Genomic DNA, 144,179 nt, shown 5'->3' on the forward strand with positions numbered 1-144,179 from the left:
ACCAGCCCAGAGATGACAGCACCCACAATTGGCTGGGCCCTCCCCCACCTAATTATGAAATTGCCTTAATTTCTTCATTAAGTAAATGCCTTACAGCTGGATCTTATGGAAGCATTTTCTAAATCTAGATTTCTCCACTCAGATGACTCTAGCTTGTGTTAAGTTGGCATAAAAGTATCCAGGACAGGATCTGTAGGGTCTTTTGCTCTGTTGAGATCAGACTTCAGACAAGTGAGAAGCCTGCTTATATGGGCTATTAGTCCCCTGAGACATGAAGGATGGAGGTTACTCCTGGCTTGTCATCAGTGCTCTTCCTGGTTCACAGTAGTGAGCAGCATCTTCCAGGGATGCTGCTTGTTCCTAAAAGCTTCAGGCTGGATCACTGTGTCATCTTTTTTGGAACAAGGGACAAGGACCACATTGATCAGCTGGCAACCCTGCTGTCAAATCCCTTGGTCTTGGCCTTGCTGGGCTCCCATCTCCAGCTAATTACTCAGAGGGACCCAGAGAGCCTGCCTAACCAGACATTTCTACAGGTCTGGCCCATGCAGGGGCCTTCTTTGCTACACTCAGGGGTTCTACTCAGGGGAGGGTTCAGGGCATGACCCTGGGGAGGCTGGGAGCCCCTAGGAAACTTTGACCAGGACAGGAGCTAGCTGCTTCTGCGTTCACTTCTTGGCACTAGTAAATGGGACTCACCAAAATGCAATGCAGAGTCAGCCAGTGAGATCAGCATTGGCTGTGAAGCCCAAGCTGAGTGGGAGAGGTCAGGAGAGAGAGGAGAGGAGTACTGGAACAAACAGAACCAGAATGTAACCCTTTTTTTAAGCACTAACAGAAAAGGGAAAGTTTGAGGGCAAAGTGCCTGGCTCCCCACTGCTGTCTGGGGGATTATGCCCAACCCTCAGGCTGCTAGAGTTAGTTTTCCAAGCAAATCAAAAAGACTCAGGAAAACAATCTATAAGCTTTTTGCAAAGAAAGCCCCCCACAGGGCATCAGACACTAGGAATTCCACTGCACTGAGAAAATAGTCTGTAGGAACTAGGTCCCCTCTGTGATTTGGGCATTGCTTCCACTTACAGGTAGCTCAGAATCCTACAAGCAAATCCCTCTGCCTCAAACACATACCAGAAGAGCAAAGGAGTGATCCAAGCATGGATATTAGCCACTTTCAGCTCCACTGGGAACGCTTTTGGTCTTAAAAATATCTCTCATTATCTTTGTGTGAGCATGCACTAATGTGGAAATCAGAGGGCACTCTGCAGGACTTGGTTCTCTCTTCTACCATGTTGGTTCTGAGAACTGAACTTAGGTCACCAGGCTCTGTGGCAAGTGTTTTCCCTACTTTTTGGCCATGTTTATTCTCGAGTCATTATTTTGTAGACGGATCCTCAGAGGTTTGCTGGATTGTGGGCTCTGGAATGGGCTCACTGCTCACTTACCTCCAAAAATAACCCCATGCCTGCCTACACTCATAAAGAAATTCCCAACACTCTGGCTTTGAGCTTCTCCACTAACTGCCACATAAACCTTCTGAATTTTGTTTGATGGAAAATCATGGAAATCCTTTTAAGCATACAAGCTACCTGGACTCCTCTCCTGAAAACTAATGTTAAAGGTCTAAATAAGGCCTCCCAGAATCTAGATTTGGAAAATGTGGTCAGGGCAAGTGTACTTATTGGACAAGCATGACTTGAGTTCAAAGCCTAGCACACATGTGGAGAGGAATTTTAATTCAGCAGCATGGCAGCTCTGGCACGGGATCACATCCAAAATATGATAATGGCTTGGACCATGGTCATTGCAACCATAGCCCCAGTAGGTGAGAAAAGATGCTGAGGACTGTACCTATGGCAACCCAGGAGTGGAGAGGCCTATGCTGGCCATGAGAAAAGACACAGCATTCTGAACAGGTGGAGAGGGGAGGTTTTGCTGGAGTATTCTGTGTGTTGGAGTTCATAGCCCATCCTTGGATAATACTTCTGAAATAACGTGGGGCTGCTGTTGATGGAATGAATCCCGAAGTGACTACCCACATGGCAGTTCACAACTGTCTGTAACTCTAGCTCAAGGAGATCGGACATCCTAACACAGACATTCATGCAGGTGAAATACCAGTGCACTAGAATGAAAACAAATATTTTCTTTAAAAAAAAAAAAAACTATTGTGGAAAAATGAAGAAAAAAGATAGACATGAGCTCTCAACTGCTGGTCATGGTGGGGCTTTTTCTCAGCAATAGGAAGTAACTAATATGACTGCTGTCCTTATGAAAGGAGAAATGTGGAATGCTTGCCCAGTTCCAACTAGGCTGTCCTCTCATTCTGTGGTCTAACAATTCCCATGCTCCCTTACCAGACCTTCCCTGAAATTCTTTCTATCTTCATCTACTTATCCAGCTAATCTTATCTTCTAGTATCTGTCTCTATTAACTACAGATCTCCTGTATGACAATCAATCTCTGTGATATCTTCTTCTATGATCTAGACCTGTCATCTATTTCATCTGCATTTTGGTTTTGTTTTAGTTTTAGTTTTTCAAGACAAGCTTTCTCTGAATAGCCCTACCTATCCTAGCACTCAGTATTTAGATCAGGCTGGCTTTGAACTCACAAACATCCTATTGATTCTGGCCCCTGAGTACTGTGGTTAAAGAATCAGGCTATCACGCCCAGCTACTTTATTTATCTATTGTCTTTGTTATCTACCTAGCTCTGTCTTCTCTTTTCTTACCTCTTCATCTGCCGGTCATGTACCTTATTATTCCCTATCATCTATAGATAGTATCGTATCTGTCATCCATCTCTCCTCTATTGTCTTTTACCTATCACCTGAATCATTATTTTCTATCATCTTATCTATCTATCTATCTATCTATCTATCTATCTATAATTTATCTATCAATCTATCTATCTGGTAAACTGTCTTCTATTATTCACCACTATCATCTATAATCTATATTTGTCAACCATTATCTACTTTCCTATTTTGTGGTATTGGGGATGAAACCAGGGTTTCCTGGGTAAATGTATTTATTTATTCATCTATCTCTTTTCATATATGAACTTGGCACAATCTGGAAGAGTGAACCATAATTTTTAAGAAATGCCTCCACAAAACTGACCTGTAGGCAAGACTGTAGGGCATTTTCTTAATTAGTGACTATTAGGGTTAGGCCCTACCCATTTGGGCACCTCTGGGCAGGTGGTCCTGGAATGTATAAGCAGGCCAAGCAACTCATGAGGAACAAGCCAGTAAGTAGCCCTTCTCACTGGCCTCTGCTTCAGTACCTGCCCTGAGTTCCTGCCCCTACTTCCTTTAATAAGGAACAGTGACAGGTGGAAGCAAAAGATGGAATTAACCCTTTCCTTTCCTTCCCAATTTGCTTTTGTTCTCTGGTTTGTTCAGGGTTGTTTTGTTTGTTTTTGGAGACAGAGACCAGTTTCTCCATGTAGGCCCAGCAGCCCCAGAACTCCCTCTGTAAACAAAGCTGACATCAAACTCAGAAATCTGCCTGCCTCTGCCTTCCATGTGCTGGATGAAAGGTGTGTACCATCACTGGCTTTGGTCATGGTGTTTTGTCTCAGCAACAGGAACCCTAACTAAGACACAGGGTTTGTTGCATGCAAAATAGTCTACTGTTTCCACTGAGCTTGAATTTGAATTTTCAGTCATTCCTAAATTTTTTTAGGCTATACCCCAACCCATTTGATTTATGATTTTGATTGTGATATTTGTAGATGAATATACATACACTCATATGTATGTATATGTGTATCTCCAGATATGTATTCTCTAGCTATCTAAATCATATACTTTATATAACCTGTAGGCAAGTTTGTAGGGCATTTTCTTAATTAGTGAGTAATTAATTAGTGATTAATTAATTAGTCAGTGATTAACATGCAGTTGACTGTGCCAGCTATTTTTCAGCAAAGCTTTTAGGAAGTCCCATATTGGTCTTGGAGGAGACACATGATGAGAATTAAGAATCCAATGAAAAGTTAGTGCTTGGTCAGGAGGGACTCTTCCAGAGCTCTGATAGGCTCTTAAAACCCAGCATCCAACAAAAGCTTCTAATTCTTGCATTCTGCTGCCTGTAGCTCATCACAATACCACCTCCATCGCTTGCTTGTTTAGTAGCAGGCAGCAAGGCCAGCGCTGCGAGGAGCCCCCTTTATCTGGAGCCCACTGTGGCTCCTACCTTTACTTCCTTGATGTGTGCTGCCAAAGCACACCCATGTATAATTTGATAATGAACCCTGTCATTTTGTACAAATAACATAAGGTAATTAATTTAACAGGTGGATGTAATCTGACTTTCTATCACTAATAAGTGCTTTACCATCTGTTTTGGCTCTACCCTTAACCCATGAAATTATTTCTCAAGCAGCCAAAGGAATATTAGTGTGTGTGTGTGTGTGTGTGTGTGTGTGTGTGTGTGTGTGTGTGTGTGAGTGTAGTGTGTGGTGTATGCATGTGTGTGAGTTTCTGGAGTACTGTTAACATTGGATTGTTGGATATCCCCTTTCATTGCTCCCCTGCCCTCTTGTCTTGTTAAGCTTAGACAGGGTCTCTTGCTCAACCTGATGCTCACCAATTGGCTACAGTGCTGAGCAGTGTGTCCCTGGGATTCTCCTGCCTCTGTCTATCAATAATGGGATGAAAAGCTGCCACACCCAGTTTGTACCCGAGTGTTAGGGGTCCCCATGCTGGAGCAGTGACCACTTTACCTGCTGAGCCATCTTCCCAGAGTCAAGTCTTCTTTGTTTTTAAAGTGAAAGGACAGTTATGTTAGTTGCAGACATGAAAAACCACACTCTAGAAGGTTCTAGGTCCCTGTGCAGTCAGTGCCTGCCAATGTCTGTAGCACCAGCTTTTGTGAGAGACCATCCCGTGAGAAATCGAGCCCTTCACAATCTCCCTAGGCGAAATGGCCTTTGCTAGGAGCTGGTTATCATCCCCTCCTCCCTATTCCCTTCCTGGCACCTGAGGCTGTAAAAGCTGAATTATAGTCCCTTCTTCCCTATCTCTTCCTGAACTCCCATGCCATCCAAGGCCAGGAGTTACGCCTGAGTCCAGCCTGACACCCAAGGCTGTCAAGGAGGATCTATGTTTCGAAGATAAGATGCAGAGTGCCCGCTGCCTGGTGCCTGACCTCACCCCCCATGTCAGCAGATGCCCGCTTCTTTGTTCTTTGTAAAATTCCCCCTCGATCCCTCCTCTACTCCCCGAGATGTATGCTTTAAAAAGAAGGCACCTCAGCATAATAAACGAGACCTGGACAAATTTGCTTGGTCTCCTGCTTTCTTTCCCTTCCTCTCATCTCCTTCCAGGTTTGTGGTCGCAACCACGAATAACTGAATATGGCAGGCTTTCTTTTCCTTTGCAGTCAGGGCTCTAACCCATGTAAGGCCTTCTTTCTCACAGCTAACAAGTTCCCACCTCAGGGCCTTGGCTTTCTACATTCCTTTGGAGGACTCTCCCCAGCCCCTTAGGCTCAGCTGTTTCTTCTCTTCATCTCAGACTTAGCTCAAAGTTTGCTTCCTCTAGGAAGCCTTTTCTGACTGCCACTGTTGATGTCCTGCCCCTGCCCCAGTTATTATTGCGTCACCTCATTTTGTTTCTCTCAATAGGACTCACAGGAGGACTGTAGATGTAGCTCAGTGATAGAGTCCTTCTCCAGCATGCACAAAACTCTGAGTTGTAACTCCGCCCACCCCTGTCCCCACCCTGACCCCAGAACAAAATAAACTGTGCATAGAGTGTATTCCCACATATGAGAGGTAGAGGCAGGAGGCTCAGGAGTTCAAGGTTATCCTTAGCTATGTATCAATTTAGAGGAAAACCTGGGAGACACATGAGCCTAAACACACACATACACACAACTTCAAAATGACACATTCATATGATAGAGACCCAAACCTCTGATTTTTCTTAGATTAAATCCCAATAGTACAATAGAGTTCGCACGCTTTGAAATTGTACCCTTCTGACAAAATGAGAAAACAAAGTCCTTGTTTTGGTGTATCCCTGTGTAAGCTAGAAAAACATCTCTCAAAGGTTAAGTGCAAACGAGTTAGCTCGAGGTCTCCCTAAGTCTTGGTAGGAGTGAGTTCTGCATTTCTACCAGGCTCCCAGGCAGCTGCTGCTCTCCAGACCACAGTTGGCACACCACAGATTGAGGCAGGAGTTCCTTTATTCATATGGAACTGTGTTCATGGCTGCCATCTTGAGCCTTAGGCTTCCAACATGGAGGAGGAGGAGGCTTGAAAGTTACTGTGTCTGATTGGGGGCAGTGTCGGGAAGTGCAAGGTGGTCCAATCACCACCCTCCCAACCAGTATGTTTATTCCTCTGTAAATATGTTTCCCAGACTACTTGAGCAGCTTGCCTAACCTATCATGGGTGAAGACCCCATTCTGTCTTGGCAGATGGCAGACCAATGGCTTTCTCAGTAAGGATTTCATGTCGCCTCTCATTCTGCCTTCCAAAAGCTAAGTGGTGCCATGCAATTAGTTTTCTAGTAATGGTTATGGACTCCATAGAAAGACCCAGTCTCAAAAAGACAAATGAAATTTATGGAGGTCGTACTCTGTGTCTGCCCCATTTTAGAGCTTCCCAGAAGCTGAGTGCAAGAGGTGAGCATCAAGCAGCAGATTCTGGAGCTGGTGAGCTGGTCAGTGGTTAAGAGTGCCAACTGCTCTTCGAAAGGTCCTGAGTTCAAATACCAGCAACTACACGGTGGCTCACAACCATCTGGAGTGTCTGAAGACAACTACAGTGTACTTACATATAATAAATAAATAAATAAATAAATAAATAAATAAATAAATAAATATTAAGAAGCAGATGCTTTGGTGATAAGTGCAAATCGTTCTATAATGGAAGCTTCTAGAACAGATTGGGGTTGAGATGTATAGTAAGTTCAGTGAAATGAGTGCTCTCACCTTGTCTGACTTAATTTTTGGCCTAAAACCAATCACTTCACATATCAGTGAAATTGGAGACAGGCAGAGAAATGGGTTGTAGGCGTCTCACTGTGCACCAAGATCTATTAGTATTATTCTTATTAATAATAGTTCTTTTTTCTACAGTGCAGTCATTATCCCCCTCCTGGTCTAACCTCCGACAGTTTCTCATCCCTTTCCTCTTCCCAGTCTCCAAGATGATGTCCCTCCCCGCTACCCCCATGCATCAAGACCTTAGTGCTGTGCTCTGCTCTGTTTCTTTTCTGCTGCCTTACAGATTCTCTGTCTAATGCTTCAAGGAAGGAGAGTAGCCAAGACCACCAATTTTGCCCAGACAGGCTGAGAAAGAATTGAAAAGAGCTGGACCCTCAGGCTCAGGTTTAGGGTTGATTCTGAAAGATGACCAAGACACTTCCCAAGCAGTCAAGAAAAAGAAAGTGTTCCAGGCCAAGGATTTGGTGCGAGGCTATGAAGGTGTGTGAAGATGAGGAAGCTCACAACAATGTTCCAGGGTCAGAAGCTAGGTAGCCTGTCCTACAGGAAGCCAATGAGGAGCAGAGCTGCTCTTAGTGGGGAAACACAGAGGGGCACTGTGAGCTACAGGGAAGGGCAGCTTGAAGTCTCAAGGATGTGGCTGACACTCTCTGCTGAGCAGGTCTAGTGTACTGCAGATGCTTTAGTGTGGGGCTCTTGGGTGAGTGCTGCAACTTCTCAACTCTCTACAGGTGAATGAATGGTGTGGTCAAGAAAGTTTCCTCAGACTGGGCATGGTGGCACACGCCTTTAATCCCAGCACTCAGGAGGCAGAGGCAGTGGATTTCTGTGTTCGAGGCCAGCCTGGTCTACAAAGTGAGTTCCAGGACAGCCAGGGTTATACACAAAAACCCTGTCTCAAAAAACAAAAATGAAAGTAAGAAAGAAAGAAAGAAAGAAAGAAAGAAAGAAAGAAAGAAAGAAAGAAAGATAGAAAGAAAGACAGGAAGGAAGGAAGGAAGGAAGGAAGGAGAGAGAGAGAAAGAAAGAAAGAGAGAGAGAAAGAAAGAGAGAGAGAGAAAGAGAGAGAGAGAAAGAAAGAAAGAAAGAAAGAAAGAAAGAAAGAAAGAAAGAAAGAAAGAAAGAAAGAAAGAAAGAAAGAAAGAAAGAAAGTAAGTTAGTTTCTCAGGGGAAGAGAGGTAAAGCCGGGTCACCTCTGAGGAGCCAGTGATGGGTTGGAGTGTGAGTAATGGTGTGGAGTTGTGGTTCTAGATTCTCCCTGGTCTTGCCATTATGGGGGTGTGCTTGATCATCCCTGGGGTGTCCACTGCATACATGCACAATTTCACCAACAGGGGCAAGGAAACAGCTGCTCAAGTTCAGTCCCAAGGGCCTGGAGAACATTGAATAAGGAAGTGTTTTCCTGGTTGATGAGAAAAATCACTCAGCTATGGTCATCTGTTCCTGTTAGAATGTTGCGGCCGCCAGCAGCTCGCAACATGAACGGTTCCACTGAGAAGGCCACTGGAGCTGTAAGAGAGGAATCTAGATGGGGCGAAAGAAGAAACGGAGCTAAGACAAATTCATTCTGATCAAAGCTCAAATTTTATTGTTGCGACACTAGTTATAAAGGAAGGGGGAGGGGACCCGATTCCTGCCGAATAATCTCTGGTCCAGTAGAAAGGTACACGTGTGCGGCTCCGCAGGTTCCAGCAGTGGGCGTGGCAGAACGAATGAGCAGGAAGCTCCACCCCTGAGCAAGCAGGTTTCAGGCTGGGGGAGGGGAGACTACATTAGAAGGCTATGCAGCATATTATATACTATGTGCATGTTATGAAATGCATAATAAAAAATGTTTCCCAGTCATTCATGGCTGAGTCCCACAGAACCTGTGAAAGTTATTCTTAGTGGAAGGCCTCTACAAAGGCAGGCAGGGTTGGGAGGTGCTTAGAGGTCAGAGGGTAGCTGGGAGAAGGATTGGGGAAAGGGCTAGAGTAGAATCAAGAGCTTCACTTTTATTTCATAGACAATAGGAAAACACTGGAGAAATGCCTGCCCCATCTAAAGGAGAGGGAGAGAAACCTATGAATGCATCCACACGCTGAAGAGGGATATTTTGTTTGTTTGTTTGTTTTGTTTTGTTTTCTAGAAATAGGATCTGGCTTCTAATCAGCTCTGCTGCCTGGAATTTGTAGCTTCAAATTCCTTAGCTTCCCACTCAGCCTCACAGGTGCTGGGATCACAGGCATGCACCACCACACCCAGCTATGAAGAGAGTGCTGTGATCTAAGAAAAAAATAAAGTATGCAAGCACTCTTTAAAAGCTTTAGCAAAAGCTATCTGCATATGGAGTGCTAATTAAACTCTTATTTTTTTGTTTTGTTTTGCTTTCCCATGAAAACAAACCCCACCCTTCGCTGGCACTTGTATTATTCTAAGTGCTTAAAAACAACAAATAGCATTTCCTTAATTGCTGAAACACAAATAATATTTTTAACACTAGTTGCGTTTGCTTGCATTTCAGCATATCAGGGCTTTAATCCTATATGTATTTAATTCCAGGAGCATGAATCAGAGTTGGGAGGGCCACTGCTCTGCCTGTTGGCAGGAAAGATAGAATTGTATTCAAAGTGGACTGGTAAATACTGAAAAGCTAGTCTCTGAAAATAGATGTGTGTATATTGCGTCCCACTCGACCGGCAAGAAAGACGCAACAAACCGGAATCTTCTGTGGCAAAGGCTTTATTGCTTACTTCTTCAAGAGCAAGAGAGAAAATGGCAAAACCCTGTCCCTTTTAAGGAGAATTATCCTCCGCCTAGGACGTGTCGCACCCTGATTGGCTGCAGCCCATTGGCCAAGTTGTCGTCAAAGGGAAGGCAGAGCACATGGAGTGGAAAACTACCTTGGCACATGCGCAGATTATTTGTTTACCACTTAGAACAAAGGATGTCAGCGCCATCTTGTAACAGCAAATGTGAGGGCGGCTCCCCACATGTGTGTATATCCATAAATACACTTATTTTATGTTTGCTGACTTACAGACTGGACAGCACACAGCCTGCAAAGGATTCAGAGTTATCTGCTACTCTCTAGTGAAGCCCGTGTAGCTAATTGATTCTCATACATGCTTCCATTGATTTTTGCCAAGTGCTTACATCAATACCCAGTCTGCAGTTTAACCATGCCTGGACAAAATAAGACGTAGAAGAAATGCTTATTATCCAGCTCAGTCAGCAAAGAAGTAGCTGTTGTCATTGACAGATGAGTCTCTTTCTGACATCAATGTCAGTTGGCATTTGTTTATGTTAATGAGCAAGCAAGGCTGGTAAAGATGTCTGGTGTAACTTCATCTGCCCATGACACCTGTGGCCTCCTTGCTATAACAGAGAGGATTGGCAGCGTTTTTCCACAAACATCTTTGCTACTCACAATGCGGTGGCTCAGATGTGCCTGCCTGTGAATATAATCCTCAACAAAGTCACAACACTCCCCTGCCTTGTTTGGCTTAGACAATCAGTTAAGCAAGAAGTCCAGTCATGATCAGCAGCTGCCCATTTCTCTGGTGTAAATTCTCCTATAAAGCAATTTCAAGCTGCCAGACTATGGAACTGGGAAGAGATGCACAGTGGCATACCACCATGTAGTATTTCTACCACATACACAAGTTCCCAAACCCAGCTTTCCTGACTGTGTGCAGAGCTCACCTGACTAGCCCCCACAGACTCCAGTTTAAGGCTCCTTTATCTAGGAATGTCTACTTTATTTCCTCAGGGAGAGTCTACAGACTTTATTAAAATGTCAAAATGAACAGTCTTTGTGTGCTGTTCTGTAAAATAAGCTGAGGATAGATCTGCTTGTCATTCATTTTCTAAGGTCAGTCATAAAGGTGACCCAGAATACACACATTTTCAAATGTTGAGGCCTAAACTGGGCATGGTGGCACTTACTTATAATCCCAGAACTCAGGAATGTAGAGGCAGGCCAGTTTCTGTGAGTTTGAAGCCCGCCTGGTCTACAAGAAAATTTCAGGCTATCCAGGCTACAAAGTAGACCCTGTCTCAAAAAATAAGAACAAACACAAGTGTCTGGGCCCAAGGATGAGCTTCCTAAGGTATTTTCTTTCTTTGCAGAAACAAACACAAAACATGGATATTGGGATCGTGAACACTAGAGCAGAGACTTGTGGTGTAGACATGAGCACATCTAGGGCATACCTCAGTGGAAGAACACCTTTTAACGGGGGGATCATTCAGAGGTTGAGAGCAGGTTCAACGCCCAGCACAGAAGTTTACAATCATCTGTCATTCCAGTTCCAGGGAATGTGATGCCCTCTCTGGTCTCTGAGAGCACTGCATGCATGTGGTGCACAGATATACATGAAAGCAAAACAGCTACATACAATAATGACAAGAACTTTAAAATGTGTGTGTATGTGTGCATGTATATGTGTACACTTGTACATGTGTGTGCATGCCTGTGAGTGTGTTTTAAAGATAGGGGTAGGGTGGAAATAGATGACTTGGCAGTTAAAAGTCCTTTTGCTCCTCCTAGCACTCACATGGTGGCTTATAACTATCTGGCCAGGCAGTGGTGGCACATGCCACCACTGGGACACTTGGGAGGCAGGGGCAGGTGCATTTCTGAGATGGAGGCCAGCCTGGTCTACAGAGTGAGTTCCAGGACAGCCAGGGCTATACAGAGAAACCCTGTCTCGGGAAAAAAAAAAAACCAACTGTCTGTAACCCCAGTTCAAGGGGATCTGACACCCTCTCTGGTCTTTGGGCACACCAGCAAAAAATTGACCCCCAGATCTAAGTTTCCATCTGTGTTATAATTGTGTGCTGCCAAATCCTTCCCTGCCTCTGTCCCCAAAGCACAAACCGTGAGGTGAGTGACCCATATATGTGGCTGTCTCTCACCTTGGGGTGTAAATGGCTTGCTTTCACAACATTATCTGGGGGTAAGTACTATATGAGGTGGAGGTGAAAGTCCCAGTGACATTTCCCTGTTCACATCACGGTTCCTTGTGGGTATTCCTATTTTATTGCATTGTTTACCACAAAGTTCCTTTAAGGCTCAGACCTGTTCATTCCAAGAGTAATCACTTACAAGTTAACTGCAAGCAAACTGGAAATGTCTGTGTTTAACCAGCCAAACCTCCAGAAAATTCCGGAGTTGAGAACATTACCTTTTCCCTTGGCTGGATAGTGAGAAATCTCAGGTTCTTGGGAATTACTAGAGGCAGAACATTCCTCTGGAAAATGGGCTGTTAGCCAATCTTACTGGGCACCAGGCATGGGCTTTTCTATCCTTCTTCCTTTGGTTTCCTTAGCTGAATTGAGTAAAGGATGAAGCTTATGTTGGCTCACAGGATTAGAGGTTTCTGTCCTTTGGTCTTGCTGGTTTGGGGACTGTAGGTGAGGCAAGACATCTTGGTGGAAGAATGCAGGGGAGGGGAGATGCTCACAGCATGACAGAGGGGAATCAGAGAGAGGATAGAAGCCAGACTTCCAGTATTTTCTTCCCTGAAAGGATCTAGTAACACTTGCCCAACAAAGGCCTGTCTGCTAGCTTCCATTACCTCCCAGAAGCACTGTTGAGAGGATGCTAATGATGTCATGAGAGGTCTACAAGTCTTTATCCAGATGTTTTTAGCTCTTCAAAGTCTCAAAAAGAATCCACTTGTCTGAGAGAGGGTCTCACTGTGCAGCCCAGGTTAGCCACAGCCTAAGAGAGATCTGCCTGTTTCTTTCTTCAGAGTCCTGGGATTAAAGGTATGGCCACCACACCTGGCAAAGGTCTAGTTTTTAAAAATAACTCTCAGTGGTAAAACTGATCTGAAGTGCTGGGCATGGTGGCACATGCCTTTAATCCCAGCACTCGAGAGGCAGGGGCAGGCAGATTTCTGAGTTTGAGGTCAGCCTGGTCTACAAAGTGAGTTTCTGGACAGCCAGGGCTACACAGAGAAACCCTGTCTCAAAGAAAAAACAAAAACAAAAACAAAACAAAATAAAACTGATCTGAAATGAACTTGTATGAATTTATGCATAGTTCTTGCTTATCCCAACTTCTGGGATAACAAACCCTTTCTCTCTCTGCTACTGCTCTGATGTGGTTTGTCCCCTAATGGTCCTTGTATTGGAACCTAGGCCTTCGTGTCATGGTGGGGCTCAGGTGGGGACTAGGAGGAGTTAGGGCACTGAGGGTACTATCCTTGGAAGCAATTAAGGGAGTTTTCTTGGGAACCTCCATTACTTCTCATTAAAGCGAGTTCTAAAGTAGGGAGTTGATGTCTGTTTTTCTGGCTTCCAGCCTGTGAACAATCTTACAAGTAAATAATGTCAACATTATGCTACCACCTACGTGAAGCTACATGGAAGGGGCTGCTTGATCTTAGACTGTACACCTCTGTCCTAGTTTGTTTTCTGTGCTGTGATAAAATACTGATTAAAACGAACTCGAGGAAGGAAAGGGTTTAACTGGGCTACAGGTTATAGACCATCATTCAGGAAAGCCAAGGCAGGAACTGGAGGCAGAAGCAGAGACCGTGGAGGAATGGTGCTTACTGGCTTGCCTTCCTTGATCTACTTAGCCTCTTTCTTACACAGGCCAGGCTCACCTGCCTAGGAATTGTGCCACCCACAGTGGACTGGGCCATCTACATCAATTAATAATCATGAAAATGTCATACAGACATGTCTGAATCCCAATGTGATGGAAACAATTCCTTGACTGAGATTCTCCTTCCAGTTATATCTAGGTTTGTGTCCAGTTGACAAAACTAACCAGGGCAGCTTCAAAAACCACTAGCTAACTTCCTCCCCTGTCCCCTCCCCTTGCTGTTCTTATTATCTCCCGGTGTAGAGATGAACCCACAGGCTCTATATAATCCAGATAAGCACTAACAATGCACCATTTGGGCAACATCCTAGCCAACCTCCTCTTCTTCAAAAATTTCAACCTCAGGTATATTATAGCAACAAAAACAGACCAGTACACCCAAGGGAAAAATAATAGGATTATAGTCTTTCATGTGAAAAATATATGCTCAAATATATATGGATTCATAATTTCTCAGACTTTAAAACTAACATAGGTTTACATGGTATGTATTTTGAACCAGCCCCTAGTGAGGTCTACAAAAATACTGTATGATCAAAGGCATTTATATTTTACAGCAAAACATAAATGTTTGCATGGTATGGGATAAGTGAAATTGTATATTGCCTCAATTCAGTTTTAGAACAATTTTATCGTTGAGAATTATTATATCTTTTTTGAGTCAGGGTTTCTCTGTATAGAACCCTGGCTATCCTAGAGCTCACTTTGTAGACTTGGCTGTCCTTAAACTCATAGAGATCCACCAGTCTCTGACTCCTGAGTGCTGGGGTTAAAGGGATGTGACACCATTCCCAACAAGAATTATTTTTAAAAATAGATATTTCAGGTATTTTTTAAAATAAATTTAGTGGTGTCCGTGTCTCTAATGGTAATATCAGCATCTTCTTTTCTCGATGCATTAAAAATATGTAAATGAGGTCTGGGGTAGTAACTCTGTGTCCGAGCACTTGCCTATAGGTTCAAGGCCTTGGATTCAATCCTCAGTACCACATACGAAAGTGTGGGTAGTGTTCTCTTGAATCCTGTTCAACATTTAAACCTTAAATTATGTTCATGTCTGTGTGTGTGTGTCTCTGTTTGTGTGTATATCCCTTTGTGTTTGTCTCTGTGTGTGTTTGTCTCTCTGTGTGTGTGTCTCTGTGTATGTGTGTGTCTGTGTCTATGTGTGTGTCTGTGTGTGTATGTGTGTGTCCTTGTATTTGTATGTGTGTGTATATGTCTATGTGTATGTCCGTGTGTGTGGTGTGTGTGTGTGTGTCTGTGTGTGTGTCTGTGTGTGTGTCTCTGTGTGTGTCTCTGTGTGTGTGTGTTTGTGTGTCTGTGTTTCTATGTGTCTGTGTGTGTGTGTTAGACACATTGATTAGTTTGACTGGTACTATATTATGTCAAGGAAAAACACTACTTTCTTTTAACTTCCCAACTCATCACAGAGACCATGTCTCCAAAAATAAAACCTTGAAAAGTCACAGGGAATATTCTTCAATTTCAGAGAAGAACAAAAGGACTTATAGGTGGGAAGAGAGGCAGAGGGATCAGAAAATTGCCTTGTGAAGGAGAGCCTGTACTATAACACAATACCCTGGAGTTATACATGCTGAGATGGGAGTGTCCCTGAGACACTCAATGGAAGGATGTTCACAATGGTGGAAAGTGGCAGAGAGTTGCAGAGGTTTGGGATTGCAGTTTATTGCCTTGCGCCGGAATAAAAGCTACCCACTGGCACAGCTATACAGCTATTTTTTTTTAAAGATTTATTTATTTATTATATGTAAGTACACTGTAGCTATCTTCAGACACTCCAGAAGAGGGAGTCAGATCTCATTACGGATGGTTGTGAGCCACCATGTGGTTGCTGGGATTTGAACTCTGGACCTTCAGAAGAGCAGTCGGGTGCTCTTAACCACTAAGCCATCTCGCCAGCCCGACAGCTATTTTTGAAGTCTGAACTTATTCACAGGCAGTGCTGGTAAAATACCAGAAGCCATACATAATGTCTGACCTCAGCTGCTACCTCATACAGTATATTTGTACATGGGAGCCTTAAGAAGATGAACTGCTCTACTGTCCTATGGCAGCAGGAGACCACTTTTATTTCCCATGTTGGGCTTATAATGCCCTCACATTCCCTTCTTTTCAGACCCACAAAAGGTTTTTGTAAGGTTTCTCTAGGCTGTATTGTTGGCAGCAGCAGTAACCATGCCTCTTGCCTCGGGGAGTTAGAGGGTGTGATTTTTGACTAGTGTCTTCAGAAACTCTGGGTTTTTAAAATACAGCTGAGAATTTCTGAATGAGATATAGATGAAAATGTCCTAATTCAGATGATTTATTGGCCCAATTGTGTCTGTGATCAGTCAGCTGTGGGTTGGAGTACTCTCTGAGAACCATCTCTACCTCTGGTTCTCTTGGGTATCCCCCACTTCCCACAGCACATCAGTGCATTCTATGATTTTCTCAGGGTGAAGCCTGGCCTAGCACCCTAAAACTATCTTCAGGTAACTGGGAGTGTCCCTAATTGTACAAGCTTAGGGAACAGGATGCTTAATAGTGGTTGGAGTATTCTTCCAAGTCGAAGGTCATGGGTTTGAATTCCCATTCGGCTTGTAACATGGTCAACTCCCTATGCAAAACACGTACCTTTACCCTTTATCCCTGGCTTCTTAAGGCTGTGAGAAGGAGCACAGACAGAACATGGTCCCTATCATTGCATCCCCAACTAACTGTCCCTACATCTTGTCCTGCTAAAGTGCCCTGGAGGATTTCACTGTCCTGTAGGGGGCGAGCTACCCACACTGTCTCACTGGCCCTTTCCTGAGGTTCTGGTGGGGAATTCAGGGGGTTCTGAGGCTAACGGTGGGATTGGGGAGCAAAAGGGTGGGCTCCCTTCCAGCCGGGAAGCCAGTATCCCCGGATCCACTCCACGCCTTCTGGGAAATGTTGCTAGAGGTCATGGCGGGTGCGGGGTGGGAGCCGGGCACCGCAGTCCAGAACAGGGCGCGCCCTCGAACCCAAGCACGTCCGGAAGGCAGAGGTAATGCAGCAGCCCACAGCCACTGACAGGCCCTGATCGCACATAGCCCTCCTTGCTGAGGCCTCCGCTTCCTGGCGGCGCCGTAGCGGCGGGCGACCCGATTGGTGGTCAGGTCTGCGCCCCGCCCCGCTGGGCGGTCCTCCGCGCCCTCCCCAGCCGGGCCCTCCCCTTTCCGCGGGAGGCGTCCCGGACAGTGGCTTGGTGGCGCGCAGTTCCCCTTGACTGTGCGCGCCCCCGTCTGGGCTCCTTTGCAGAGGACTCGGTAGCTGCAGCTCCCGGAGCACAGCGGACAGAGCTGCGGGCTGCGTGCGCCCCTGCTGCCACCGGGCCTGCCGCGGTGGCTCCCGCGCCCCGCGGCGACTTCCGCTCCCGCGCTTCTCTTTGTTCAAGTCCCCGAGCGGCGGCGGGGTCGGAGCCCGCGCCTTGGGCGACTGAGGCGGCCGCAGTCCGCGCCCCGGCGCCCTGGCGATGCCGGACCAGATCTCCGTGTCGGAATTCGTGGCCGAGGCCCTTGAGGACTACAAGGCACCCACTGCCTCTAGCTTCACCATGGGCACGGCCCAGTGCCGGAACACCGCGGCGGCCATCGAGGAGGTGAGCGGTAGCTTAGCCGGCGCCGGGCGGGAGGCTAGGGTCGCGGGGATCGCGCTGCGCCCTGGGCACCCGCTAGGCTTCCGCGCCTGGTGCCCGATACCCAGTGCTCTCCGGCTGCGCCCACACCCGGGAAAAGTTTCTGGTACCCCAAAGCCGGACGCAGCCGGACCAGCAGTGCCCGACACAGAAACCCTTTGTTCCCTGCTCTAGGGAGAGGCTGCTTGGCCACCTTGGGCCTTTTTTGGGAACGCTCCTGTCTGTTCCCATTTCCCTCGCAGGGTTTCAGGTTCTTTGCTCCCATCCTCAGAGAGGTCAACTTCGGCTGTAGAGTCTGTGGTGGCTTCGAGCCGGGGACCCCTGCGAGCTCTGCTTCCCGGAGTGATGGCTCTCCCTGCGTGGACCTCTCCAACTTGTTCCGGACGTAGCCCGGCGGGGGCAGCTGTGGCTTCTGAGCCACCATGTAGAGCAGATCCAGGGACCCCAAGCTGCTTAGGCACGGGTGCCCATCCCATCTTGGGAGGCCTGGCAGTTCCCACTACTTGCAACAGAGCAGAGCTGTAGAGGGATGTGGAGAATGGTCTCTTTGAGGTCCAAAAGGTCTTTGGTGGCCGCTTCTGGGCTACCTGTGTGGTGTCTGTTGACAGTGTGATCAGCTCCTGTGCCCTTAACCTGGAAAGGGCCTGCATAGTCATTGTATTGAGTGGCTAAGCAGAAAGCTCTCCAGATCCTGGGGAAGAGGGACTGCGAGAAGGAAGCAGTTTGGGTTGAAAATTGAAGCAGGCTTGGAAGAGGCTGTGTGAGTCCAGGGACCACGGCTGTCCACAGCTTGGGAAAGCCTCACTTACATCATTTTCTTTACCTCCCCAACAGAATTTAGAGTTTTGTGTTTTCGGCTCTGTAGGCATTGTGCGTCCAGCTGGACTCACAAAAGGTAGCTGGAGAACGAGACACACATGTGTAGTAGTAGTGAACCGATGACTACATTTCCTTTGCTCAGAATTTTAACATCAAGGTACATATTTTAAAATACTTGTGTCAGAGGCTGGTGTTCAGAGAGCTTTTAAATTAAGCTATGTCATTACATCCTTTCCCCTTGCTTGAACAAAGCATTTGCTATTAGGCTTTGCCTGGGCAGGGGGTGGGGTGGGGTGGGGGACTAGACTATTGTTCTTTCGTGTAAAATATTTGTCTTTGTAGACCTACACAGTCAGGACTAGACTCAATGAAAAATACTAGGTTCAGCATCCTGCTCTTGGAAGTGAGCTAGGGTATCCGTTCTTCTCCTTCATCCTCGTCTCCTTTCTTTCCTCTCACCCCTCTTCCCAAAGATCTGCTTGTAAATCTTTTGTAGTGAGTTCAGTGAGAGCAGATTGCTTTAGTCCACTTTTCTCAGCCTGGCCTTTAGGTGCCACTGATGCCTTTAATGAGGCAGGTGGGGGATGAGGGGGATGAGAGCCCCTCCCCCTTGAGGGCCCTTGAAAAGCACTAGGAAGATAGTCACAGTGTTTTGAAAATACATCATTAATGCTTATGAAAATGATTACATCCAAAAAGGTAGGATTCCCTCTGTGGAAAGGACACTTGTGTGTGATGTCCTTAAAAGACAGCCCATATTTATAAAGTTAGGACGCTTCTTTCATTGTATTGAATCAGTTAGGTATCAGTAATACTGGCAGATGTTGGAAAGCCTGGCAAATAGGAGTTGCAATTAAAGTTGGCATGGCCTCTCTCTGATTAATTTTAGTTTATTTTGGATGAACCCAAAGCTGCTTTTGCATGCAGTGCAGGAGATTACCCAAGAGCTCAGTTACTGAGTAGATTAAAGAGAGACTCGATTTGGTCATTCTGTCAAATTGCAGGCTGGCTTCACTCAGCCTCCAAAGCAGAAAATGGATTTGAGTTGGAAACAGTGAAAACCTGAACTCTTTGCAGGCTTATCTCATTTTAAGTGAGGCCAGCATCCACTCTAAGATAATAGTGTGTATGAACTGATTTGAAGGGTGAAAGGACTCAGTGTGGATTACTTAAAATAATGCTTTCTTTCTCCTCCTACATTATTTAATATTTACTTCCAAAACAAAAAGTTGTTCTTTGTCTAGTGTAATAACACACCATGTTTACAATACTTAGACTTTAAGCAAATGTCTTTTTATGGTCAGATGAGACATTAGGGTAGGTTTTGTGACATACAAAAAGTTACGCATTTCATAGAAATACAACTAAAAAAATAAGTCCCTGGCCTTCTACTTAAATGAGTTATGGAATTAGTAAACTTATCTGATTAACTTTGGCAAACCTGATTGCTCCCAATGGAGAATATGTCTAGCTGTTGTCATTTTCTGATTGAAATAGGCTTTCTTTCTTTTTTTTTTTTTTAAGATTTATTTATTTTTATTATATGTAAGTACACTGTAGTTGTCTTCAGACACTCCAGAAGAGGGAGTCAGATCTCATTAAGGATGGTTGTGGGCCACCATGTGGTTGCTGGGATTGAACTTCAGACCTTCACAAGAGCAGTTGGGTGCTCTTACCCACTGAGCCATCTCACCAGCCCCTGAAATAGGCTTTCTTGACTTGCACACCTGTAGCTAGAATGTCAGTAGTTAGCCAGTGCCTGACTTGTATTACAGGTATCAAACTGTTGTGTTTAATCTCTATCCCTGCTGTGCAGATAAGGAATTTGAGGCTAGGAGATTAGTTCAGGTTATAGACACAGCAAGTGGAGTTTAAACTTGGCTGGATGCTGCTTTCTCAAACTGCATGGCGTTATCTAATGCTTAGTTATGGTGCTTTCTCAAAACTGCCCATAGCTAGATCAGCCACCTCCAAGTCAGGCTCCATCACTTTCCAGTTGTATGAATTGGGATGAGACCGTAACAGCCCATAGATACTTTTACCGTTTTCAGTCCAGTTCACAGTCTAGATAATCATGTCTACTTCTGAAGATTCTGGTACAGTACCCAGTAGACTTAGTAAATGGTAGCTGCTTTACCAGATTTCACTGTAGTTACTGTATAGACCCTGGAATGAGAATGGAGCAGGGGAGAAAAAAATGGATGAATGGATGAAGGTGTGCATATAAATGGAAATTGTTGTCCCTCCCCCTAGGTGTGCCTGTGTGTGTGTGTGTGTGTGATGGCTCCTATGCTGACTGAGGCCAGAGGCTGAACTTGCAATGCTTTGCTGAGTCAGTTCCCCACAGCCTGTCTCTGCTTCCCCTGAATCCTGGGGATCCCCAGCAGGTTCACAAGCTTGTGCAGCAAGCACCTGACCCCCTAAGCTGTCTTCCCAGCCCCCATGCATTCTCTCTAAGGAGCTTATTGTCTTGGTAACAGGTGAGAGTGTAGCTGGTTTGAAACTTTTCACTTCCTGATGACTTTCTCTGGGTGACTTACTTTGCACAGTTTGCAAAGTGCAGAGTGCAACTGGTGTCAGCTTTGTGCTTTGGAAATAAGGGAGGAAATTAGTAGTTGTGGCATAAATCTGAAAACCGAGCTGCGCCACCCCCCACCCTCTTCCCAGCTTTGATTTTGTATCTTAGTTTTTTTAAGCCTCTGGTTACTTCAAAATACTCTGGAAATAGAGAAACATTGTGTGCATTCTTGGGACAGTCCTTTTGTTTCTTAGGGCTTCTTCATAGCTCCATTCATTCCTACCCTGCTTATTTGGCATTGATGTAGTTTTAAAAATAAATTTGATATTGACTCTTAAGTATTAAAATTTAACTTTTTCCTTCCATGGCCATGAGTCTCTTATTCTGTTGTCCTTGGTTATCTTGGAAATTGCTTTGCTGTTCTAACTGCCAAAGGAGAATGAACATCTAGACTGTACAGACTCCCAAGGGATGCTGTTCATTGGCCCAGGCTCTGCCCAGCAGTTCCAGTGGGAACTGGCCTTGCATTTGATTCTGAGTTGTAGTCCTTTGTGACTTGTTTGTAAACCAGCTCCTTCAGAATCCCAGGCTAACAGATTTTGAATCTATGGTCAGAAGGATGCCCCCTTTTTCTCAGTGTATCCTTAGAAGGGAGTAGGTTAACAGGCGATCATTTTATGCTGCCCGGAAATCTGAATTGGTGTCTCTGGAACGTCTTGAATCACTTAGGGTGTAATTGGTTTCCCTCCAGCTGAATTCAGTTTCTCTTTTATGATTAGTAGTGCAGTTACTATGATACCACTCCTTGTGCATCCCAGCTCTTGCTGTGGTTCATTTGGGACCTGCTGCTGTGTGTTAGGTGAAGGGATTAGACATCTCTTCTCTTTGAAAGAATCTGTGGTTCCGTGGGGAGAAACCGATTCTCCAGGCAGATCAGTGACGTGAGGTCATGTCTGCGAGAGCATCTATGGTGATGATGTAGAGAACAGGAAGACTGGACCACTTACATGTGATCAGAGCATCTGTGGTGATGATGTAGAGAACAGGAAGACTGGGACCACTTACATGTGATCAGGGATGTGGATGAAAGGGCCTTGAATGGAAGCCTGGTGTAAGAGGCTCCAAGGTGGTTTAATCCAGTCTTCCATATCTGTGTCCCTACCTTAGAGAAATATTTATCCACTCTTGGGTTGGTGATCAACTAGGCCTTTGGTGGAATTTCCCTATCCATCCAGACTGCAGAAGGCTCCTTAGGCCAAGAATTTACAGAGGCCTTTCATGGTGGGGAACTGCACTTCTGGCTTTTGGTCAGCATTGTAGCCCAAGAATGAAGTCAGCTCTTTGCTAACATTACTCTGTCTCAGATGCTTGGTGGCCACATGGGTTGGTGGCCACTCTGTTGTGTGATGTAGATTCAGGACTTTGTTCTCCATACTTGTAGGAAGTCTTGTTGATGAGCACAGTTTTAGGCCCTTGCAACTGCAAAATGCTTCACCTGACAGCACCAGTCAGTGTGGTGTGCAACTTGCAGAGCCTCAGGTTCCATGGCAGAGCTGTGGAAATAGAGTGTGCATTTTAATAGCACTCTCAGGAGCAGTGTGTGCACCAGGGTTTGAAAGTACTGTTGTAGGCTGCCCAGAGTCCTGGCTGTGTTCAGAGTTGCCTGGTGAGGGAGGGGGTGTCTGTGGACTGGAAGAACCTGGTTCTGCTCTCCTGAATTCTGATTTGATAAGATTTGGGTGAGGCCTGGAGCTTTTATATTTGTAAAAGGCTCCTCCCTAGTTGATAATCACTGATAGACAGGTGATTATGTCATGTTGTGTGCCAGGTAGTGATGAATCAAGGTTATGCATAACTTGGGGATAGGATGTGGTTTTGGAGGGGAGGAAACTGAAGTCAAGACAGGCATCTCTGCAGAGGTGACCTTTGAGCAGTCTGGAATGTAGAGGCTGCCTGCTTGCAAAGACCTGGGCATAGAGGAGTCCTGGAAAAGGGCTGAGATGTGAGTATCAGGGCAGAGAGAAGGTCTGTGATCAGAGGGAGGGAGAGCAGAGGGGCCTGTGTGGAGGGGTGGCTTAGGTCCAGATAGCACTGGGCTTTCTTTACCTTGGGGAGAGAATTTGCACTTTGGTTGTGGAGTGGTGGGAAGCTGTTTAGAGGGTTTGGGGCTCAGACTCCCATGGTCTGATTTCCTCTTTAGAATTTACTTTTTATTTATTTGTATCTGTGTGTGACACTCAGAATGCAGATGTCCTTAGAGCTTATGCAGCTGGAGTTGTAGGCAGCTGTGAATTGCTTGGTTGTGGGTGCTGGGCATGAAACTTGGTACCTCCAGAAGAGCTCTTACAATAAACCATTTCTCCAGTCACTGCTTCACAGTTTAAAGACATTTCAGTGCTTGTTCCTAGGCCTAGGAGAAAAGTGGGGAGACCAGCAAAGGAGTAGGGGTTCATTTGGATGCTGCGGTGATGTCAGTGCAGAAGTGTCCTTTGAACTGGGTGTCATTCCCTGGTACTTGAAGCATGGGTCTCCTATCATCCCCAAGGTAAAAGTGGCACTGTCCAGCATGCCTTAGTGGTAGAGACCAGGTCTACACTGCAGATTGGCTGGCTGGAGGACTTGTATTGAAAGCAGTCTTTTTTGTTTTTGTTTTTTGTTTGTTTGTTTGTTTTTGGTTTGGGGTTTTTTTGGGGGGGGGTTGGAGATGGGGTTTCTCTGTATAGCCCTGGGTGTCCTGGAACTCACTTAGTAGACCAGTCTGGCCTCGAACCCAGGAATCCACCTGCCTCTGCCTCCTGAGTGCTGTTATTAAAGACGTGCACCACCACACCTGGCTATAACTAGCATTTTTATGAGCTTTAATTCTATGTTAAGAAAATGTGCTTTTGCCAGTTGGTTGCCTAATACCAAATGGTCAGCACCGAAGCCAGACATATAAATAATATTATACAGATTGTGCAGGCTGTGTTTACATGTTTAGGGAATATACATATATGTATAAAATAACAAAGGAAAAGAGAGGTTATGAATTTGAAAGAGAGGAAGCAGGGATATGTGGGTTGGTTTGGAGAATAGAAATGATGAGATTATATTACAATTTCAAAGAATAAAGAAAAGTAATTGTAAAGTAAGAAAGCATTAAATGGGCTCATTTAAGATTATTTCTTTTTGAGAGAGGTCATATAGGCACCATGGAGTCATGTGACTCTGGGTTTCAGCAGTTGACAAAACAGGAGTTCTGACCACTCTGGTTGGTTCTTCAATGTCCTTTCACTGTACAGAGGTGGGTTTCCTTAGTGCAAGCTGGTGTTCATTGAGTCTCTGCAGGCCAGCTTCCATTGTTGTCAACTTAGAGCGCCAAGACTGACAACTCCAGAGATATCAAGTTCTAACCCCTGGGGAGGCATCAGAGGCCCTTTTTTAGAGGCTTTTCTTCTCTTGTTTTACTTTTTAGTCAGGGCTTCAGGGTTGCCTTGAACTCTATGTACCAAATATAACTTTGGATTTCAGACCCTCCTGCCTCTGCCTTCACCTTGGAAGGCTGCAATTACAGCATGTGTTATCATATTTGTTTTATGTGTGCCAGGGATCAAACCCTGGGCCTCTTGAATGCCAGGCAAACATTCTACCAACTGAGCTGCCTCCGTAGCCTCTAGAGGCGTTTACTGAGAGGCCTTCACTGCCACAGAGTGAGTTGTCTAATAATATACCTGGTCCCTTAGTGCTGTGGGTTCCAGAAAACCATCTGGGTTGTGTACATAAAGGCCTCATAGTGAATGGACTCAGACTGGGTCTTCCAGGCCAGGAGATCTGTGTATGGTGGCTGCTGCTTCTTAGAGGGGCACAAGCTAAACCATGCCAATTAAGGTAACTGTTAGGAACATACCTTCCACCTAGGGCTGTCCTAATCATCAGGATCCATTCTTCTCAGATCAAAGAAAAAGTCTCTAAAACTAATACCCACAGGAACATGGCAGAAGAGGGGGTATAAAGAGCATCAAGGGACACATTTGGTAAAACACTTGTTTTCTGGGTATTATGCGGCAATTGCACCCTGGGCAGTGCCATTCCATTTATATGCACAAGATCCAGCCTAACAGATATTGAGTAATATTCCATCAGGCAGCACTAAGTGAACTTAGTAACGATGATGATTGTGATGAAGAAGGAGAAGGAGGAGGAGGAGGAAGAAGAGAAGAGAAAGAGGAGGAGGAGGAAGGGATGGAGAGGGAGGAGAAATGGGGGAACTAGGAGGAAAAAGAAGTCATAATGGAGACATGAAGGCGCAAGTGTCAGAGAGGATGTAGGTAGAGGTAGGAATGAGAGATAGAAACAATCAAGATATACTGTGTGCACATATGAAATTGTCAAAGAATAAATTACTAACAAATAAGTAATAAACCTTCCAGTTCAGCTCACCCCTGCTTCCTGACCATTGCCTTGCCTCTAACAACCCTAACACTAAGAACCCTAATCCTAACTGTAACCCTCTAATAGCCTAACCCTAAGTCTAACCCTGCTTACTATGAGGGAAATGTCTTCAGTATACCTTTTGAAGTGAGAAACCATTTCTTAATCTTGATCTTTTGAGATGGTCAGATCCACCTTCAATCTAGGCAATAGATTCTTTTGGCATCCTACACACATAAAAGACAATGAACAGGGTTGTTCTTTCATTTTTTATACTTGCCCTATTTTTGTATTTTAGAAAAGGTGATTTGCTAGTTTGATTTTTAAAATTGGCATTGGAAAGTACTTATTTCTTCAGAATTCTGGTACATAGTGAATATCAGCTGTAATAACCTGCAACATGAGATAACCCATCCTTGATTTTTCTAAGTTCCCTTGGCCAAGAACCTTTCTATATTAGACAGTAGAGAGACATTCTATTAAATTTCCTTTCTGTATCCACAGAGAAATTTATTCTGATTTGAGATATGTTTATCTAGAGAACCTGTCCTAATACAACTGTGGCTTTTCTCTACTTTGCCACTGATGGTGATGTGCTGGCTAACAAGATGGCTCAACAGTGTTTCCCTTATGTTTCTGGCTTTCCTCCCAGGGTTGGTTGGTACTTATCATCTGGGAAAGGGAGCTGCAGTCTCCCTGAGCCCAGCACTGAGCCACAAACAGAACTCTTGTTTCCTAAAATCCCTCTTTAATGTTCATTGCCTGGGCTCCCTCCCACTCAGATTGATAACCCCACTGCACCTTGGGTAATGGGCTATGCATGCTCTTCCCCTGGATTTCAGGAAGAAGAAGGCAAGTGATGTGAGGCAAGCTCAGGCAAGGTCTCAAGACAGGTCCTGGTAATGCAGGATCATTGCTCACAGAGAACAGGGGCAGGCAGCTGACTAGCCTGAGCTGGAATGTGTTGGGAACTAAAAGGGGGCCCTGGGCAAGAAAGGAAAGAGGGGGAAGGCTCACGTCCTGCCAGAGTTCCACCTATGCTCTGGACAGAGATGTGGGAGAGCTGCCATACACTCTCTGCTCAGCCCTGGGTGGGCATCTAAGCCTTTGACCCACTCTTTGGGTCTGAACAAGGGGCAGCCCAACCTGGGAGCCCCGGGGCTACTTTCCTAAAGGCCTGGGGTTATGGGAGAGAGGGATGAGGAATGAGAGGTTCCCACACCGGTGAGAGAGCACAGTGGATCTGGACGGGAGCACATGAAGGCCTTTCATCTGGAGAGTAGAATCGGCTCATTACGAGAAAGCCTATCCCATCCTCCAAGCTCAGTGGGCCTTGATGAATGGAGACATCCTATGGTTTTAGAGCTTTATTATAGAAAGGCAGGAAGAAAGAGAGAAGGTAGAAGAGAGAGAGTCCCCCCTAGAAGACTAGAAGGGGGAAGGCTAGATAGAAAGAGAGTAAGAGGGAGAGAGGAGAGGAGAGGAGAGGAGAGGAGGGGAGGGGAGGGGAGGGGAGGGGAGGGGAGGGGAGAGGAGAGGAGGGGAGAGGATAAAGAGAAAGGAAAGCGGAGAGAACAGTGCAAAAAGTGAGAGGTAAGAGATAGAAGGAGTGAGAGCAAGAGAGATAGGCAGGGCTGAACAGCCCTTTTTATGGTCTTTACTGTTGCTAGGTAACTGTGGAGGAGTTTAGCCTGAAGGTCAGAAGCTTGGGATATTGCCTACCTGACTTTTAGCCAGGCTTCTCTTGTGGTGGCTGGGGTGGGGGTGGGGGAGGGGGACGGTAACTTAGGCAGGAGCCTGAGTTCCAGAAGCATGAGGGAATTGATGCGTTCCTTGTCAAGTGAATTATCACCCTCCCAGGGTTCAGACCTCAGCTCAACTGAAGACCAACCTGTCTGTGCATAGCCCAATGCCCCACATGAATGTTGAGTTCTCCCCCAGAGCTGGGAGGGGTGAGAGTCCTCTTGGGGGGCTGGCTCAAATGCTAATGTAGTGCAAACCACACCCGAGATCTGGAAAAGGTGTGGCCCTGGACCTGAAGCACACTTTAACCTTGAAGAAGGGTGAGACCCACTGGCCAATCAAGGTCTCCACAGGCAGACCTGCCAGTCAGACAAGGAGGCAGGATCTTATGGGTGCCTTTCCCCAAGTTCACTTTGGCTGTGCAGGCTTGAATGGTTCTGTGTCCTGCTCTGAGCTCTGCTGTTGGGTGCTGTGAGAGGACCTCAGGGAAGCTCTGAATTCCAGGCATGGTGAGCACAGGGTTACTGCCCACAGAGGGTAGGGGCAGGGTGCTGAGCAGTGGAAGCTGGGGTGGTGAGTCCTCTCTGGGGCTGGATGGGAAGTATAAGCCATATGTGAGCACCTGTGAGGTCTCTCCTGTTGCTCCTCACTTGCTCCATCAGGGGTGACCTCTAATAACTTGCCTATCATTGCCCAAATCGTTTGGACCTTAGTTAAGCTGGCTTGTGAAAACAAGGGTGGTTTCTTTGAGTCTGTAGCACAGGTGTCCAAACCCCTTTGTCTTTTAGTATACATTACAAAGACAGGTAAAAATCTAATAGGTCTGATTTCATACATTATACTTGTTTTTGTTTTGTTAATTTTTTTTCTGTTGCAGTTTTTTTCATATTTTTTTTTGCATCACATGTTTAATGAGTTGATTATTATTTGGGAAAGGGACTTTAATAATTTCAGAATATTTTTGTGGTTTTATTGAAAAATTATAGACCTCTGAGCTGATATTCTTCTATTCCAATTGTTTGTAATTTTCGCCTTCACATATTTTGCAGAAGTCACAGTTGGTTATTGCCGTGAAACTTTTAGAATCCACATTTTTAACTGAGATATCAATTTTTTCTCTTAGTCTTGAATCCCTGAGATTCTGTCTTCCTTTCCTGTTCTGTGGGTGAACCTTGCCTCTGTAGCTGTCAGTGTACAGGTAATCTCATGTCCTGCTCTTAGGGACTTAGCAACAGCTTATGTCATTTCCTGCCTCCATCCCCTGTGTCTGTTGTCAGGCGTGCTTTATATACATGGACCACCAGCTATAGCAGCTCTCTATTTTTGTTTCTGTCTCTGTTCTCTGCACATGCACACTCTCTGTCATCTCTCCCCTCATGGCTCTCTTTCTCCTCCCTGTCTGTGTGCCTGTCTGCAGGTCCTCTTGTGTACTTCTATCCCTTCCCCAGGTTCTCACTCCTCTCCCTTCCCCCAAACAACCTCTTTTGCACTTTATCTGTTGGATGCTTTAATTTATCAGACCTGCTGTGATGGCATAGCTTGGATTTCTTGGTTGCAATTGTTCCTGGCTGTTACTCTCTATGTTGCTATGCTGGTGTGTAGCCATCTCTGTTTGGGTGATTATTGACCTAGGTACTGGCCTCTGGGTTTGTCTTTTTGGGTGGGAGTTTTGTTCCTGGGTTACTGTTTGATGCATGGATTTGAAGAGAGTGTTCACTGACAGTTTCCTATTTTACTGACCTGTTTTGTGGGTATACTCAACAGGGGATGCTTTGTGATATTAAAATCTGGGAGAAGCAACAGGCAGGAACAGAAGATCTTAGTAATCCACAAGGAGACATAGTCAGGAGAGAGGTCAAGCAGCCCATGGTGTTTAATATAATGTTGGAACAACAGGGAAAATTGAATCTGGGGTAAATCAATCAATCATGAAGTTGATCTATGGAAGCTTACCTTGTGTCCTTTCAGGCATGGATGTGGTTGAACAGGGAGTATCAGCCCAAGTGGGGGCTGAGACACAGGGATGAGGCAGGAATGGATGGGCAGGTGGGGATTGTCTATGGTATCTATAGGAGGCTTGCCCAGGAGGAGAGGAAATTTCCACTGCTACTCTTTTCCAGTGTTAAGGGCAGCTGATATTAGGGTCTGCAGTAACAGATAGTGAGGTAGGTCTTTGGACAAAGTCTAGTCTACAGACAGGCATGGTTGTGGTTAACCAGGAGTTTCTGTCTATAATCAGGGGGTTAGGAACAGAGATGAGTTTGTAAATCCCAAACAGTTTGCTTTTTGAGAATGTACATTTGTACATTCCAGCAAAAATCCCATGACAAAATCCCCTTATCAACAGCCAGTTAAGGTACATCAGCAGGGTCAAGCTACATAGAGATAACTAAGACCTCCTATAGAAAACAAAAACAGAAACAGCTTACCCATCATGGTTGTCAGATTTTTTTTGTCCTCCCTTGCTTGGTTCCTGCACATTATGCCAGACATACAATTTTTAAAATATTAACAATGCTGATTTGTATGCAAACTCCCCAATCTTGGTGTAACTACAATAAATTCACAAAACCTCTAGACTTGATCTCTCAGTTTGTACCTAATGAAAGTTTGACTGCTGAGAGTCCTTGTTACTGAGCTCATAAAAACGACCTCTGTGTGTTTGCTTTGCAATCGGCTCTGTGCTGATCATTGCAGTTTCTGTGAGTTGGGCATAAAACCTTGATGCTTTGACTGGAACCCCAAGACCCTCAGGACTCCCATTGGAAGGGTTGAAAGACCGCTGTTAGGATGTGTCATTGCTGTTCTTTGTGTCAGTGACCTGTCTGTCAGAAATGTGTCCGTGTACATGGAGCTTAATCAGTTGTTCCCATAGGGTCTGGAAGATTGGAGTGTTGATAGTAATGCAGCCACACGAAGTTGAGGTCATACTATTTCAGTGGAAAGTAGACTGAAAAACTTTAGGAAGAGGTCATTTCCGTGATATTTTGGCCAAAAAAAAAAAAAAACCAGAAAACTTTTGTACTTGGCTTATGCCCTGAGATATTGAGTAGGTCAAACAAACAAACAAAAATATTGCCTGATTTGTATATTTTTATGTGATTGATAAGTATTTGTTCAATCTTCCTATTTCTTTTTTTTTTTTTTTTTTTTTCCTCTGAGACAGAGTTTCTCTGTGTCTCCCTGGCTGTCCAGGAACTTACTTTGTAGACCAGGCTGTCCTCGAACTCAGAAATCCCCCTGCCTCTGCCTCCAGAGTGCTGGGATTAAAGTCGTGCTCCACCAGGACCAGACTTCCCCTATTTCTTTATTCAATTTACATTCTAATTGTTACACCCATCCCATTCCACCTTCCTCAATCCCTCATCACTGACTCCCTTTTATCTCCCCAGGGAGGGTGGGAACCACTTGAGTATCCCCCAACTATGGCATGTCATGTCTCTGCAGGGTTAGACACATCCTTTACCACTGAGGTCAGACAAGGCAGCCCAGTTAGGGAAACAGTTTGCACAGACAGGAACAGCTTAAGGGACATGTCCCGCTCTGAATGTTGGGGACCCCATGAAGACTGAGCAGCACATCCACTACATATATGGTGGGGGCCTCCATCCCAGCCTGTGTGTGCTCTTTGGTTGGTGGCTCCATCTCTGAGAGTCTCCTAGGTTCCGGGTTAGTTGAGTCTGAGGGTCTCCTCATGGACTTCCTATTCCTTCAGAGGCTGTCAATTCTTTCCCCAATCTTTTAAAATACTCCCTGAGCCCTGTCCAATGTTAGGCTGTGGGTCTCTGCATTTGTTTCAGTGAGATGCTGGATGGAGACTCTCAGAGGACAATGATGCTAAGCTACTATCTGCAAGTATAACAAATTATCCTCAGTAATGCCAGCCTTGGTGCTTGCCCATGGGATGGGTTACCAGTTGGGCAGGGTATAGTTTGGCCATTCCCTCAGTCTCTGTTTCAACTTTGTGCCTGCCTTACTTGCAGCAGAACAAATTTTGGGAGAAAAGGTTTTTGGTTTTTTTGGTGTACTGAACACTTCACTGGTGGTTCTGCCTGACTGCAAGATGTCACCTCTTCATGGTCCATAACTCAATGCTATCTATCTCAGCTAAGATCAACTCCCTAGCTGCATTTGTGCCCTCCCATTCATAGTCTCAGGCACATTCTACAGGTGCCCCCACCCTAACCCCGCTCCCTCCCACCATCTGCTGATTTCATTTCATTTTCCTGGCTCTCTGGCATTCTCTTGTCTCTTACCACAATTGTTCCTAACACTCCCCTTCTTATTTCTTTTTTTTTTTTTTTTTTTTTTTCCATTTTTTATTAGGTATTTAGCTCATTTACATTTCCAATGCTATACCAAAAGTCCCCCCTACCCACCCACCCCCACTCCCCTACCCACCCACTCCCCCCCTTTGGCCCTGGCATTCCCCTGTACCGGGGCACACAAAGTCTGCGTGTCCAATGGGCCTCTCTTTCCAGTGATGGCCGACTAGGCCATCTTTTGATACATATGCAGCTAGAGTCCAGAGCTCAGGGGTACTGGTTAGTTCATAATGTTGTTCCACCTATAGGGTTGAAGATTCCTTTAGCTCCTTGGGTAGAGGAGCCCTGTGATCCATCCATTAGCTGACTGTGAGCATCCACTTCTGTGTTTGCTAGGCCCCGGCATAGTCTCACAAGAGACAGCTACCAGGTACGAAAGTTAAATCTGGATCAAGTTAATGATCTAAACAGTCCCATATCCCCTAAAGAAATAGAAGCAGTTATTAATAGTCTCCCAGCCAAAAAAAGCCCAGGACCAGACGGGTTTAGTGCAGAGTTCTATCAGACCTTCAAAGAAGATCTAATTCCAGTTCTGCACAAACTTTTTCACAAGATAGAAGTAGAAGGTATTCTACCCAACTCATTTTATGAAGCCACGATTACTCTGATACCTAAACCACAGAAAGATCCAACAAAGATAGAGAACTTCAGACCAATTTCTCTTATGAACATCGATGCAAAAATCCTTAATAAAATTCTCGCTAACCGAATCCAAGAACACATTAAAGCAATCATCCATCCTGACCAAGTAGGTTTTATTCCAGGGATGCAGGGATGGTTTAATATACGAAAATCCATCAATGTAATCCATTATATAAACAAACTCAAAGACAAAAACCACATGATCATCTCGTTAGATGCAGAAAAAGCATTTGACAAGATCCAACACCCATTCATGATAAAAGTTCTGGAAAGATCAGGAATTCAAGGCCAATACCTAAACATGATAAAAGCAATCTACAGCAAACCAGTAGCCAACATCAAAGTAAATGGAGAGAAGCTGGAAGCAATCCCACTAAAATCAGGGACTAGACAAGGCTGCCCACTTTCTCCCTACCTTTTCAACATAGTACTTGAAGTATTAGCCAGAGCAATTCGACAACAAAAGGAGATCAAGGGGATACAAATTGGAAAAGAGGAAGTCAAAATATCACTTTTCGCAGATGATATGATAGTATATATAAGTGACCCTAAAAATTCCAACAGAGAACTCCTAAACCTGATAAACAGCTTCGGTGAAGTAGCTGGATATAAAATTAACTCAAACAAGTCAATGGCCTTTCTCTACACAAAGAATAAACAGGCGGAGAAAGAAATTAGGGAAACAACACCCTTCTCAATAGCCACAAATAATATAAAATATCTCGGCGTGACTCTAACGAAGGAAGTGAAAGATCTGTATGATAAAAACCCCTTCTTATTTCTTAACTACTGTCCCATCCAGTTCTCTCCCTTGCATCTGCCTCTTCTGTCTCTTTCATACCCTGTTCTGAGTGAGATTCAACCATGCTCATTTGTGCCTTGTCTTGTTTACTGTCTTTAGGTCTATGAAGTGCAGTGTGGGTATTCTGTACTTATGGTTATTATTCACTTGTAAGTGAGTATGTACATGCATGACCTTTTGGGCCTGAGTTACCTCATTCCAGATATTAGTTTCTAATTGTACCCATTTCTCTGCAAAATTCATGACGTCCTTGTTTTTTATACCTGAATTGCATCCCATTTTGTAAATGAAACATGGTTTTTGTGTCCGCATTTTAGTTGAGGAACATCTGCATTCTTTCCTGTTTCTAACTGTTATAAATAAAGTGGCTATGAACTTAGTGGAGCAAATGCCCTTGTGGGTATATACCTATGAAGGTACCCTGAGTGTAGTACTTCCTCCTGCTTGCCATGTTTTAAATTAATGGAAGGAGTATTCAACGTGTTTCCTCATCCCAGAATGGAACCTTAAACAAAACCTACTGCAAATGTGATCCAAGGTAGGCAGGGTCCATTAATTTAGAAGCCAAACTTCACAGGATCATCCATACCGTGCTGCTTCTGGAAACTGAAAGATGAAAATAGCACGGTCATAGATTTTTTTTCTCTATGGTTTCAGTTTAGCACCACTCCAGCCATCTTTTGACAAAGTCAGGATCCCAGGGAAGACTCTGTGAGAGTTCCTTGCATTTAAGTGGTGAGGTTGATGCTTGAGTTGCATTTGGTGACCACAGGTTGTGGAGAAAACTAACACATTGAGAAGTCTGCCATGGAGAGATGCTTACAGGGAGATGAAGTACCCAAACTGAGAGATGTATGAGAAGTTACAGGAAGAGTACCATCTATGCCTTTAGCAATTGAAGTCCAATGTGTTTGAGACAAAGCTATAGGATTTGGTGTTTGCCCTGCTGGTTTTCTTGCCTTTGTCCAATCTTCTCTCCCTGTGTGCACATTCCTATCGATTGGATTGGGAAGGGGTATTCAGTGCCATTTTATGTTGGAAAGATATAACTTGCTGTTTGATTTTGCAACTTTGCTTACTGATGTGGCTGTCAAGATATTGTATTGAGTGTCAGCAGAGACTTTAGACATTTGAACAGTGCAGGAGCCTTTCTAGATTCATCTTAGGGAAGATGAAAGTGTATATACACTCAAAATTTCCTTTTTCTTTCTTTCCTTTTTTTTGTTTATCTTATAATTTAGATATTAATTATCACCCTGATCACTGTCCTTACTCTAGATCCCTGCCCTCACAGACTCCTTCCTCCCAATCTCCTCTGTTTCTCCTTTGAGCAGCATTGGGGCCCCCTGTCTAACCCCTGGGCACATAGGTTATATTCTATCCTTTTAGCATGGCATATGCTCATGACATCAGTACTGCCTGAGGCTTCAGAGTCATTGGATTCTGGGTGTTGATGTTTCCCCAAACTCTTGTGTTTGTTTTGAAATTTTTAAATAAATAGGAGTGTTTTGGCTGTGTGCCTTTTAAATGAATATCATGTGTGCCTCATCGTTAGTGTTGTTGGAACGTGGACTCAGAACTCCTGTTCATAAAACCATGGGTCACGTAAAGGCTAGTAATTGACCACTGTTATCTGGAAGACCAGCAAGAGCTTTCCACGGCTGAGTTATCGCCCTCTCCTGCTTTATGTTGCTTTTTATGTTCAACACTTATATTACTAATATTTTCATCTGTCCATTGGTCCACTAAATGTGCCTTGATTGCCAGTAAAGTTTTACTAATGGTGCAGTTTAAACTGGTACACTTCCTGTTTCTGCTAGATGAATACAGAAGTGCAGGGAATGTATACTTCTTTGTAGGAACTGTAGTACACAACTGAGTTCTTTCTATCATTTTTGTCTCCCTGGTTGACTTTTGCAGTGGAGTAAGGGTCTTAATATGTAACTTTTGCTGTCCTGGAATGTGTTACATAGAACAGACAGGGATCCAGCTCAATGACGTATACCTACCCGTGACTCTGGGATTGAAGACATGAACAAATACACCCTGCTTTTCCATGATTTTTCTAGTTACTGATTCGTCATACAATTTCTAGGATGTGTCCTCAGTACTGTTGATCTGTTTCACCCTACATCTCACTCTCAATTGGAATTCCTCTCGAAAGACTTTACCCTATTTATTTAAAATTTTCTTAAGCAACACAGGTGAACCTTCAACTCAATTTCCTTTAAAATGTTATGGTACTTACATTATGACGTCTATGTCCAGAAGTCAGTGGAGGAAGCACCAGAATTACATGAATATATGGTGAAGGAAGCGCACATTTACTTTACAGTGATGTCAGTACCATGTTTTGTGATGTACACATGTATGGGATATTTTAGGATGCAGTGACTTATGATGATGTGCATGTGAACTTCACTGGGGAAGAGTGGAATTTGCTGGATCCTTCCCAGAAGAGTCTCTACAAAGATGTGATGCTGGAGACCTACTGGAACCTCACCGTTATAGGTATGACTGTGAATTTTCTTTTGCTTTTCAAAATAATGGGAAGACATGTCTCTTGGTTAGTGATGGTGCTCTGTTATTACAATTGAGAACAAGGAAGACTGAGCTGAATAAATAGTGTCCAGTGATGTGAAAATTCACAGTACCTTGAATTTTGCCTTATTTCCAATACTATATCATTCATTTTTCTGGTACTGTCTTTTAGGCTACACTTGGGAAACCCATCATATTGAAGGACATTGTCAAAGTTCGAGAAGAAATGAAAGGTAATTTTCATGTGCAAGCTGATGCAATTATGCCTCTGAGGAAATATTACTATTTTATGTAAGCTCTAAAGAAAAGCAGAAGTGTAAAATGTCAATACTTCGTGTAACTATAATTACAATATATTTTTTAAAGATTTATTTATTTGGGGCTGGCGAGATGGCTCAGTGGTTAAGAGCACTGACTGCTCTTCCGAAGGTCCTGAGTTCAAATCCCAGCAACCACATGGTGGCTCACAACCATCCATAACGAAATCTGATGCCCTCTTCTTGGAGCATCTGAGGACAGCTACAGTGTACTTACATATAATAAATAAATCTTTAAAAAAAGAGAGAGAGAGAGATGGCTCTTCTTTGTCTGACAGGATGAGCCAGGACCCATGGTCCTGCCAAACACGTGGCAGGCTAGTGTCTTTCTCTCTCTCTCTCTCTTTCAAAAAAAAAAAAAAGATTTATTTATTTATTATATGTAAGTACACTGTAGCTGTCCTCAGATACTCCAGAAGAGGGCATCAGATTTCGTTACGGATGGTTGTGAGCCACTATGTGGTTGCCGGGTTTTGAACTCAGGATCTTCGGAAGAGCAGTCTGCTCTCTTAACCACTGAGCCATCTCGCCAGCCCTAATTATAATATTCTTAAAAAAAGTTCTGCCTCAATGTAGTTATCTGATTTATCTATCAAAGAATTCCTCCTTTTTAAAAAAAAAAAAACAAGGAAACATTGCCTTAAGAGATACCTTTATTCAATTTGTACCTCTATTAGACCTATACTGATCTGACAATGTGTATAGACTTACAAGACTTAGATATTGCACATCGAATAGTGATAAATATGTATCCAAAACCTTCCAATAATTAAATAATCCATGGGAAAGTTGGTGATACTCATATTCTTATACTGAAATTGATCATTTGTTTAGGGTACAGTTTATGAGAGTCAAGAGTGTTGTCATAGGAGAAACCTTAATTCATATATTACACGTCTATGAGGAACAAAAGGTCAAACAGTGTGAATGCAATGTGGAAACCTTTCATCTGTTATTCTTCTTTTTATATGTATGTCATGTGTCACAATGGATAAAAGCCATGTGAGCATAGGAATATTGAAAGAAGCAATGTTCTGCTTTCTATCACAGAATAATGAGAAAATATGTCAGATTCTGTCTTTGGTAGACAATCTGAATATGATAAAAGTTTGCAATGAATTGGTTTTCTAATTTTACTGGGAACTTCCCCAAGCTCACACTGTAGAAAATCTTTATGGGTACTAGGAATTTGGAAATTCTTTTGTTTGTCCTGGTTCACAGTCAAATGTGGTATAATTCATGGTATAGGAAAAATTATGAAAGCAATTAGTTTTATAAAGCTCTGAGGTGTTCCATTTTCCTCATATAGATGAAATACATCATATAAATATCCCATATAAAAAGGATGTTATAAATATGAGCCATGTAATAACCATCACAGATATCTCGAAAGATGCAAAACAACCCATAATGAGGGAGAACACCATGAACATATGAAGTGATAAAACCAGATGATCTGGTCCACCTTTATCAGTAGACCAATTTGTAAACTTTATTCATCTTGATGAAATGACTGAACAGGGAAATTAATGTAGTAAACATATCACATGTGCCAATTTTCATTGCAGGTATGTAAGTAATCATAGTGGAGAGAAACTCTATGAATGTAATGAACGTTCTAAAGCCTTTTCATGTCCCAGTCATCTCCAAAGTAATATAAGAAGACAAATTGGAGAGAAAACATGTGAACATAACCAATGTGGTAAAGCCTTTGCAAGACCCAGTCATCTTCAATATCATGAAAGAACCCATACTGGAGAGAAATCTTATGAATGTCATCAATGTGGTAAAGCCTTTACACAACGCAGTAGTTTAAAATGTCATAAGAGAACACATAATGGAGAGAAACCCTATGAATGTAATCAATGTGGTAAAGGCTTTGCTCTACACAGTAGTTTCCAACGTCATAAAAGAATACATACTGGAGAGAAACCCTATGAATGTAATCAATGTGGTAAAGGCTTTGCTCTACGCAGTAGTTTCCAACGTCATAAAAGAATACATACCGGAGAGAAACCCTATGAATGTGATCAATGTGGTAAAGCCTTTGCAGAACTCAGTCATCTCCAACGTCATAAAAGAACACATACTGGAGAGAAACCCTATGAATGTAATCAATGTGGTAAAGGCTTTGCTCTACGCAGTAGTTTCCAACGTCATAAAAGAATACATACTGGAGAGAAACCCTATGAATGTAATCAATGTGGTAAAGCCTTTGCACAACTCAGTCATCTCCAACGTCATAAAAGAATACATACTGGAGAGAAACCCTATGAATGTAATCAATGTGGGAAAGCCTTTGCACGTCACAGTCATCTCCAATGTCATAAAAGAACACATACTGGAGAGAAACCCTATGAATGTAATCAATGTGGTAAAGCCTTTGCACAATTCAGTAATCTCCAATGTCATAAAAAGAACACATATTGGAGAGAAACCCTATGAATGTAATCAATGTGGTAAAGCCTTTGCACAATTCAGTAATCTCCAATGTCATAAAAGAACACATATTGGAGAGAAACCCTATGAATGTAATCAATGTGGTAAAGGCTTTGCTGTACGCAGTAGTCTCCAATGTCATGAAAGAACACATACTGGAGAGAAACCCTATGAATGTAATCAATGTGGTAAAGCCTTTGCACAACTCAGTAGTCTCCAGTATCATAAAAGAACACATACTTTCCTGATATAGCTGTCTCTTGTGAGGCTGTTCCAGTGCCTGGCAAATACATAAGTGGATGCCCACAGACATCTATTGGATAGAACACAGGGCCCTCAATGGAGGAGCCTGAGAAAGTACCCAAGAAGCTGAAGGGGTCTACAACCCTGTAGGCAGAACAACAATATAAACTAACCAGTACCCCCAGAGCTCATGTCTCTAGCTGCATATGTAGCAGAGGATGGCCTAGTCTGCCATCATTGGGAAGAGAGGCCCCTTGGTCTTGCAAACTTTATATGCCCCAGTACAGGGGAACGCCAGGGCCCAGAAGTGGGAGTGGGTGGGTAGGGGAGCAGTGTGGGGGGACTGTATAGGGGGACTTTCAGGATAGCTTTTTAAATGTAAATGAAGAAAATATCTAATAAAAAATTGAAATGTAAAAAAAAACACACACACTGGAGAGAAACCCTATGAATGTAATCAATGTGGTAAAGACTTTGCAGGTCACAGTTGTCTCCAATATCATAAAAGAACGCATAATGGAAAGAAACCTTAGAAATATAATCAATGTGATAAAGCCTTTTCACAAATTTATTGTCTCTATAATCATAAAAGTACCCATATTAGATAGAAACTCATGAATGTCGTCAGTGTGCTAAAACCTGTGCATATCCCACTTGTCTTCAAAACGTAAAAGATTCCACACTGGAAAGAAACCTCATAAAAGCAATCAATGTGGTAAAGACTTTTTACAACTCTATAGTCTCCATTATTTTTAAAGAACACATAGAAGACAGAAACCTTTGGAAGGTAATCGGTGTTGTAAAGCATTTGATGTCACAGTCATCTACGATGACATAAAAGATCACATACAAGTGAGAACCCATGTCAATGTTATGAATGTAGTAGAACCTTTGCATGTCAGAGTTCTTTAGGCATACACAAGACAAACCACACTGCAGAGAAACCCCAATTTAAATGTTTGCTTTTCTCAGAGTTGGTTTGGTCATGAGATCTGTTCCCAGCCATTGAAAGGCTGAGGGAGAAACCCTCTGAGTATATTTAATGTGGCAAAGCCTTTGCACAATTTTGTAGTCATCTTCATCATGGAAGAATTTGAACTGGGTAGAAACATTGTGAATCTATTTAGTATGGTGAAGCTTTTTCACTGAACTTCTTTTTATGTATATTCTTCTTTTTATGAGACTATTCATACTGGAGACAGATGCTATGAATGTCAGCAGTGTGGTAAAGCTTTTAAGTTGTTGGGTCCACTGAGGTTCAACACAACTCACACACCAGGACAATGCAAATGATAAGAATTTATTGGGCTGGGTGGTGGTGGTGCACTCCTTTAATCCTAGCACTCTGGAGGCGGATGCAGGCAGATTTCTGAGTTAGAGGCCCAACAACTCTAGAGTGTGTTCCAGGACAGCCAGGGCTACACAGAGAAACCCTGTCTGGGGAAAAACAAAAAAGGGAAAAAAAAGAATTTATTGGAATTAAGTCACTACTGATCAGTGAGAGACACAAAAGTATACTCAGAAGTTTATCTTCAAAACCCCACCGCCCACACCCAACCTGAGACAGAAAGTTGTATAACTTTCAGACACAAAAACCTCAAAGTCCTGGGCCAACTTACAGCTACATTTTCTCCCAAATCAAAACTTATTTTTATTGAATGAGTCAATAAATAGTGATTGCTAACTCCTTGTATTTTGTTGTTGTTGTTGCAGCTGCGGGTGGTGTTGGTGTTGGGCTGTGTGTGTGCTTTCCCTTCTTTTGTAGACAGTAAGAGATTATTTACTACCCGTGTTTTCATGTGTATCCTTAACTTCCTCGGTTAGATTCTACCTCTATCTCTTTGTGTTGGTCAGTATGTTTAGAGAGAGGTTGTTTAAATTTGAGTTTATCGTGGACTATCTTAATTTTTTCCATTAATGGTGTAGTCCTTTTTTTACATATTAAAATCCAGGCATCTGATGTTTCTGCGGCACATATGTACAAACCCTTCTGGCGTCTACAGACTCCAAGAAGACATCCGTGATCTTTTTTTGTTTTGTTTGGTTTGGATTTTTTTGTTTGTTTGTTTGTTTTTGAGACAGGATTTTTCTCTGTATAGCTCTGGCTATCCTGGAACTCACTTCGTAGACCAGGCTGGCCTCGAACTCAGAAATCCGCTTGCCTCTGCCTCCCAAGTGCTGGGATTAAAGGCGTGCACCATGACGCCCGGCCTGAAGACATCTGTGATCTTTTTTTTTTTTTTTTTTTTTTTATGTTTTAAGTCACCAATATTTAATCTTTTTTTTTCTCCATTTTTTATTAGGTATTTAGCTCATTTACATTTCCAATGCTATACCAAAAGTCCCCCATATCCACCCACCCCCACTCCCCTGCCCACCCACTCCCCCTTTTTGGCCCTGGTGTTCCCCTGTACTGGGGCATATAAAGTTTGCAAGTCCAATGGGCCTTTCTTTCCAGTGATGGCCGACTAGCCCATCTTTTGATATATATGCATCTAGAGTCAAGAGCTCCGGGGTACTGGTTAGTTCATAATGTTGTTCCACCTATAGGGTTGCAGATCCCTTTAGCTCCTTGGCTACTTTCTCTAGCTCCTCCATTGGGAGCCCTATGATCCATCCATTAGCTGACTGTGAGCATCCACTTCTGTGTTTGCTAGGCCCCGGCATAGTCTCACAAGAGACAGCTACATCTGGGTCCTTTCAATAAAATATTGCTAGTGTATGCAATGGTGTCAGCGTTTGGATGCTGATTATGGGGTGGATCCCTGGGACATCTGTGATCTTAATAGATCTTCCTTTATGTTTTTCCTGGCATTTTACCTTTGCACTTTTAGTATTCTTTCCTTGAACTGTGTGTTTTGATTATTACACAGGGAAGAGACTTTATTTTATAGTCCCTTCTGTTTGGTGTTTTGATGATTCTTGTGTTTTCTTTATGTTAGGAAGTTTTTCTTCTAGGATTTGGTTGTCAATACGTTCTGAGACTTTGAGCAAGGATTCTCCTTCCTCTCTTCCTAAGTATTCTTATGTTTAGTCCTTTTACAATGTCCTGGATTTCCATGATATTTTATATCAGGAAGATTTAGACTTACCGTTTTTGTCTGATTTACCCATTCCTTCTATTGCTTATTCAATGATTGAGATTTTTCTTCCGTATCTCTGTTCTCTGGGTGAACTTTGCCTCTGTAGTTCCTTTTTGCAGTTCTAAATTTTTATTTCCACTATTTCCTAAGATTTAGTTTTCTTTTTTGCTTCTATTTCCACTTTTATGTATTGAATAGTTTTGTTTACTTCACCCGTTGGTGTGTTCTTTCTTGGCTTTATTTATAGGAATTTTGGCTTCCTCTACTTTTTGGTTTGTGTGTTCCTGGCCTTCTTTGTGGAATTTATTGATTTCCTCCAATTTTGTTCTGTTTTCCTGGATTTCTCTAAGTGATTTATGGTCATTTCCTCTTTAAGGAACTCTGTTATCTTCATACATTTGGGTTAGAGTGTTTTCTTGTAATTTCGCTTTGTTGGAATATTTAAGACCTTCTTTGACAATATAAATGAGCTCAGAGTCATTAGCCAGAGAGTGATAAATGCTGGTCCTTATTACATTATCAAGTACCAACATCATGGAATGGAATGGCGCTATCTAAGCTAAGCATTCAGCTTAGATTTAACCCGATGTTTGATTAATCCCAAGGCTGTCCTTTCCCTTTACACTGGACGGGTAGCCAAGTGAGGCACTTTTTGAAAGAGTTACTTTTTGTGAGACACCTGTTTTTATCACTAAACTTGGGGTCACCATTTAAAAAAAAAAAAGACCTGATGTTGACAGGGTGAGCGACTTTGTAATTTTCCAGCATGTATTTATTCATGTCTTGTGAATGAAGACAGACCAGATTGATAGATATGTAAATTGGGGACTTTAGCTTGATTCAAGCAATATTGAATTTCTGACTTTGGAAATATGTCCAATGCACTTTCAGGCTTTAGTCAGCTCAGATGATTGTGACACAGGCCATTGGCTGTAGTTATGTGTCATGTTACAGATCACAGCAACTGATACTGCACACAGGAGCCAGGTCAAAGAGTATTGTATTAATGCCATTGTTTTCTGCCAGATAACTTCTCTCTCTCTCTCTCTGTGTGTGTGTGTGTGTGTGTGTGTATATATATATATATGTATATATATACATATATATATATATATATGTGTGTGTGTGTGTGTTTGTGTGTGTGTATATATATGTGTGTGTATAAATATATATATTTATTTATTTATATATATTTATATATAATTATGTTTCATTTTTTCTTTTTTAATTAATTAATTTATGTACATCCTGTTCTTGTCCCATTGTGGATAGAGAGACAAGGCAGTCCTCTGGTACATATGTGCCTGGGGCAATGAGCCAGTCCCTGGATGCTCCTTGGTTTTTGCTTGGAGGTCTGAAGTGTCCAGGTTAGCTCAAAGTTTTGTTCTTATCGGGTTGCCATCTTCTTCACCCCCTTAAGTGAGTACAGTTTCCTGCCCTTATGTAACATTTCAACCTACAACAATATATCGATATATCGATCTACATATTTCTATATCTATCCATCTATATATCTATATATCTTTAATCTACACATCTATATATCTATATATCACCTATTAATCTATATATCTACATATCTATATGTATATATCTATACACCTATATATCTATATGTCTATCCATATATCAATAAATATATAATCTCTCTATATATTATCTATAAATCTATATATAAAAATCTATATATCTAATATATATATACACATATATGTATATTTTTAAATCTATCCATCCATCTATGTATCTATAAGTCTATCCATATGTTTAGCTTGATGTAGCTTTTTTCTTTTTCTGCCAGATAACATATACATATATATACATGTATGTGTATATATATATTCAATTATGTTTCAATTTTTCTTTTTTTAATTAATTTTTTTATTTATTTAAGTACATCCTGTTCCTGTCCCATTGTGGACAGAGAGACAAGGCAGTCCTCTGCTGCACATGTGCCTGGGGCAATGAGCCAGCCCCTGGATGCTCCTTGGTTTTTGGCTGGGAGGTCTGAAGTGTCCAGATTAGCTCACAGTTTTGTTCTTCCTATCGGGTTGCCATTCTCTTCACCCCCTGAAGTCAGTACACTGACCTGTCCTTATGTAACATTTCAACCTACAACAATATATCAGTATATTGACCTACATATTTCTATATCTACTATCTATTCTTCTATTTATCTATTTATCATCTATATATCTTCAATCTATACATATATATATCACCTACAAATCTATATATCTACATATCTATACATATATATTTATATATCTATATATTTATACACCTATACATCTATATATCTGTCCATATATCAATAAATCTAGATAGATAGATACATCTATCTATATATATTATCTATAAATCTATATATCTATATATATATAATTATATATATAATTCTATCCATCTGTCTATCTATAAGTCTATATGTTTAGCTTGATGTAGCCTTGTCTAAAAGGACTGTTATATTCTAGGTTTTAGACGTTCAGGCTGAGAGGAAACAGTATGAGTAACATTTGATCTAATACCAGATCCTCGACTCTGGACCCATATTTTATGATAATTTGGGGATTATGATTACATCATTCCTACCTCCTGTGATCAATTAGTAAACACATCTAATGCCTGCAGCTGGCAAGAAGAAAGGTTGATGGCATTTCAGTTCTCGGCCTCGGTGTCTTTGGAAGAGACCATGACTGAGAGGGAAGAAGAAGCAGGAATAAGGTCCTATGGGTGGATGAATTGGGAGAGCATGGCCAGGAGGGTGAGCCTGAGAGTATGAGCAGCCTGGGCAGAATATGTCAAGTGAGCCGGGCGTGGTGGCACTCGCCTTCAATCCCAGCACTTGGGAGGCAGAGGCAGGCGGATTTCTGAGTTCTAGGCCAGCTTGGTCTACAAAGTTGAGTTCCAGGACAGCCAGGGCTATACAGAGAAACCCTGTCTCAAAAAAAAAAAAAAAAAAAAGAATATGTCGAGTGATATCTCACAGTTCTTTGTAAAGAAGTAGAGAAATTAGCATAGGGGAATGGTATCTGCCCCATGCTGGTGCTTTAATGCTTATAATAATTATTATTATTTCTTATTTTATTTTTTCACATTATCATTTACTACATTATTATATCATATTATTTAATATTACTTCTTTTTATTATTTCATATTATTTATTATTTTATTATTTGATAGCATTGTTTCTTATTCTTATTATTTCTTATTAGTTTATTATCATTTCTTTTTCTCTTCTTCGTATTATTATTATTATTTCATACCTCTATAATTTATGTGGTGGTAAGAAATCCACAAGTAATATTTACCACAACAAGTTGGATGCAAATCAGCTTGTGACCAATGACTTTTTGAAATGCAATTGAAAGTAAGATGTGGTTTTTACACACTTGTAACCTCAGAAACCAACAGACAAAGCAGAAATATGGCCAACAATTATTTCCTTGGGATACAGGAAGAAAGACCTCTGGGGTCTCTGCTAATAAGGCCACACACAGACATACCCCCACACAAACATGCACACACACACATACTACATACATACATGAACACATATACACACACACCACACACATAAACATACATGCACCACACATACACCAAACACACACACATAACCATGACCCCACAAAAACACGCACACGTACATATACCACATACTTACATTCACACCCATACACACACACATACACCACAGATACACATGCACACACATCATGTACAGTAACACACACACCACAATAGCCTCACACAGTCACATACATACCACATACATACATTCACACCTACACACATACACCACACATACACCACAGCACATGCACACACATACCATATACATACATTCACACGCATACCTCCCTTTTTGATTCTGCTTCATTTTGCGTAACAATGATTTCTAGTTCCTTCTGTTTCTGTGCAAGTATCATGATTTCACTTTTCTTCCTGACTGCATGAAATCATGTCATGTGTACACTCTGTGATCAATTTGGTTAACAAGAATGAATGCATAAAGCAGGGCCTGGGCTGAGGAATTTGCATTGTGGGTGTTCCACATAGCCAAGAGTGACAAGGCATGTCCCAGAGGATCTTCTCCCTCAGTGAGCCCCTTGGAGCATGGCATATCTCCAAATAATATCAATCCCACCCATTCTTTAAAGAAGGAAAATGCTGAGGAGATCCAATTGGGTAATCCTTTGGTCAGGGACAGGTCCAAGTGCGTGGAGTTGACCTGAATGATGGCAAGTCTCAATTCCCGAAGGGTCTGTTCAAATTTAGCCGTCCAATTCTGTAACATATACTGAGAAAGACTTTTTGACAAATTAGCTGCCCTAGTAAAATTTCTCATACTGAATGGAAGTAACGCACAATCTTGGAAAATTTGTTTACATCCCAGCTGAGCTATTTGCCATAATACATCTAGTTGTTTCTGGACAAGCTCTATGAGTTGATTCATTTTTGCCCATGGAGCATTTTTGGGATTGGAGGATGGCGGCCGCTAAGCCTGCATTGGTGAGAGGTCCCCCAAGCTCCCGACAAACCCTGAGCCAGTCTTGTAAACCTTTGTTCTTTCTTGGGGCTATGGCCGCTCGGCACTCCTGTGTGGCTTGCTCATAAATGAGCTGTTTTACCAGAGGTGCGGCTTGCTCTGAATCTCCAAAAATACGCTCTGCTGCCTCTGTCATTTTGGCCACAAAATCTGAGAACTCTTGAGGTCCCTGGACGATCTTTGTTAGTTGTCCAGTGGCTTCACCTGCTCGGGAGAGCGCCTTCCAGGCCCTAATAGCCTTTTCATCTGATTTAGAACTACTAAGAACTGGCTCCTTGAGCTCATCTAGTGATGAGTATAGGCTCCTTCTTCTAGAGACCTCCGCTAATTGATCTTTTTTTTTCTTTTTTTTTTCCTTCCTTCTAATCTCTCTCCAGGTATTTTTACCTGACCTAAACTTTTCTTCGGGTTCAAGACCCGTGGAAAGGCCTGTATACTTATTTTGTGTACCATATTTTCTCTTTGTTCCTACTCTCTCTCCCCGCTTTACTTCTGATAGATTGCCCTGAATTTCATCCAGAATTTTTAGCCCTACCTTAACCACTTGATAACATGTGAAAAGGAACAAAAAGGCTCCTAACACTAGAAAAAGTTTAAGGCCAAACATACCTTGTAAAGCTATTTTCCACTTTACTTCTGATAGACTGTCTTGAATTTCGTTAGAAAGTTCAAGGCCAGACGTACCTTGTAAAGCTATACCCCACTTTACTTCTGATAGACTGTCTTGAATTTCATTAGAAAGTTCAAGACCAGACTTACCTTTTAAAGCTATACTTACGGGTACCCTGTACCCCAGCTGAAGAGTTCTGAATTCACGCAGTTGAATCCTTCTCAACAGTCTGTGTTGTGGGAACACTTTATTATCACCGTTGCCCAGCTGAAGAGTTTTGAATCCACACTGGATCCTTCTCAACAGTCTGTTTTACGGGAACCTTTATGACCGTGACCCGCAGTTCTGGTTCCGGAATGAGGGATCTTCCTTGTGCCGGTGATGGTAACCGTCCCAGGTTTTCTTGTCTCAGGATTTCTCGTCTCGGGTTTTCTCGTCCTGGGTTTCGGCATCAACTCTTACTTGCGTTCACGACCGGCCAGGAAGAACACAGCAAACCAGAATGTTCTGCGGCAAAACTTTATTGTTTACATCTTCAGGAGCAAGAGTGCAAGAGAGCAAGAGCTCTATTGCTTACATCTTTAGGAGCTAGAGCAAGAGAGCAAGAGCTCTATTGCTTACATCTTTAGGAGCCAGAGCGCAAGAGAGCATGAGCTCTATTGCTTACATCTTTAGGAGCCAGAGCAAGAGCTCTATTGCTTACATCTTTAGGAGCCAGAGCAAGAGAGCAAGAGCTCTATTGCTTACATCTTTAGGAGCCAGAGCAAGAGAGAAAATGGTGAAACCCCGTCCCCTTTAAGGAGAATTATCTTCCGCCTAGGACATGTCACTCCCTGATTGGCTGCAGCCCATCGGCCGAGTTGTCGTCACGGGGAAGGCAGAGCACATGGAGTGGAAAACTACCCTTGGCACATGCGCAGATTATTTGTTTACCACTTAGAACACAGGATGTCAGCGCCATCTTGCAACGGCCAATGTGAGGGCGGCTTCCCACATGACTGAATGTCACCTGGATACATGCCTCCAGGCCCCAGGGTCCTCGACTCCAGGTGCCATCCATGCACAAGTGTATGGTAGGGTTCAGTCAAGCCTGGAAACTGATGTCTGGAAGCTGGAGCAGACAAACAGGTCAGAGGAGTACAAGTTCTAGTCTATAGTGTCTCTTCTCATCCTGAGGCCCTTGGATGCTTTGGTGTACACCCAGTGACTACTCTGTAGCCAAACACACCTCGGCACTGAATGAGAAGAGTCTGGGTCAGATAGCTCTTAATCTTATGTCAGAACTTTGCTATGGGGTCAGAAGTCAGAGGATGACCAGTAGAAAGATCCCTCTGATGATGGGCACCACCTCCATTCCCACCCACCTGCCTGTGGATGAAAGCATGTACAAGTCTGGGGCACAGCCTTGCTGCCAGCTGTCTACCTTAGCAGTCAGTATGGCTGTGCTCAGCATGCATTAAGAATATGCTCTGTCCCCAGTGAGCTTGAGGGCTCTGGCTTCTATTGGCAAAGAAAAGCAAATTAAAGCCTGGGCCTTGTACTCATATTATTGGAAAAAGTAAAGCTGGAAAGAGGTTAGGCTTAGAAGATTGTGTGTAGAGGCTTCTATTTTCGACAAAGTATTCCAGGAAGGCTAAGAGATGTGAGCATGGAGAGAGCCTGGAGAAGGTGTGGGAGCAAAGGCCCAGTGGCAGCCATAGGAATGGAGACAGAAGCAGTGGAGATATTCGTGGCTAGAGAGGATGGGAAGATGATTCAGGCTGATGGGGGTGCAATGAATCACAGACTGCATCTCAGAGCTCAATGTGTACTGAGTGACAGCTGCGGTTATATATAATGACCTGTTCCCTCCCTCCCTAATTTCCCCACATGTTCCTGCTCTCTCTGTGTCGTAGTGACTCACCTCTGAGCACACTGAGGCTTCCTCTGAGCATCATTCTCTCCTGTCCACCAGTAAGCATCTTCTCCATCTGCCCAGGGTTAGAGTCATTCGCTCAGCACATCTTCAGGCCAAGTTCATGCATACTAGGTAAAGGTGGCTGGATAAATGAATGAGCAAATGACTCATATTGCTGTGTGTAAGAATAGCGAGATCCCAAGGAGGATATCTTCTGGAGTCCTGTGTGTTGCTCTGAGGAGTCCTCCCTCTAACAGCTTTTCCTCATGGGCTATCACTGGAGCCAGGAGGGATGGGAGCCTCTGAGTAGTTGGTGAGGTAACACATCACCATGTTGGGAGAGGGGTGTTGGTGTGTGTGTGTGTCTGTAAACTTTGCAACGTATATGGTATGAAGTGTGAGCCACTGCCTGAGGGTCCCCAACCCTCACACTCCTATTCCCAAGCAGTAGGCATGGACTTCTCAGGACACCTGCTGCCATGAGAGAAGGGGCCTTCCTCCTCCTGAAACCCCACCCCTGTGTCTAGCAAGCCCGTGGTGCTTGGGCCCCTGTACTAGACCTGCCCCTCAGCAACAGGAGCCTCTGCGGTCCCTGCCCTGATGTTTGCCTGGCTACATCCTTCCTTCCCTCCCCTCATTTCCTCTTTGAAGTACAGGAGTTAGGATGTCACTGGCCCTACCCAGGGATGCTTTTACATCACAGTGACCCCAGGCTCTTTACCAGCACAGAACACGGTTTTTAATGCCACTGCACTAGGTGTGACCTGCAAGAGAAGCTTTTCAGGTCGGTGGCTTCTATCCTCACAGGGTGCTGTACTCAGATGGAGCTCATTGAGGAAGCCTGTGGTCTTTCACAGTAAAAGTCCTCCAATGTCCCCACCGAGCATTTGCCTGGTGGTTCAGTTTGTCTCTGTCTCCTCATAGCTTCTGTTTCCCTTCCTTTCATAGAAATAGGCTGTAAACTCCACACACAGGGACCTTCACTCTTGGTTTAAAACTAAGGAGACAGGACTCAGAAATCAAGGTAGCAAGAACATATGGCTAGAAGGGAAGGCTGTAGGCAGGGATTGACCCAGGGACCACCAAATCTGCATGTCCCATTGCATACTGACCAGTAAACTGCAGCTCCTTTTAGGGACACACATAGGCTCAGTCAGGGCAGTGAGAGATATTCTACCCTGCACTATGCTACGCCTGGCTCATAACCCTTGGGTTACTGCTGGACCCTCCCAATAGTAGTGTTGGGTGCTGGCCATTGGCCAGGGCAGCCTGAGACATTGACCATGCAGAACCAGTCCTAGAGGCCCCATGCCATTCCCCTCACTACTGGGGAAAGGCCATTGCTGGCTACTTGACCTCCAGCATCAGAGTACAGTTGATATAAACAGTCATCCCAGCCAATCAGGAGCCCATGTGTTAGTCATTCCATAGCTGGTTCAGGGACCCCAAAGAACCTGCTGCCTCCAGCCTGGGACAACATGCCAACCTGAGCCTGGGTGCTGAGCAGCAAAGCAGAGAAGCCTATTCTGACTCCATCCCACCTGGACTGATTGCACAAGACATCCATCTGTAGAGGGACTGGGGGAACGAATTGGAGGCCTCTGCCCTCTCCTGCTTGCAGCAATGTCTTTCATGTCCTTCAAAAGAGCACTTAAGGCCTGCTGTGCCCAGTAATTTCAGCAGACTGAGGAGTGTCTTGAGTTCAAGGCTGGCCTGGGCCTTACAGAATGACTCTATCATAGACAGATGGTGGTGAGGTTCTCCTTTAATCCCACTACTCATGAGGCAGAGGTAGATGGATCTGTGTGAATTCCAAGCTAGCCTGATCTACAGAGCAAGTTTCAGGACAGCCAGTGCTACACAGAGAAACCTTGTTTAAAAAAAAAAAAAGACTCTGTCACATGAAAATGGGAGGGGGAGAATAGGCTGGAGTTGGCTACGACTGTTGGTAGAATGCTTGCCAAGATTCACTGAAGTCTAAAGTCTGTCCCTAAGTGCACCACAAAATGCATGCGGTGGTGCATGGCTCTAACCCCAGCCCTTGGGAAATTGAGGCAGGAGGATCAGGAGTTCAAGGTCATCATCCTTTACATAATGAGTTCAGTGTCCAGCCTGGGATACATGAGACCCTGTCTCAAAACCACCGGGTGTGGACTCAGCCCACAGGAAGAAGACTATATAACACAGGTGTCTGTCCCTCTGGCTCAGCCTTGAGCGTCTACTGTGCAGTTGAGCATTGATTGTGTCCTGAGATTTTTGACTTGCTAATTCCCAAAGGTTTCCGTAAAGCTGGACATTAGGTGAGGAACGTGAGGGCCTGGATCTGCCCTGCCTTTCATGTCTTTCCAGCTATCCCCATTGCCAGTTCCTAGTCTGCTTGGGTTGGTCCTCTTGATTGTGCTCCATGTTAGCTGGCCGACCTCTGTCCCTGTGGGGATACTATCACTTCCTCATTGGGCAGCTGTTGTGTGCTGCAGGGCAGTGAGTTCTCCTTAGCTCTGGCCCTGGCACACACCCACACATTGCTTTTTGCTTTCCCCTTCACCGCAGGGAACTAGCTGCCCAGATGTCCTGCTGATCCCATACAGAAGCAGAGGCCTGTAAAAGGTCTGGTCTGGTGATGAGCATCTTTGATGATAATGACCTCTTGGGAAGGAACAAGAAGCCTTACTTGGGACCCCATAGCTGGATTGCTGTCCAAAAGGAGGGACATCAGCATCTGGCAAGTGAACAGCCCCTAGTGTGACACATTCCTGAGTGCCTATTCTACTGTCACTATTGTGCCAGAATGGAGCTTTCTAGAAGACTAATTCACCCACATCCCTCACATTCCTTCCTGAGTCCCTAACCCTGGAGGTCACAAAGTGTTTGAGCCTTCAGGATAGGAAGAGGCTCTTGGGCCTCATGCTGAGCCTTTGAAATGTCATACAGCCTGATTCACAGTTATAAACAGTGTGTGTACCCTGCCCTTTTTTGGGACACTGTGGGGGTTCACAGTGGCAAAGTATTAAATACAGAAATGCAGGACCCCGCAGTCTGAGAGGTGGAGTGCTCCCTTTGTGTAAGCATATGGACCTGGGTTCAGATCCCCAGCACCTGTGTAAAGTGCCACATATGTCCTTGTTTGCTGTGATCCTGGCAGTGTGGGATAGAAACAACAGGAACCAATTCTAGGGTATTTCTGGCCGGCTAGTCTAGACAAAATGATGAATAGTACTCTCTGGGTTCAGAGAGAAGCCCTGACTCAAAAACAGGGGCAGGACTCTGAGGCCTGTAGACCTGGCTCTGTTCTTACAAACAACTACTACTGTTTCAGAGGACCTGAATTCAGTTCACAGCACACACATCTGGCTCTGTGAGCCATCAGTAACTTCAGTTCCAGAGCCCTGGCTTCTTCCCGCTTCTCTAAGCATGTCTCATACATACATACATACATACAGACAGACATACATGTGAATAGAAATTTAAAAACCTTTTTTAAAACGAAAAAGCTAGCTGGGCAGTGACAGCACAAAACTTCAATCACAGCATTCGTGAAGCAGAGGCAGGTGGGTCTCTGTGAGTTTGAGGCCAGCCTGGTCTACAGAGTGAGTTCCAGGATAGCCAGGGCTACACAGAGAGACCCTGTCTTGGGAGAAGTGCAGAATAAAGAAAAGCAAAAAGAAGGAAAAAACATTCTCATGTCGACCTCTATATCCTGCATGGGAAAGCATGCCTGTGTATATGTATATAAGGGTGCATGTGTGTGTGCATGAGGGTGCATTGTGTGTGCATGAGGGTGTGTGTGGTGGTTTGTATATGCTCGGCCAAGGGATTGGCAATATTAAAATATGTGGCACTTTTGGAGTAAGTGTGGCCTTGTAGGAGTAGGCATGTCACTGTGGGTGTGGGCTTTGAAACCCTCATCCTAGCTGCCTGGAAGTCAGTATTCTGCTAGCAGCTTTCAGATGAAGACGTAGAACCCTCAGTTCCTCCTGTGGCATGCCTGCCTGGATGATGCCTTGTTCCCTCCTTGATGATAATGGACTGAACCTCTGAACCTGTAAGCCAGCCCCAATGAAATGCTGTCCTTTGTAAGAGTAGCCATGGTTGGTCATGGTATCTTTTCACAGCAGTAAAACTCTAATTAATAGAGTATGTAACACACACACATGAGCGCTTGCGCGCACACGCACACACTCACACACACACATGCACACACTCACACACACACAAGGGAGTTCAGTGTCTGATCTGAGGAAGTGCTCTGAACAAAGCAGGACCAGAGTCTGAAGGTAGATGAGAATTGATGCTAATCCTAGAGGCCTCTTCCAAGAGAAAGCACATACACCCAAGGACTGACCCTCTCTTAAACAGACAGCAAGAAGGGCAGAGAGGTGGAGGATCTGCAGGTGCAGAGACCCTGGGGCTGAAACAGACTTATCAGGGTCCAAAGAGGGGAAAAACACAGTAGTGATGTCCACAAGTGTAAGTCTTAACAGAAGGTCAGAAATGCCATTCAGGATGTTGGGGAGAGTGACCATGGAGTCTGAGAAATCTGCCCCAAGGAGTGGTGGGATGTTTGTGTCTGAACAGGCTGCAGGGTGTGAGTAGGAGCTTCCTCAGTGACTGGAGTGGGTGTGACCCAGATGAGCCTAGCTTAGTGAGGAGAGTCACCCACTCGTCTCCCATCCTGTTATAGTAGCAGTTTTTATTTAGAAAAAGTTCTTGGGGATTTCCTGTTCTTTTCTCCACCTTCTCTGGTTCTGTAATTCCTGTGGGGCCTCTCAGGCTTGGGAAAGAGCAGAGGGAGAGAGGTCTGTCAGTGCAGGGTGGGGCTTTCCATGCAGCCTTGCCAGCTGCCCCTCTTTCTCCTTTTACATTGCACTTTTACCTTGTTGCTTAAGTTTTATGCATATGGATTAGTTTGTGTGTGATGGGCATGTGATCCAGTGAATGTAGGTCAGAGGACACAACCTCTGGGATTCAGTTCTCTCCTCCTACCATGTGAGTTCTCAGGCTTAAACTCCAGTCATCAGGCTTGGTGCCTGGTGCCTTTTCCCAGGGAGTCATTTCAATGGCTCTGATGCCTTTTTTTATTTAAAAAAAAAACTGAAAAAAACCAAAAAACAAAAAAAAAAAAACAGTCGTTGATGCTCTGGGGATTTGGGAGTTTGAGCTCTTGGCGTATGGCTTGGGAGTCAGGAAGGTTTTGCAGTGACAGTGCCTTGACATGGGACTGTGGCTCAGATGGCAGGCTGAGGTTGCATGCTGGTACCCAGTAATACCCTATCCTCCCTCCCATAGATCTCACTGGGTGGCTGTGTGTTGTCCCACTCAGAAGAGGAGGGAACTCCCTCACTGTAGCCTTCGCCCTCCCTGGCTTGGGTCAGAATATCTTCTCCAGAGAGGTCCAAGGTAGCCCTGCAGCTTATGTCTGTGGACCTGAGGAGGACTGTGGGATGGGAACTCATTATCTCTCACTCATGGTATCAGTGAGTAAAGTGATCACCGGATGCCATAGGATGCTAACTGCTGTGAATAGGATCCCTGTGTGGTGGCATCAGCTCCAGAGTCCTTGGTACTGCCCAGCACTGTCCAAGAAATAGGATAACATTCATATATAATATGAGATTTTCCTACAACCACATGGAAAGAGGAAAGAAGAACGGGGTGAACAGTATCCACAGCCTGTTGGATTTAACGCTTTGTATACCAAGCAGGAAACAACAACTGTGTATTTTACCCTGAGGACTTACTTAGTTTGGACTAGTGGTTCTCAAACTTCTAATGCTGTGACCCTTTAATACAGTTCCTCATGTCATGGTCACCCCAACCAAAAAATTATTTTTATTGCTACTTCATAACTATAAATTTTGTTATCGTTACAAATCATAATATAGATATGTGCTTTCTGATAGTTTTAGGCAACCCCTATGAAGAGTCCTGCAATCCCCAAGGAGTTGGGACCCACCCATTGAGAAGCTCTGGTTTAGACCTACTGTGCTTTCTTGCCTAGTTTAGAAATTGAAAGGGGTGTGTGCAGAGGGCAAGGGAATCCGCCATCCTTCGCCCTCTAGTGTCCGGGCAGCCTCATTGTAGCTTGTGTGGCTCCAGGTGCATCTCCTGTAGCTGATGGCCATTCTGCAGAGGGCTGCCTGAAGTGGAGGCTAAGGCTGTTTGCGTTTCACCTACAGCGGGTAGAGGAGGACGAGGGGGAGGACTAGGAGGAGGACAAGGAAGACGAGGATGAGGATGAGGAGGAAGAGGAACAATATTCTGCCGGTCACCGTAAGGAAGAGCATAGTTGAGGCTGATTCCTGCCTGCCACCTTCTGTTCCACCTGACATGGAACAGGCTCTCCATCAGCCAAGCCCAGATGGTCTGTTGAAGTTCAACTTCACAGAGGATGCACCCAGTCTCTCCTGAGTCCAGGACTTCCTAGGGATTTGGTAACCACGTCTCCCACCACCTTCCCTCCAGGGTCTATGTCTAGCAGTCCTTGAAGTTTGGCAGTCTGACTGATGAGATTGCTGCGTGGTGGGATGAACTGTACCATGCGTGTTCCTAGCCAGCACTGAGCTTTGGTTAATGGGACATTGGAGCTCCCAAGGGCCTTTCCCAGAGACAGCACATCTGTGCTGTTAGCAAAGCTTTTTACTCGCAGTACAAAGCTCGGGTTAAATATTTTCACAGAGCTTCCCAGCTACTTAATTTAAAATTCAGTGTGTTAAGGACAATAAGAGCATAACAGACCCTGGGAGAAGGGGTAGGGGCTGTTAGCTCCCTCCCCCAATTCCTATTACTGTGAAGTCACATGTCCTTGATGCTCCAAGGCTGTTGTCTGTCAGATCTAAGCCCTGCTAGAATATGAAGTGAGAGGTGGCCATCTGAAACCAAGAGATCCTCATTCCTTCCCCCTAAAAAGATGAAAGTAGGGTTCTATGATCAGTGAAGCCTGGGTTAGTCTGATGGCCGGAGCTAGGTAGGTATTTTTCTTCTGGGGAGCAGGCACAGTGATTTTTCAGTCCCTGCATAAAAGCGTTCTTTTTTTTGTCAAGCGTTTTCCCAGACAGCTAAACATCACTAAGGCTGGCTCGGTTGCTTAATGAATGACAGAGGATTAAAGGGGTGTGTACTACTGAACCTGTAACACATCTTTGCTGCTGTCTCAGTGCCTCCAGGAGAGGTAAAATGAGTTCTCTCATATTAAATATTTTATCCAGGTCTTTGTTAGGCATCTACGGGCGACTCCCAGGAAGCATCTATGAGGCCGCCAGCATTTCTGGGTTCCACTTAGCAGGTTCATGAATGTGAGCATTAAGATATCATGGCTTTGACAGCCACTTTATTGGCCAGGATCTTCTTTGGGTACCAGCTAAACTCACCTTGGAAACTCATTGCCTCTCAGGATGTTAGCAGGGAAGGGGCCCAGGATAGATCAAAACCCAAAGGACAGAGCCCAGCTCTAACCTAGGTCTTTTCTTTCTCAATGGGACTCATTCTGCTAACTCCTAGCTGAGCCACGAGATACCGCTTACCACTCCCTGGAGGCTCTGTCATCTTCTACCATCCCCTCTGGGCCTTCAGTTTTGACTCTAAATTCCATCTTCTTGGCCAGAGCACCTAGTTCTCCTGCCTAGGAAGATGCCATTGAAGTACAGGGCACTCGAGAGTAGGGACCACACTCCAGCATGACTCAAGCATCTATACTTCAAGAACCCAAGAGACTGGAAAACACTGGAGCAGGTCCTGACTGCCTGCTCAAGTATGGGCTTCTCTGGTGATCCACTCTCCCAGGTGACGGAGTGTATCTGTCAAGAAAGAGGCTAAGGTGGGGGTAGGGGGCTTTCTGCTGCTGGGAGCTTGCTTTCTTGTCCTCCTTGGAGGGTACTTTGGCTAGCTTGCTCTATGACTGTTGGTCATCTGTCCCAAGTGTCTGTCCTGAATCCTTGTCCCCTTTGGAGGGTAAGGGGGGTCACTGTCACTGACTGCACTGGCTGAGAGTTCCTATGGCTCAAGGCTAGCTGCTGGATATTCAAGAGTCTCAGCAGCACTTAGCATTGTAAAGGTGTGTTTTCCCATCTGGGTGTAGTGGAACATGGCAGGGCGGGAGGACTATGCTCCATGGAGTCCCTCCAAGACTAAGGCTTCTTTACATAGAGCCCTTCTTTACTGGAGTTTCCGAAAAGGGTCAATCCTACCCTCTCTTCCTCCTTATCTCATACTGCTTGTGCCATTGGTCCCAGGTGCTTAAGATGGCCAGACACATTCCTATTGTCACAACCCTTTCTTTAAATGACATTGCATGCAGGAGCAGATCTTCAAGCCATTGCTCCTCAGAACCAGGTCCCGAGGCTCAGACCCTTCCTTTTCCCTTTTCTACATCCCATGAACCCTCAACACCTCAGGGATAGCCCTGAAACATGGATTGAAGGCTCCCGGGTGGTCTCCATCCTCCTGATGCTTACGCCTTGTTCTTTTTATCCACAGAGGGTCACTTGGGATCTGCTTGGAGGCTAACTATGTCAAAGTTCTTCCTGCCTCCAAATCAGTATGAGTACATCCTGGGAACAAGGGCCTCTGCGCGCGCGCGCGCGCGTGTGTGTGTGTGTGTGTGTGTGTGTGTGTGTGTGTGTGTGTGTGTACTATAGCTACAACAGCAAGAATGTCCAAAACCAATGCAAAGCATGCATTCTAATTAGCAGCCTGATACCAGGAAGGAGGCAAAGGCTGGGCAGAGGCACAGCCCTGTGTTCTGGAGCTCCCACCTCCGAAATATTTGGTAAGGAGCAGATCTTCAAGCCACTGGGAAGGGAATGGGAAATAAGGGAAACGAAGCCTCTCCTCCAACACCTCCAAGGCTGTCTGCACTGCAGCCTCCTCCCGGCAGGTTTTTGCAGAGAGGGTACAAGGAGTTTGGCATTCTAGTAGCATCTGTTAGATGATAAATCACAGACACAGCAATGATGTGTGTTCAATGAGGTGAGTGGATGCTGCGTGCGTGAGCTGGAAACCAAGGGTCTGTGGCAAGGCTTTGGGGTGCAGGGCTGTTGATCATGAAGAGGAGCCACACACAGGGCTGGCTATGGTGGCAATGCAGCTGTTTCCACATTGCCCTCTCTGGGACTTTCATACCAGCCCAATCCTGCCATGCTCTCCAGTCGAGTCAGCTTGACAGGCGGAGGCTTGGAAGTTGCTCATGAGGAAAAAAGAGTTTCAAGGAAGCTCTCCTCCTGGAGTCTGGCGTTCTCTCTAACCCATACATTAATTTTCCATTCCCACATTAGTCTAGTGTATGGATCCATGTGCTCTCTATTAGTATTACCCTATTATAAGTGCCTTTTAAGATTGAATTCTGACATAGCTAAAGCCTTCCCCAGTGTTCCAAGATCCCAGAAAATCCTGTGAGAAAACAGCAAGGAAGTTTAAGCTATTAGGTAACTAATTAAGCATTACAATGGATGAAGCCAGTGGCTCAACTGGTCTGCAGAAAGAGCCTGGGAATTTCACTGAGATAGAAATCTTTAGTACAGGCTACGTTCCATACCTAAAGCAAACCGGTATACTCTCCTGACAAATGGAGATTCTCCAGATAAGATACGAATTAGCAAGGCCTAGAAATTTAGGGGTCCGTGACATTACATTATTTTTGAGGCCTGCCAAGAGGAAAACCCCCTGGTGCTATTAACACTAAAGAGTGAAATTCTTGCCTGTCTCTAGGCTGATCCTAGGCAGGACTGCTAATCTCTATTGTGAACATTTACTTGGTTCCTGCAATTCCTTTCGAAGTCATTCCTTTGTATCTGGTAAACTTCAATGTACCTTGGCTGATGTGACTTGCAACCCCTGGTATTCTCTGTACTATAAAAAAGTCTGATGCTCGACCTGACAATACATTCAGATTCAACACAACCTCTCCTGTGTGCATCTGTCTGTCTATTCATCCGACGCTTCGCCCACCTGCCCCAGAGACCCGTTCCACGCAGACACAATGACCCAGAGGCTCTGCGGCACAATCCCATAGCTGGGTATCCTGGAGTCCTGTCCTGGCTGACTTAGGAGAGGTTCAGAAGCTCTCTGATGGTCAGTGCTCTGGTTAGCAAGATGTAACTGATGGGTGACATTTCTAAGTTAACTCCAGGCCAGAGACACATTGTAAGTTTCCCTGTGTGAATGGTTCAGTGGTGAGGGCCTTGGAGCTACATGGCTTCACCAGTTCTAGGTCTTTTCTCTCCAATACTAGTATTTGAGCAGGGGACCCCACACCTCCTATCTTGGTCCAACCTGGCTTCTCTACCTTTTAACTGCTACCACCCCAAACTCTGCCCTCTTTTCTGGGGTCTCCTGCTTACCTTGTTTCACAGTTTTTTCTCCTGCCTGAGGGCCTCCAGAGGGCCTGTCTCTGACAGTAACATCCTAGTAGCCACCTCCTGGGCTCAGCTCATTGTCTCTTCCTCTATGTACTCCAGTTCCCTTCTCCCTCCCCTGCCCTCTTTTTCCCTCTCCCTCATTTCTTCCTCCCTTCCTCCCTCCCTTCCTTCCTTCCTTCCTTCCTTCCTTCCTTCTTTCCTTCTTTCCTCCTTCCCTCCTTCCCCCCTTCCTTCTCCATCAATATTCCTGGATAATCCCCAGACATCTCTTTTTGCACCTCTTGTCTTGCTCCACTAAGGGATTCTTTGGACCAAACATCACCAGGTGTACCGCCCTCCCACTGTTGGCTATCCTATTCTTACCTCCACTTCCGAGTTCCCAGAGTTCCTTTAACTTTACATGTGTTTTGTTAATTGAGTTTCCAAAATGAATTACCTACAATAAAACTAGGGCATTTCTATCCCTTCCCAAAGAGTCATGATATGGTCTTACTCTATGTTGGGGTGTGGATTAGAGCCCTGGGTAGTGGGCTCCATGGAGAGCAGCTCATCTGTATGCTTATCCTAGGTCTGTGTTGACCCCTCAGCCACCAGCAGTCGCATTTGTCCTCTTAGGGCAGACTCTCTGTGGCTGGAGAAGTTGGTATTGTGTGCTCCTGTTCAGAGCTGGATGTAGGTAGCTTCTGGGGGTACTTCCAGCCAGCACTGGCCACCCTGGCAAGCTCAACTTGTGTTTGAAGCCCAGGCTGTTGGTGATAAGGAAAGAGGACACTAAACCATGGTAGAAGCAAGGCTGTGAGATAGGAAGTGCATGTAGCAAGAAAAGAGAGGATCTGGCAGTCAGCCATCACCAGGGGACTCAAGAGAGCCTGCACCCCTCTATGCAGGTCCTCCAAGACCTTAGTTCTGTGTTTCAGTTGTATTTTGATTTCGAGACAGGGTCCTCTCTCTGTAAACCAGGCTGGCCTGGAGCTCAAAGTCATCTGGCTGTCTCTGCTTTCTGACTGCTGGGATTAGAGCTGTGTGCCAGCACCAAGGCTCTGTCTCTATTTCTTGTTCCTGAAGCCCCTCCCAGACAGGGCTTAGCTTATAGTGTTCTATCAACTCGGAGGTTCTTAGACATGCCACCAGTCAAGAGATAGAGGCTGGGCAACTATGATTTGGGGATGCTTCTTCTTTGAGTAGAAAATAAAAGCTAAGGGGACTGGGATCCTGGAGAGAGGGCTCTTGTTGTTCTTGCAGAGAACCTCAGTTCAGTCCTGTTCCCTATACCCACATGTTGGCTCACAACTTCTGTAACTCCAGTTCCAGAGATCCGACATAATACTCAGGCCTCTGCAGGTACCAGGCAACCTCAGAAAGTATTATATAACAAGAAAAACATTTGTAACATACTATATAAATAAATATTCTTAAAGCTTTGAAAGAGAAAAAAGGAAAAGAACACATGGACACATTTCAACATCTTAAAACTGCAAATGACATTTAATCACAGCACTAGGGAGGCAGAGTCAGGGGGATTTCTGAGTTTGAGACCAGCCTGGTCTACTAAGTGAGTTTCAGGACAGCCAGGGATATACAGAGAACCCCTGTCTAAGAAAAAAAAAAAAAGAAACCTGCAAAAGAGCCAGGCTTTGTGGCTCACACTGTGACTGCTAGACAGGGGAGGCAGGAAGGTAAGGGTGCAGGTTGTCCTCAGCTACATAGTAAGTTTGAAGACAGGCTGAGGTACTGTGGGGAGCGTGTGTGGCAGCAGTCCCAAGATGGCGCCCAGAACTGCAACCAAGTCTTATGACTTGCACCTGACTTCCTCATACACCTGAAAATAAGCCACGAACATTGTGAGAACTGCACAGGTACACCATGATGCAAGATCAGACCATATGTAGAGTGATGATTCTGGCCAATGGACTACTGTTATGTGGACTGGGCTGATGGGGCGTGGTTGAGGGGTTATATAAGGGATTGCGATTGGGGGTGGAGAGATACACAAGAGACTATTCCTGGAGAGAGATTCATGCATGTATGTTGAAAGGTTCCTGAATAAACTGCTTTGAGAAGAACGTAGTGTCATTGCTCCTTTCTGCTGGTTGGAATTGGAGGCGACAAATGGTGGCCTGTACGGGGATGTTCAGAACTCATCAGTCAGGGCAGCTAGCTGGCAAGGTTCTCGGGTAAGTTGGACAATTTAAGTTCTTGGATTGAGACTATAAGGTTCCCGGTTTTGGGACAAGTAAAGGTTCCCGGTTTTGGGACAAGTTGCCCCAAGCACCATGGGGAATTCAACCTCAGGTCAAACAGTTAGCCAAGCCCTTAAGGACTTGCTGAAAGTGAAAGGAATCAGGCTGAAAAAGGAGACCCTGGAGAACTTTTTAAAAGTAGTGAATCAGGTCACTCCTTGGTTCTCCGTATCAGGACTTCTTACAGGGCTCAGGTGGGAGAAGTTAGGGAAGGACTTGAAGTTTGCAGAAGAACAGGGAGTTCTTGCTAAAAAGGGGTGCTGCCAGTGTGGAAGCTAATACGGGATTATATCGAGGATAAGGAAAGATGTGGAGCAGAACTCCAAAAGGGCAATGAGGCACTGAATCGGGTGAGAGAGGAGCGATCCCAAAAGTCAGAGGCAGAAGGAAGTTCTAGTGATGGGGATATGTCTGAGGACAATCTGGATAGCATAGCCGACAGTCTAGAGAAAGTAAAAATGAAGGTAGAACCTTCAGGGCTAGGGCCACCATGGCCGCCTTCGTAAGTCCCTGACAGAGCATTGGGGCGTAGTCTGCATTCAGAAACCTGGAGGGAACTGGGAGCCAAGTGCTTTCCTGTATTTCAGGATGTACAGGGAGGTCATTATCATGAGCTGCTTGATTGGAAGATTGTTCAAAGATTAGCGGAAGGGGTTTTTTACTTAAGGTGTCAGCGCAGCTTTTGTAAGAGTGCAATTAGAGAACCTGAACCTCTACTACATGACTCCAAGCAATTGGCAGAATCTGGCTCATGCCTGATTGTCACCAGGCCAATATCTAGACTGGAAGGCATTTTTCATTGAGTTTGCTGCCGAGCAAGCAGCAATAAATGCTGGCAACGGCCAGCCAGCCTGGGATCAAGACATGCTGCTGGGACAAGGGAGATTTGTAGCAGCTCAAACTCATTATCCCATCCAAGTGTACGTCTTGACTGGTTGTTGGAAGGGCACTGACCCAGTGTAGGTTTGGGAGAGAGGGTCTGTTTGTGTGTTTCCCCAGGATCACTGACAACTGCTGTGGGTCCCAGAGCTGCTGACAAGAGCAATTCAGGGCAAGCAGAGCGATGAGGACGTGGATATTCCTGTGGCTGGGAATGCTCCCGCTAGTGAGAACTGAAGAGCTACATTGGGGAATTAAGTCTGTGTTCCCGAAAACCATGGCGTTGACGCATTCGGCACAAGTGTTTCCTAGATTCTTTACATCTAATGCTTCACTACAATTGCCTTTTTTATCATGAGATGGAGAGGTAGCTCCAGTGCAGGAATCTATGCTGCTTGAGCTAAGGGGATTGTTGTGTTTTCAGATGATTCAAAATATTTCACAGATGAGTGATTGTGTTCAGCTGTATCTACTAAAGCTAATGCTACCTGTATTCGAGGGGTGTGTCCTGCTAGTATATCCAAGGGCAATAGCACTATAACCTACTAACCTAGATGGACCCTTTTTTGTAGGAGTGTTTGTGATTCCCTTCCACCTTGGACCGGCTGTCAATCTAGAAAATTACCTTGGGCAGTGAAGAATTATTTTTCATTTTCCCCTTATATAGGTACAGTCCATAATAGTTCCTTTTCAGGGTATAATTGGACATTTCAAAATCTAGCTCAAGTAGGAGCTAGCAATCCTTTTAATGTATGGTTGTTAGGTGGGGTGAATGGTAGTTGCACTGATCTTCCCCCCTTAATCATGGTGGTGGGAGGGGCCTGGGACAATGCAAATTTTTATTGGAATGGTTCTAATATGTTTAAAACTTCTGTATTCCAATTTGCTGGAGGGAGGAATGTTTCTTTTCAGGCTAGGCCTGTTTGTATGTGGCTTCCTTTTGTGTTTATTGTTTATAATGGTAGTTATGAGAATAATGTTGTTAATTGTAGTAGTGATATTTGTTATGATAGTATGTGCTGGAATGCATCTGAATATCATTTAGCTGTTGTGACTAGGATGCCTCGCTTTGTACCTTGTCCTGTTCAGGCTCCTTCTCCTATGACTTTGTTTGGACCTAAGAGGGATTTTTGGCATTGCTGCAGCCATTGTCACTGCTGTAGCAATCTCTGCCACCGCAGCCACAGGTGTGGCCATATCCCTTACAAACTGCCGCGGCTGTGAATAATTTATCCATGGGTGTTGCAGGAGCTTTGGATTGCTGACAGCTGTCTCCTGCTTGAAAGAGTGCACCGGAATTGATGGACTTGCCCTGTGTCTGATATTAATCAGCATCCTGGCTTTCTGGTGCACCTGCTGCATACAGAGTCATCAGTGCAGAGCCCAAACCTTGATGATACAGGCTTTTGGGGCAGCAAAAACAGGACAATCTCCTCATGTGGCTTGGCATGCTAGAGAAATAGTCAATGACAGGTAAGACTCCCTGGGCGTGTCACCAACCTAAGACAGGGATCAAACCAATGCTGTTTGTCTCCCCATGATGGGTAAGGGGCATTGCTGCAGGGGGCAACCTAAGACAGACATGCTCTCTGCAAATAAGTAAAGAAGGGGGAGATGTGGGGAGTGGGTGTGGCAGCAGTCCCAAGATGGCGCCCCAGACTACAGCCAAGTCTTATGACTTGCACCTCACTTCCTCATACACCTGAAAATAAGCCACAACCATCGTGAGAACTGCGCAGGTGCACAATGATGCAAGATCGGACCATATGATGAGTGATGATTCTGGCCAATGGACTGCTGTTACATGGACTGGGCTGATGCGGCATGGTTGAGAGGTTATATAAGGGATTGCGATAGGGGGCAAGGAGATACACAAGAGACTATTCCTGGAGAGAGATTCATGCATGCATGTTGAAAGGTTCCTGAATAAACTGCTTTGAGAAGAACGTAGTATCTTCGTTCCTTTCTAGCTACATGAGACCCTATCTCAGAAAACAAATAAACAAATAAAATTACAAAGGAAACATGACAAAAGGTCCTACAAGGTACCTGTCCATTCAGCCAATTCCCCATGTCAGTCAACTTTACCTTTCCAGTAAGTTCTTCCACAGGAGGCCTCCACTCACAAACCCATTGACCTTATTCTCACGGATGGCATCAATCACCACATGTCCTTGTACATAATCTTCTTCCATTTGTAGATCTCTCTCTCTCTCTCTGTCTGTCTGTCTCTCTCTCTTCCCCCAATGTGTGTGTGTTTCTTTGTTTATGTCTGTGTGTGTGTGTGTGTGTGTCTGTGTGTCTGTATGAGAGAGAGACAGGGTTTCTCTGTGTAGTCCTGGCTATCCTAGAACTTGCTCTGTAGCCCAGGGTAGCCTTCCTTGAACTCCTATCTGTCTGTACTGTCACTGAGTGCTGGGGTTAAAGGCATGCACCACAACTGGATTTCCTGTTCTCTCTCTTTTAAAATAACTGTGTTAGACAGGGTCTCATGTAGCTCAGGCTGGCCATGAAGTTACTGTATAGTCATAGATGACCTTGAACTCCTGATAATCCTGCCTCTACCGTCCGGTTCTAGAATTACAGATGTGTAGCACCTGGCTACCTGAGTTGATGATTATTTCTGATCAAGATACTGTGGACATTTGAGTTGGTTGTTTGTACAGGGGAAGACATGTTTAGATAAGTAAATGTGTGCTTTGAAAGGCAATATCAAGCTGCCATATGTCTCTGTTGGACAAGGAACTTTAAATATCTCCTAGTCATGTAGATAAGTAAATAAAATATGTACATAAGCCGGGCGTGGTGGCACACGCCTTTAATCCCAGCACGCGGGAGGCAGAGGCAGGCGGATTTCTGAGTTCGAGGCCAGCCTGGTCTACAAAGTGAGTTCCAGGACAGCCAGGGCTACACAGAGAAACCCTGTTTCAAAAAACCAAAAAAAAAAAAAAATGTACATAGAACGCTAACAGCCTGGGAAAGAGGTGAAGAAGATGGGCGGTAGCAGGTAATACTGAGTGCATGTCTCATCTTCCTTAACAGGACCTAGCACCTAGTGCTTAGAATTCATAAGCCTCTGAGCAGTTCAGAGTGGTTTCCTTTGGGACTTGGGTAGAGGAGACTCACCCACACTAGTTCTTCTACACATTTCAAAAATAACTGAGCTATGCAGATGTGTTACTGTGAAAGAAAGAAATCAAAATTGAGGTAGGGAAGTGAACAAATATTAATGGCCAATGGCCAATCACTGCAGGATCTCACACTTGGGCCTTGTAGGAGACTGCAGTGGGGTGTGCTGGCCAATGAAGCACAGTCCTGAATTGCCATGGGGGCTGTTTCAGCTGTTAACATTCATATCGACATTCACCAACCGATTGATGCCAATTCTAGATCTCCCTGGCAGAACAATATCTCATAGGCATAATAAAGAGTGGGGACTCCCATAAGGTTCCCAGGTGTCTCTTCTAGCGTTAAAAACAGCATGGCATGTGCTGGTAACTTCTCCCAGTATTATATGGAGGGGGACAGGGAGGTCTTGGAGGGTCTAGAAGCACTCTGTCAACATGCTTCAAAGCTTTAATACCTGGGTCCACATGAAACCATACTTACTCAGATCAACCCAGAAATCTGGGTAGGAATGGGGTTTTTAAATGTCATTTTTAAAATTAGGGTTGCTGATGAATGAAGTTGAACTTTGAAGGGCCAAAGCCATGTTACTATTCTCTGGTATCATCCCTGAGTCCACTCAGGATGGGTGTCAACCTAGTTCAAAATTTACCCTAGCTGTGTTAGCTAAGAATGTGAACCACTAACATCTGCCTATGCAGGCGTGATTTATTTACTATGCAGCATCAGCAAATGTATCTGTGACAAGGAAAGAAACAAACACACTGGGTCCCCCACAAGAAAAAGAACTAGCTGTTCAAAGCGAAGAGTCAGGATTGGGTCCATGAGACCTCTTTGAACCAAGCTGATGAGCTGAGGGGTTTGTCTCAATCCTGACTCTTGTGTAACCCTTACAGGACATTTGACAAAGCTTCATTCCACTGATTTTAGGTTGCCTCTCCCTGTCCCCTTATACCACGATTCTGCATGCATGCTCCAAGGAGACTGTATTTAGCCATAAAAAGATATTCTTTCTGTCTTTCCTAGAGTGTTCTGGGTTTTGCCATGTCATATAGAACCATTTTGTACCTCCTGAGGCGAGCCATCCTGGAAATGCTAAAAGTCAGAGCTTGCACTATCATGGTCTTGAGTTCTTCTGGCCCAGAAGATCTCAACCTGTGTTATCATAACCCATTTGACGATGGAATGACCCTTTCACAGGGAGTCACCCAAGACACTCCTGCATATCAGATATTTACATTATGTTACATGACCATAAAAATTTACAATTATGAAGTAGCAACAAAATGACTTTATACCTGGGGGTTCAAAACAACATGAGGAACTGTATTAAGGGATTGCAGCTTTAGGAAGGCTGAGAACCACTGTTGTAATGGATGGCACTGGACATACAGAGAATATTGCTTAGCCAGCATGGTGGTAGGGTGTGATTGGAAGCCACACTTGGGGTTTCAGGTATCCACAGCTCACCTTGTGTCTTGGCCTTGCAGGTTTAGTCTCCACTGCCAGCTGCCATGGGCAAGCAGAACAGCAAGCTGGATCCTGAGGTGCTGCAGGACTTGCAGAAACACAGGGAGTTCGCTGACCATGAGTTTCAGGAATGGTAGAAGGGCTCCCTCAATGAGTGTCCCAATGGCCACTTGAAAAAATTTCAAGATCTAGGCCAACTTCTTCCCCTACAGAGACACCTCCAAGTTCGCTGAATATGTCTTCCACATGTTTGACACCAACAGTGACAGCACCATCGACTTGGGAGTGTTCATCATTGCTCTGAGTGTAACCTCCCTGGGCAAGCTGGAACAGAAGCTCAAGTGGGCCTTCAGCATGTCCGACCTAGACAGCAATGTCTACGTCATCTGCAGTGAAATTCTGGAGATACTGCAGGTAGCTGCACTTGACAGAGCCTGGCACATGGGGAGTGCAGTGATCCAGAACCCCCATCCCTGGCCCCATACACCAGGTCATTCATCTGCCCACTTGCTACCTGTTGTACTAAAGGACTGTATGTCTTTGCAGAAAGTAACGATAAAAGCCAAGCATCTATCGATTGCTTGCTGGACATCAGGCCCCAGGTGAGCTCATCTATCAGGTTTATTCACACAATTCTATCAAATGGGTCTTTTTTTTTAACATTTAATGAGATCTGAGGCTCAGATAGGTGATTAAGAATTGTCAAAGCAAGAACTGGGAAAATGGCTCAGTGAGGAAGAACACTTGATACCCAACATGAGGACCTGAGTTCTGATCCCAGCACCTATGGAAAAGCCAGTAGTGGCTGAGCATACCTGATACCCTAGAACTAGGGGACAAGTGAGTCCCAAAAGCTTGCTGAGCAGGCAGCCTAGCTAATATGGTAGGCCCTGGCCAGATTCACTGAGAGAGAAAAGGGAATATTTTGAACACCGGTATTCCTGTTTGGCCTTTGCATGGGTGGGTGTTCATCTGCACACACATGTATAACATACACACACATTAGCTGTCTATAGGGCTTCCTATAGAAATAAAATGACACAGTAAAGGATGAGTCAGCAGTCAGTTCTTCACAGGAGCGTTGCTTATGTGTACCCTGCATCCTTCCTGCTCCATCCTCTAAACCATCTCTGTATTTGGTCCAGTGGGCTGACTCTGTGGGTAAAGGTGCTTGCTACCAAGCCTGGCAGCCTGGGTTCTATCCCTAAGACCCACATGGTAGGAAAAGAGAACCAGCTTCCACAAGTTGCCCACTGAATTCCACGTTAAATCATCTCCCCCAAATAAATAATTACATACATCCATAAAATAAGTAAAGTAGTTATATACAGTTCCTAATACAATGGCTATAGATGTTAATAATAATTTGTATTATTTGGGAAATAACAAGAAACTGTGTACCTCCAGTTTCATTTTCTAGACTATTTCCCACCTGTAGTTTGTTGAATCTGCAGATTCAGGACCCATGGGTGGGCAGGGATCAATATATTTCCCCTTTGACCTTCCCTCCAGGATTTCCCAGATCCCCACCAAAGAACCTCCTTTTAAACAGACGCTTTCCCCCACAACCTCCCCTCTACTCTGAACCAAGGAGCCCTCCATTCTTCCATGCCCCAGCTGTATCCTGTGCTCTTGAACGTCACTTAAACTTTCCTGGATCCCTTTGCCCAGCACCTTGTCTGTGAGTCTTGTTCTGATGAGAGAAGGGTCCTGACTCTGCCCTGTCCATGCTTCTTGGTTAGCTGAGTGAGGACCAATACCCACCCTCCGTCTTCCAGAGCACACTCACAGATGCTCCTTTGCAGGCCATCTACAAGATGGTGTCCTCTGTGATGAAGATGCCCGAGGACAAGTCCATGCCTGAGAAGCAAATAGACAAGATATTCAGGCAGATGGACACAAACAATGAAGGTAGGAAACATGGCAGGAGTGAGCAGGTGGGATGGGAAGAGGGGATTGGGAGAGGGGGTGGGGGTGGGGAGAGAGGTTGAGGGTTGGGAGAGGGGAGTAGGTGAGCCTGTGAAACTGTTGATGGCACAGAGCTGTTTGGGATACACTCTCTTCCCTATGCAGGACTGCCCTTTTCCAGCCCAATTGATTCAGCTCTGATTGAGGGAGGGAGACTAGAATTCAGGGTCAGGTACACCTAGCCTGCATCCTGCACCCTTCCTAGGGCTCTATAACCATGGGCATTGTCAGTAGACCCTCTGAGCTGTAGGCTTCATCTGCGTTGTCTGAGTTAGGGTTTCCATTGCTCTGATGACACACCATGGCCACAAGCAACTTGGGGAGGAAACGGTTTATTCACTCACAGTTTCCATATAACAGTTCATCATCAAAAGCAGTGAGGGCAGGACTCAAACAGGGCAGCAACCTGAAGGCAAGAGCTGATACAGAGACCATGAAAGGGTTGCTACTTACTGGCTTGCTCCCCATGGCTTGCTCAGCCTGCTTTCTTATAGAAATCAGGATCACTAGCCCAGGGTTGTACCACCTACAATGGGCTGGACTCTGCTCCATCAATCACTAGTTAAGAAAATACCCCCTGGTCAGGCATGGTAGCACATGTCTTTAATGAGAGCTCATAGGAGACAGGAGGCTCTCTGTGAGTTCAAGGCTAACGTGGTCTAAAAGGTGAGTTCTAGGACAGCCAGGGCTGTTATTTGTTTCAATAATCAAAACAGGGTAGAGGAGGGAGGGAGGGAGGTACACACACACACACACACACACACACACAGAGAGAGAGAGAGAGAGAGAGATAGAGAGAGAGAGAACGCCCTACAGGTTTTCCTGCAAACATTTTATACAGACATTTTCGAAACTGGGGCTCCCTCTTTCCTGATAACTATAACTTGTACCAAACTGACATAAAATTAGCTAGCACACATGTTGACAGAAACAGTGGTCTTACTATTTCCACAAGTATATATTCGGAGGGGAGCAAGGTCATACTAGTGGCTGAAGGACGAGACACTGAATCAAGGGGCTTTGAGTCTTGAGATTCTGAATGCCTGCAAGGCCATCATCCTGGGATGTGAGGCTCCCCAGATACTCATGGGGCTCATCAAACATAGAAGCCACTGAGCCTCGTTGTACCTAGGACTCTGAGGTTCTACCACAGATCAAAAAGGCAGGTCTCAGGAGGAGGTGATGTGGTGAGAGGTCCTGCTGTGCCTTGGCTGAGTTTCTCACAGGACCTCAGCAAGGGTGAGGTAGCTGCGTGGTGAGTTAATTCTGCCAGTCTGTGGCTTTGTAGAGCCAAGACTGGTTGGGAACAGGAAATGCAGCATTAAGGCATGAAAGGCTCCCCAGATCGCACTTAGATTGAATGTAAGCTAATGCACAGGAAAGAGCATTGAACAGCCTCCAGTGCTCTGTGCAGATGAACTGAGGACCGGGCTCAATGGGACTCAAGGCTCCCATGGAACTGTAGACAGCAAAAGCTTTCCAGACATCAAGGAAATGCTTTTCAATGCACACAAACCAATGCAGCCTCTTGCCTGGTACTGCCTTTCAGCCATTTTCTAAAGTGTTCTTTACTCTTTTGTGTACTCTGACACGGAGGCTTGTGTTCCAACAGACCATACTGAGGCTTGTCCACTTCCCAGGTTTGGCTTTCTTCTCCGTGAAATGGGGATAAGCCCAGTGGCGTGGTTGTGAGGCTAAAGTAGCACTATGTTGGTGGCATACTTAACATGGAGGGCCATTGTTTCGGATTGTCAAAGCCAGGACCTTTACCAATTTCAGAGTGGAGACCCCGTACGCACTGTGCACTTGTCCAATTGTTTGTGTCTCACGATGGAGGCCATTGAGCACATACTCTGCCCTGTAAGCCAGGGGCCACTTGCTAGCACTCAAGAGATGAGAAGTCTAGGCTGTCAGAGAAACTGGTACAGAATACCACAAGAATAGGACAGCAAAGGTGGATAGTTCTCAACACCCGAAGTTGGCAAGAGTCTACACTAGGGGGCACTGTGATAGTTTTAACTGTCAACATGACTCAGTTTAGAATCACCTCAGAAGTCTTTTTTTTTAATTCTTATTTTTATATTATTTTAGATTTAGTATTTATTTTCTACATGAGCGTTTAGCTGAATGTATGTTTGTGTCATGTGAGAGGCCAGGAAAGGGCACTGTGTCACCCTGGAACTGGAGTAACAAATGATTGGGAACCACTCTATGGATGCTGGGGACTTTATCCAGGACCCTCTGCAAAAGCAGCAACTGCTTTTAACTCCTGAGCCATCTCACCAGCCATAAAGGAGAGTCTTTTTTTTTTTTTTTTTGCTTGTTGGTTTGTTTTTTAGAGACAAGGTTTCTCTGTGTATCCCTGGCTGTCCTGGAACTTGTTGTTTAGACCATGTTGGCTTCAAACTCAGAGATCCACAAGTCTGCCTCCTGAGTACTGGGATTAAAGATGTGTGCCACCACTGCTCAGCTCAGAAGAATCTTAATGAAGAATTATCTAAATCAGTGGTTCTCAAACTATGGGTTCCAACCCCTTTCAGGGATCAAATAAACTTTTCACAGAGGTGGCATAAGACCAACAGAAAACACAGATATTCATATTCAGATTCATAACAATAGTGTAATTATGGTTATGAAGTAGCAGTGAAAATAATCTTATGGTTGAGGGTCACTACAACACAAGGAACTGCATTAAAGGGTCACAGCATTAGGAAGGCTGAGAACCATCCATCTAGATCATGGCAGCCTATAAGCATGCCTGTTGGGGGTTGTGCTGGTGGTTAATTGATGTGGGAAACCCCACTACTATTGTCTAGACAGGGGGCCTGAACAGTGTAATAAAGGGAAAAGAAGAGTATCAGAAAAAAGTGCAGAGTCTCATTATGAGCCAAGTGCTGATACCTCTATTCTCCCTGCCCTGTGAGGTTTTAAAGCCTTGACTTCCTGAAGTGATGAATTGTAACCTAGAAGTAAACCAAAGAAAACTTCCTCCCTTAAGTTGCTTTTAGTTAGGGGATTTTTATCACAGTAACAGAAATGCAATTTGACCTGCAGTCATAATTTGTCCTGTCTCCCCAGCTGCCCCAGATCGTGGTGGCTCTCCAGGCCTCTAGGTGGGGCTATCCGCTTACTTCAGGCCACAGAGTTCATTCCTCTGACCACTTGTGTGACTCAAAATGGCATAGGTCCACATATGTGTGTGTGTGTGTGTGTGTGTGTGTGTGTGTGTGTGTGTGTGTGAGAGAGAGAGAGAGAGAGAGAGAGAGAGAGAGAGAGAGAGAGAGAGAGAGAGAGAGAGAGAGAGAGGAGACTGGACATTGTCCATTTTCCAGAGGGTTCCAGACTTTAACCAGAGAACTGGCTAATCCTAAGTCTCCCTCTTCCATTCCTCAGGCAAAATGTCCCTGGAAGAATTCAACAAAGGTGCCAAGAGGGACCATCCATTGTCTGATTGCTGCAGTGTGACCCCAGCAGTGCTAGCCAGTTCTGAGGGGAATAGGCTTTACACAGTTGTGAGAAACACAGGCTTGACCTGCCATCTTAAGTTTTGCTTGCAAAAGTGGTTTTCTCTGTGATTTCTCCTGCTCTCTAGGGACCTGGGTCCAAACAGCACATCACACTCTCCTGGTCTGGCTGGATGCAGCTCCCTCCTCTATCTGACCCAATAGATGTCCCTCCCCATCCAGTCCAGGCTGGTTCCTTCCAAGGTTTCAAGTGTTCTCGGCTGTAGGGCTCCTTCCCTCCCCACAGAGGGCCTGGAGGCCCTTAAGGATACCAGACAGGACTTTTCAGTATCTTACCTAGACCAGCTGATTTATTTGATGATCCCAGCTGACTTTGTGAGGATGAAGAAGATGGAGAGCAGACAGGCAAGCCCTTCCTGTGCATGGCTACACCTCCCTTGTTCATTTTCTCTGACCAAAGCTGCTTGCATGTATATACCATGGTATCCTTACTTTTAATATATAAGTTTTGTATAAAATGAGAAGGTTCAGCCCCTGTATTTAAAGCCTCTGACTGCCATTAAAGCATGGTCCACTGTGTCCTGTGATTCTCCCCATCCCCAAGTCTGGCTGTTGTGTGGTATTTATGTATTCATTTGCCTAATTACACAGGAGATACATGCATTCCCAAGGCTGTGGACATCTGCCCTCCGTCCTGCAAACACAGGTGTTCCTGTGTGCTCCGTCCTTCCTTTCTATTGGTCTGGCATATTAAAATAATCTAATAAACCAATGTCTGTGAGTTTCTTGTGTTGCCACAAGCACCCTGTTCATGGTTCACTCTCCCATGAGTGTGGGGATGAAGCAGATAAGTGGTAGACATGGGGAAAGTCCTTGAATGTCTGGAACAGTCGAGAATTTAGTCAGAGTAGTCCATGCCAGCCTTTCCTCACTCAGTGGGCTCCACACACAGCAAGGCCATTGGCCTCCTTCTTAAAGCCACAGAACCTGTAGACTGAGCCCCAGACCATCTGATGATGTTCAGGAAACACCCACTGAGCATCTGTCCTGGGTGAGCACTGGAGACTCTGAGATTGGCCAGACATTTTCTTTGCTCCCAACTCACTTAAAGGAGAAAGGTGCTGTTGACCAGAAGGTGTTTTAGATATTGGACAGAAACAGTCCCTCAGGGCCAAACATGGCATGTGCCTTGGCTAATGTCACCCAGCAATCTTGCAAGCCATCCAGCGGCTCACATGGATGGGGTACAGATGAGAGGCAGGCCGGCACTTAAAGAAAGGGAAACTAGGCGAACGAGAGGGAAATGGAGCCAAGACCATGTTCTGATCAAGGCTCAAATATTTAATGGCAAAGGCACTTATAAGGGGGGGGGGAGGCCCATTCCCGCCAATTCATCCTTGTCTGATCAAGGCTCAAATATTTAATGGCAAAGGCACTTATAAGGGGGGGGGGAGGCCCATTCCCGCCAATTCATCCTTGGAGCCTGGAACCAGCTGCAGGTGATGACGTGCAGGATAGGGCATAGTCTCCAGAATAGCTCTGGGGCCTCTCAGCAGGTAGCAGTATCTTGAAGAGGAACAGAGACAGTGGCTGAACAATTGAGTGATCTAGGGAGGAAGGCTCTACCCTAGGTAATCTCCTTAGTGGCAGCAAGGTCAAGGTCTGGTTCAGCCACCTTCAGGCTGAGGGAAGGTTACAACTTCCTCCCTGTTATTAATATTTAAAAAAATTGGACTGAGGCATAAAATTTATTTCTGCTCCATAGTCCTGCCTGGGAATGATGGTGGCTGTAAGCCGCACCTGTCTTAGGAAATCCTAGATCTTCCCAAACCATCCAATTCTGTCTTGAAGGCTACGTGCAGCTAGTTTGTGTTATATTTCACACAAACATGGCTCTTGGTGTGTTATCAACAGCCAAGGCCTTTTGGCATGTACCCCTGTCTTAGATTGGGATGGTTCCTAGATCTGGGTGCTCATCATTGACTGTCCAGCCCTCATTAGCACACTTTATTCCCAATTCAGACCAAAGCCACAATATGTACTTAGAATGTTTCTTGATGAAGATTAATAACTGCCACCTGCGCTGTTGGAGGCGAGGCTGTACACCTGCTGCAGTCAGGCTGACCTGCTTGAGAAACAAGGGTGGGACATTGAAAAGCAACAGTATAAAAGCTTCTTGGGAGAAGTCCAGGTACTCCACTCAGTTGCAAATTAGCAACGATCAAGTTTAGACTTAGAGCTCCCAGTGTGGGGAAGGTGGCTTGGAGAATTGCAGAAAGGCTGCAGCTTCTCTGGGGGTGGAGGCTGTGCTCCAAATTAACTTTTCAGCTAAAGAGGATTTTTAGCCGTAATCAAGGTTAGAGTCATACTTACTAGAAGATTCAGGATCTGTGTCCTGTTGACGAACTAATTTCTCAGGCAGCCATCGAGCTCCATCTTCTTTTTGAGAAAAAACACAGACCTAACCCCTTCCCCAGATTAGGAACAGGTTGTTAGTTAATGGGTCCCGCCACTTTATCATGGCATAAGAACTAGAAATAACTGGATGCCAGTGGCAATCTGCTGCAGACTGACCTTTAACATCAGTTTGCAAAAAAATTAGAACAAATAAAGCAAAAGCAAGATGTGCCTTTGGTGACCTTGGGGGATATAACTGCCCCTGTTTTGTCTTTAAAAGCCAATTTTTTAAAGTGCGATGAGCACGTTCAACTATTCCTTGTCCCATGGGGTTATGAGGAATTCCAGTTTTATGTTTGATGCCAAATTCTTTACAAAATGAAGTAAAATTTTTGCTAGAATAGGATCGCCCATTATCTGTCTTAATAAGTTTAGCCAATCCCATGGCATTAAAGGCTTGTAGACAATGATCAATTACATTTTTGAGGGCTTTTCCAGTATGCAGAGAAGCAAAAAGAAATCCTGAACAAGTGTCAATACAAACATGTATATTTTTAAATTTTCCAAATTCTGCATAATGAGTTACATCCATTTGCCAAATATGATTAGGCATAAGACCTTGAGGATTAACTTCTAAATGTGGCACTGGAGATAATGTAATAAATTTAGGATGTTGTTTTACAATCATTCTTGCCAGCTCCTTAATGATCTTATGTCAGAGCCTTAAGGTATGGCTAGAGAGATGAAATTTTTCATGATCACATTTGTCCAAAGCAGCAGGATCTGAAATTAAGGCTTCTCCTATTAGAGCTCTGTTGATGTAATCATTGCCTTCAGCTAAAGGTCCAGGAAGACCAGAAGGAGATTGTATGTGGCCAATATAGAACAGGTGTTTTCAGGCAACAATGATGTTTTGCAATTGTGAAAACAGGGATCCTTCTGACATATTAAAGTTAAACGTGCCACAGGTCTCCAATAAGAGTACCAATTGTGCAACATATAAACTATCAGTAAAAATATTAAAAGCCTCATTCACAGACTGAAAGACATTCAGTACTGCTGTTAATTCTGCTAATTGAGCTGGGAGGCCAGGAGTCTTTTTGATTACCTGTTGATTATTTATAAGAAATTTAGCTCGCCCTTTAGAGGAGCCATCAGTAAACACCAGAACAGCATTGTGTAAGGGTTGTAAAGAGATCATATTAGGAAATATCAACTCATGTACACTCAAAATTTTTATCAACCTATCTTGAGTGTAGTGGCTCTCTATAGTTCCTTTAAACCCTATTTGAGCAAGCAACCAATCTAAACTGTGCTATTTCAGCCAAGTGTCTTGACTTACACTGTAAGGCTGAACAATAATATCTGGTTCTTTGCCAAAAATAAGTTAGTGCCTGGGTCCTTCCAAGGATAATCATCTGAGCTACTGCTTCATAATATGGCAAGATATTACGTTTAGGAGAAAGGCTGTAATGTACCCACATTAGAGGAGACTTTTGCCATAACAATCCTGTAGGCACATGAATTGTATTAAAAATTAACAGATATAAAGGCAAAGAGTAATCTATATAAGTGACAAGTTGTTCTTCAATAACTTTTTCCACTTGTTGTAAGGCCAGCAATCCTTCTGAGGTTAGAGATCTAGGGGAGGTAGGATCAGAACTCCCTTTAAGAATATCAAATGAATGTTTCAACTCCCTTATAGTAAGCTTTAAATAGGTGTGAAGCCAATTAATATCACCTAACAATTTTTGAAAATCATTCAAAGTCCTTAAGTCGAATAACTATCTTCTGGGGAAAAACAGCATGATTAGTAAATCTAAAGACCAATTAATTATAAGGATCCTGATTTTGTATCTTTTCAGGAGCTATCTGTAATCCTTTCTCAGCTAAAGCTTTTTGTAAATCTCTATAACACAAAAGCAAATCCTGGGGGTCTTTTCCCACCATCAAAACATCATCTGTGAAATGAATGATGTAAATCATAGGCCATTGTTGTCTCACAGGCTGAATGGCTTGTGCCACAAACTTTTGACATAAGGGAGGACTATTAGCTATGCCCTGTGGAAGAACTGTCCATTGATATCTCTTTATAGGTTCCTTAAAATTTATAGAAGGTACACTAAAAGCAAATCTTTCACAATCCTTTGGATGCAAAAAATAGTAAAAAAACAATCCTTCAGATCTACCACAGTTTTGTAATATCCTTTAGGAATGGCTACTGTGGACAGAAGCCCAGGTTGTAAAAATCCCATAGATACCATGGTCTCATGAACTTTTCTTAAATCTTGTAACAATCTCCATTTACCAGATTTTTTTCTTGATAATGAAAATGGTGTATTCCAAGGGGACAGAGATTCTACTAAATGTCCTGCCTCTAGTTGCTCCTGCACCCGCAAAGAAGCGGCTTCTATTTTTTCTTTAGGTAAAGACCACTAATCCACCTACACCGGAATATCATTAAGCCATTGAATTTTATTGATGTGGGATGCAGGCAAGATAGTGGCCATTACCAAAATACTCCAAACCTCTTGTGTTAGAGTGAGGTTTAGGATATTCAAAAGTCTTAATTCCTTGTCCCTTCTTTTTTAGTCCATGACCAGGCAAAAGTCCCTGTCTGAGCATCTGCTTAGTCACCATCTCTTTAGAACTGTACATTATAATGCTCATCTGTGACACGAGATCTCTTCCCCATAGAGTTACAGGCAAATTTGACATAACATATGGCTGAATTTGTCCTGATTTACCTTCCCCATCTCTCCAGGTTAGCAATTTGGAGCTTCGTTTTGGGTTACTAGCATAAACAATTCCTTGAAGGTGAGTAAGCGTATCAGTCAACGGCCAAGTTAAAAGCCAATCCTGTCCTCTAATAATTGTTACATCAGCTCCAGTATCTCTATCAATCCTTCAAAGCTTTTTCCATTAAATGTCAATTTAAGGTTAGGTCTCTGATTAGTAATAGATTGAACCCAATTCACACCAGAGGAGTCAAAACCACCTTGTCCTCTCTCATTCTTAACAAATATGGACAGTGTTGGATGTAGAGGAATTAAAACAAGTTGAGCAATTCTTTGATTAGCGGGTACAGTTATAACACCATGAGGGGAAGCAGCTATGATTTTTATTTCTCCCTCATAATAATTATTTAGAACACCTGGATAAATCTGCAGGCCCTTTACAATAGAACTGCTTTGTCCTAAAAGAAATCCACAAGTTTCTACAGGTAGAGGTCCAAAGACTCTGGTAGGAAGAGTTTGGACTCCCATTTCTGGGGTTAATACTGTCTGGGTGGTGGAACAGTGGTCCAATCCTGCACCTCCTGGTTTTGCCCTGACAAGTTCAAAAACTTATCTAGTTGGCTGGGCAGCAGGTTCATGACCCCATAAGCTGTTTTCTGTGAGTAAGTTGGAGCTGGCCCCTCCTCTCGTTTCCCAGCAATGGACAGCCCAGAGTGCCTGGCTTGAATTTTCACACCTTAGCCCAATGGTTGCCCTTCCTGCACTGGGGACAAATTCCTAGGACAAGGCCTGCTTGCCCACTCTTCGCACCTTTTTTCCACACTTAAAACATGCATTATTCCCTCGTTTCCATGAGAACATTGCTTGTACAGCAGTCCCTTGAAAAGCAGCATCGAAAGCCAAACCCTGATTATATGCTGGCCTGATCTCTGCACAAAGATGGACATATTTCGCTAAATCTGTTTATCCTTTGTGCAGCTGGATAGCAGCGCAACACATTGCTTTAGCATTCTCATAAGCCAATTGCATAATGAAAGGACTTCCCGTGTCAGATTTTCCAAGGATTCTACTAGCTGCTGTTAATAACCTATCCACATAGTTCTGGTAAGGCTCATCAGGACTCTGCCAAATGCTGGCTAAACTCCCACCAACATCACCTCTAAACCGTAACTGTCCCCAGGCGTAGTGGGCAGCCACCACGATCTGTGCGTACACTCCAACGTGAAAACAAATCTGATTAGTCTGACCCTCATACGGACCATCTCCAAGAAGCATGTTACTATCCCAGTCTGGATTACCGGTCTGAGCACTTAAAGTGGTAGCTTTCTTACTGGCATCTCGCCATTTAGAATCTCAAAGGAAGAAATCTCCTCCTGACAGGGTAGCCTTACATAGAGTCTTCCAATCTAGGGGGGTTAAGTGTGACACCACGACCATATCCAGTAATGCTTGTGTGAAAGGGGCTGAAGGACTGTATTGCACAACAGTTCTTTTTAACTCCTTTATCAACTTGAAATACGAAGACTGGTAATGTCTGAATCTAGTATCTTGCTGGGCAATTACTTCGATGACAGGAAAGGCTAGCACATCAGATGTATCCTGTCCTCTCCCATGAGCCTGACTCATATCTCTTCCTAGAGGCACTTGGTACATTTCAGAAGAGTTACTCCTTCCTGTATCTGACATTCTTTTTAGCTCCCAAAGCTCATTAGTCAATTTCTGCAGCCTAACTTCAAACTCTAATTTGCTTAGTTGCGTGTCCCTATGAGTAACATCTCCCAAGGTGGAGCGGGAGACTTGCAAGGAGGCCAATCCTCTTCAAAATTTTTGGCAGCTCCTCTTTCTTAGGGATCTTCTTTGTCTAAAATTAGCTTATCATCAGAGTCTCTATACCTATCAAATTTAGATTTGAGAGGACCCTTTTCTGAGAAGACCCTCTCTGAAAGGCCCTCTTCCTGAGATTCATCAAGCTCTGCCTGGGTACTATCTAACCAATAGCATCTTTTACGAGCGCCCAGAGGCAGAGGGTGAATTTATCTGCCTGAGTGATTTTCAAGGCTTTTCCAATTTTCTCCCAGGCTCTGATATCTAAACTTTCTTCTTCCTTGAACCATGGGCAACAAGAATCTATCCTATCTAAAAGATTTTCTAACAATTGTACTTCGATCCCTACTCCTCTTGCTCGAAACAAATCTTGAAAACTGAGGACAATCACCTGGTTCATTTCTTTTTTTAAATCCTTTTCTTCTCGCCTGAGGCAGCTTTTAAAAGCTGCAGACAACTGCCTGATCAGTTCCTAGTTCCAAAAATTCCACTGCAGACCTAAGTGGATCCAGCGCTGGGTTAGCACTGAATCCAAACTTAGCCCGTTATCTTATCTTATCTTTACATACCTCTAGCAACCCCTTAAAAAATGAAGTTTTAAACTAGCACTAGATTGTGTACCTGTTGCTTTTGTGTCTGATACGATCCTTTCCTTTTTCTTCTCGTGGAGCTCCATAGGAAACAGAGTTCCTTCAGCATCTTCCTGAACTTCTTCAGGTCCCAGTCTGGGTGCCAGATTTTTGTGAGCCATCCAGCGGCTCACATGGACAGGGTACACCTGAGTGGCAGGCCAGCACTTAAAGAAAGGGAAACTAGGCTGACAAGAGAGAAATGGAGCCAAGACAATGTTCGGATCAAGGTTCAAATGTTTAATGGCAAATGCACAAATAAAGGGGAGGGGAGGCCCATTTACGCCAATTCATCCTTGGAGCCTGAAACCAGCTGCAGGTTATGACGTGCAGGATAGTCTCCGGAGTGGCTGAACAATTGAGTGATCTAGGGAGGAAGGCTCTACCCTAGGTAATCTCCTTAGTGGCAGCAAGGTCAAGGTCTGGCTCAGCCAGCTTCAGGCTGAGGGAAGGTTACACAGCAAGTTCAGGATCACTTATTCACATAAAGGAGAATAAGAGGATGGATGGATGTATCTCCCAGTTATGAAGACTTCTCTCTCTCTCTCTCTCTCTCTCTCTCTCTCTCTCTCTCTCTCTCTCTCTCTCTCTCTCTCTCTCTCTCTGCCACCATGTGATTTCTGGGATTGGAACTCAGGACCTTTGGTAGAGCAGTCAGTGCTCTTAATAACTGAGCCATCTCTCCGGCCTTGGGAGTCTTCTCAAATGGAGAACTCAAAGACACACAGGATGTGAGAGTACAGTGAGGAACAGAAATGAGAGCACAGAAAGGGTCAGCTGAGGCAGAAAAGTCATGAGTTCTAGGACAACCTGGATTCCATAACAAGACCTAAGCTCAAAAATCCAAGATCAGAGACCAAGTCTGATCTCCCAGACCCGCATGGTGAAAGGGAAGAACCGACTCAGATAAGTTGACCTCTGGCCTCCACCTGTGTTTATAACCCCAGCAGTCTGGGGATCTGAAAATTACATCAGGAGTTCAAGGCAATTCCTAGCTACATACTGAGTTTGAGGCCAGTCAGGGTTCCATAGTGAGACCACATCTCAAAAACAAAACATGACAATTGTCATAGAAAATACTAATTAGGAATTGGTGGTTAAGAACACTGGTGGCACTTCCAGAGGCCCTGAGTTCAATTCCCTACACCCATATATCAGCTCACAACTGTCTTTAACTCTTGTTCCAGGCAATGTGACACCCTCAAACATTCATGCAAGCAAAACACCAATGCATGTTAAATTGATTTAGATAAACCTTTAAAAAGAAAAAGAAGAACTTATTCAAGGAAGAAGCTGTCTTTTGGACAAACCCTGAGCTAGCCTTGTCCATGGGACCCCAGAACACCCACAGGATGTCTTGTTGGAAGTGAAGGTTCTAATCAGCTTTCATAGCCTTGGGGACACTACCAACACATCCCTAAGATTACAGTCCCACAGTCCATTTTCAAATCTAAAGATGAACTTCCTTTCAGGAAGCCAGGGCCATTCAAGCATGTGAAGGAAGCACCATCCAAAAGGGACAAAGTCTTGGTGAGCCTTACAGAATGTGGCTTTTGCACTTCTGTGGCTGTGGGTGAAGCTAACCCCAATCCACACCTTGCCCAATACCAAACCTTGTAGCTAGCCAGTGTTGGAGACAGTGGTAGCAGGAAGCCCAGAGAGGGAATGTCAAGGTGGGGAGGTGAAAGGTTTGAGGAAGTTTGGAAGCAAGATGGACTCCTGAGCCCTCCTGGAGATTCTAGCCAAACTCACCCGATCTATTTCACTCAGTGGATTTTTTAAGATTTATTTTATTATTTCAGTTGCGGGCATGTGTGTGAGAAAGACTAGATGCATTTGCATATATGCATGCAGGTGCCTGTAGAGGCCCAGAGCAAGATATTGGATCTCCTGAAGCTGGAGTTACTGGCAGTTGTAAGCCCTGGTACATGGAGCTGGGAACCAAACTCTGATCCCAGCAGAAGCGGTAAGTGCTCTAACCATTGAGTTTCTCTCCAGCCACACCTCATCCACTTTGAGCTTGGACCAGGCCAAACTCAATAAAATGCACTCAGCACGTGGGACAATTCTTACTAAAATGCCTTTGTACACACAGTTCCTGAATCTGGACTGCCCTTCCCCCTTTGAATGGAGAACTCCTACTGACCCTGTGAAATGTTGTCTCTCTGTCTCATTTGTGTAGCCTTCCCTGTCCCTCATACTTCCTTCTTAGTCTTACTAGCTACCAGTCAGTAGAACTATATATGCCTTCCATCTGGAGACTCTATTATGTTCCTCGTGGTTCACATATTTTTAATGGCCATACTGGCCTAATTAGGGTCAGATCACTAGTCCTGTTTCCCACTAGGTATTAAAACCACGAGTCTCCAAAAGTTTAAGTGGTCCAGTCATGATGGTTCAACCTTCCAATCCCAGCACTAGAAGAGCTAAGGCAGAAGAATCTCAAATTTGAGGCCATGTTTGCCTTCCCAGGAAAGCCCTGTCTCATAGAATGAATGAAGAGGCCTAAGTAGCTTGTTCTAGGTCCAGTAACTGACAAGGGACAGACTCAGAACTCTAACCCTGTGCTGCCAGATCCAGAGCCCCTAGATACTGTCACCACTGCTTGGCTCTGTCCCCTTCCAAAGGGTGTGGGAAGCCTTGTCAGCTTCATCTCAGTGTCCCCTTTACACCAGCTTTTCTACACTATACTTCTTTTTTCTGGCAGCCATTGAAGTTGACTAAATTGTTCCCATTGAAAGGCCAAGGAACACTCTAACAAGGCTCGATTCCAAGATATTTAAGAGCCACCCTATGGTGCAACACTAAATGTGAGCCTTAGATGGCAGTGGTGCACTACTAAATTGCTGCTTCTGCAGCCTGCAGGGCTATTTTTCCACTGGGTGAGTCTGGGGCTTCTGTTTACAGACCTCCAACATCAGAGATCATGGATGGAAGAATTAATATGCTAGTGAGTGACCGAAAATATGTGGAGCAGAAAATTGATATCAAGAAGATAGGGTGTTTCCCTCCCCCTTGTTTCCGTGGGAGTTCACTTGCTAGGTTTCTCAGAGTCTGTCTCAGTAAGGAAAGACCTCTCAAAGTGTAGAATTTAGCCAAAAAACAGAAGCACCCCCAGTGGTGTCACTTGTGCACAGAGCTATGCTTTAAGCTCATGACACGGACTTTAGGGTCACTCCAGCATCAGCTGCGGCTGTTAAATGTAATCGACAAATCATGAAAGTGTATTTTCTTTGATTCAAGCTATAATTAGCACAAGGCCCTGCAAAGCCTTCTAGACATGTATCCTTTTCTGGAAAATGAAGCTTAGAACTAGTCCATTGTGATTTCTAAGCTGGTTCTTTACCACAGGATGGACCACAGGATGGACCACAGGATGGACCACGGGGGGAGGGTACTCAGAAGTGAGCTTGAGCAGAAAGCTGCCTGCACAAAGGGTACAGAGAGGAGGATGGGGCAGGAAGGAAGGGTGCAGAGCTGAGGATGGGGCAGGAAGATCCATTATTAAGAGACCCTACGGTCGCCTCCCCACAGAATCTTCTCTGCAATTTTCTAACAATAGGAAGAGCCATCAGTGACAGTGACAACACAACACATGCAGTACTAAAATCCCTCCTCTGGGGAGACAAAATGGTACTGTTCCCCCTAAGGTCTCAACGTCAAATGGAAACAAGATTTGCCGAAGTTCATTCTGTAAAACCAATGAGTTTATTGAGCTTCCTCAGAGAACATAAGGGGGAGGTGTTTGCAGTAGTGTGGGTGCTCCTCACCAAAAGGCTGCTCATAGAAAGCCTTTATCCTGCAGGGACCAGTTCTTCTCCATAGCCATATGAATGACGCAGCCCCGCCCCTAGTCTTCCCAGTTGTCCTGGCCATCTTGGAGGGTGTTTGTTTAAGCCAGGATGGGGCAGTCTACCTCAAACCCACAGATGTGCAGGCTGGGATGCAGGAGATAAAGTGCAAGCAGGGACCAACCACACCCTAACTCTCTCATCTGTGTTTGCAGTTGTATAATCTACTGGTGCACAGACATAGCCAACAAGTTTGGATTTTAGATGATGCCAGATGTAGCCAAGATAACTGGCCAAGATCAGTGGTTATGGGGGTAAAGAGAGGCTGGGCAGCACTTTCTTCACTGTCACCAGTTGGATACTAACTAGGATGGATTTTGTTAAGCCTGGAACAGTGCTGGCATGGAAGAGCTGCACAGTGAGGGTTAACTGTGGCAGGGAGCTTGGATAGGAAGTCAGCAGTGATGACAGTCAGTCTATTCAACAGACACTGTGCTCAAGGGCCAGAGCCATACTACAATGGTGGCTCTTGTCAGGAGTTCAGGCTCCACTGTGGAAATGGACATTGGGGGTCAGCTGTAATATGAAACTATAGCCTGCAGGGATGTGGTCTCTGAAGTGGTAGAGCGAAGACTTAAGGAATGATGTTTGGGAGTGGGCCCCTCACTCTAATGGAGACTCCAAGCAATTACACACTCAGTCCTTCACTGAGCCACATCTGACGTCCCCTAGGGCAGATCTCTTAGAGACAGTTCCTCAGCTCAGAGTGGCTGAGCAATGCAGACAGAGCTGGCAGGGTATGCTGGTGTCTTCTCTGGTATCTGTGACCAAATATCTTCAAAAAGCAACTCATGGGAGAAAGGGTTTCTATGGCAGATGATTTAAAAGGATGCAATCTATCATAGCAGCAGGAAGCACAGAGAGATGAATACTGGGACTCAGCTGGCTTTCTCCTGTTTATGCTCTCTGGAACGCTAGCTGGGGGGATACTTCTGCCCATATTTAAGGTGGGTGGCTCTTCCCGTTTCAATTAACCTAACAGACAGTCCCCTGAAGACATACCCTGAGTCATATCTCTATGGTGATTCTAGATCAGTGGGTCTCGACCTGTGTGTCTCAACCCCTTTGGTGGGGGGGGTCACATATCAGATATTTACAATCCGATTTGTAACAATAGAAACATAAAGTTTTGAAGTAGCAACAAATAACTTTGTGGTTCGGAGTCACCAGACACAAGAAACTGTATTAAAGGGTCGTAGGGTTAGAAAGGTTGAGAAGAGAATCGCTACACTAGATCCTGTCAAATTAACAATGAATATTGAGCAACCACAAAGGGTCAATCAGAGATCTCTTCCAATGGAACTCCATCCATACTTGGCCCACTGAGCCTCACTGTGCTGATTCTTAAAATTTGGGTAGAAGAAAAGTTGCCACCATTGTGTCTCCCCAGTGGGCACAGACTAACAACAGGGAGATAAATGCCTTTCCTGACCTCCAGTAACCACTGTGAGCATGGCTTGTCAGGGGCCTTGGAGTGAGGAAGGCCAACATTAGGCACTGTAACTCAGCGTGGAGATGACCGCCCCTTCAGGTCTTAGGACTGAGCAGAAATCAATGTCAGAGGACCAAAGGAGGAAGAAAACTCTATCGTGCTCAGGGCTGCATGGAAAAGGAATGGAGGTCAGAGAGCCACAGTCCAGAGATGCAATTACACTGCACAAGTACTTAGAACTGACGGTTCCCTATGTTTGTCCCCAGCCGTGAAAGGCAGCTCTGTTAACAGCAGTGTTCATGTTCAAGGTGTGGTTGATCCATTATTCCTGCACTAGCTGTCAGGGTGTGGTAGCTAAGGCCAGGACTATACAAGGTTTCCATTCAGAGTTTCAGCTGATACCTGCTAGTGAAGATCTCCCAGGCCCAGAAAGAGAGACATGCCAGATAATCCTGAGGTAGCCTCCAAGTTCTGAATGGAACCCTGCTCAGGTCTCTGTGGGACCTGGAAGAGAGATGCCCAGTCTGACCTGGAATGTTCATACAGGTTGCCTGAAGCTGGTAAGGGGAGTTATGGAGCTTAGGCTGCAAGCAGGGCCACCTGGGGACGAACAAGAAGCATAAGATAGAGGCAAGATGATGAGTGGGAAGGGAGGGGAGGGGAGGGGAGGGGAGGGAAGGTGTGGGGAGGAAAAGGGGAGGGGAGGGAAAGGGGAGGGGAAGGGAGAGGGGAGGGAGAGGGGAGGGAGAGGGGAGGGAGGGGAGAGGAGGGGATGAGAGGAGAGGGGAGGAGAGACAACTGTCTGGGCCTTGCTGGTATTTGTTAACAAGCTCTGAGATGAGCCAGGGTGCAGGTCAGTTAGAGGTCAGAGGGAGGAAGGAAGGCGACTAGACTGACATTGGAGATTTCTCCCTCAGCCACACAGACAGGACTGGCAAACGCTCACTAGAGCATTCTTTGTCATAAGAACTGAACATCAATCCTGAGAGATGCAGTCAAGCAATTTTGGGGTATGGAATGCAGTATGCAGAATGTGTGATACACAGACATAGGTACATACATTCACAAGACTAAGATATATCTAAATAGCCACATGAAAAAGCTTGGCATGCTTCTGTATATAAGAATAAGGCAGCAGGCAGTGGTGGAGCATGGCTTTGACCCAACAGGAGGCACCAATAGCTGGATCTCTGAGTTTGAGGCCAGCCTGGTTGACAGAGTGAGTTCCCAAACAGACAAGGCTACCCAGAGAAACCCTATCTCAAATAAATAAATAAATAAATAAATAAATAAATAAATAAATAAATAAATAAATAAACAAACAAATAAACAAACAAAGGAGAGAGATGAGAGGCAACCTCCTTAGGGGTCCTCAGGGGTTCCAACCTCAAGCAACGGGTTTCTAACATCTAGTGATAAAACAGGCCCCTGAGTTGGTCTCTATCAACTTATTGCCCACTCATTATGAGGAGGGAGGCTACCTGCCAGTGTTAGGAGCCCTATAGAGAGGCCCAGGTAGCAACAGCCCACAGGAACCAGGGCCTGCTGGCTGCCACCTGAAAACACACAGAGAGAAAGCTGCCCTGTCCACAGCCCAAATTCAGGGCCAGCTGAGCTACTGCATTCCTGATCAACAGGAATGCTGGGAGAGCAAACACTAAGAGTTTAAGGGTAACCTTGGGAGGAGGTCCACTGACTGAAGGCACACCCGTGGGAACCCGTCAGGAATGTGACTGCTTCCTGAAAAGTCCTGGGCTGCTGACAGTCACTAAGAGCTCTTCAACAGTAACAGACAACATTTAAAACAAAAATAAGACAGGCTGGAGAGATGGCTCAGTGATTCAGAGCACTGGCTGCTCTTGCACACAACCCCATTTGGTTCCCAACACTCACACAGCATCTCCCAAGGTCAGTTTCTCCAGTGACTCCCTCTTCTGGTTTTCAGAGGTACTGCACTCATGTGGCACACCTACATACATGTGGACCAATGCTTATACACATAAAATTAAACAACCCTTTAAAAAAAAAAAGCAGAAGCCATTCACGGTGTCATATACCTTTCATCCCAGCACACAAAGATACAGCCTGACCTACAGCCTATATCTACATAGCGAGTTCTAAAAGAGCCAAAGCTACATAACAGAGAGTCCTGGTCTGCGTTTAAAGAGAGAGAGAGAAAGAGAGAGAGAGGTGGGGGAGAAGGGAGAGGATGGAGGGAGGGAGCATTGGGCTGAAGTAAAGAAATGGCCCACTCATCCCATCCTTTTTCCCACCATGCCAACTGCTGGTCTCCAGCACAGACTGGCCAGCAAGTAATGGAGGGAGAATCAGTCCCAAGAGTTTCTCAAGACACACTGAGATAGGTGCTCAGTGCTCTCACCTTCTGTCTGTCTGTCTGTCTGTCTGTCTGCCTGTCTGTCTGCCTGTCACTGTCTCTGTCTGTCTGTCTGTCTGTCTGTCTGTCTGTCTCTCTCTCTCTCACACACACACACTCACACACACACACACACACACACACACAAGCCCATCTCACTGCCTCCTCTGCCCACTTGACTACTCCAGAGTTGATAGTGAGGTGGGCCTGCCCATCTGAGAGCTAGGATCAGTAGAGGAAGCACAACAATGGACTGTCTATGAGAAAAGAGAAATGTTTGGTCTCAGAAAGGATGGCATTGCTAGGAGTACCGGGGTGGAATGGGCTCCCATCCAGGCAGGGACTATGAGGAAGTCACCTCCCTCAGGGTGGGGAGAGGGCCCTTAGGGAGGTCACCTGGGACTGCAGTTGTCCCTCTGCTGTGTGCTCTGAGGCCAGTTTGGAATCTAGGAGTGTCTAACCCACAGTTCACCTGCTTTAAAAGGTCTCTGATTTGTGTGGGATATCTTTTCTCACAGCAAAATACAGACCTAATACATCAATGTAAGTTAAACCTTCCCTTTACCAAGGAAGGGACTTAGAAGGGCCATGCTGTTCCTGTACTTCTACTCTATCCCAGACACCCTTGCCCCATTTTGGTCTTCAGAGTCAGACCTTTAATGAGTCCCATGTAGAAGGGTCTGTAGCAGTGACATTACAGAAGACTATCCTATGGGACAATTTTTTCCTCTTTGTGTTTCCTCATGAACTTTAAATAGACAGCCAGTCACAGTGAGACTCTCCCTGCCAACAAGACAGTGCTGTCCCCTGTCTCCAGAAGACAACCTGGTGAGTCACACAGAACCATGAACACTTTCCCCTTGACCAGCATCTCCATGCCTCCTACTGGCCCCTGTAGCTTAGGGTTTCATCAGTACCAATAGTGTGTTTTAGTGAGTAGACTCCCGATAGCAGTTCATCAATTAGTTTAAAATTGCACCCGATCCCCCCCCACACACACATACAACTTGTGAGTTTGGGCTGAGGCCACTTCTCCAGAAAGAGCATTGGCTGCCCTCCCACGTCTGTCTCCTCTGCTGGCCAGCGACTTGTCAAAGGGTAGAGGGAAACAGCATCTAAAGTTAGGAAGAAGAAATGCCTTTCGTGTCACAGACCTGCATTCTTTCCATATATTTGTTTTCATAGCAACAAACCAATTTTTTTTTTTTTTGGTTTTTGGAGACATGGTCTCTCTGTATAGCCCTGGCTGTCCTGGAACTTACTTTGTAGACCAGGCTGGCCTCGAACTCAGAAATCCACCTGCCTCTGCCTCCCGAGTGCTGGGATTAAAGACGTGCACCACCACGCCCGGCTCCAAATGTTTTAAAACAGAAACTAGAATTGATGTGAAGCAATTTCAGCACCTGTCTTCTACAGCATAATTGGCGCCTCCATATCAAGTCCTGAGTCTCCTGTCCTTCCTCCTTTGGGGGCTTCTGTTGGACATGGTTTTCTCTTTTGAGCTACTCACTTGCAGCTGAGAAAGAACCTTTCTTCCATAGTAACAAGACCCAGAAGTGGGTAATCCAAGACAGCAACATGTCCTTATTGCCATCATCAGAAAAGATTCAGGCCCCCTTCCACCGCACAAAGTGGCACAGACCTAGGAAATTCCCAGCTCCCGCTTTCTCCACAAAGCTAGCTCAGTGACATTTTACATGTGAGGAGGCAGGAGAGGAGGTGCGGTCTGTCTAGACTAGACTGATAAATAGGCTTTTTCAGCACACTCAAGGCAGCATGTGTGGACACTGACATGTGGGGCTGCTTCTTGACTTTGCCCCAGAAGACAAAAGCCCCACAGAGCCTCTCCCAAGAGCCTGAATTCAACTAAGTATTAACTAACTCTCTTCCTTACTCACAGATACAGCTCAGTCCTGGGCAGAACAGACATGCTCATGAGAATTCAGAAGGAAAAACTGTTAGCAGTGAGATGGGTCCTATCCTTCCTGAGGGAGCTGGTTACAATATACAAGCAAGGAAACCTCTGAAGAACAAACATGGCATGCTTATGCAGCAAGGAGAGATCTGGCCCTGATAGAGCCAAAGGGGATGTTTGGAGTAGGAGAGGGACAGAGAAGATAATCAAGAGACCTGTAGATGGGTATGAACAGGAACACCAGCAGCAGATATATCTGTAAGGAACTGATACATCTTCCAGCAGTTAATACATCTTCCAGCAGCAGATACATCTTCCAACAGTTAAAACATCTTCCAGCAGCCAGGGATTTCAGAAAGAGGTGAGGGCAAAGAACAATAACCCATGCCTATGGTTCGTGAGGTACAGGCATCCTTGTGGCTTTTGAGGCTGCAGGTGACTCTCAGAAACCATGTGTCACCAACCTGGGTGGAGATGGAAGTTGTTGGGTAGAAATTTAGAAGTCCTCATTTGCATTAGAACTGTCTGCATTCTCACCATCCCTCAGCAGCCCAAGAAAGTACTTCAGGCTCCAGCTTAACAAGGCTTAAGCAACTGCTACTAATATGAAGAAGTTTATTTTTAAAGCAAAATCTCCTTTGTAGTTACAAAATAAATCATAATCATGTGTCATGTAGTGAAGTTGGTGGTCGAGGGCTTGCCTAACTTTCATTACACCCTGGGTGGGGTACTCAGTCCTACATAAAACTAGGCATGGTTGTACACATCTATAGTCCCAGAATTCAGAGGTAGAGGCAGGAGGATCATAAATTTAAGGTCATCGTCATCATATGAACAGCAAGCATGAAGTTTGGGTCTACTTTGGGCTATATACACCCTATCCTGGAAACAAACAAACAAACAAACAAACAAATGACATTTGTAAAAATTCAAATAAGCCAGGCAGTAGTGGTGCACACCTTTAATCCCAGCACTTGGGAGGCAGAGGCAGGTGGATTTCTGATTTGGAGGCCAGCCTGGTGTTCAGAGTGAGTTCCAGGATAGCCAGGGCTATACAGAGAAACCCTGTCTCAACTCCCCCTCCCGCCCAAAAAAATTCTCCAGATGGTTCCAGCCCCCTCAGGAGCCTCCCATTGCCTTTTAATAATGACTCTCTCTCTCTCTCTCTCTCTCTCTCTCTCTCTCTCTCTCTCTCTCTCTCTGTGTGTGTGTGTGTGTGTGTGTGTGTGTGTGTGTGTGTGTGTGTGTATTATGTATGTAGGTGTGTGTGGTGTGTCTTCCTCTCTTCGTTGTTGGGATATATTTTCAGTCCCTAGAATTCCTTAGAGACTCTTTATGGCTAAGCTGCATTCCACATCACCAGTGCATGGCAGCTGAATTACCAAGTCACGATTGAAGGACATCTGGACAGCGCTTATGGCCATTACACACAATCATTGTGAACACTTACAAAAAGGTGTATCTGTGAACACGAGTTTCCATGTCTCTGGGATAACTGCCCGGGATCACGATGATTGGACCCCACAGCATTTGTATGCTCAGCTCAATTGTTTGTTTTAAAATTTTATTCATTGACACAAGTCCCTTCCGGTCCACTCGAGCACCGGGATGCCTTGCCAGCGGAGTCTCCCGACACCCGCAAGGACCCACACAGGATTCCCCACGGGATCCTAAGACCTCTGGTGAGTGGAACACAACTTCTGCCAGGAGGCAGGTTCGAACACCGGATATCTGGGCACCTTCCCTGCAAGAAGAGAGCTTGCCTGCAGAGAATACTCTGACCACTGAAACTAAGGAGAGAGCTAGCCTCCCAGGTCTGCTTATAAAGGCTAACAGAGTCACCTGAGGAACAAACTCTAACCAGAGACAACTATAACTGCTAGCTTCAGAGATTACCAGATGGCAAAAGGCAAAAGTAAGAATCCTACTAACAGAAATCAAGACCACTCACCATCATCAGAACGCAGCACTCCCACCCCACCTAGTCCTGGGCACCCCAACACAACCGAAAATCTAGACCCAAATTTAAATCATTGCTCATGATGATGGTAGAGGACATCAAGAAGGACTTTCATAACTCACTTAAAGAAATACAGGAGAGCACTGCTAAAGAGTTACAGGTCCTTAAAGAAAAACAGGAAAACACAACCAAACAGTTAGAAGTCCTTAAAGAAAAACAGGAAAACACATCCAAACAGGTGATGGAAATGAACAAAACCATACTAGAACTAAAAAGGGAAGTAGACACAATAAAGAAAACCCAAAGCGAGGTAACGCTGGAAATAGAAACCCTAGGAAAGATCTGGAACCATAGATGCGAGCATCAGCAACAGAATACAAGAGATGGAAGAGAGAATCTCAGGTGCAGAAGATTCCATAGAGAACATCGGCACAACAATCAAAGAAAATACAAAATGCAAAAGGATCCTAACTCAAAACATCCAGGAAATCCAGGACACAATGAGAAGACCAAACCTACGGATAATAGGAGTTGATGAGAATGAAGATTTTCAACTTAAAGGGCCAGCAAATATATTCAACAAAATAATAGAAGAAAACTTCCCAAACATAAAGAAAGAGATGCCCATGATCATACAAGAAGCCTACAGAACTCCAAATAGACTGGACCAGAAAAGAAATTCCTCCCGACACATAATAATCAGAATAACAAATGCACTAAATAAAGATAGAATATTAAAAGCAGTAAGGGAGAAAGGTCAAGTAACATATAAAGGCAGGCCTATCAGAATTACACCAGACTTTTCACCAGAGACTATGAAAGCCAGAAGAGCCTGGACAGATGTTATACAGACACTAAGAGATCACAAATGCCAGCCCAGGCTACTATACCCGGCCAAACTCTCAATTACCATAGATGGAGAATCCAAAGTATTCCACGACAAAACCAAATTCACACATTATCTTTCCAGGAATCCAGCCCTTCAAAGGATAATAACAGAAAAAAAAACAATACAAGGACAGAAATCACGCCCTAGAAAAAGCAAGAAAGTAATCCCTCAACCAACCAAAAAGAAGACTGCCACAAGAAAAGAATGCCAACTCTAACAACAAAAATAAAAGGAAACAACAATTACTTTTCCTTAATATCTCTTAATATCAATGGACTCAATTACCCAATAAAAGACATAGACTAACAGACTGGCTACACAAACAGGACCCAACATTCTGCTTCTTACAGGAAACCCATCTCAGGGAAAAAGATAGACACTACCTCAGAGTGAAAGGCTGGAAAACAATTTTCCAAGCAAATGGTCTGAAGAAAGAAGCTGGAGTAGCCATTCTGATATGGAATAAAATCGACTTCCAACCCAAAGTTATCAAAAAAGACAAGGAGGGACACTTCATACTCATCAAAGGTAAAATCCTCCAAGAGGAACTCTCAATTCTGAATATCTATGCCCCAAATGCAAGGGCAGCCACATTCATTAAAGACACTTTAGTAAAGCTCAAAGCACACATTGCACCTCACACAATAATAGTGGGAGACTTAAACACACCAGTTTCATCAATGGACAGATCGTGGAAACAGAAACTAAACAGGGACACAGTGAAACTAACAGAAGTTATGAAACAAATGGACTTAACAGATATCTACAGAACATTTTATCCTAAAACAAAAGGATATACCTTCTTCTCAACACCTCACGGGACCTTCTCCAAAATTGACCATATAATTGGTCATAAAACAGGCCTCAACAGATACAAAAATATTGAAATTTTCCCATGCATCCTATCAGACCAACATGGACTAAGGATGATCTTCAATAACAACATAAATAATGGAAAGCCAACTTTCACGTGGAAACTGAATAACACACTTCTCAATGATACGTTGGTCAAGGATGGAATAAAGAAAGAAATTAAAGACTTTTTAGAGTTTAATGAAAATGAAGCCACAACATACCCAAACCTATGGGACACAATGAAAGCATTTCTAAGAGGGAAACTCATAGCTCTGAGTGCCTCCAAGAAGAAACTGGAGAGAGCACACACTAGCAGCTTGACAAAACATCTAAAAGCTCTAGAAAAAAAGGAAGAAAATTCACCCAAGAGGAGTAGACGGCAGGAAATAATCAAACTCAGGGGTGAAATCAACCAAGTGGAAACAATAAGAACTATTCAAAGAATTAACCAAATGAGGAGTTGGTTCTTTGAGAAAATCAACAAGATAGATAAACCCTTAGCTAGACTCACTAGAGGGCACAGGGACAAAAACCTAATTAACAATATCATAAATGAAAAGGGAGACATAACAGCAGATCCTGAAGAAATCCAAAACACAATCAGATCCTTCTACAAAAGGCTATACTCAACAAAACTGGAAAACTTTGATGAAATGGACAAATTTCTGGACAGATACCAGGTACGAAAGTTAAATCTGGATCAAGTTAATGATCTAAACAGTCCCATATCCCCTAAAGAAATAGAAGCAGTCATTAATAGTCTCCCAGCCAAAAAAAGCCCAGGACCAGACGGGTTTAGTGCAGAGTTCTATCAGACCTTCAAAGAAGATCTAATTCCAGTTCTGCACAAACTATTTCACAAAATAGAAGTAGAAGGTACTCTACCCAACTCATTTTATGAAGCTGCTATTACTCTGATACCTAAACCACAGAAAGACCCAACAAAGATAGAGAAATTCAGACCAATTTCTCTTATGAATATCGATGCAAAATCCTCAATAAAATTCTCGCTAACTGAATCCAAGAACACATTAAAGCAATCATCCATCCTGACCAAGTAGGTTTTATTCCAGGGATGCAGGGATGATTTAATATACGAAAATCCATCAATGTAATCCATTATATAAACAAACTCAAAGACAAAAACCACATGATCATCTCGTTAGATGCAGAAAAAGCATTTGACAAGATCCAACACCCATTCATGATAAAAGTTTTGGAAAGATCAGGAATTCAAGGCCCAAACCTAAACATGATAAAAGCAATCTACAGCAAACCAGTAGCCAACATCAAAGTAAATGGAGAGAAGCTGGAAACAATCCCACTAAAATCAGGGACTAGACAAGGCTGCCCACTTTCTCCCTACCTTTTCAACATAGTACTTGAAGTATTAGCCAGAGCAATTCGACAACAAAAGGAGATCAAGGGGATACAAATTGGAAAAGAGGAAGCCAAAATATCACTTTTTGCAGATGATATCATAGTATATATAAGTGACCCTAAAAATTCCACCATAGAACTCCTAAATCTGATAAACAGCTTCGGTGAAGTAGCTGGATATAAAATTAACTCAAACAAATCAATGGCCTTTCTCTACACAAAGAATAAACAGGCTGAGGAAGAAATTAGGGAAACAACACCCTTCTCAATAGTCACAAATAATATAAAATATCTTGGCGTGACTCTAACTAAGGAAGTGAAAGATCTGTATGATAAAAACTTCAAGTCTCTGAAGAAAGAAATTAAAGAAGATCTCAGAAGATGGAAAGATCTCCCATGCTCATGGATTGGCAGGATCAACATTGTAAAAATGGCTATCTTGCCAAAAGCAATCTACAGATTCAATGCAATCCCCATCAAAATTCGAACTCATTTCTTCAACGAATTAGAAAGAGCAATCTGCAAATTCATCTGGAATAACAAAAAACCTAGGATAGCAAAAACTCTTCTCAAGGATAAAAGAACCTCTGGTGGAATCACCATGCCTGACCTAAAGCTTTACTATAGAGCAATTGTGATTAAAAACTGCATGGTACTGGTATACTGACAGACAAGTAGACCAATGGAATAGAATTGAAGACCCAGAAATGAACCCACACACCTATGGTCACTTGATCTTTGACAAGGGAGCTAAAACCATCCAGTGGAAGAAAGACAGCATTTTCAACAAATGGTGCTGGCACAACTGGTTGTTATCATGTAGAAGAATGCGAATCGATCCATTCCTATCTCCTTGTACTAAGGTCAAATCTAAGTGGATCAAGGAACTTCACATAAAACCAGAGACACTGAAACTTATAGAGGAGAAAGTGGGGAAAAGCCTTGAAGATATGGGCACAGGGGGAAAATTCCTGAATAGAACAGCAATGGCTTGTGCTATAAGATGGAGAATTGACAAATGGGACCTCATGAAACTCCAAAGCTTCTGCAAGGCAAAAGACACCATCAATAAGACAAAGAGACCACCAACAGATTGGGAAAGGATCTTTACCTATCCTAAATCAGATAGGGGACTAATATCCAACATATATAAAGAACTCAAGAAGGTGGACTCCAGAAAATCAAATAACCCATTAAAAAATGGGGCTCAGAAATGAACAAAGAATTCTCACCGGAGGAATACCGAATGGCAGAGAAGCACCTGAAAAAATGTTCAACATCCTTAATCATCAGGGAAATGCAAATCAAAACAACCCTGAGATTCCACCTCACACCAGTCAGAATGGCTAAGATTAAAAATTCAGGTGACAGCAGATGCTGGCGAGGATGTCGAGAAAGAGGAACACTCCTCCATTGTTGGTGGGATTGCAGGCTTGTACAACCACTCTGGAAATCAGTCTGGCGGTTCCTCAGAAAATTGGACATAGTACTACCGGAGGATCCAGCAATACCATCTCTTGGGCATATATCCAGAAGATGTCCCAACCGGTAAGAAGGACACATGCTCCACTATGTTCATAGCAGCCTTATTTATAATAGCCAGAAGGTGGAAAGAACCCAGATGCCCCTCAACAGAGGAATGGATACAGAAAATGTGGTACATTTACAAAATGGAATACTACTCAGCTATTAAGAGGAATGAATTTATGAAATTCCTAGCCAAATAAATGAACCTGGAGGGCATCATCCTGAGTGAGGTAACACATTCACCAAGGAACTCACACAATATGTACTCACTGATAAGTGGATATTAGCCTAAAACTTAGGATACCCAAAATATAAGATACAATTTGCTAAACACATGAAACTCAAGAAGAATGAAGACTGAAGTATGGACACTATGCCCCTCCTTAGAATTGGGAACAAAACACCCATGGAAGGAGTTACAGAGACAAAGTTTGGAGCTGAGACTAAAGGATGGACCATCTAGAGACCGCCATATCCAGGGATCCACCCCATAATCAGCTTCCAAACCCTGACACCATTGCATACACTAGCAAGATTTTGCTGAAAGGACCCAGATGTAGCTGTCTCATGTGAGACTATGCCAGGGCCTAGCAAACACAGAAGTGGATGCTCACAGTCAGTTATTGGATGGTTCACAGGGCTCCCAATGGAGGAGCTAGAGAAAGTACCCAAGGAGCTAAAGGGATTTGCAACCCTATAGGTGGAACAACATTATGAACTAACCAGTACCCCGGAGCTCTTGACTCTAGCTGCATATGTATCAAAAGATGGCCTAGTCGGCCATCACTGAAAAGAGAGGCCCATTGGACACGCAAACTGTATATGCCCCAGTACAGGGGAACGCCAGGGCCAAAAAAATGGGAATGGGTTGGTAGGGAAGTGGGCTTGAGGGTATGGGGGACTTTTGGGATAGCATTGGAAATATAATTGAGGAAAATATGTAATAAAAATATTTTTAAAAATTTTTATTCATTTACTTCTTTCATATGTGGAGTGTGTGAATGTGGAGTTCAGAAGACAAATTGAAGGAGTCAGTTTTGTTACGTCGATCCTGAGTTTTAGCCTTAGGTTATCAAGCACCATTACCCACTTATTCATCTTATCAGCCTGTGTGCTGTTGGGCATTGGGCTACACACTGACAGTCTGGTCTTTAGTCAAGCTGAGGTATAACCCCAGGACCCAGTGGTGATAATTCACCTACATGAGACAGAAGCTCTCTCATGTCTCCTGGACATGATTCCCACCCGGGTCCGAGTGGAAAGCGTCTGGCAGCCCTCCTAGGTCTGCCTGCCCAGAGCATAGGAGGAACTCTGGCCAGACGTGGGCTATCCTCCATTCTCCCTCCTTCCTTTGCCCCCCTTTAGTACCAGAAAGAATATAAAACTTGAGACATGTGATTCATGTAATTTATGTCAAATAGCCCAAAGAGTTGTTTGTGAGCTTTGAAACCTGGGGCAGAGAACATAGCAGAACAGGCCAGGACATGCCCGGGCAGGCCCATCGTTAAGACATTCCTGAGGCTGCTTAGCTATAAAGACAAAGAGAATGACATGCTGGACTGGCCCGGAACCTCCCTATCTCCCACCCTTCTGACCTAAGTTAAATGTTATCTGCATGTACAGTCTGCTGATGTTTAAATGGACCAATCATGTGAAACTGCACCAATTCCTCCCTGGTGATATTTAAATGAACCAATCATGTGAAATCGTGCCAATTCCTCCCCCAGCCCCAGCCCACTTTCTCCTGCGTGAGATATGTTTTGACATGGACCTCCGCCATTAAACTACCTCGTGTTTTTACATCAAGGCATTCTGTTCTGTTCGTGATTCTTGGGTGCATGCTGAATCGGGAATTGAGGGGGGGTTTCCCCACTAGGTTCTTTCAGTACCCACAGTGTGCTATGTTTTGTTTCTTACAAAAGAGCTGAAGTGTTTTCTAGGAAGGTGTATTAGGAGAGCTGAACAGATAGCAAACCTATACAGAGACATAAAAGGGGGATTTATTAGAGTGTCTTCCAGGCTGTGGTCTAGTTAGTCCAACAATGGCTATCTACTGGTCCAGGAATCCAGTAGTTTTTCAGTTCATGAAGATGAACATCTCGGCTGGGCTTCAGTAGACACTGGAATCCCGAAGACAGAGAAAGCCAGTGTAGGAATGAGCTTGCCAGTGAGAGCAAGGGCAAGCAGGCAAAGAGCAAAAGCTCCCTTTTCTGTGTTCTTTCTATAGGCTGTCACGGGAAGGCGTAGCCAGATTAAAGGTGGACCTTCCCACCTCAAAGGATCTAGATTACAGGTTAGTCTTCCCACCTCAGAAAACCTGGATTAAAAGTGGGACTTCCCACTTCAAAAGAAAAAGAGTTCTCATAGGTGTTCCCAGCAGCTTGGGTTTTACTTCATTCCAGATGAAGTCAAGTTGACAACCAAAAGTTGCCATTACAGGTGGCTGGGACATTGTACTTCCACACCCACAATTTATGACAAATTCAGTCACTGTGAACCTTTGCCAGTGTTTGGTGTGTCACTGTTTTTATTTTAACCATTTTGACAGATAAGCAATGATAGTTCACTATGGAGTTTATTTGATTAAAAACAAAGAGAAGGGGCTAGAGAGATGGCTCAGTGGTTAACAGCATTTGATGCTCTTCCAGAGGACGGGAGTTCAGTTCCCAACACCCCCATCAGGCAGCTCCCAACCAAGTGTAAGGCCAGCTCCAGAAAACCAACCATCTCTTTACCTTCCATGGGCACTGCACTCAATTGAATTCATGTTTATACACACACCCACCCCGCTCATCTGGAACTGGAGTTACCATGGTTGTGAGCAAGTGCTGGGAATCAAACCTGGGTCCTCTGTAAGAAAAACAAGGACTTTCATTGATCCATCTCTCTTGTCCTGGAGAACTTGTTGGTTTTTGTATGTTTGTCTGGATTTTTTGTTGTAGTTTTTGTATTTGATTTTTGGTTGTGTGTTTGGTTAGTTAGTTGGATTTTGGTTTTTCAAGACAGGGTTTTTCTGTGTAGCCCTGGCTGTCTTGAAACTCGCTCTGTAGACCAGACTGGACTTGAACTCAGAGATATGTCTGCCTCTTCCCCACACTCCAAGTACTGGGAATAAAGGTGAGAGGGCAGCCACAACCATCACCACAGCCTGGCTGAAAAAGCTTGTCTTTTATCTGCATGCTCAGGTACATTCTTTAGTTTTCTTAGTTTATTTAGTTTTCTTTAGGTTCTTTCATTTTCAGGTTAGACTTAACTTTCTGTCTTTAGGGTCCAGTCCCTTGAGGTGCCGGGAGTAAAGCCCTGCCAATGCAAGACATTTTTCAGTTGATTCATGATAAAACTAAACCATCTCTGTTCATCTGCTCCCCACCTCCTCAGAGTTATTGCTGATCTCCCTGAAAACCACACAGTCATGTGTGGATCCACAGAGGATAACCTCCCTCCAGTGTTAACTGAACATGGCTCTTCATTGTCCCCAAATGCCAAAAAAAGCAACATCTAACTCACTGAACTACTTTGCTTCCTATTGCTGCGTTAAACACTATAATCAGAAGCAACTTGGGGAGGAATGATTTCATTTCATTTGGCAGCTCACAGTCCATTATGAAGGAAAAGAAGGCAGAAACTCAAGCAGGGCAGGGACCAAGAGGCAGGAACTGAAGCAGAGAACATGGAGGAGGGCTGCTTATGGTCTTGCTCCTCACAATGTGCTCGGCTTGCTTTTTTTTAGAGACTATTTATTTTTAGTGTATGTATGTATGTATTTACTTATTGCTTGTCTGCATAAGATGCACATGCTATGTTCAAAGTAGCCACAAGAGGGCTCTAGATTCCCTGAAACTGGGTCAACAAATGGTCGTGAGCCACCATGGGGATTCTGGAAGTTGAAACCAGGTCCTCTAGAAGAGCAGCCAGTGTTAAACACTGAGCCATCTCTCCATCTCCTCAGATAGTATTTTTTATACACACCAGTCCCACTAATCACAGTGACTGGGCGTTCCCACACATCAATCATTAATCAATAGAATGTCTCATAGACTTGCCTACAGGCCATCTGATAGAGGCATTTTCTCAATTCAAGTTCTCGCTTCTTAGATGACTCTAATGTTAAGCTGACAAAACCACTAACCAGCACACCCCCTATCAAACACCTAAGATAATCCATCTTGTTTTACAGGTGAGCAAGCTGGAACCCCTACAGAGTGTTGCAACTCACCCAGCAACTCACCACAGACTAAATATCGATGGATGTCAGTGCCGAAGACCCTCTTGGTCCCTTATCTTCATAGAATGAGTCTCTGATACAGGTGGGCAAGGAGTTGACAGGAATTGACAGACAGACTCAACACAAGGGAGTGTGGATCTGAATGTAATTTGTCAAATCAAGCATCAAACTTTTTATACAGAAGAAAATAGGGGAGTTGGGTGACACACAAAGCAAGGTACAAAGAGGTTACTGGATTCTTACACAAAACGGAGGAATACAAACACGGAAGAACTGGCAGGAACAAACTGGGGTAAAACTCAATGTTAACAACTGGAATCAAAAACAGCTCCCACTAAGGTCCACTTAATCTTAGAAGCCATGGGCAAGGGCTTCATGCCCTTGCCATAGATACTACTCTAGTCTATTGTGTAGTCCACCTTCCCCCTAGGCCATTGTAAATACTTGTTTGTGTATGGGTATAGCTCAGCTACCTATAGTTCTAAGTATCTACTCTGGTTCCTCTTTGGGTCACAAACTTCCTTCTTCCTAGATAATGGTAAATTTCTAAATAGGGCAGTGACTTAGCAAGGTCTGATCAAGGACTGCCTAGAATCTACCTTAGCTATATGTCAAAATATCAATCCTTAGGAGCACTTGTAATAAAGCAATATTAAGGGAAAGCACAGAGATCAGTTTACCAACTAAAGCAAGGGCATTGGAGCATTCTTTATACAGGAAACCACGGTTCAAGGAGACCTAGTTTCAGTGAACTTTTCGCCTCTGGACAGCACCCAGGTTTTCGGGACTTATTGCACTTGTCACTACTGGAGTGGATGTAGCATGTCAGAATGCCAGAATGTGTGTCTGTGGTACGGCTAACATCTTCTATCTGTCCAATTGTCTGTCCGGTCTATCTGGCCACCCTTTCTAAGGTCCAAACCACAAGTTTCTTCCAGGCTACAAGGACTCTCTCTGATCACTGATTTGAGTATCCATACTGAATCTGTTGAAAGACCCCACCATAAGGCTTAGCAAGCTAGCTGCAGTAACGCCATTTTGCAAGGCATGAAAAAGTACCAGAGCTGAGTTCTCAAAAGTTACAAGAAAGTTCAGTTAAAGATTAACAGTTAAAGATTAAGGCTGAATAATACTGGGACAGGGGCCAAATATCGGTGGTCAAGCACCTGGGCCCCGGCTCAGGGCCAAGAACAGATGGCTCTCAGACGTCAGTGTTAGCAGAACTAGCTTCACTGATTTAGAAAAATAGAGGTGCACAGTGCTCTGGCCACTCCTTGAACCTGTGTGTCTGCCAATGTTCTGACCAGGTGTGTGCCCATTGTTGAACCTTCATTAGACCCTTTCCTCGTACCCCTCCCATACCCATTTCTTGAGAATAGACATTGTTTAGAACTAAAAAGTCCCACCTCAGTTTCCCCAAATGAACGGGAAATACCCCAAGCCTTATTCGAACTAACCAACCAGCTCGCTTCTCGCTTCTGTAACCGCGCTTTTTGCTCCCCAGCCCCAGCCCTATAAAAAGGGTAAAAACTCCACACTCGGCGCGCCAGTCCTCCGATAGACTGCGTCGCCCGGGTACCCGTGTTCCCAATAAAGCCTCTTGCTGTTTGCATCCGAATCGTGGACTCGCTGATCCTTGGGAAGGTCTCCTCAGATTGATTGACTACCCACCTCGGGGGTCTTTCATTTGGAGGTTCCACCGAGATTTGGAGACCCCTGCCCAGGGACCACCGACCCCCCGCCGGGAGGTAAGCTGGCCAGCGGTCGTTTCGTGTCTGTCTCTGTCTTCGTGCGTGTTTGTGCCGGCATCCAATGTTTGCGCCTGCGTCTGTACTAGTTAGCTAACTAGATCTGTATCTGGCGGTTCCGCGGAAGAACTGACGAGTTCGTATTCCCGGCCGCAGCCCCTGGGAGACGTCCCAGCGGCCTCGGGGGCCCGTTTTGTGGCCCATTCTGTATCAGTTAACCTACCCGAGTCGGACTTTTTGGAGCTCCGCCACTGTACGTGGCTTTGTTGGGGGACGAGAGACAGAGACACTTCCCGCCCCCGTCTGAATTTTTGCTTTCGGTTTTACGCCGAAGCCGCGCCGCGCGTCTGATTTGTTTGTTGTTCTTTTGTTCTTCGTTAGTTTTCTTCTGTCTTTAAGTGTTTTCGAGATCATGGGACAGACCGTAACTACCCCTCTGAGTCTAACCTTGCAGCACTGGGGAGATGTCCAGCGCATTGCATCCAACCAGTCTGTGGATGTCAGGAAGAGGCGCTGGATTACCTTCTGTTCCGCTGAATGGCCAACTTTCAATGTGGGATGGCCTCAGGATGGTACTTTCAATTTAAGTATTATCTCTCAGGTTAAGTCTAGAGTGTTTTGTCCTGGTCCCCACGGACACCCGGATCAGGTCCCATATATCGTCACCTGGGAGGCACTTGCCTATGACCCCCCTCCGTGGGTCAACCCGTTTGTTTCTCCTAAACTCCCTCCCTTGCCGACAGCTCCCGTCCTCCCGCCCGGTCCTTCTGCGCAACCTCCGTCCCGATCTGCCCTTTACCCTGCCCTTACCCCCTCCATAAAGTCCAAACCTCCTAAGCCCCAGGTTCTCCCTGATAGCGGCGGACCCCTCATTGACCTTCTCACAGAGGACCCCCCGCCGTACGGAGCACAACCTTCCTCCTCTGCCAGGGAGAACGATGAAGAAGAGGCGGCCACCACCTCCGAGGTTTCCCCCCCTTCTCCCATGGTGTCTCGACTGCGGGGAAGGAGAGACCCTCCCGCAGCGCCCTCCCGCAGCGGACTCCACCACCTCCCAGGCATTCCCACTCCGCATGGGGGGAGATGGCCAGCTTCAGTACTGGCCGTTTTCCTCCTCTGATTTAACCCTTCCTTTTCTGAAGATCCAGGTAAATTGACGGCCTTGATTGAGTCCGTCCTCATCACCCACCAGCCCACCTGGGACGACTGTCAGCAGTTGTTGGGGACCCTGCTGACCGGAGAAGAAAAGCAGCGGGTGCTCCTAGAGGCTAGAAAGGCAGTCCGGGGCAATGATGGACGCCCCACTCAGTTGCCTAATAAAGTCAATGCTGCTTTTCCCCTTGAGCGCCCCGATTGGGATTACACCACTACAGAAGGTAGGAACCACCTAGTCCTCTATCGCCAGTTGCTCTTAGCGGGTCTCCAAAACGCGGGCAGAAGCCCCACCAATTTGGCCAAGGTAAAAGGGATAACCCAGGGACCTAATGAGTCTCCCTCAGCCTTTTTAGAGAGACTCAAGGAGGCCTATCGCAGGTACACTCCTTATGACCCTGAGGACCCAGGGCAAGAAACCAATGTGTCCATGTCATTCATCTGGCAGTCTGCCCCGGATATCGGGCGAAAGCTAGAGCGGTTAGAAGATTTAAAAAGCAAGACCTTAGGAGACTTAGTGAGGGAAGCTGAAAAGATCTTTAATAAGCGAGAAACCCCGGAAGAAAGAGAGGAACGTATCAGGAGAGAAACAGAGGAAAAAGAAGAACGCCGTAGGGCAGAGGATGAGCAGAGAGAGAAAGAAAGGGACCGCAGAAGACATAGAAAGATGAGCAAGCTCTTGGCCACTGTAGTTAGTGGTCAGAGACAGGATAGACAGGGGGGAGAGCGGAGGAGGCCCCAACTTGATAAGGATCAATGCGCCTACTGCAAAGAAAAGGGACACTGGGCTAAGGACTGCCCAAAGAAGCCACGAGGGCCCCGAGGACCGAGGCCCCAGACCTCCCTCCTGACCTTAGGTGACTAGGGAGGTCAGGGTCAGGAGCCCCCCCCTGAACCCAGGATAACCCTCAAAGTCGGGGGGCAACCCGTCACCTTCCTGGTAGATACTGGGGCCCAACACTCCGTGCTGACCCAAAATCTTGGACCCCTAAGTGACAAGTCTGCCTGGGTCCAAGGGGCTACTGGAGGAAAGCGGTATCGCTGGACCACGGATCGCAAAGTACATCTGGCTACCGGTAAGGTCACCCACTCTTTCCTCCATGTACCAGACTGCCCCTATCCTCTGCTAGAAAGAGACTTGCTGACTAAACTAAAAGCCCAAATTTGCCAGAAGCAGGTCAAGTATCTGGGGTATCTCCTAAAAGAGGGACAGAGATGGCTGACTGAGGCCAGAAAAGAAACTGTAATGGGGCAGCCTACTCCAAAGACCCCTCGACAACTAAGGGAGTTCCTAGGGACGGCAGGCTTCTGTCGCCTCTGGATCCCTGGGTTTGCAGAAATGGCAGCCCCCTTGTACCCTCTCACCAAAACGGGGACTCTGTTTAATTGGGGCCCAGACCAGCAAAAGGCCTATCAAGAAATCAAACAGGCTCTTCTAACTGCCCCAGCCCTGGGATTGCCAGATTTGACTAAGCCCTTTGAACTCTTTGTCGACGAGAAGCAGGGCTACGCCAAAGGCGTCCTAACGCAAAAACTGGGACCTTGGCGTCGGCCGGTGGCCTACCTGTCCAAAAAGCTAGACCCAGTGGCAGCTGGGTGGCCCCCTTGCCTACGGATGGTAGCAGCCATTGCCGTTCTGACAAAAGATGCAGGCAAGCTAACCATGGGACAGCCGCTAGTCATCCTGGCCCCCCATGCAGTAGAGGCACTAGTCAAGCAACCCCCTGACCGCTGGCTATCCAACGCCCGCATGACCCACTATCAGGCGATGCTCCTAGATACGGACCGGGTCCAGTTCGGACCGGTGGTAGCCCTAAACCCGGCTACGTTGCTCCCCCTACCGGGGAAAGAGCCTCACCATGACTGCCTCGAGATCTTGGCCGAGACACACGGAACCAGACCAGACCTCACGGACCAGCCCCTCCCAGACGCCGACCACACCTGGTATACAGATGGAAGCAGCTTCCTGCAAGAGGGACAACGTAGGGCTGGAGCAGCGGTGACCACCGAGACCGAGGTAATCTGGGCCAAGGCGTTGCCAGCCGGGACATCCGCCCAGCGAGCTGAACTAATAGCACTCACCCAGGCCCTAAAGATGGCAGAAGGTAAGAAGCTAAATGTTTATACTGATAGCCGCTATGCCTTTGCTACCGCCCATGTCCATGGAGAAATATATAGGAGACGTGGGTTGCTCACCTCAGAAGGCAAGGAGATCAAGAACAAGGGCGAAATCTTGGCCTTACTGAAAGCTCTCTTTCTGCCCAAAAGACTCAGTATAATTCACTGCCCAGGACATCAGAAAGGCAATAGTGCTGAAGCTAAAGGCAACCGAATGGCGGACCAGGCAGCCCGGGAAGCAGCCATGGGGACTGACACAAAGGCCTCCTCACTTCTCATAGAGACCTCAACCCCGTACACTCCAGACTTCTTCCATTATACTGAGACAGATATAAAGAACCTACAAGAGTTGGGAGCCACATATGATAGAGAGAAAAAATATTGGGTCCTGCAAGGTAAACCTGTGATGCCTGACCAGTTCACCTTTGAATTATTAGACTTCCTTCACCAGCTCACCCACCTTAGCTATCAGAAGATGAGGGCACTTCTAGACAGGAAAGAAAGCCCCTATTATATGCTAAATAAAGATAAGATCCTCCACGAGGTGGCGGAATCATGCCAAGCCTGTGTCCAAGTAAATGCCAGTAAGACTAAGATCAGGGCCGGAACACGAGTAAGAGGACATCGACCAGGCACCCATTGGGAAATTGACTTTACTGAAGTAAAGCCCGGACTGTATGGGTATAAGTATCTCCTGGTATTCGTGGACACGTTCTCTGGCTGGGTTGAAGCCTTCCCAACCAAACATGAGACTGCCAAAATAGTGACCAAGAAACTTCTGGAAGAAATATTTCCAAGGTTTGGAATGCCCCAAGTGTTGGGGACTGATAATGGGCCCCTTGATAATACTTTTATTAATCCTACTCTTCGGACCCTGTATTCTCAACCGCTTGGTCCAGTTTGTAAAAGACAGAATTTCGGTAGTGCAGGCCCTGGTTCTGACCCAACAGTATCACCAACTCAAATCAATAGATCCCAAAGAGGTAAAATCACGTGAATAAAAGATTTTATTCAGTTTCCAGAAAGAGGGGGGAATGAAAGACCCCACCATAAGGCTTAGCAAGCTAGCTGCAGTAACGCCATTTTGCAAGGCATGAAAAAGTACCAGAGCTGAGTTCTCAAAAGTTACAAGAAAGTTCAGTTAAAGATTAACAGTTAAAGATTAAGGCTGAATAATACTGGGACAGGGGCCAAATATCGGTGGTCAAGCACCTGGGCCCCGGCTCAGGGCCAAGAACAGATGGCTCTCAGACGTCAGTGTTAGCAGAACTAGCTTCACTGATTTAGAAAAATAGAGGTGCACAGTGCTCTGGCCACTCCTTGAACCTGTGTGTCTGCCAATGTTCTGACCAGGTGTGTGCCCATTGTTGAACCTTCATTAGACCCTTTCCTCGTACCCCTCCCATACCCATTTCTTGAGAATAGACATTGTTTAGAACTAAAAAGTCCCACCTCAGTTTCCCCAAATGAACGGGAAATACCCCAAGCCTTATTCGAACTAACCAACCAGCTCGCTTCTCGCTTCTGTAACCGCGCTTTTTGCTCCCCAGCCCCAGCCCTATAAAAAGGGTAAAAACTCCACACTCGGCGCGCCAGTCCTCCGATAGACTGCGTCGCCCGGGTACCCGTGTTCCCAATAAAGCCTCTTGCTGTTTGCATCCGAATCGTGGACTCGCTGATCCTTGGGAAGGTCTCCTCAGATTGATTGACTACCCACCTCGGGGGTCTTTCACTGTCTCTGTCAAACAAGGAAAAACCTTTGACTGTTCCCTGTGCCTGAGGATGTAATAAACTCTGTAAGCCGAGTCAGATCCACCTAGTGGGAAACTAAATAGCTCTCCCTGGCTCCTGTTTGGACCTGGGGCTCGGGCACAGGAATGCAAAGACAGGCCCACCCCCATGCCCCTTCTCAGGTGCCCTACCTGGCTGTTTCCTTTCTTCTAACTCAGGAGCACTGCTCTCCACTCCCTTACTTCTCTAATCCTCCTTCCCGAGTGAACACAGTCAACATAGATTTTCACAATAAGACACATGACTCCCAGCCCTGATTCAAGTTAAAATCAGTTGAGTAGAAAGTTGAAGAATATTCATGAGGCCTGGCAGGATGTCTTTAGTGGACAAAAAAGCTTATTACCAAGCTTAATTGAACCTGTGGGCCAATGTGGTGGAAGGAGAGAATGGACTCTACCAAGTTGTCCTCTGACCATGCACACCACCTATGTATACAAATACATAAACAAATTGTTTAAAAAAGAGAAAAGAGAGAGAGAGTCATAACCGTGGGCAGGTTCCAGCTTGCAAGGTTCTGGTCCAATTCATGTCTGCTGGGAATGTTTAAATCATCTGGGTGATTCTAGTATGGCTTCAAGGATGAAAATCAACTTCACAATGTGAATGAAAAATTAAATAGTAGAGGGGGCATAACTACTCCTAAAGCACGGGGAAGGTTTTTATTGTAGCTATAAGGAAGAAAGCAGACAGAGGAAAGAGGCCAGACTGAACTTGCCCACAGACCAAACCATGAGAGGAGAGGAGAGGAGAGGAGAGGAGAGGAGAGGAGAGGAGAGGAGAGGAGAGGAGAGGAGAGAGGGGGAGAGAGAGAGAGAGAGAGAGAGAGAGAGAGAGAGAGAGAGAGAGAGAGAGAGAGAATCACTGACCAAGAGAGGTGGCCAGGGCCAAGAGAACAGCATAACCCAAATGGTTGAGTTATACAGGGATCAGGCTTGGGGAAGGGAATCTAAAGTCTAGCTCCCAGGAAAGAGAAGTCTAGGGTAGAGGAGGTGGTGAGAAGTGCTAGGAAGAGCCATAGGTACTGAGGGATGTTGGGAGAGCTGGGAGGAGCCATAGGTACTGAAGGATGCTGGGAGAGCTGGGAGGAGCCATAGGTACTGAGGGATGCTGGGAGAGCTGGGAGGAGCCATAGATACTGAAGGATGCTGGGAGAGCTGGGAGGAGCCACAGGCATTAAACAACACTCCTCTCTGGTTTCCTAGAGACCCTAAGTCTGTTCTTGGATTTTGTCCTCATGTCTTCCCCCTGAGCATGGGGGCCTGGACTCTGGAAGGTAGATTCTGCTGTCAAGGGAGGCAGCAGGGCTAGTGACAAGCTTTCTTCTGCCCTATAAAGCAAAAGTTTCTGTACCTTTATCTGTCTGCCACTGACTCTTCCTTTAAGCAAAAACCCTTTTGTTTTTAGAAACTGAAATCCCAGAACTACAGTCCCAGCAACCTTGTACAGTGCCTACATCCTGGCCCTGGTCCTGAACTGGGATTTTATTGTGAAAAGGAGGCAAGAATCCTCCCTTGGGTGGCAGACATCAGCAGAAAAATCTAACTACCCCCCTCTACCGTCAGAGAATGTTCAGAAGCCACAGCTGGGCAGCAGGGTCCTGAGAGGACAAACACCACTGTACACAGTTCACACGTGGTTCTAGCTGCATAGTGCCTGACCTAATCTGGGCCCCTCTGAATATCTGGAAGTCACCCAGATCTCACAAAGAAACTCCCTTACTACTTCCATTAGCCAAATAAGGATGCTGCTTCCCTGGAAAAAAGAGCTCATTGGCTGTGAAGTCAGAGGAAGGAGAAAAAAAGAAAAAACTGAGCAAAACAAAGCACTTGTCCTTCATGGGACCAGCCAGTCTGATGAGCATGCTCAAGTCTAGGAAGGGTTCTGGGTGTTCTTCAAGCCATCTCCTGGCCTGTAGGCTTGTCAGTCTTCAGCAACCAGAGAGGCAGGGTTTCTCTCTGTAGCACTGGCTATCCTGGAACTCACTCTGTAGACCAGGCTGGCCTCCAAATCAGAGATTCAGCTGACTCTGCCTCCTGAGTGTTGGGATTAAAGTCCTGCACCATCACTGCCCAGCTTAAGATTATCTTTATATCAGACCAACCTGGGATGCATAAGACTCTGTCTCAAAAGACAACAAACAAACACAAAACCCCACTGTCTCCCATAACAGTAGTTAGTTTAAGATGACTGTACCATTAATCAGTGTCTTCTTCACTTCCTGGGGCTATTGTTAAAAATAAAAAATAAAAAATAAAAGGTTATGGAACAACATTATGAACTAACCAGTACCCCGGAGGTCTTGACTCTAGCTGCATATATATCAAAAGATGGCCTAGTCGGCCATCACTGGAAAGAGAGGCCCATTGGACTTGCAAACTTTATATGCCCCAGTACAGGGGAACACCAGGGCCAAAAAGGGGGAGTGGGTGGGCAGGGGAGTGGGGGTGGGTGGATATGGGGGACTTTTGGTATAGCATTGGAAATGTAAATGAGCTAAATACCTAATAAAAAATGGAGAGAAGAAAAAAAAAAAAAGATATGCTACCCCTAATGTTTACCAACAGCATCCTCGTTTCCCATTCATTTGCTGTTATTTTGAAGCCTGGACTGTTAAAGTTGAAGAAACACGCTGTGGTTAGGACTCTGCATGCCTGCAGGGGCTGAGGCGAAGACTAGGGATTATCTTGGTCCTTGTAATGGGGCTTCAGATCATGCTCTGTAAATACATGTACAATTTTCTATCTTTGAATTTTATATCCATAATGCCAAAATAAAAAAAAATTGTCTCAATATTTAGAAGTATCTACTTTAAAAAAAAAAAAGGTTAACAGTTAGGGTGGCTCACATGGTAATTCTAGACGCTAAGGCATTCTAGATGCTAAGGGCCGAGATCAATGTGCTAAAGGGGTTGATTCCATGGGAGGCCGTGTACTGGCTGGTTTTGTGTTGTCATCTTGGCTAGGGTTATCACAGAGAAAGGAGCTTCAGTTGGGAAAGTGCCTCACTGAGATCCAACTCTGGGGCATTTTCTCAGTTGGTGATCAAGTGGGGAGGGCCCATTGTGGGTGGTGCCATCCCTGGTCTGGTGGTCTTGGGTTCTATAAGAAAGCAAGCTGAGCAAGCCAGGGAAGCAAGCCAGTAAGTACCACCCCTCCATGGCCTCTGCATCAACTCCTGCTTCCTGACCTGCTTGAGTTCCAGTCCTAACTTCCTTGGTGATGTGGAAGTGTAACCTGAATAGACCCTTTATTCCCCAACTTGCTTCTTGGTCATGATGTTTTGTGCAGGAATAGAAACACTAAGTAAGACAAGCCTGGAGGCCGAACTTTGCCCACGCCTCTCTTTGGCCTGTGTTTAGCCATCTTCCTGTGTCTTCCTTCTTCTATCCGTATTTGCTTCTGTTTCCCAATTGCCTTTCCTATGAAACAATGGAGCAAAAGTCCTTGTAGGCTGAAGTGATGACAAGGTGGACAGAGTGCTTGCTGTGTGAGCTTGAGGTCTGCTATCCTTTTCCCAGTACCAGCATAAGTAGCCAGGAGTGGCCCTGTGAGCCCAGCAGTGAGGTGGGTGGAGACAGGAGGATCACTGGGAGCACTGACCACCTGCCTAGCACCAACTTCAGTGAGATAACCCCTGCCTCATACATTAAAAAAGTAATTTTTCGAAGTCCTTGACTGAATTTTTGATCTTAGCCATTCTGACTGGTGTGAGGTGGAATTTCAGGGTTGTTTTGTTTTGCATTTCCCTGATGATTAAGGGTGTTGAACATTTTTACAGGTGCTTCTCAGCCATTTGGTATTCCTCCGTTGAGAATTCTTTGTTTAGCTCTGAGCCCCATTTTTAATGGGGTTATTCTTTGCCCCTTCTTAGAATTGGGAACAAAACACCCATGGAAGGAGTTACAGAGACAAAGTTTGGAGCTGAGATGAAAGGATGGACCATCTAGAGACTGCCATATCCGGGGATCCATCCCATAATCAGCTTCCAAATGCTGACACCATTGTATAAACTAGCAAGATTTTGCTGAAAGGACCCAGATATAGCTGTCTTTTGTGAGACTATGCTGGGGTCTAACTGAAAGACCCCCGAAGGGAGACCCTCACTCAAGCCTTGGGACAGCCGCGGACCCAAGAAGACACTGAGACCAAACTCAAAAAGTTGAAGGCAAGATTTAATAAAACAACAGCGAGAAAGCACATAGACCAGAGCTCTGGGGTCGAAACTCATGCACCTAGTATGGTGTAGAGGAGAATCGACGACCAGCCAAATTTTTCACAGGCTTATATAGGAAAAACTCAAGGGGGGAGAGCGGGGCAGGGAAAGTACAAGTTTGCATAACTAAGGGGTTCTGCCAAGGGTCAAGGGGTTCTGCCAAGGGTTTCTACGTAACTAAGGGGTCATGTCCTACTATTTGGCAATGTACCCGGTTCATTCTGAGGTTGTTCCAGGAGGCCCTTATCTCAAAAATGTTCTTGGAACAGTCTTTAGTTGGGAGGGTTCGAACTCTAGGGTGAGGAGTTCAGGAATGCATTCTGGGGTGAAGAGTTCAGGAGTGTTCCGGGAACAGTCTCTAGATGGGAGGGGTCGGGCTCTGGGGTGATGAAGAGTTCAGTAATTTTTTATTCTTCATTCCCCACTCCTTTTAGTAAATAGCTCTAATCTTAGAGCGAGTTTTCAACCTCCTGAAGGACCCGATATTGTTGCCTTAGTACCATAACCTGTACTGCATTTATCCTTTCTCTAATAAAAGCTACTAACTTATTAAGGATGCAGGGGCCAAAAGTAAGCAAAAGCATAAGTGTAATTAAAGGTCCTGCTATGGTGGAGAGGAGAGTGGTGAGCCAAGGGGACTTATTAAACCAGCTTTCGAACCATCCTTGTTGGCGTTCTCTTTCTCTTTTACGTATATCTAGGCGTTCTCTAAGTTTGGCCATAGAATCTTTGATTACTCCTGAATGGTCAACATAAAAACTACATTCTTCTTTTAGGGCAGCACAGAGTCCTCCTTCTTTAAGGAATAATAAGACTAATCCCCTTCTATTCTGTAGCACCACTTCGGACAGGGAAGTTAAAGATTCTTCTAATTTGGTTATAGACTGTTCTATAGTTCTAAGATCAACATCCATAGCTGCACGTAGCTCTTCATAGTATTGGGGGGTCTTAATTAAGGCAGCGGTTCCTGTACCTACTCCAGCCACTACTCCCAATCCTAATAGAACTGCCAAAGTTAAGGTAACGGGTTCTCTTCTCCAGCGGACCCGATGCTCAAATTTGTCTAAAAAGGAGCTATCATCATGATACAGGAGTCTAGGAATAAGCTGAACCAAAATGCAAAAATCTTTGGAACTATTAAAAACAGACATAGACACACAAGGAGTGAGACCGGTATTGCAAGCCCACACTGTGTCTAGGGGGGGCACTAGATACTGACCACTTTTGCTAGACTGGATGTTCTGGGTCTGATTACAGAGGTGCCCTTTATCCTGAGGTACCCGGCCCAGACAAAGCCCTCTTCCTGAAACTGCTGCTAGAGTCAATTTTCTGTTTTCTCCCCAAAGGCATTGAGAATGATCTGAAGTAGTATTATAAGTCCTGATCTGAGCAATTCCTTCATAATAAGGGGGGCTAGAGGCATAGCATAACCAGCATGATTGAGTCATATTAGGGTTAGTCCTATTTAAAACTAAAAAAGCTCCTTGGATTAGACTGACCAGACGGCTCTCTGTACCTAGGGGCGGTGGGGAAGCCAAGGTAGGCTTTATGAGGGGAGTATTAGTTCCTAGGGAGGGTACCACTGTGTTGGGCTGTGGAGTTGGTGGAGCTGGTACAGTCGGGACCTTTGGGGGAGCCGGTACGACTGGGGGGCCCTGTTCTATAAGGACCTTGTTGGGCCCTATGAGTGTCACTGCCGGGTCTCTCACTGTCAGTCTGATCGTGAAAATGAACCCAGGATCTCTTAGTGGAATGTATACTCGCCAACCCCACCTATTTCCTTTAAGCCAACTTAGACGGTGTTGTTTCCCTTTCTCGGTGAACTTTATAAGTAGGGGGTTGCAGTATTTACCTTTGCATGGTCCTGGGGGGCTGTTTTTAAAAGCGCACCCATTCTCTGGATATTTATAGGGGTTTCTTTCTCCTTGGTTTGATTTATCATAGCCACTACCTCGTTTTACCGTGATTAGGTCCCAGCCAGAGGAGGGCTTCCAGTAAGCCTCCCCTGTCGTTTCACATGTCCATTTACCACAAAAGTAATCTGATGCCCCCCCACATTCTTGTTGAAGCCTTTTGCCCTGACCCTGACCAGGGCAAACATAAAATTGTGCAGCTCTAAGATTAGCTCGGTAGAACTGCCCTGAACATCCATACGAGTTCCCTATCCCGCCCGGGACACACCGCTGTTCAGAGGGTGGGTTGCTAAGATCAGTATGATCGGGGAGGTCCCAATTGGGGGATCCTGCCGCTAACTTACAGATGTCAGGTGTGAGATCAGGCCACCAAGTCCAGAGGGGATGGACTGCAGTGGTTGCCCATACAATGTTTCCCTCCTCATTAAGCACTTCCCAGGACTGTTGAATTGGAGCATGAGGGTTGTGGTTCCCTAGGCTCAGGGTGGCGCCTGCGGAGCAAACTAAGCTTAAGAGGATTGTCAGTGGCTGCCACTGTCCAATTGTCTTCGTGGTCTTCTTCATCTTGACTGGCAGTCCTCTTGACATGGGAGGCGTTGATCCAGGAGGCAATCCCGTCAACTTTTACCGCAGTAGGGGTTGTCAGTAACACCAAATAGGGTCCCTTCCACCGTGGCTCGAGGCTGCCGGTTCGATGCCGTCTGACCAAGACTTTGTCTCCAACTCGGAACCCGTGGGGTACTGCGGTGGTCCCTGGGGTATAGGCTGCCTTCAGTTGGTCCCAAATCTGGGTCCTAATCACTTCTAGGGCCTTTAAATGAATAAGCAAAGAGGAGGGTAAGACAGGGTCAGAGTCGGAAACCAATGTTCCACCAGCTTCCATTAAGGGGGGAGGTCCTCCATACAGAACTTCAAAAGGAGTGAGCCCGAAACGTCCAGGGGTGTTTCGGGCTCAGAAGAGCGCAAGAGGGAGGAGAGCCACCCAGTCTTTCCCGCCGGTCTCAATGGCTAATTTAGTCAAGGTCTCTTTTAAGGTCCTATTCATCCTCTCTACCTGTCCTGAGCTTTGAGGGCGGTAAGCACAGTGTAATTTCCAATCGATGCCCAACTGAGTGGCCAAGCCCTGACTTACCTGGGCAACAAAGGCTGGTCCATTGTCGGACCCGATTACCTTAGGGATTCCAAATCTTGGCAGGATTTCTTCAAGGATCTTCTTAGCTACAATCTGGGCAGTCTCAGTTTTAGTGGGAAACGCCTCAACCCATCCTGAAAAAGTGTCTACAAATACTAACAGATACTTGTTACCATACATTCCAGGTTTAACTTCAGTAAAATCTACCTCCCAATACACTCCAGGACGGTCTCCCCGTTGTCTTTTTCCAGGTTCTTTGTAGGCTCTAGTCGCATTAGTGAATGCACGTGGTTTGCAGGAGTCTATAATCTTTTGAGCCACTGACTTCAGGTTGGGGACTTGGTATCGGGAATTTTTAATTAGCCTCATCATTTTTTCAACTCCCAGGTGAGTGAATTGGTGTAGTCCTTTCACAAATTTTATTCCTTCTTCGGGAGTCAATTCTATTTTCCCTTCAAAAAAGTATGGGAGGGGATCACTGGTCCACCATAGCTCTTTTATGTTATACCTCTCATCCTCAGGGCTTTTGGGCGGATCACCTTTTTCAGTTAAGATCATGGCCCCCTGAGCAACTTGTTTTGCCACTGAGTCTGCCATTCAGTTGCCTTTGGCCACCAAGTCTTCTCCTCTTTGGTGGCTGGGGCAGTGGATGATGGCTACCTTCTTAGGGGCATGTATGGCTTCTAACAGGGCCAGAATTTCTTCTTTGTTTTTAATGTCTTTACCAGCCGAAGTCAATAGCCCTCGCTGCCTGTAGATGGCCCCATGGATGTGTGCGGTAGCAAAAGCATAGCGGCTGTCAGTGTAGATGTTAACGATCTTACCTTTAGCCTCTCGGAGGGCTTGTATAAGCGCTATAAGTTCAGCCTTTTGTGCCGATGTTCCTTCAGGCAAAGCGCTTGCCCAAATTACCTTTTTCCCGTCCACCACCGCAGCTCCAGCCTTTCACTTCCCCTCTATCAGGAAACTGCTGCCGTCCGTATACCAACTGGGAGCTCCAGGCCAGGGTTGGTCAGTCAGGTCCCTTCTGGTCCCAGTTTCTTCAGCGAGGATGTCCATACATTGATGTACTGGGACGGAATCATTTGTTAGAGGGAGAAGGGTAGCTGGGTTGAGGATGGCAGGGGGCACAAAGGTTACACGCTCATTTAGCAGCAGGCTCTGATAGTGTGTCATTCGGGCATTTGTCATCCATCTGTCAGGTGGCTGCCGCACGATACTTTCCAAGGCATGAGGGGCTACAACAGTCACCTGTTGTCCCATTGTCAATTTGTCAGCATCTTTGATCAGCAAGGCTACTGCCACAATAGCTTTCAGACATGTGGGCCATCCACTAGCAACGGGATCTAATTTTTTTGACAAATAGGCTACAGGTCTCTTCCAGGGTCCCAGTGCTTGTGTCAAAACTCCCCTGGCTACACCCGCTCTCTCGTCCACATATAGGACGAAAGGCTTAGTCAAGTCTGGTAATGCTAGCGCGGGGGCAGTCATTAGAGACGACTTGATAGCCTCAAAAGCTCTTTGGTGCTCTTCTTTCCACTCAAAAGGAACCCCTTCCTTAGTCAAAGGATATAGAGGTGCCGCTAGGGTTGCAAAGCCTGGAATCCAGAGTCTACAAAAGCCAGCAGTCCCCAGAAACTCACGTACCTGCCGTAGGGTGGTTGGCGATGGGATCATCATAACAGTCTTCTTCCGGGCTTCTGTGAGCCATCTTTTACCCCCTCGGAGGGTATACCCCAGGTAGGTTACCTCAGTTTGACAGATTTGTGCCTTTTTAGCCGAAACTCGATACCCCAAGTCACTCAGTTCTGTGAGGAGCCTCTCAGTTCCCTGGTGACACAGCTCCTTCGAGGCCGCCGCGACCAAGAGATCATTCACATATTGTAGTAGGGTAAGCTGAGGGTTTCGAGCGCGAAAAGGCGCGAGATCCCAATGGAGGGCCTCATCAAACAGGGTGGGGGAATTTTTGAACCCCTGTGGTAGCCTAGTCCAAGTTAGTTGACCAGTCTCTCCGCCCTCTGGGTCCCTCCATTCAAAGGCAAACAGGAGCTGACTCTTAGGGTGCAAACGCAGGCAAAAGAAGGCATCTTTTAAGTCCAGGACTGTATACCATGTTCTCTCAGGTGGGAGAGAGCTTAATAAATTGTACGGGTTCGGGACTGTGGGGTGAATGTCCAGGACCCTTTTGTTAACCTCCCGGAGGTCTTGCACCGGGCAATAGTCATTGGTCCCTGGTTTTCAAACCGGTAGAAGTGGTGTATTCCAGGGGGACTGACAGGCCACTAAAACTCCTTGGTCTAGCAACCTCTGGATATGAGGCCGGATGCCCTCCCTAGCTTCCTTGCTCATGGGGTATTGTTTTACCGAGATGGGGGTGGCATCAGCTTTAAGTTCTACCACAATCGGAGGCACTTGTTTAGCCAACCCCATTCCTGCTTGTTCTGCCCAGACATTGGGGAATGCAGTTAGCCAGCCTGAAGAGACTGCATTTTTGGGTTGCTCTTCATGCAACCGGTACTCTTCCTCTGTGTTGAGGACAAGGCAGGCAACGGGGGCTTTTCCCCAGCTTACTTGTGGGCCTTCTGAAGTAAATTGGACTTGAGCCTTTAGTTTGGTTAGCAGATCGCGCCCCAAAAGGGGAGCAGGACACTCAGGTATCACCAGGAAGGAGTGGGTCACTATGTTCTTGTTTATCTGTAGGGCTCGTTCGGTCGTCCAGGGGTAAATTTTACTGCCAGTGGCTCCAATCACCATGGTCTTTTTAGAGCCTAGCTTGCCTAGGGGGCTAGTGAGTACTGAATGCTCTGCTCCGGTGTCTATCAGGAAGTTGATGGGGGTCCCCTCCACGGACAAAGTTACCCTAGGCTCAGGGAGGGGGTCTGAGCCCCAACTTCCCTAATCATCTTCTAGGGTCAGGACCTTAGATCGCTCCCGGTTTTTAGGGCAATCTCTAGCCCAGTGTCCTTTCTCTTTGCAATAGGCGCATTGGTCTTTTTCCAGTGGTATCTTTCTGCCACCTGGCGGTTTCGCTGCCCTGTTGCCCAGGAGCCCTGTTTTACCTTTTCCTGACTGTCTATCATTTACAACTGCGGCCAAAATTTTACTCAGATTTCTTTCCTGACGGCGATCCCGTCTATTTTCCCTCTCCTCCATTTCTTTCTTTTCTCTCTCCTGCCTCTCTTCTTCTGTTTCCCTCTTATGATAGACTTTTTCTGCTTCTTTTACTAAATCTTGGAGCGTATGATCTTGGAGCCCCTCCAGCCTTTGCAGCTTTTTCTTAATGTCGGGAGCGGACTGACCAATGAAGGCCATGGCTACGGCGGCTCTCTGCCCCTCTGACGAGGGGTCAAAAGGGGTGTACCTCCTATATGCCTCCATGAGACGCTCAAGGAAGACTGAGGGTGGTTCAGTCTGCCCCTGCAAGACCTCTCTTACCTTAGCCAAATTGGTGGGCCGTCTAACGGCTCCTCTGAGACCTGCCACTAGAGTCCGGCGATAGACAAGGAGGCGTCCCCTACCTTCCGCGGTGTTGTAGTCCCAGTTGGGGCGGTTCAAGGGGAAAGCCTCGTCCACGAGGTTAGGGAGGGCAGTGGGTGTGCCATCCTCTCCCAGAACATTTTTTCTCGCCTCCATGAGGATTCTTTCTCTTTCTTCTGTGGTAAAAAGAACCTGCAAAAGCTGCTGACAATCATCCCAAGTGGGTTGATGGGAGAACATAAGTGACTCAAGGAGCCCAGTAAGCCCAGAGGGGTTCTCTGAGAAGGGAGGGTGGTTAGTTTTCCAATTATATAAATCAGAAGAGGAAAAAGGCCAGTACTGTAAGGGAATGAGATCATTAGGTCCTGGCGCTGGCCCTCCCACATGTGCTCTAAGTGGCAAGGCAACTGTTGAATCCGGCCCCCATTCCTCCCCGGGGCTTCGGCCTCGGCAGCTCCGAGACCCCCCGCCGGTCCCTGAGCCCCTCTGACTATTGGTCCCTGTGGTGGGGCGGCTGCAGGTGGCTGCTGGGGCAGGGGGTAAGGGGGAGGTTGGGAGTCCATCCAGAGGAGGTCGTCAATCTCTGGATAGATCTTGGGGGGTGCTGACGGGCCGGACTTTCCGGCTGCATCAGACTGGGCAACCGCGACCGTCAGTTTCGAAGAATTTGGGGTCCAAGGCTTGACCCACGGAGGTGGGAATTGGACGAGGTTCTGCCAGGTCACAATGTAGGGGATCTGATCAGGGTGACCCCCTTCCTCCTGAAAAACAATTCGCCTGACGGCGGCGATTAGTGACAAGTCAAAAGCACCTTCTGGTGGCCAGCCCACTCCAAACGTCGGCCACTCGGAGGCGCAAAAGGTCTGCCACGGACCCTTTCTGACCTCCACCGACTGATTGTGGGCTCTGACCCACACCTCCTTCCAATGCTCCAGAGTTAAAGAAAGGGGAGTGGACACAGATTGTCCCATTTCCAGAATAATAGTAGACACAACAAGAGCGAACACGAGACTAAGACAAAAAAGAAACCAAAAGCAGCGGCGACTTCGTGTCAACCACAAGCAACTCAAAGAATCAGATGGCCTTTCTAAGGCTGGCCGATTGAGACCCTCTGCACGAGGTGGGACTCGAACCCATGATCTCGCAACAAAACATGAGGTGGGACTCAAACCCACGGTCTCGCAACAAGGCGCGAGGCGGGACTCGAACCCACGATCTCGCAACCCCAAATGGTCTCTTGGCCTCCAAAGGGGTCCACCAGGCGTCCCTGGTCCTCCCCTGTTCCTCCTGGGACGTCTCCAAGGGCGAACGTACGGTGGACACCTGGACACGTCTATCCTTATCCACCCCGCGTTCCCTCTCGGAGCGCGGTCTCACTGAGCATCCGCAAAACCAAAACTGCGATCGCACCAAACTTAGAAACAGAACACAGACACTAGACCAAGACAAGTCAAAGAATCTTACCTTAAAATGGGTCTAGGGTCTCTGGGTGGTCGCACTGATCCCGGACGAGCCCCCACATGAAAGACCCCCGAAGGGAGACCCTCACTCAAGCCTCGGGACAGCCGCGGACCCAAGAAGACACCGAGACCAAACTCAAAAAGTTGAAGGCAAGATTTAATAAAACAACAGCGAGAAAGCACATAGACCAGAGCTCTGGGGTCGAAACTCATGCACCTAGTATGGTGTAGAGGAGAATCAACGACCAGCCAAATTTTTCACAGGCTTATATAGGAAAAACTCAAGGGGGGAGAGCGGGGCAGGGAAAGTACAAGTTTGCATAACTAAGGGGTTCTGCCAAGGGTCAAGGGGTTCTGCCAAGGGTTTCTACATAACTAAGGGGTCATGTCCTATTATTTGGCAATGTACCCGGTTCATTCTGAGGTTGTTCCAGGAGGCCCTTATCTCAAAAATGTTCTTGGAACAGTCTTTAGTTGGGAGGGTTCGAACTCTAGGGTGAGGAGTTCAGGAATGCATTCTGGGGTGAAGAGTTCAGGAGTGTTCCGGGAACAGTCTCTAGATGGGAGGGGTCGGGCTCTGGGGTGAGGAAGAGTTCAGTAATTTTTTATTCTTCATAACAAACACAGAAGTGGATGCTCACAGTCAGCTATTGGACGGATCACAGGGCCCCCAATGAAGGAGCTAGAGAAAGTAACCAAGGAGCTAAAGGGATCTGCAACCCTATAGGTGGAACAACAATATGAACTAACCAGTACCCCCCGGAGCTCGTGTCTCTAGCTGCATATGTATCAGAAGATAGCCCAGTTGGCCATCAGTGGAAAGAGAGGCCCATTGGTCATGCAAACTTTATATGCCTCAGTACAGGGGAACGCCAGGGCCAAGAAGTGGGAGTGGGTGGTTGGGGGAGTGGGTGGGGGAGCATGTGGGGGAGTTTTGGAATAGCATTGGAAATGTAAATTAAATAAATACAACAACAACAACAAAAAAGAAGTCCTTGACTGTAATGGCTTTTAAACCAAACTGAAAATGAAAAAGAAGAAAGGCACATTTTTCTTCTCAGAAAGACACAGATGCTATTAGGACAGACAAACAATGCTCACTTCAGCCAAGATCTTATTTCTAAATAAGGCCACACACTGAGGCACTGGGGCCAACTTCTTCATAGCTCTTCTCTGGGGAATACAGGATGTTAAATGACTTCCGGGTGTAAGGACATAGTGCATGCTGGGAACCCGGGATTACAGTGACAAGCCTAGATTCTAAGCTTCAGCTCTGTACTGTTTGAACAAGCTGCTGACAAGGGGAACCAGGACCTGCACTCACTGGTTGTTGGTCACTGTCCTCTGAGTTGAAGGTTTCCTAGAGTTTGACCAGGAGACACAGGTGGCAGGCATAAGATGGCAAGGGTTTGCCCTCCCTGAATTGTGTGATTTCCCAGTTCCTCTTCACTGGGCAAGGGTGTATAAGAAGTACTTGGTAATTTATTTCTTTATTTCTTCCTTCCTTCCTTCCTTCCTGTATGTCTTTCTTCCTTTCTCTCTCTCTCTCTTTCTTTCTTTCTTTCTTTCTTTCTTTCTTCCTTCCTTCCTTCCTTTCTTCCTTCCTTCCTTCCTTCCTTTCTTCCTTTCTTCCTTTCTTTCTTCCTTTCTTTCTCTTTCTTTCTTTCTTTCTTTCTTTCTTTCTTTCTTTCTTTTTTCTTTCTTTCTCTTTGACAGTTTGTTATCTATCTATCTATTTATCTATGTCTCTATCTATCTATCTATCTATCTATCTATCTATCTATCTATCTATCTATCTATTGTGAGACAGGCTCTATGTAACCCAGTCTGGCCTTGAAATCCTATTGTACTCAAAGTTGATCTTGACCTTCTGATCCTCCTGTCTTTACCTTCTGTGTTTTCCAACTACAGCCGTGTGCCACTATGCCCTGTAGATGAAATGCTGAGGGTAGAGGACAGGGCGTCAGGTACACTTAGCATGCATTCCATTGAGCTACATCCTGACTCCCTTTCAATAATTGATTTTATTTCTTTCTGAGACAGGTTCTTTCTAGATAACCTTGACTAGCCTGGAACTTTCTATGTAGGACAGGCTGGCCTGGAAGTCACAGAGATCTGCCTGTCTCTGCTTCTCAAGAGCTGGGATTAAAGCACATGCCAGGATACACGGCCCTAGAATTGAATTTAAAAGTTGTGAATGTTTCTATTATTATCAATAATTATCAAATGAGCTGGTGGTGCATAATAATAGCACTTGAGAGGCAGAGGCAGGCTGATTTGTGAGTTTGAGGCCAGCCTGGACTTCACAGTGAGCTCCAGGACAGACAGGTTACACAGAGAATCTGGTCTTGGGAAGAGAAACCTGTCTTGGGGGAAAAAAGTATCAAATGAGCATCCTTTTCCTACCTCTGAGTTTTCAAGGCCATTTAAAAATTTGTTTTATTACTATTTGTGTGTTTGTTTGTTTCCTTTGTGCATACATGTGCACATGTGTGTATGCACGTACTATGGTACATTGAAGTAAGAGGACAACTTTCAGGAGTAGGTTCCCTCCTTCTACCATGTGAGTTCTGAGTTGGAACTCAGGTGTCAGGTCTGTGCAGCAAGTATCTTTATCTTTGAGCAGTCTCACAGACTCTACAGGGCCATTTATTTTCCTAAGGCAAAACATATAAACATTAAGCAGGGAGAAGAGACCCAGCCTCAGAGTTCTGGTGTGACAGCCATGCAAAGCAGCAGTACATGTTATTCAAGCTCAATCAGTGAATGGTCCCAGCCCAGGACCATTCTCTACCTCACATAACAGGTCCCACATAACAGCTCAGTAAGCCCCATTAAGTACCCAGTAGCTTTTCTTTTCTTTTCTTTTCTTTTCTTTTCTTTTCTTTTCTTTTCTTTTCTTTTCTTTTCTTTTCTTTTCTTTTCTTTTCTTTTCTTTCTTTCTTTCTTTCTTTCTTTCTTTTTTTTTTTTTTGAGACAGGGTTTCTCTGTATAGCCCTGGCTGTCCTGGAACTCACTTTGTAGACCAGCCTGGCCTCGAACTCAGAAATCCGCCTGCCTCTGCCTCCCGAGTGCTGGGATTAAAGGTGTGAGCCACCACGCCCGGCCCCAGTAGCTTTTCTATCCCAGTGTTTCAAACTCCTTCCACAATCCTTCCCAAAACACGGGACCAGCTCTTAACAATACCCTGCTTCTGGTACCAATTTTAGTTTCTATCTTAGTTACTTTTCTGTTAGTGTGATAAAACACTGGGGAAAAAAACCAATGTGAGTACAGAGTGTTTATTTCAGCTTACAGTTTATGGGCCATCTGGAAGGGAAGTCAGGCCACCAACACAAGGCAGGAACCTGGGGGTTTGTGGACTGCATCCTGGCTTGCTCCCCCTGGGTGGCTCAGTTTGCTTTTTTATATCCCCCAGCATCACATCAATTGAAACCAAGAACATACTCAAAGGTCTTGCTTATAGGCAGTTTGATAGAGGCATTTTTTCAGCTGAAGTTCCCTCTTCTCAAGAAGACTCTAGCTTGTGTCAAGTAGACAAAAAACAAACACAGCAGACAGGGATTCTGTCACACATCTTGCAATAATAATAAATGTATAAAATGTATTTTTATAGAGCCATCAAGTAGTAGGGACATAATGAGCTGTCTTGTGGAAGCTTGAAAGGGAATATTGAGAGCAATGCAGACAATGGAGGCCTGACTTGTGGGGTTTCAGATGGATATTTGAGAATCCCTTGAAGATTCTATCAGGGCAGTGTGTATGGTATATTTGAATTATGAATCTGTGGGTCTTGTCAATTTGAGTTGAAAAATCTGGTGTGATTAATAAGAAACCAGTACCACTAAACTGAAACCTTTGCTTTACTGGGAAAATAGAGAACTGATCAAAAGTAGCTGGAACTGAGAAATCAGTGGTGATTAAGAAGAGACCATCATCATTGAGGTGAGGTTTGGGAGTGTTTCCTTAGAGTAAGCACACTAAAGCTGTTGTTCAGAGGGAGCCAAGTCCATAGGCCATGCTGGTAGCCAACTCAGTAATGTGTCAGAGTTTCTCACATCTAACTGTTTTTGAAGACACAGTGGGGTCATGGAGAACAGCTGAAGCTTGGCACTCTGAGAGGCCAGCAGAGGTCATCTGTGAAAGTGCAGCCTCAGTTGTGGTGGGAACCCAAAGACTGAAGGAGCTGTGAAAGGAGGCTGAGGCTTGGAACCATATGTCAGTGTCAGGGTCCCTGAAGAGAGACCAGGAGGCTATGTGAAGTTGCAGCTTTTAGAGCCCCCAGCAGATGCAGATGTCAGGATGGTGAGGCTACTGCCCATGAGAGCAGAGGGTGTAGAGTGGAGCTGGCCTGAGGCTATGAGTTGAGTTGAACTGTGTGTGTTAGAAATGTCAGAACTCAAGAAGTGGAGTTACATAGAATCTCTGGAGCCCAGAAGTTCATGAGTGCCAGGCCCTGGGGACTGAGTTATTTGCATGGTTGGAGTTTAGCTTTGTTTTGTTCAGACTGTGGCTACACCCTGGGTCTTCCCTCATGAAATGAGAAAATATTATTATTTTTTTATTTCACAGCAGTCTAAAGTTTAAAGACATTGACCTTTTAAAAAAGTCTGTAATTTTAAAAAGACTTTGGACTAAAAGTCTCCCAAAATGTAAAGATGGTTGGACTTTTAAAGTTATTCATGCTGTAATATTGACATTAATATATGAAATATTGAGGATAAACAAGGAAGGAAGAGTTCTGGCCTAATAGTAGTGTGTTGGTGTAACAAGTTGACAGGGGCCAAATGTGCTGATTGGCATATCCTAGAGTTATCTGGGAAGCAGCACCCCAGTTGAGATGATACCCACATCAGATTAACTATGGCAAGTCTGTGGGGCATTTTCCTGATTGGTGATTGATTGGAAGGTCCCACAGTCCCATCCCTAGACAGAGGGTCCTGGGGTGTATAAGAAGGCAAACTACCACCAACGGGAGAATGCCAGTAAGCAGCATTCCTCCATGGTCTCCACTTCAGTTTTTCCCCCTAGTTCCTGCCTTGAGTCCTTGCCCTGACTGCCCTTTAAGATGGAGAATAAACTGTAGACTGGATGAACCCTATCCTCCCTAAGTTGTTTTTAGTCCATGTTTTATCACAGCAATGGAAACGTAACTAAGACATTGTCTTCTTAGGTCATGACACCTTTCTGTCATTTGACACTTCAGTTGAAGACCACTTCCTTTTCCTCCCCACAAAGGACTCTCCTATGCTGACAACATCCAGATCCATCTTCACAGATACTTTCCTTTGACAAGTCTTTCTATTAGAAAGAAAGTGCACTGAAGATTCATGTAAAGATAATGACCCAACCTGCTATGACCATTTTTCAAAAAAGGAAACTAATTGAAAACCTGCCATGGATAAATAGGACCTAGATCCATCTTGGAGCTCTTAATTCAGCATTGGGGAGGATGGGCTTCTGAGCTGCAGCCATGCAGATGCCCCAAGAGACATATGACTCATCAGTAGCCAAGTACATCCACTGCATTAGGCCAGCCATGACAGCTAGTTAGCATCTAGTTAGCATCTGGATACTGGTAGAGCCACGCTTTGTTCCCTGGTCTGTTTCCTCATTGGAAGACAGAGACGAAAATATGAGACTGAAGCTGCTAATTTTCTTTTCTTCTCTCTCTCTCTTTTAAAGGAAAAAAATCCTTTATGTTTCTGTGTTTTTTGCCTGCATGTATGTATGTGCACCATGTGTGTGCTTGGTGCCTGAGGAGGCCAGAAGAGCACATCTGCTCATCGAAGCTGGAATGGCAAACAGTTGTGGGCTGCCATATGATGTGGGAACTGAACCTGGTTCCTCTACAAGAGCAGAAAAAATGTTTCCTCACTGCTAAGCCATAGCTCCAGTCCTCTCTACCTGTCCTTCAACATTAACTTTCACTTCAAAGTACACTATCATCTGAGTCATCTGAATGTTGTCAGCATAGGAAAATCTGTTGCAGGGACAAAAAGGAAGTGTTCCTCGCTGTGAGCACTCTGGAGTGTCAAATGGGGAGCCAGGGCCATGACCGCTTGTGGAAAGAAGACAGTGCCGTAGTTACTTTGCTATTGCCGTGGTAATACACTGACCAGATGAGTAAATGTACATTTACAGTTAAAATAAATGTCTAAGAACAGGCAGAGATGGCTGAAGAGGTGGATGGAGAGATGGCTGGAGAGGTGGCTGGGGAGATGAGTGGAGAGATGGCTGAAGAAATGAACGGAGAGATGACTGGAGAGATGAATGGAGAGGTGGCTGGGATGATCAGTGCTCAAAGGCAGCTGTCCACGTTCTTTCATCTAAGGTGGTGGTTCTCAAACTCTGGATCATAACTCTCAATCACATATCCTGCATATCAGATACTTGTATCAAGATTCATAACATAAGGCGGGCATGGTGGTGCATGCCTTTAATCCCAGCACTCAGGAGGCAGAGGCAGGCAGATTTCTGAGATCGAGGTCAGCCTGCTCTACAAAGTTAGTTCCAGGACAGCCAGGGCTATACAAAGAAACCCTGTCTCCAAAAACAAACAAACCAAAAGATTCATAACATAGCAAAATCACAGTTATGAAGCAGCAACAAAGTAATTTGATTGTGGGTGGGAGGTCACCACAATGTGAGGAGCTGCATCAAAGGGTCACAGCATTGAGAACCACCGCTCTAAGATGAAGTTGCTGCTTCTATATAACTCTATTTACACCACGGGTTTACTGCCTACAGATGCATAATAAAATCATGAACTTAGAGTCACAAGCACGAGGATATAAAGTGGCTCACTGTGAGCAGAGGCCCTTGGTGAGCACCATGCTTGGCTCTCAAGAGCTGAGTGACAGTAGCCTGGGGAACAGGCCATTTGCTAGAGGAACAAGGGCCTGTCTGCCACAGCAGCCCAAGGGAACAGCAAGCTGTTGCCATTGTTTGCACTTTGTATGGATGTTTTCTCTTACTTCACAGGACTCTCAATCCATGCTACAGAAAAGGAAATTGAAATCCAAGCACTTTTTGTCTTTTTGTGGTATCAGGAAATGAACGCATGGCCTCATGTGCACTATGCAAGTACACTACCCTGAGCTATGCCCTCATGCTCATTTTTATTCATCTTGAGGCAAATATGACAAATAAAGGCTCACTATGTTGCCTAGACAGGCCTTGAACTTGCAATCCTCCTGCATCAGCATCCTGTGTAGTTGGCATAACAAGCATACCCTAGACTGGGGAAATGCCAGAATGTGAAGTGTTTTGCTCTAGAGCACAGGGATATGTGGTAGGCAGGGATTCCTAGGATCTTTGGTTAATTTTAGATTTTATCCTTTCACTGGGCTCTCCTACTCTGCAGAGATGAAAGCAGACAGGCCCCAGAATTTGTGCAGTGTCTCATCAATACCAATAGATTCTCCAGGCTTCATTTTTTTTTTTTTTGCTTGAGACAGTAGTCACACTCTGCAGCCAGGCTAGGCTGGCATGGACTTCCTCATGTAGCCTAGGCTGGCCTTGAACTTGTGACAATGTTTCTGCTTCAGGTTCCCAAGTGTTGAGTCTGCAGGTGCAAGTCACTGGGCCTGGCAGCCATGTTACTGCTGGCTGTTAAAGGGCCTTAGTTACCTTTCTATTATTGTGCTTATTACCATGACCAAGTCAACTTATAGAGGGTTAGAAGCTATGCTCGTAGAGTGAAGGGATGGCAACAGGACACTGAGGCAGCTGCTGGAAGATCACATCTTGATTTTGCAAGTAAGAGGCAAAGAAGAAACAGTGGGAATGGCAGGAGTCTTCTGAAGCTTAAAGACCACCCCCATAACATACCTCATTCAACAAATCCACACCTCCTAATCCTTCCCAAGCAGTTACATCAACTGGAGCCCCAGTATTGAAATATATGAGACTATAAGAGCCACTCTCCTTCAATCCACCATACTAGGATTGACTGCATATATATCTTCAAATAGAGGTGATTCCAGGAGTCCCTTTCTCATCAGGACTTGTTTATTGAGATATTTGTGCCTAGGCTTCCTGGCTACTGAATAGTTTGAAAATCGCACTGGTTTGCCTAACAACAAATCCCCAACAAACTGCATTTCTCAAGAGGGATCCAGGGACATTAACAAAAACTGAGTCCAAGACTGGATTATTTGTTCTTTCTTTTTTAAGATTTATTTATTTATTTATTTATTTATTTATTTATTTATTTATTTATTATATGTAAGTACACTGTAGTTGTCTTCAGATGCACCAGAAGAGAGAATCAGATCTCATTACAAATGGTTGTGAGCCACCATGTGGTTGCTGGGATTTGAAATTTGGACCTTCCGAAGAGCAGTGGGGTGCTCTTACCCACTGAGCCATTTCACCAGCCCCCGGATTATTTGTTCTTTAAGATTAGATTTAGCCAGCACAAACTGAGTAACCTGCAGTGAATAATCTTGTTGCCCCCAGACCACTTAGCCATTGGGCCAGTAATTCCTGAGAACAGAACTCTCCTTACAATGGTTGTATAGCTCCCAGGATCCAGACACCAGTGAGACAGTCCCTTCCCCCAGGGATTTCACAGTCTGGTGGAGACAGACAAGGGACCAAGGGAAACATAAGGAAGCAAGCAATGAAAGTTTCTATAGTAGGCTGGGTGAGCTTCAAAGGGCATGGACCATGGTGAGGATGAAGGAGCAAAGGCCAGTGAGGCTGGAAGAGCCAGAAAGATTCAATAGGGAAGATGCTTATGCCAAATAGAGAGCACAGATTATAGTTCTTTAGTCCTTGAATGAGATATGGAAGATTGAGGGAATAAATGGGCATCTCCAGAATGTCATGGCACTCTCTAGGAGATTTCTGGGATCCTGGCTCAGCCTCCATCCAGGTCACTTTTGCTGGTTACTGCCCTGCTTCCTCCATCTCCCATCCTACTGATAACAGTTTGTCCTTTAGAATGTGTCACCTCAGCTCTAAGAGGCAGAGATAGGGACATTCCATAGCTCTGTTGCCTTGGATGAACACAGTGCCTGGAAGGCAATGGCCTCACCATGCTCTGCAGTGTTGTGAACAAATGTGTAAGTAAGTGAAAGAATGAGCAAGTGGGTCATAGAATGGAAGGTGCAGTAAGCCGTGCACAGACGCTTGTGTTATTGTCCTGATGGTTTTAGGGAGATGAGATCACAGGTTGTCCTGGTTAGGACACCATGACTAAAAGCAACTTGGGGAGGATAGGGTTTGTTTGGCTTACACATGCACATGTAGTTAGTTCATCATCAGAGGAAGTCAGGACAGGAACTCAAACCGAGCTGGACCCTGGAGGCCGGGCCTGATGCAGCAGCCATGAAAGAATGCTGCTTTCGGGCTGGTGAGATGGCTCAGTGGTTAAGAGCGCCGACTACTCTTCCAAAGGACCTGAGTTCAAATCCCAGCAACCACATGGTGGCTCACAACCACCTGTAATGAAATCTGATGCTCCCTTCTGGAGTGTCTGAAGACAGCTACAGTGGACTTACATATAATAAATAAATAAATAAATAAATAAATAAATAAATTTTTAAAAAAAGAATGCTGCTTTCTTGTTTGTTTCTCATGTCTTGCTTACCCTGCTTTCTTATAAATCCCAAGACCACCAACTCTGGGAAACCTACAACTCACAATGGGCTGGGCCCTTCTCTATCAATCATTAATTAAGAAACTGCCTTACAGATGGAGGCATTTTCTCAATGGAGGCATGACCCAACCCGAGATGACTCTACCTTGTATCAAGTTGACAAAGGTTGATCAAGGTAACCAGCATACATATGACCTTAGGGAGCAGAGAATGAGTTCCAATTGCTGAGAACAGAGGAAGAAATTGTTGTTGTTGTTGTTGTAGATGGTGGTGGCGGTGGTGGTGTTGGTGTTGTTGGTGGTAGAGGCAGTCAGGACAACATGCTCTTGAGAACAGCATGTAACCTCTGTTCTGGACTTCTTCAGTATCAGATAAGTGATCGTGCTTTTCATGAAACCCTGAAACAGGGTCTGATCACAAGGTCAGTGAGGAAAGCCGGCATCAAACTTGTGCTCTTGGCCTCTGGGCTCTCCCAGCCGATACACGATTGAGTGGAGTGTGGAACGGGTGTCCAGGGAACCCTCAACTGGAAGCCTGATTGAGATACATAGGGTGAAGGTATCAGAGGCCCAGGGAACAGTCTGGAGTTTATTCTATCTCCTCTCATTCCGTCTGCCTTAGGTGTCTTTATTAATCCTGGGGACTGAGTGGAGAGTTGTCCCCCAAAAGAGTGGAGACCATCCTGAGAGCATGATGCTCCAACAGTGAGCTAGCCTGGGGAAACACATTGTGTCTTTTTTTTTTTTTTTTTTTGGTTTTTTTTTCTAGACAGGGTTTCTCTGTATAGTCCTGGCTGTCCTGGAACTCACTTTGTAGACCAGGCTGGCCTTGAACTCAGAAATCAGCTTGCCTCTGCCTCCCAAGTGCTGGGATTAAAGGCGTGTGCCACCACTGCCCAGCTTAACATATTGTGTCTTACCCAGCGAGCTAGCCTTGCGAAACACATTGTGTCTCTCTTTCTTCCCTGACAGAACAAGCAGGCTGCCTATGACTGCTTCCCTGCCAGATGACATCTGTGAGTAAAGAATGCTGAGAATTCTGATGTCACCTGTGTAATGCTCTGTCAGGACAGCCCCTGCCCTCAGGTACCTGTGGGAATTTCTGGGGCATGTTTTCAGATCTTAAAAGATTCTATGCGCACACATACTGTTGAAGCTGAATCGTATGGGAAATCACAGACTGAGACGTCTTTGTTCCTGCTAAGTGACTCATGGGTGCCCTTTAAAAGAGAACGAAACAGACATGTTCTGATGGGGAAAACACATGAAGAATGCAGCTGCTTTTTCCCAAACAGCCATCAGCCCATCTACTTTAGGCAAATAAGGGGAAACACACCCAAAGATCCCAGTTGACCTTCCCCATGAGGATCTTGTGTCCTGGTCCTGGGGCCAGAGTGGGGGTGGGGCGTAAAGAGTCTGGCTGTGGTGGCAAAGGGAAACAGCTTTCCCAGGGCTGTTTAGAAAAGATGCTGTGCCTACAGTCTGCTGTGCTTGTAGGCGAATCACTTTCTTAAGCAGTACAATAGATAATCCTGAGTCCCCTTATGGAACATTTACTATATGTACTACACAGTTCTGTGTGTTGTGCAACCAAGTTTCCTAGCCTCCCAAAGGAAGAACCCGGGCTCAGAAAGAGTTAGAGACTTGCCAGGGTCACATAGAGGATGTCTCTGTGAGGACAACCAGGCAGCTAGATGCAGTGTCTATTTAGAGTATCAGGTCTCAACCTGTGGGTCGTAATCCATTTGGCAAACCTCTTTCTCCAAAAATATTTACACTACAATTTGCAACAGTAGAAAAAATTAGTTATGAAATAGCAACAAAAATAGTTGGGGGTCACCACCATATAAGGAACTGTATTTAAGGGATGAACTATATTTAAGGATGGCAGCATTAGGAAGGTTGAGAGCCACTGCTCTAGACTGTACCTTTATGGATAAAAATTTACTTAGATTTTATTTAATTTTTGTGGATGGGTGCCTTGCTTGCATGTATGGCTTTGCTCCACTCAAGTGTCTGCTGACCACTGAGGTCAGAAGAAGGCATACCATCCCCTGGACCTGGAGTTACAGATAGTTGTGAGGGGCCATGCAGGTGTTAGGAATTGAACCCATGTCCTCTGAAAGAACAGCTAGTGTCCCTGACTGCTGTGCCTTCTTTCCAGCCCTTCACTTAAAGATTCTAATGTAGGAGGTGGATGATACTGTTATTGGAGGAGACAATCAGTAAACATGAGCTGATCTGGATAGTGGTATGTCTTAAACATCTGCCTCCAGGTCTTATCTGATTCACTCAGGCTTTGAGCCCTCTGAGTACAGTGGTTGGGTGGAGAAGCAGAGGAAGCAGCCAAGGTTTCTATGGGCCACCAGCACATCCTGATCCGTTGTTATGAGAACTGCCTGAATGTATAGTGATGGTAAATGTGTCCCTCCTATACACACAGCCAACAGGAACCCATCAGTTGTAAACCACAGTACTCCATGCCAAGCACAGACTAATGCCAGCAGTGGTTCCTGTGGCTGTCAAACTTGGTTTCATCAACTTGTCCTGGTTTCCAGGGAATGTGGCTGGTTTGTATCAACCTCTTTGAATGGGGGAAATCCCATGTTGACAAAGGGGAAGTCACAACAAATCACAGTGATGGAGCAGGGAGCAGCTCTCTGATTTCTGTCCCCAAGGGTAAATTATCCAGGGAAGCCCTGGGCCTGAAGCTCTCTCCTTGATTCCTTAACAGGAAGGAAATGATATCCACATGGAGGAGGGGTTTCTTGTAAATGACTTGCTCTGGGTGGGCATTCTTGACCACTTTACCTCCTCTCCTTGCTGGGAGTGTTTCCCTCTCTCCTTACCCTAACTAGGGAAGTCCTATAGAAAGTCCTTAACACTCACTGGGGGGCCACCCAAAGAGACAGCAGTAGGTTGTCCTGCATGCCCATGTGTGGTGATGGCATCAAAGCCAGAGCTCAGAACAATCAGTACCACACCTCCCATTATTCTGCCTCTTCATTCCCCCATGACTGTGTGCAACTCCTAGGTCTTGCCTCAGGAAGCCAGGCATGTGGTAGCCTCTCTGTGACTCCCCTGTCAGCACTCCTTAGTGGGCAGGTTGGCATGAAAGCCTTTCAACATATGTTTCTGTAATTAAGTCCCTTAGAATAGGACTTTGATCTCTCAGAACAGAAAGAGCCCTGATTAATACAGAGGGACTTTAGACCATATGTGGAATGCTGAACAGTGTGAACAGGTAGGAAGAGGAGCCCCCTGGGAGGTGTTGGAGCCTAAAGGGACATCCTCATATGTGTTCTGTCACCAAGAGCATCTCCTAGGTGCTCCTATGACTGTGTCCCTGTGTTGTGTCCCTGTTCCAAGTGTGGTCCTTTCTAGGAATATCCTCTAATCCTCAGTTGTTAACTGCTGACAATGTATAAGACATTGTGTGAAGTCATTATCCAAATAAGGTGCTTACAGCAACACAGAGGCAAAACCTCTATTGTTAGAAAAATCAGACTGGTTGAACCAACTTCAGGAGTTCCAGAAGTCTGAACAGAGATATAAATGTCCCTTTGGGTGACTCTGAGAGCCCAGCTGTGAGGCTGGAAGGTGACAGGAAGGACAGGCAGTGTGGTCTGGTGCCTCACCAAGCTCAGGAAAAGACAGGAGAGACCCACTAAAGAAGACAGGTGTGTGCGTGTGTCTGCTTGGGGACAACTTGATTGCGACTCTGTGAGCAGCAGTGTCATTACAGGAGAAGCTCATGACAAACACTGAGGATAATGGGCAGGTAGCTCTGTCACATGGCCATTGAGCATCAGGTTTGGAGGCATTTCTTACCTGTGGGCTGAATTGGGGCACACTGTCTAGGCAGAGCTTGAGAACTGAAGGATGAGGTCAAGCCCAGCTTTGCTCTGTGACAATGAGTGTGCCCCTTTGCCTTTCTGAACTGCAGAGGGCATATTAGTGCCCGCCCCCATTTTGTCTACCTACAGGTAAACCAGATAAAATCTTGTCACTCCTTGCATTCCATTTGCATATCTGTTACTAGGGTAGCAATAAAAAGGTAGAAAATCTGTAAGCACATTTTTACAAAAACCTGAAAATATAAATAATAGCAATTTGTGGACTGGAATGTGGGGACCACTACATTTTCTGGGATGACTACAAAAACAGATGGAGTTTGGGGTCTAAGTGATGAAAATAACCTTGCAGGTCTAAGTTAGACCCCAGCCTGAGGATAGGATGAGAGTTTGGACATGCTTTCCCTCCTGCATGCTGCTGCTGTCACAAGGCAAAGCTGTCACTCAGGAAGCATGGCATGTAAAACTTCATCTGTTCCATGAAAAGCCAATTATCTCTTCCCAGACATTGCCTTCCCTGGGTGATAGGTGGGAGCTATTAGCGTGCCCTTGGCAAAGACCTTGCCATGTTTTAATTCTGTCTTTCTGGCTGGACTGTCCCTGGCCCACAACCCTCTGGAGATCCAAGTCTGGGATCTGCCAACTCTGTGGAAACTTCCCAAACTCACTTAGACCCCCAAAGTCTCTCCTGTGGGCTGTGGAGGGACCTCAGTGCCCTTTGCTCTTGTTACTCTCCTATGTGGCTTTTGTTAAATCATCTGTGATCAGAGCAGTTTATACCAAGAACTTTAACAGCAGGAGATGAAACAAATACCTCCCTGATGTGGGCAGAGCCCTGTGCTGGTCCCTTTTTTGCAGAGCAATCCTGGACATCTTCACCTTGTGACCATGACAATGGAGCAAGCTGGTTGCTGAGACCTATTTGAGATCACATTCTATTTTAGTCAGCTCAGGCAGGAAGCTGTGAATAGTCTCAGTGAGACGGACTGACCATCCAGCTTCTACAGAGAAATCTTTAATGCTCAAACTAGGAAGAGGGGGGTCGATGGGGGTGGTCAGGCTGCAAGGCCAGGCCTACTCCTGGCTTTTTCTCTGGGAGAAGCAACATTTTGGTATCACTATCCTTCTTCTTGGTAAGTTATCAAGGTGCTAAGGAGAACTCTGAAGTGCTATCTCCAAGAGCACGTAGGCTTCTGGCATGTTCCTCCCATGGACAAACAAAATATGGCTGTCTCTTCTCCCATCTGATTTGGGCAGCCTGTTTTTATTTCCTTGCCAAGGAAGGTGCACTGTTCACTGTGCAGCCAGCTTAATTTGAAACCTAAAAAGACATATTCCTTTTTTTTTTTTTTGAGACAGGGTTTCTCTGTGTAGCCCTGGCTGTCCTGGAACTCACTTTGTAGACCAGGCTGGCCTCGAACTCAGAAATCCGCCTGCCTCTACCTCCCAAGTGCTGGGATTAAAGGCGTGAGCCACCACGCCCAGCAACATATTCATTTTGCTTAGGTTATACTACCTCCATATGGGCCCTGATCCTTAGAGTCTGGCTTATATAGAACATTCACAGAAGGACAACCAGACAGCAGGGAAGCTCCTGTGCTTACAGATGGGCGAGCACCATTTTGAAGTGATGTTAGCTCACAGAGCCAGCTGAATCTTGTGTGTAATGTGTGCATGGAGAGCCTACCTCACAGATAGTTAACATGGTGAAGTATGACAGAACACAAGCCACCTCCTTTCTGTAGTGGTTTGAAATAGAAATATCCCCTAGAACAGTGCTTCTCAACCATCCTGATGCTGTGACCTTTTAATACAGTTCCTCATGTTGTGGGGACCCCCAACTGTAAAAGTATTTCACTGCTAATTCATAACTGTAATTTTGCTACTGTAGTGAATCATAATGTAAATATCTTATTTGTGATCCATATGAAAAGGTCATGTGACTCCCCACAAGGTGTCGCCACCCACAGGTTGAGAACCACTGCCCTATAGGCTCAGGGATTTGAACAGCAAATCTCCAGTTGGTGGTGCTGTCAGAGGAAGTTCAGGAGGTATAGCTTTGCTGGAGCAAGCATAGCATAGGGGTGGGCTTTCAGAGTTCCCCACTTCCACTTTTGATCTTCTCCTCTTTCTGAATGGAGTTGAAGGTGAGTTCTTTCAACCTCCTCTTCCTCCCTCTGTGCCGGTCACTTGCTGCTGTGCCTTCCTGCCATGAGAGACTCGTATCCCACTGTAGCTATGAGCTAAAACAAACCCTGTCTTCCATGAGTTGTTTTAGGTGAGGGGTTTTATTATAGCAACAGAAAAGTAATGAACCCACTTTCCCTTTCTATCATCCCAAGGGATTTGCTTTCTAAGGAATTGATGGGGAAACACACAGAACATAGATTTTTGCTTCTATGAGGCTTAGTCTGCCAGCTTAGTCTTATTGTCTTGGAAATTCCTCCTTCTTATTCTATGGCTAGATATGCAATGATATCCCTTGGTTTCTCTCTGGAGAACCATAAGCAGCATCTACTCCCTCCTCCTAAGGCCCCAATGACAAACCAACATATATTTCTACTGAGGGTCATCCAGCATAACCAATGAGTTTACTGAGGTTACGTCCTGGTTAGTTTTTTCTCAACTTGACACAAGCTGGAGTCAAACAGAAAGAACCACAATTTAGAAAATGCCTCCATCAGATTTACTATATGCAAATCTGCACGGTTATCTTGACTGATAATTGAGAGAGGACGACCCAGCCCACCAGGGATGGTGTTCCCCTAAGCACATGCTCTTGAACAGCATAAGAAAAGAGGTTGAGCAATCCATGGGAGCAAGCCAGTAAGTGGCATACTTCCATGACTTCTTTTTCAGTTCCTGCTTCCAGGTCCCTGCTTTTAGCTCCCGCCCCGACTTCCTGTCATGATTGACTACAAGCTGTAAGATGAAATAAACCCTTTCTACCCCCAAGTCACTTCTGTTAACAGCAGTCTATCCTACCAATAGAAAACAAACTAAGCAAACTATTTCCTTACAGTGTTGGGGTGAAGAGTTACAAGCAGGTACATGGGTGAACCCTAAGAAGGCGCACAGGAAACTCTTCACACAGCACATCTGATACATCCCATCTAACTACATCCCCTCCACAGCCATTGTGCTTTAGTAATCCCTAAGCCCCAGACTAAGTACAATTAGGGCAGAATTGAATTAAATGCCCGAAAGGAGAAGCTGGAGTCTCACCTAAGGATCCAGGGACTCCTTTTCTGAGGGAAGGTCAGCATTCCACAGGTTGCTTCTGATGGTCTCTTGAGAGAATGCATGGTTGATCTGATAAAGATGATGTCTGTTTTGGTCAGAGGGCTGTGTTCTACAACAATGTTCACCTGCTAAAGGCCTTCTGGCCAGCATTCCAGTACCATGATTCCTGCTATTCAGCTTAGTCCTTGGGATCCAGCCCTCTGGATTAGGGTCAGAGATCAGCTCCATTCACAGTAGCAGCAACAGGTATGGGAATGAAGGACCCAGGTCTATCTTCTGAAGGTTCCTTCCTACTTCTCATGCCAACTGTTCTTCATCTTTGAGTCTAGCACTTTGGTAAGCTTGAAGACAGAGGCTTGGACAAAAGTGTTTTAGCACCAAAAAATTTTCTCACCCAGTAATCCCGTCTTTTTTCTTTCTTTCTTTCTGAGAACTTGTGTTTCAGACATGGAAAACTTAGTATTACTCTATAAAAGAACTGATCCTCCTAAGCAGATGTTTATCATGAAGGAATAATCATCAGGATTCATAGTATAATTATTTTATATATGCTAAACTCTATTCAAAAGATAGCTATGAAATTATAAGATTGAAAGCAATCCCATCTACCAAGTACTTTTGAAAGCATAATAAATTTGAATGGTAGGAAACCCCTTAGACATGATCACCATAGAACGCACTAAAGCATCCATAACAGTAGAGAGCCTAGGGTAACAGGTTTCATGTAAAATAGATCCCTAATGACTAGGGAGTGTTTCACAGGGGAGTCCTGGTATGTAATGTAGATACAAACTGTATTCTATATTTGTTTGTTTATAATAATAGGATCTCAATATAACTATGGCTGACCTCCAACTTGCTGCAAGGAGGAAAATGGCCTTGAACTTTGACCTTGCCTCCACCCTCCAAGGGCTGGCATGACAGGCCTGTACCATCCCCACACCCACATTGTGCAGTGCTGGGACTTGAAGCCAGGACTGAGTGAGCACTCTACCAACTGAGTTCTAACCCCAGTCAGTCAGACATGCATTTGTTTGCTGAACAGATCTTGAAAGAGTTATGAGCCTGGATACCAAGCGCTCCCTCCACCATGAGCTTTACTGTTCTGACCACACTTCCTTTTACAGCCTCAGCCTGCTCCAGCTCCAGAGACACAGGCTCTGTGGTAAGCAGAGCTATAATAACTGACATGCTATAAAACTCCAAAGAATTAGAAAAAGCCCACAGTCTGCCTTTCTCCTTGCTGCCAAAGAATGTGCTTCACATTTTATTGCCTAGGAAGATAAAATCGAACACTGAGTCTGATCTGGAGGTTGTTCTGCTAATTTGAATCCCTCCTACCTTATGTGTGCTTGGATGGCATAGGGCTCCTTCTTAGCCTCTTATATTTTAGATCACTGGAGCAGAGGCTATGACTTTTCAAAAGTTAGTGCCAAAGGGGGGGAGGGCTTGCATAACTCAGTCCTTCCACCCTTCTGTTTTCAACACCTCCTGATATTTGCATCCTTCCAGGATGATAGAGCTTGAGAACCAGAGCTCCATGCAATCACTTGCTCTGTGATCTCATCCTCTTCACTGCATCTCCAAATTCTGTCAGTGCCAAGAAGCTGCCTCACAGTTTGCCAGCCTGGCAGGTTCTTCCTGGTGCCAGGGAGATAAATCAATGATCAATGATCAATGAGAGATGACTCAGTAATTAAGATCTACTGACCCTTCAGAACATTTGTGTTCAGTTCCCAGCATTCCCAACTGGGGATCGCAACCAGGGGATCACACTCAGGCTTCTGGCTTCTATGGGAAAGCGCACTCATGAACGTACCTATGGGTGAGCCCCCACACACACATAGACACACAGACACAGACACACACACACACATAATCAAAAAATTAAAAAAAAACAAAGTTCATAGTGGCATAAAATTTAATTCCAGCACTTTGGGAGGGAGAAGTAGGCAGAGTTCTGTGAGTTCGAGGCCAGCCTAGTCTATATAGTGAGTTCCAGGATAAGACCTTCTTTTGCAGGTCATTGGTATTTCCTGGCATGCTTCAGTTCTAAAAGGGAGAGGACCCAGACTGAAACCCTACATTATGTCCTAAACTAAGCACACTTATTTAGCTTTGTAAGTAGCACAGTGGCGATTATAATAAATGCACTAAAAAGGTTTTGTGAGAATAAACTGTGCAGAGTCATTGCTAGGCGCAAAAGTGATGCTTGGACCAGTAACATGGCTCAGTAGGTAACAGTGCCCTCAGGCAAGTCTGACATCTTGAGTTCAATCCCTGGAACCCACAGAGGAAGGAGAAAACTTACTCTTGAAAATGGTCCTCAGATGGAGCTGGAGAGATGGCTCAGTGGTTAAGAGCAGAGACTACTCTTCCAGAGGTCCTGAGATTGCTTCCTAGCAACCACATGGTGGCGCACAACCATCTGTAATTGGATCTGATGCACCCTTCTGGTGTGTCTGAAGACAGCAAAAGTGTACACATAAATAATAAATAGATAAAACTTTAAAAATAAAAATTTTTTGAAAAAAAGAAAAGAAAGTGGTCCCCTGACTTTTGCATGCCTAGTGTGGTATTTGTGTGATATAAACAGATTGATAATGATAAAAGAGATAAAATAATAATTTTTAAAGTGTTAAATGAAATAAAAATATTAGAAAAGCAGTCCTTCATGAACATGTTGAGTTTCTGAATGAAGAAATGAATGAAAGAATGAGTGAATCTAAGTTTTCAAGGATTCGTACATAGAAATCAGCTTACCATTTCAGCAAAGATGTTACATGCATTCAGAGTTTGAGTCCCAACCTGCTTCCTCCAAAACTGACTAATCTCAACTAAAGACTGACAGGAATTAGTCACAAATTCAGTTGGCTTCTCACCCAAACACCCCTTCTGGTATTCAAACATCACAAGCTTTACTATGTCTGGACTGTGGGGAGATGTTTTCATCATGGAGAAGTTACCTATTTCTCTTATTTCCAATGTCACCCATAGGTCATGGAGCCCAGGAAATCTGCAGGTCGAGCTTGCCAACTGTGAAGGACAAGGAAAACCTTCCTCCCCATAGTTCCATGACACACAGTCTGCATGGCCTTCTGCCCTGCTTCACTGAAGCCTACTGTGAGTTTACACCTCCCATGTAGGTCATGTGTTCAAGAGACTTCTATTCCAAATCATGCAATATTGGGAGAATGCTCAAAACCCCCCTCCTTGGGCTTAGGAACAGCTCAATGGCAGAGTGCTTGTCTGGCAAGCTTAAGACCCTGGGTTTGACTCCCCAGGACAACAATAGCAACAGCCAAACCTAACCAAATCAATAAAAATAAGCCCTCTTTCCCGTTCCTCTAGAAGCCTGTTTGTGGAATATTAGCAACACACAGGGTCCACCTATCCCTTACAAGATTTTTGCATCTTAGATGGACAGTGTCCTCCAGTAGAGAAAGACTGTGAATAAAGGCATTTTCTATGATTCAAAGGAGGACCTTTTTGTACTCTCACCACACACACACACACACACACACACACACACACAAACACCAGTATAAATATATCCACTCAAAGGATACAATTAAATCAAGTGCTGGGTTTTAGGGACATAAAGCTGAAAGGATTATATACCTGATCTGCTGCAAACTCATCTAGTGACAAAGACAGACCTGTGAGTGGAAAGTGCTGTGTGTCACTCAGATTTACATCACTGTGACAAAATGAAAGAATCAATTTAGGAGGAAAGAGTTAGGTTTTGGCTCATGGTTTCTGTCCATGGTTGCTTGGCCCTGTAGCTTTATGCATCTAGCAACTTAGTGCATCATGGTAGCAGCATGTATCAGGTTTACCATGGCAGAGAAGCAGGGAGGAAAAGGAGAGCAAGGTCCCAACAGAGCCTCAAAGGCATGCTCCCAATGACCTAACTTTCTTCCTCAGGCCACAACTAGAGGAGCAATTCTTCAAAACTTGGGTCTTTGGCAGACATTTCACATCTAAACTACCACATGCTATAACAGAACAAGGTACCATGGGAAGTGTTGAAGATATGCTCAACATGGCAAGGGAAGAAGGGAAGGAGTGCTCTTGAATTTTAAAGCTTGCAAGCTGAGTTTTGAACTGTGGGAATGAATTCATCAGGTAGACTGAAGTGGAAGTCAGCCCTAGTGGATTAAAGGTTGGTTGGCTTCTGTTAAGTGCAGAAGATCATGTGATAATCTGGGTTCAAGGCATTCTTTTTGGTTTTTGTTTTCTCGAGACAGAGTCTCACTATGTAGCCCTGGCTGACCTGGAACTCACTATGGAGACCAGGCTGGCCTCAAACTCACAGAGATCTACCTGCCTCTGCTTCTCATGTACTGGGATTCAAGGCATGTACCACTATGCCTGGATTTCAAAATGTTCTTCATTTCATTTCTTGAAGTGGTTTGGTGACTTTCCATGAGCAGACAACCTGAGTTTGATCCTGTGACCTAAATCATGGAAAGATAGAGCAACCAATTCCTACAAGTTGCCCTCTGACCATGAGGGAATGAGCTAGGGCAAATGCACACTCCCTTATATGTATGCTCCAGCCCCCCCTTCCCAAACACTAATTGTGTAATGATAAATAAAACAGGAACTGGGGATGGAGAGATGGCTCAGTGGTTAAAAGCAATGACTGCTCTTCCAGGGGTCCTGAGTTCAATTTCTAGCAACCATGTGGTGGCTTGAAACCATCTGTAAAGGGGTCTGATGCTCTCTTCTAGTGTGTCTGAAGACTGCTACATTGTACTCATATACATACAATAAATAGATATACCTTAAAAAAATAAAGGAGGAACTTAATGAGGAAATGCCTGAGTCAATAGATTATGGTTCAATCTCTGGGTACAAGCAAGGTTGGAGGAGAAGTGAGGCAGCACAGTCAGGCATTCTGGGCCATGAAGGATCTCTTAGAGCATATTGAAGAATTTAGGGTTTATTCGTAGACTGTAGGGAGACCCTGGAAGATACTGAGCCACTTAAAACTACATTTGCTTTTTAGAAGGATCAGTATGGGAAAGAGTCTGGCACCCAGTAAAGAGGGTGATTGGAAAGTTGATTAACCCAGAGATGGGAAGATTTATTATAAAATAACACTTGCAGATGAGGAGAGACCTAAATGGATAAGGGCACAGTGGGAAATGAGGGCTCAGGACCACAGTGCCCGCAGATAATAAACTGAAATATCCAATCCAATGACACGTGGATTCGTTGCCAACTGATTGTCATTAGTTGAAGAGGAAGAGCCCGGAAAGTGGTGCTGAAGCTTCTGCTTAGATAAATAGAGGGAGAAGAACAAAGACAGTGAACAGTGGGCAAGAGAAGCGTCCACTCCCTGTGGGTTGGCAACCACTGGGACCTCCGTGAAAGTGAACATGTTTTACTGCCCCAAGTAGTTAATCTGAAGAGGGACCCGTTGAAGTCAGGGGTACCATTACTGTGCTGAAACAGCATGACCAAAGCATCTTGGGGGAGAAAAGGGCTTATTTGGTTTAGGCTTCCACCTCACAGTTCATCATCAAAGGAAGTCAGAACAGGAACTTGAGCAGGGCAGAAACCTGGAGGCAGGAGCTGATGTAGAGGTCATGAAGGAGTGAGTGCTAGTTATTGGTTTGCTCAGCCTGCTTTCTTATAGAACCCAAGACCGCCAGCCCAGAGATGACAGCACCCTCAATTGGCTGGGCCCTCCCACATCTAATTATGAAATTGCCTTAATTTCTTCATTAAGAAAATGCCTTACAGCTGGATCTTATGGAAGCATTTTCTAAATCAGGATTTCTCCACTCAGATCACTCTAGCTTGTGTTAAGTTGACATAAAACTAGCCAGGAAAGGATCTGTAGGATTAGACTTCAGACAAGGGAGAAGCCTGCTTATATGGGCTATTAGTCCCCTGAGACATGAAGGATGAAGGTTACTCCTGGCTTGCCATCAGTGCTCTTCCTGGTTCACAGTAGTGAGCAGCATCTTCCAGGGAGGCTGCTTGTTCCTAAAAGCTTCAGGCTGGATCACTGTGTCATCTTTTTTGGAACAAGGGACAAGGACCACATTGAACAGCTGGCAACCCTCTGTCAAACCCTTGGTCTTGGACTTGCTGGGCTCCCATCTCCAGCTAATTACTGAGAGGGACCCAGAGAGCCTGCCTAACCAGACATTTCTACAGGTCTGGCCCATGCAGGGGCCTTCTTTGCAACACTCAGGGGTTCTACCCAGGGGAAGGTTCAGGGCATGGCCCTGAGGAGGCTGGGAGCCCCTAGGAAACTTTGACCAGGACAGGAGCTAGCTGCTTCTGAGTTTACTTCTTGGCACTAGTATGCGGGACTCACAAAAATGCAATGCAGAGTCATCCAGTGAGATCAGCATTGGCTGTGAAGCCCAAGCAGAGTGGGAGAGGTCAGGAGAGAGAGGAGAGGGAGTACTGGAACAAACAGAACTGCAATGTAACCCTGTTTTTAAAGCACTAACAGGAAAGGGAAAGTTTGGGGGCAAAATGCCTGGCTCCCCACTGCTGTCTAGGGGGAATATGCCCAACCCTCAGGCTGCTAGTGTTGGTTTTCCAAGCAAATCAAAAAGCCTCAGGAAAACAATCTGTAAGCTTTTCACAAAGAAAGCCCCCCACAGGGAATCAGACACTAGGAATTCTACTGCACTGAGAAAACAGTCTGTAGGGACTAGGTCGCCTCTGTGATTTGGGCATTGCTCCCACTTACAAGTAGCTCAGAATCCTACAAGCAAATCCCTCTGCCACAAACACATACCAGGAGAGCAAAGGAGTGATCCAAGCATGGATATTAGACACTTTCAGCTCCACTGGGAACGCTTTTGGTCTTAAAAGTATTTCTCATTATATTTGTGTGAGCATGCACTAATGTGGAAATCAGAGGGCACTCTGCAGGACTTGGTTCTCTCTTCTACCATGTTGGTTCTGAGAACTGAACTTAGGTCACCAGGCTTTGTGGCAAGTGATTTTCCCTACCCTTTGGCCATGTTTATTCTCGAGTCATTATTTTGTAGACGGATCCTCAGAGGTTTGCTGGATTGTTGACTCTGGAATGGGCTCACTGCTCACTTACCTCCAAGAATGACCCCCTGCCTGCCTACACTCATAAAGAAATTCCCAACACTCTGGCTTTGAGTTTCTCCACCTAACTGCCACATAAAGCTTCCAAATTTTGTTTGATGGAAATTCCTGGAAATCCTATTAAGCATACAAGCTACCTGAGCTCCTCTCCTTAAGACTAATTTTAAAGATCTAAATAAGGCCTCCCAGAATCTAGATTTGAAAAATGAGGTCAGGGCAGGTGTACTTATTGGGCAAACATGACTTGAGTTCAAAGCCTAGCACACATGTGTAGAGGAATTTTAATTCAGCAGCATGGCAGCTCTGGCACAGGATCACATCCAAAGAGATGACCATGGCTTGGACCATGGTCATTGTAACCATAGCCCCAGTAGGTGAGAAAAGATGCTGAGGACTGTACCTATGGCAACCCAGGAGTGGAGAGGCCTAGACTGGCCATGAGAAAAGACACAGCATTCTGAACAGGTGGAGAGGGGAGGTTTTTCTGGACTATTCTGTGTGTTGGAGTTTATAGCCCATCCTTGGATAATACTTCTGAAATAACAAGGGGCTGCTGTTGATGGAATGAATCCTGAAGTGAGCACCCACATGGCAGTTCACAACTGTCAGTAATCTAGCTCGAGAAGATCAGACAGCCTAACATAGACATTCATGCAGGTGAAATACCAGTGCACTACAATGAAAAAGAATGTTTTCTTTAAAAAAAAACTATTGTGAAAAAATGAAGAAAAAAGATAGACATGAGCTCTCAACTCCTGGTCATGGTGGGGTGGGGGGTTCTCAGCAATAGGAAGTAACTAATATGACTGCTGTCATTATGAAAGGAGAAATGTGGAATGCTTGCCCAGTTCCAACTAGGCTGTCCTCTCATTCTGTGGTCTAACAATTCCTATGCTCCCTTACCAGACCTTCCCTTATGTTTGTTCTATCTTCATCTACTTATCCAGCTAATCTTATCTTCTAGTATCTGTCTCCATTAACTACAGATCTCCTGTATGACAATCAATCACTGTGATATTTTCTTCTATGATCTAGACCTGTCATCTATTTCATCTGCATTTTGGTTTTGTTTTATTTTTAGTTTTTCAAGACAAGCTTTCTCTGAATATCCCTACCTATCCTAGCACTCAGTATTTAGATCAGGCTGACTTTGAACTCACAAACATCCTATTGATTCTGGCCCCTGAGTACTGTGGTTAAAGAATCAGGCTATCACGCTCGGCTACTTTATTTATCTATTGTCTTTGTTATCTACCTAGCTCTGTCTTCTCTTTTCTTATCTCATCATCTGCCAGTCATGTACCTTATTATTCCCTATCATCTATAGATAGTATCATATCTGTCATCCATCTCTCTTCTATTATCTTTTACCTATCACCTGAATCATTATTTTCTATAATCTTCTCTATCTATCTATCTATCTATCTATCTATCTATCTATCTATCTATCTATAATTCATCTATCAATCTATCTATCTGGTAAACTGTCTTCTATTATTCACCACTATCATCTATAATCTATATTTGTCAACCGTTATCTACTTTCCTATTTTGTGGTATTGGGGATGAAACAAGTGTTTCCTGGGTAAATGTATTTATTTATTCATCTATCTCTTTTCATATATGAACTTGACGCAAGCTGGAAGAGTGAACCATAATTTTTAAGAAATGCCTCCACAAAACTGACCTGTAGGCAAGACTGTAGGGCATTTTCTTAATTAGT

The 144,179-nt window shown here is 45.0% G+C and overlaps 1 protein-coding gene and 2 pseudogenes across 6 annotated transcripts; all 3 read left to right on the forward strand.

Annotated features, from left to right (window-relative positions):
- Window positions 16,717-72,447, forward strand: LOC108167368. Of its 6 annotated transcripts, none has more exons than XM_017315270.1 (8): window positions 16,717-17,185; window positions 34,865-34,991; window positions 35,194-35,254; window positions 62,883-63,107; window positions 66,251-66,644; window positions 66,777-66,832; window positions 67,973-68,141; window positions 71,592-72,447. In XM_017315270.1, the coding sequence occupies exons 1-5, from the start codon at window positions 17,060-17,062 to the stop codon at window positions 66,402-66,404; spliced, it is 693 nt and encodes a 230-aa protein (XP_017170759.1). In that variant the 5' UTR covers window positions 16,717-17,059; the 3' UTR covers window positions 66,405-66,644; window positions 66,777-66,832; window positions 67,973-68,141; window positions 71,592-72,447. The 6 variants fall into 6 exon arrangements, 5 of the variants coding, with proteins under 5 accessions (XP_017170759.1, XP_017170758.1, XP_017170757.1 ...); XM_017315269.1 differs by having other exon boundaries at window positions 68,036-68,141; XM_017315268.1 differs by having other exon boundaries at window positions 66,777-68,141.
- On the forward strand, window positions 16,788-17,186 carry Gm16476 (predicted pseudogene 16476; annotated as a pseudogene).
- LOC108167950 lies at window positions 36,869-38,030 on the forward strand (annotated as a pseudogene).
- Window positions 72,448-144,179: the final 71,732 nt, after the last annotated feature.

Source organism: Mus musculus, chromosome 12 (genome assembly GCF_000001635.26).
Source record: "Mus musculus strain C57BL/6J chromosome 12, GRCm38.p6 C57BL/6J".
Taxonomy (NCBI): Eukaryota; Metazoa; Chordata; class Mammalia; order Rodentia; family Muridae; genus Mus; species Mus musculus.

What these genes read in the sequence shown, in the direction of transcription:
- LOC108167368 (XM_017315268.1), top strand. Translation starts at nt 17,060, where the DNA reads ATGCCGGACCAGATCTCCGTGTCGGAATTCGTGGCCGAGGCCCTTGAG. An exon ending in CCGCGGCGGCCATCGAGGAG is followed by an intron (nt 17,186 to 34,864) that starts GTGAGCGGTAGC and finishes GGGATATTTTAG; the next exon opens with GATGCAGTGACTTATGATGA. An exon ending in AGAGAAATAGTCAATGACAG is followed by an intron (nt 63,108 to 66,250) that starts GTAAGACTCCCT and finishes TTGGCCTTGCAG; the next exon opens with GTTTAGTCTCCACTGCCAGC.